Genomic DNA, 143,995 nt, shown 5'->3' on the forward strand with positions numbered 1-143,995 from the left:
TATTCTGTTTAGTAGAAAATAATATTGTATTCCCAGAATCAAAGAAGATATTGAAAGATGAATGAAATACTCTTAAACTGTGGGGAAGAATAAATGATGTAAAATCTCAATATGGCTTCTGTAGTAATGAGCATTTTGAAAGCAGCGTTTATGCTGGTTTCATATAATGTTTGGCTTATGTCCAAAGGTAGCTCCTTACTGGTTAGATATTACTATGGTGAACACTTGCAAGGAAATAAAAGTTCAAGTAAATAGATATAGTTAAATTACATCCATTCAATATAAACTTGTCCATTTGAAAGAGCCTTGGATACAAAGAGTGTGGACTCTTGCAAAAAAAATTATTCAGTTTGCTCGGAAGGCTGCAAAAAATTAAAACCATTAAAATGGTTTTGGATCAAACAAGAGATAAGCTTAGATATCATCTAGGTCTGGGATGTGCGGGCTGGCCAGCTGAGTTCAGCCTTTTTTAAAGCCATTTTTTGCCCTCCCCAAGCTCCAGAGGCTTTATAGGAGCCTGGGAAGGGGCCTGGGAAGGGGCGAAAAAAGCCTCCCCCCCCCCCGAAGCTTTCCTGAAGCCTCCGGAGCACAAAAAAACGCCCCTATGGGCAAACCAGAAGTTCGGGAATGGACTTCCGGTTTACTCGTAGGGTCGGTTTAAGGCCTCCGGAGGCTTCAGGGACGCCTCCTGAAGGTCCCTGAAGCCTCCTGAGGGCCTCCAGGGGGTAGGCTGTTTTCACCCTCCTCAGGCTCCTATAAAGCCTCTGGAGCCTGGGAAGGGCGAAAAAAGCATGCAAAAAATGGGGGAAGCGTCTCTTATGCGCGCATGCACACTGGGGCGTGTGTTGCGCATTACATTATGGGTGCGGCACGCCTGCTGCGCTCCCCGCTTATGGCACGTGAGCCAAAAAAGGTTTCCCCATTGCTGAACTAAGTTTTACTGATTGCCTAAAAATTAAATGATAATAACCTGTCTAGTAATATTCGTTAGTGAAGAATTTTAAAAAGGAGAGAATGCTGCAAAGTTCTACCATAAAGTGGTCTGTCCACATTTCCAATTTAGATTGCCTCCAAATCACTAAACTGTCAGAGATCAGAACACCCAGATTCACCACACTATAAAAAGACGTTGAGACTCTATAAAGAGTGCAGAGAAGAGCAACAAAGATGATTAGGGGACTGGAGGCTAAAACATATAAAGAACAGTTGCAGGAACTGGGCATGGCTAGTCTAGTGAAGAGAAGTACCAGGGGAGACATGATATCAGTGTTTCAATATTTGAGAGGCTGCCACAGAGAGAAAGGGGTCAAGCTATTTTCCAAACCACCTAAAGGCCAAGCAAGAAATAATGGATGGAAACTGAACGAGAGATTCAACCTGGAAATAAGGAGACATTTTCTGACAGTGAGAACAATCAACCAATGGAACAGCTTTGCCTTCAGAAGTTGTGTTTCATCACTGGAAGTTTTCAAGAAGTGACTGGACTGCCATCTGTCAAAAATGGAGTAGGGTCTGCTTGGGTAGGGGGTTGGACTAGATGATCTGCAACGTCCTTTCCAACTTTGTTATCTGTATCAAGTGCAGGGATAAGCCATAAAACTCACGCCCTTTTGTTGTCAGGAGGGTGGGGCTTGGATCACGGTGTTATGCCTGCCATCTTGCAAGTATTTATTTCCCTGGTATTCTTTCATCATATTCCCAATTTTTCTGTCACTCATTATCTGGGGAGAATAATACCTGCTAGGAGAGGGATGAGGTCCAGCTTCAAAGCCGCTATTCCAAATTTCCTCACGTAGGCTGCGTGGGCAGCTGCTTCTTTACCAGCTGACTTGTGCGCAGCCAGTTTTGCTTTCTTCTCAGCACTGAAAATATTACCTTTTTGTGATGGCCTCCTTTTTTCTGATGGAAGAAAAGCTGGAAAATTAATAATTAATTTATAATTTGGATAAAATTGATTTATAAAGACAGAAAAGTGGTTATTAAATTTAGCTTCAGTTTCACTGCCTTACAAACTGGAAGTTGGATTATGACAACTGGATTTTTCTTTGGGGTTTGAGTTCAGTTGCCATCATTCAATTTCCTGAGACCTCTACCTAGATGACTGAGAATCTTCATTGACACATTGCCTCACTATGTCTTACTTCTCTTCTCAGCTCTGCATAATGCTGCATATCTTGAAAGGAAAGAGCAGAATGGACATACATATATATCCAGCCCTGCAGGTATTCTAAAAATGGTGCAGGCAGGATGAAATCAGGAAGTGCCTGATGTGTCTTACTAAATTCTCTGCACTGACAATCAATTCTCTCAATCTGACCAGCAGCTGATTCATCCATTACTCATGGCACAATACTGCAAACTTGTAATGTTATTGTTAAGTATTACAGCTCAATTATATGGAACTCTGGACACGATGGAGCACCATACATTGGTTTTACTTATTTTTCATTTTCTCATTCTTAATTTAGATTTTGTCTTAAACTAACCTTGTCAAAGATTGTTTTCAATGACCAACCCAGATTGGATTGTTTTCAGGGCTTAAAAACAGATCATTACAGAGTTTACTTCCTAAAACTCAGATAGCGGTTTGCTACCCATACTGAAGGATGCAGAAACGTTCTCTCAATCAAACAGTACATTGACTAGATTAAGCAACAGAATGCCATGTATTTACAGAATGGTAAGCAATTCCAGAATAAAGAAATGTTTCAAAAAGCTGAAATACATCGAGAAATTGAATTGGGAACTATTACACATTCCAGTTTTACGTCCTGCTTTGAAATAGTAGTTTTGTAAAGATTGCTGCCACCCACTATCATCCAAGGAAATGTCCTTGCTTGATTATCGTTTTCCTAAAAATGTGACTTAGGGCACTAGCCCACATTCCTTGGGAGATCAATGGCACATGGTGTGAACAGAATCAAACTTTTGAATGAGTCACATGTGGAGGCATAGATAAAAATGGTAGAGATATTTTATGGCTCTGTACAGCTCAGATCCTCAGGTGAAAGAAAATCAAACTAAAGGATTCTAACTCTGACCCCAAATTTGTATTTTGGAAGATTTACCCACAATCTTTCTCCGAGTAAAATCAGAAATGTTGGTTTGTCTATACACTGTATAGGTAATCTTCAACTTACAACTATTCATTTAATGAGCATTCAAAGTTACAAGGACATTGAAAAAAGTGACTTATGACCATTTTTCACTCTTACGACCATTCCTACCTCCACGAGATCAAAATTCAGGTGCTTGGCAACTGATTTCATACTTTATGTGATCATGTGACTGTGGCAGTGTCCCACAGTCACATGATCATTTTTGCAACCTTCTAACAAGCAAAGTCAATGGGGAAGCCAGATTCACTTAACAACCGTTATTAACTTAATAACTGCAGTGATTTATTTAACAACGGTGACAGGCAAAATAGTAAAATGGGGGGAAACTCATTTAACAACTGACTTGCTTAGCAAGAGGAATGCTAGGCTCAATTGCGGTTCTAAATCATGGACTACCTATATTAAATTACTTGCCTTCCACATATCACCTTCAAATTTGTCATTAACACTGGTTAAGATTCACTAGTATCTACCTTCAGTAGATTTTTGTCATTTAAAAATTGCAATCGTAAATATATTCATCTTGAAAGAAAAAAATTCCAATGGCATTTGCTTCCTAGAAAATGTACAGGATTGCATGAATCTCAGCACTCACCTGTAGATGCTCTTTCCCTTCTGTCTAAAAGTGATTTGGTCCCATCAGATCTTAATGCTGAGTATTTCGAAGATTCTGACATACGGTGTTTCTGCTTTATACTTTTACCCTCCTGAATGGTTTTTTCTTTAAAAGAAGACGTCATGCTCCCAGAAATACTGAGTGCACTTAAAAGGAAAAGAAGGGATAAAGCTTGTGTTATCCAAAGGAAAATATTATGTATTATCTATATTGCTGCTGCTGGACAACAAAGGCTCTACTTGATAAAGTAGAAATAAAAGGGATATAATGCAGATGGCATTCTGAATTTTCTCTAGGATCTATCTATTGTCTTGATAGTGGAAACCAAAATGCCCCCAACAGCCCCATCACCTCTTATCCAAACATGGGCTTTTGTGCCTTTGTGGCTGCTGGGTCCTTTGGTTGCTGTGGTGAGTAGAATCTCACTTGCAACTCTTACTTTTAGTTCTTGCATGTTAAATCTAGATTTTTGTAAGAAGTGCATACATGGGAGCCTTTAGCATTTATGAGACAGAGTAAGACGAGAGCAACAAGGTAGAAAGTAGAAATGAAATAGAACTGGTAACTATGTTATCATTTTTCTCTGTATGATTTAATTTGCTCAAAGCTATAGATTGTAACTGAAATGCTTTTTTCTCACACCAAAACGTTGCCAATTTTTGCAGCTGTTGCAAAACCCACAGCAAAACCTGCAGGACAGCCTATTAGTTTTTTTAAAAACGCCATTTGTGAAATAAACATTTGCTAAACTCACGCCAAGAGTTGATGAATGTCCAACTGCTTGTATAAGGCCATATGGAAGGTTGTCACACAAGGGCTGCACCACCCTGCATGTTCCCAACAATATTGTGGTACTTTGAGTGAAAGCTGAGCCAATTAACTACAGATGAAAATCAGCTCAGTTTTCAATCCCAAAGAAACACATGAGAACATTTCTGTAGTACTTGCTCCAGGATGCAGGGCAAGGCACTAAGTTCTAGTAGGAATTCTTACCTAATCCATCCTCCCTATCCCTGGGACTCCCCTGTCACTTCAAGTCCTCTCCCATCCTTCTCCACTGCACTTATGGCAGTCCAAGCTTGCTTTTTTATTCTTTCCCTGCCAAGGGAATGTTGGAAAGAAATGATATGAAGAGGCTCAGAGGCTTCTCTCTGTCTGCCCATCTGTCTTTCAACAGGAAAATGCTTTGAAAACCAATCACAATTGGATGAAATGTGGCATGGGGAGAGAACCTGACAAAAGGGAAGTTGTGTTGAAAATGGACCAAATCTGGCTAGAGGCTACGAGGAGACAAAATCCTGAAAAATTCTCCCCATGCAGCCATATGAGAGCAGTAAATAAGCCATAGCAAAGGATCTCATTTGCTGCTCTTTCTAAGCCATTCTGTTTCCCTTCCCAATCATGTAACCTAGCAGAGAGCTATTTTTAAGAAACTAGAAATAATTCTAGAAGCCATTCTAAATCTTCATGCTTCACCAGATTGCTTTCTTCATTATGAAACGCAGCAAAGTTGAGGTGGCTAGCAATGATTTTTCTGAAATGGAGGCACATGGAGCCCTCTCTGTGGGCACACAAGCTGTCCCCCAGCTCAGATCCACCACGCATGCGCCTCCCTCCGGCCAGCTGATTTCAGGTCTCTGTTGCGCACGAGGGAGATGCACACACATGCACAGGGGGCAGGTATGGTGCGCATACATTGCATTATGGGTGTGGGCACAAACGCACGCACATGCCCGCATGCTTTTGGCATGTGAGGACAAAAAGGTTAGCCATCACTGGTATAGGGATTAGGGTTGACTAGAAGACTTTCAAGGTCCCTTCCAACTCTGTTATTCTGCTTAAGCCAACATTATTGTGGACAGTTGTGGTGATGAAAAAGCAGTGCTGTGAATCTGAGCAGAGCAACAGGGCCTAAACATAGATACATTTGGTGTTAGAAAAAAACCTGAAGAGATTGTTCCAGTGTAGGCCTCTTCCCCACCCTCAACCCCAGATTTAGAATCCAAAATCTAATTTCTTGTAAACAGCCCTTTCAATTCTTAATTAGAAAGAACCAGAACAATTTGAAAAGCAAATGCAATTAATCTTTAGTCAGAATAGAAATGGTATGCTTAAATTGCCTGTATCTCATTATCTGCATGTAATGTTAGATACAAATTTTTTTTGGGGGGGGGAGGAAACAGGCCGTTGATGGCTTCATTTATATTAGTAATTGAAAATGAATTCAATAATAACAAAAATAATTAACTGTTCAAATTAAAATGTAGAACTGATGAACTTTGTGGCTGCAAAGTTTAAATGTACTACAAAGTTCTTTGGAAACATGACATCTATTAATTGCAGGCAAAGGAATCCATGGGACGCAGCACTCCTTATGTTACAAACCCACTAACATTTTTGCTGGAACCCAAGGAAAAAGAATGACAGAGACCGGACTGCTCTGCATCTTCCATACCTGCCAAGTTCACCCCAGGTATTCTTAGGCTGAATGCTAGCAAGGTATGTATTCCTGGAAATACCTGTGCAAACCAGGTGCTATAAGCTAGCTCTACACTGGTGGAGAGGAAAGATCAGAAAATATGATTCTTTGCCATTTAATTTGTTCTTTATCAACTGAATGTATATTTGTATATTCGTGACAAAGAGTTTGATTATCATAAAAACAGAAAGACATTTTATTCTTCTATTACATTTTTTTATGATGTTTTGAAATTTCAACTATTTTTCTTCTTATTTCTCTTTTCAAATTTAAATGTTTAATTCCAAATATATAGCTTTTGCTAAAAAAAAAAAAAGTAACATAAAAATACAATTTTGCTGTTAATTGCTCTTTGGTTTTTATAAACATTGATGAAAAAAGCTATCTGCTGCTTTAAAATATTATTTCTCAAAATCCACGTTTTTCACCAGGTCTGACAAAACAAATCCTCTAACATAATAACTACCTTGAGGAAGTCAATGCAGGACAGATTAGCTCAGATCATTCTTGTGAACAATTTGGGAAGAGAAATGTGTAGACCAGCCTTCTCTCTTTCCCTGATCTCTTTCCTCTACATAAAAATTACAACTCCTGTAAGTTCACACTCGGCACAGCACAGCAGACATGGAGACTCTGTCAAATCTATTAGACGCGTGTTTGTGAATTCTGAAAACACTCAAGGAGTTATGAAATTGTAGGAAGTAAAGAACATGTTCTCGAGAGGAATAGGTGAAATCCTTTAACAAACCTACAAGGGGGGTGGGTGGGAGGGGCATGGTTTAAGTCCAAAACAAGAGAAAGAATGCACAAAAGACTCATGTGGCACTTCTTTAATCCACGTGAGTATTGTGGTGGTACCAAGGGTGAAATTCAGCAGGTTCTGACAGGTTCTGGAGAACCGGTAGCGGAAAATTTGAGTAGTTCAGAGAACCATCAAATATCACCTCTGGCTGGCCCCCGAGTGGGGTAGGAACGGAGATTTTGCAATATCCTTCCCACGGGAGTGGGGAAGGAATGAGCATGCAGTATCCTTCCCATGCCATGCCCACCAAGCCATGGCCACAGAACTGATAGTAAAAAAAAAATTGAATTTCACCACTGGGTGGTACTGATGGTAAAACACTACGTGTGCAAGATTGATGTCAGGCCCACTATGTAAAACAAACCAATAAATCAATTCCACACCAAGCTCAGACTACTATTTATAAATAATAACAGAATCATGCCTATGGTCATCTTCCTTACTCTCTCCAGAAAGAGCCTCTCCAAGTCTCGTTGTGATCATGGCTCTCAGGAGCAGCTCCAGAACAGAACATTTGGGAGTATAGTCTAATTAGTTAGACAATTAAGAATTTCTAGCAATAAAAGTTAGTGATGGTCACACATTTGCAGGCACTGGTAAATGAACAGTTAATATCAACCTGCCAGTTTAGTTTAATGGTTAAGGCAGACTAGAGGGCAGGAGGCAATGAGTCCTGGTTTCCTTACTCTAAAAAAGACCACCCCAAAAAATAATCATTCTTGGAATGCATACTGCAATTTGTAGGTATAAGGTATAAATACATATGACAGGTTAAATCAACTTAATTTAACTAACCCTCCTCTGGTTTCTATCTATACCAGTCATTCGATAAGGGCTGATAATGATATAGTAGCATCTCTGACACTTCAAGAACATTAATAGCTCAAGAGCTATTGAATTATTTTAAGGAGGAATTAGTTTTCAGCACTCAGCTCAGAATCACTAGAAGAAAATTTGTTTGCAGCAAGGAAGACACATTTCTACACTGACTGACATAGTATCATTTGCAATGCAACTGTGATAAAAGAAGCTGTTTCCTTTGGCAGCACATTTTATTGCTGTCAGATTTTCCAAAATGTCAAACCCACATCATCCAAATTATTTGCCAAGGAATGTTTTAAGTTTATTTCCTTGGCAACATTAACTTATGAAATATCTGCAAAAATGGGATTATATGATTGTAGTACTTTTTATTATAGTTGTCATTAACTGTTAACATGTGAGAATTGGTTGTTATCTGCTGGCAGAAAAATGGGAAGAAAAAAAAGATCCATTAGGAAAAATTCAAATATGTGACTAAGAAACATGTATCTGATCTACAAAATAGGAAATTAAGCTATGTTTAAAATAAGAAATGTAGTAAATCAAGAAATCCTAAAACAGCAACAAGCCTCAACATTTTCTCAAAAAAACACAAATTTAACACTTTGCAATAATCTATTTCTTGGTGGCTTAGTGGCTAAGACGCTGAGCTTGTCAATCAGAAAGGTTGGCAGTTCAGCTGTTTGAATCCCTAGTGCTGCGTAACAGAGTGAGCTCCCGTTATGTGTACCAGCTTCTGCCAACCTAGCAGTTTGAAAGCATGTAAAAATGCAAGTAGAAAAATAGGGACCACCTTTGTTGGGAAGGTAACAGTGTTCCATGCACCTTCAGCATTTAGTCATGCCAGCCACATGACCACGAAGACGTCTTTGGAAAGCGCTAGCTCTTCAGCTTTTAAAACGGAAATGAGCACTGCCCCCTAGAGGTGGGAACGACTAGCACATATGTGTGAGGGGAACCTTTACCTTAATAATCTATTTCCAGAAGTTTAAGATCCGCCAATTTCTTTTATTTCAAAATGAGAAGTATAATCTGAGATGTAAAATGATTTAACCTTTCCCACAATTTCAGAAATAATTGATGGAAATTTCCAGAGTGAAGGGAAATTGACTTAAAGGGAAATAGAGAATACAGCTATTTCAAGAGTCTGTAGAAGCTGTTGTTCTTTCTGTTTTAGCTCATAGACTTTTTATTTATCATGTTCTCTGTGTGCTAAATTTTATTGATTTTTATCTATGAAAGCTATGAAAACTACACTGCCATACATCAAAAATATCTCAGAAACATCTAGCAGATTATTACAACTAAAGCCCTCCAAAACATCTTAAGTAAACCAAAGGATCCAGTAACGCAAGAAGAGAAAAAAGAAATCACCTACAATATAAGTGTAATTCCTTGGGATTCTTAACAGTCACTATATAACAGCCGGACATGCAGAAGGCTAGCAGAATGCATCCATCAACATCAATCAATCAGAAGACATGATAAAAACTCAATGTCACAACATTAATTTTAATTGAGAAACGTGACCATCCTAGACCAAACTATATTCAAAAAACACCAGGGAATTCCTGGAAACTTGGCATTCAGGCAAACAGACACGTTTACACACAATTCAAAAAAAATACAATAAACAGATAAGGAAGCAAAAATGCCAGAACACATTCTCCTTAACAACCCACACTCGGATACGATAGTTCATAGGAAATTTCCAAAAGTGATTAAAAAGTGAGGCTTGCAAATGCAGTGTCCTTTTAAAAATTCCACTAGTGGTTGAAAGTAAGGTACCTAACCCTTCCAGTGCTCAAATCTGGGTAAGACCCCTGTCCTGTGGTCTCCTCACAAGGAGCAGCCCTCCAGAGGACATATGGGTGACTGTCCCTCCTCTTATCCACATAGATTCTCAAGAACCAGGGTACCCTGGCACAGGGATGGGTTCCAGCAGTCACTGTTGCCGGTTTGCTCGTGGCTGTGTCACACACACGTGTGCTTGATGTGCGCTGTGTACACATCCACAGTGCAATAAAAAATGTTCCGTGCATGCGCAGAAGCAAAAAACAAGATGGTGGCAGCTATGGTGCTGCTGGAAGAACCGGTTTGGGAGCATGGCAGGCCTGGGTTGCTGCCAGTTCCAGAGACCCAGGGCGCCAAACCATTACTGGTTCGGCCAAACCGGGCCAAACCGGTAGGAACCTACCACTGACCTGCCACTACTTTGGTAAATTACTTTGGTCTTCGCTGCAGTCATTGACTCCAAAGAAAAATTTCTACAATGTGGTGGGAAAATAAAGCTGAATAGTTTGTGAATATAAAAGGTTTCCAAACTGTAAGTTGGAACACCCAGATCTATCTGCTGTACGATGTCAAAGACAGATTTCACCTTTAGTTCTCTCTAAATTGAGTAGCAGCAGAGAATAGATAAAAAGGCAGAGTCATATATGTCACCAACACTCAACATTGTTATTTGTCTGCAGAAATTCAAAAATTCAAAATTGAAAATGAATCATGTCCTAACATCAGAAGTGGAAAAAAATAGCTGTTTTTAATTTTATTGAAATATGCACAATAAATCTATGGCACTATCAATCAGCAGCTTTTGCAGACTTACCTCAGTGAACGGTTCAATTCCTCGGGTTTTGCAGGAGGTGGTGTCAAACTAATTTTCCGGGGGGATTTGGCTCCATTTTCCATGCGCTTGCTTACAGCTGAAGTAGGAAGACCAGTAATATATTGTAAGGGGCCGATGACTGATTAGTAAACTAAATAAACATACACAACACAATACAAATCGTGCCTTTCATGAATATCCTCAAAAAGTAGAATGGGATGTTCTCCCAAGTTGTTGGAGTAAGATTTGAATATCAATAATTAAGCAACAGTAGTTGTTTTTTTAAATATAGAAAAAATGTGGATGGATACTGCACTACAGGCACTCTAAAAATGGAAATGATTAGTTTCCCTCAGCCACCACACATCCTCTCTCACAAAGATAATGGCTTAGGCTTTCAAAGAAAATTGTAATGCAAAATGGCGCAATATTAATCCAAAATTAAAACTATACTCCTTGCTTTGGAATGTTTGGAGTAAGTCAGAGTTAGGAACATAACATCTGTACATATAATCAGATATATGATACCAATAGAAGGTAATCAGAAACCTCCATTTAATTTTAAAAAAAACACCTCAAAAAAGCCAGAACGTCACAATACAGCCAAATCTTAAAGGTTGTCTGTATTCCATGAGGCTTTGTGGGACTCCAGATAATCTTTTTTTTCCCCAGTTGTATTCTTGGCTTCTGTGACATTGCATAAAGAGAAGTGCAAGAAAAAAGGCAGAAGAATCAACAGAAAACTATGGGATCACAAAAAAGAATTAATATATTTAACATTTAGCCTCCAAAATTGTATAGCATTTTCTGTATGCTGTGAAGCAATTTCACTTCAAACTCAAAATTCTGCACAGGCCTGTCCTATAATTGAACTAGTGTATCATTCTACACTTGTCCCCTTGAATTAATAAGTGTGATAAATTAATAGACCCATTTGGATAAATAAAAGGATGTGATTTCTCCTGTGAAAAAATAGAATAAGAGCAAACAAAAATAAACTAAAGACAAAGCACCTCAAAAAGAACTATAAAATGGGTCCCAAACATTGGGAAACACCCAATATAACTGACAATCTATCAGCAAAATTCAGCTGATTCCCACTTTTCTGGACTACTGTAGAAACTACCCTTGAAGAGGGCTCATGGCATCCAGAAGATTTCTGAGAAGCTACTGAGTGAAACTAAACAACATGAGCATAATGTTGCTAAGGATCTTCTTTCTTCACTGGATGTTGTTAGAGACTGCCTACATTTGAACCAAAATAGAGTTCCAGATGTAATTCCAAGGGCTGCTTTTAACTTTCAGTTTCTTTATGGAAAGAAGCCTCTCTCATAGTGGGCCTTTTGTCTAGTCTTCTTGAGAAACATTTTGGAATTTTGGCTGACATTCAGTGACAGGGTTTCATGGATAGAGTCCACTGAGTTCATGGACTCGGACAGAGCCTAGTTATGCTGGCCAATCTTGGAAGGAAGGATGCCCTCCCTCGCCTTGCAGCTCCAGAGATCTTCAAATTTCCAAAGCAAATTTTCAGAGAAAAGGAGAAGACAAAAATCTGCTGACATGATACAGGATTTCACCCACTGTTGCAAATGAGTTTGCTCTATAGCAATAGCAATTAGACTTATATATCGCTTCATAGGGCTTTCAGCGCTCTCTAAGCGGTTAACAGAGTCAGCATATTGCCCCCATAGTCTGGGTCCTCATTTCACCCACCTCGGAAGGATGGAAGGATGGGTCAACCTTGAGTCGATGAGATTTGAACCGCCGAACTGCAGATAGCAGTCAGCTGAAGTGCCCTGCAGTACTGCACTCTAACCACTGCGCCACCTCGGCTCTTAGCGAACAGTTTGCATGGGAGTTGTGGAATATAATGGGTGATTGTAAAATTATAAAGTAATTATCTAAGAAATCCATCAATTTAAGAAGTATTTATCCATGTTTCAGGTATCACACCAAAATAATAGCACAATTTTAAGCAGGAAATAGAGAATACTATATTCGGCAAAAAGGCAACGACCCAGTAGAAATTAGGTCAGGATTTGAATAAAAGACGTGTTCTTCAAACAGCAACTGAATGGATACATGTGTCTAGTTTAAAAAGCTGAAATCTGTTTAAATAAAACTCATTTTTATCAACTGTTCTACTAATGAGTTTATTTTAAGGGAACAAAATAAGGGAAATTGCTTTTTCACAACATATAAATATACTGAAAATAAGTGTCAGGCAAGGGAAGTACTTGAATTAATTTAAGTACATCCTTTTTAAATTGGAATGGTATATACAAGTCAATATGAGAACAAACTTTAAAAAAACAGCCTATAATGTCATCTGATCATTTACCGTATTTTTCAGAGTATAAGACACACTCCCCCTCCCCCCAAAAAGAGGGTAAAAATCTAAGTACATCTTATACTCCGAATGTAGCCACCTGGTATAGCAGATGCTGCACAGGAGGCATAAACCAAGGTGGTTCGCCCCTCGACCTCCTGTATTGCCAGACAACCTAGGCGGAGGGAGGTCGGCTTCTGTTCATGGCCTGGGAGACAGATTTGGCCAGGAGGAAGGCATGCCCCGTTTTTGCAATCGGGAGAAAAAAGAACGTTTCAGGCGACGGGTGGTTCCAGGCTGCAGGGATCGCAGCGCGGCCTGGAAACACCCATCGCCTGAAACTTTTTCCTCCCTGATTGCAAAGTGCGTTCTTCCTGGCCAGATCCGTCATGTTCCCAGCAAGCCTCTGCACCTTTGCTGCCTCAGTCATATGCTGATTCTGCATGCTCCGTTTTTGGACAAGGGAGGAAAAAGAGCACACCCTTCTCCACCTTCTCTTTCTTCCTGGCCAGATTGTGTCCCAGGCCAGGAGCAGAAGCCGACCGCCCTCCACCTGGGTTGTCTGGAAAATGGGGAGACTGAGCAGCGGCTTGACTTACACCTCTCACGCAGCGCCCGCTTCACCTGCCCCTTCTCGGGTTGTTCCAGATGGTCAAGATCGTTGTGCTGCCACCCAAAAACACTGTTACCACTATGTCTGCTGTCTGGAACCACCCAAGAAGGGGCAGGTCAAGCAGGAACTGCAGAGATCACGGTGACTGGAAAGGAGAGACGTTTCGCTTTTGGGACTCCTGCTCGGCTCCCGGGAGGGTGGTGGCTCCTCACATTGCTGGGGAGTGAAGTCATCATGGCCATTGTCTCCCCTGAGCTGCCCACCAAGTCTCTGAGGCACCTGTCGCTTGCAGAAGGAGAGCGTCTGAGAAACTGGGAACGAAAGCCGCGCTTGGAACCTGCTGAAAACCGCTGCCCGAAAAACACAGCTTTCTTTCCCAGTTACTCAGAGGCTTTGGTTTAAGGTGCTTTACGCCACCCTCCTCCTCCTATTGCAAACGAGAGGTATCTCAGAGACACTAGATTTCTCGGATGCTAGATTGGGAAGTTTAAAACTTGGAATGGGTTACAATCAAGCTTGATTTAAAGTCTTTGGCTCCTGAGAAAAGCCTTCATGGAGAGCAGATTGGTCCTCTTCCCTTCCTGCACCTCCCCCCAATCTCCCCGGATCTGTCATGCAGCAAAGAGATACGGGCACAATAGCAGCAATAGTAATAAGCACTACATGACAGATCCAGGTGGATTGGGGAGGGGGGATACAGGAAGGCTTTTCTCAGGACACTAGATCTCCATTTTCTCTCTGGTTAAGGTATTGGCATCATCTGGATCTTGGGTAGTAGAAGAACTGCGGGATAGAAATAAAACTTTGGAATATGGGAGCACCAGGTTGGGAGTCTCCCTGGAGCCTGGCACCTGCTTTTGCCCTGAGACTAAGGAAACAGGGTTGCAAAGAGGGCTGTGAACAAGCTTGGTTGTTCAAGGAAGCAGCCTTGCCGGGTCATTTTCTTTGGGCTTCCCTTTTGCCCCTCAGGCACCACCGCAAGGAACCAATAATCCAAATGGATTCTCGCCCAATGGGCCATTCCCAGTTGAGCGCAGCAGCAGCCATTTAGCAGTCCACACACATCTTTCCCTCATCGCTGAAGAGAAGAAGCGAGCCGACTGCCGCTCCTTGGTCAAAGCAGCTCCACATCACTGCTGGTCAGAGGGAAGGGGGGAGGGAAATAAAGCGCAGAGAGGAATGTTTAGTCCTGTCCTGCCATGGGAAAGGTAGAGAAAAACAGATTTGAGAGTGATAAAAACCTTACCCTTTAGGAAGACCGAGCCCATCTGGAGTTTCGGAAAGCCCACAGCACATTATAGCAGCCTCCCCCACCGCCTTTTCCCATGGGCTTTGCAATCACAGCACAATCTCCCCCCACACGCGAGTGGAAATCATCCTGTGACAGCAATTTAGGGAACCTGTCTTTAACAACCTCCCCTTTTTCCAGGCTGAGCCTTCCAGGTCCAGATGGTTGAGGACATTCAGGTTCTAGGTTCCTTTTTAGCTGCAGCTCAGGATGGGGCAGTTTTTCACCTCCCAAACCCCCCACACATTGCATTTTTGCCCTCCCCGCCCCCAGCATTTTGCAGGCCTGCCAAACTCTTTGCACGCCCAGTTTCTCACAAAAGATGGAGGGTTCAGAGGATTAGGAGGCCTGCAGAGTGCTCCTGGGGACCAGAGAGGGCAAAAACCTTTTTTTAAATTTACCTCTTCAAAATCTTGGTGCATCTTATACTCCAGTGCATCTTATAGTCCAAAAATACAGTACATTTATTAGCTTAGTTAGATAGCTTTGCCAGAACCATGTTTGGACAAGAGGAGAGCATGTAATTAGTACATGACAAAAGTTTGTAAAACAACTTTTGCATTAAAGCATCTTACCCAAACTGAGAACCAACTTCCAGAAATTTAATGAGATCTCATTGTAACATGGTGCTCATATTGAAACAGAATTATTATTTTTTACATAGGAGAGAAATTAAAAACCAGCAAACTATTAATTGCTGCATTTTACATTAACTGTTACCATAAGAACAGCAGAGCATGAAATAAGATCACAGCTGAAGCTCATTGTTGTTGTATATATCAAAGTACTTGCATATATAACATAATGGAGCCTTATGTTCACAGAATCTTACCTGACAAAGCGTCTGCTGTCTGTTTTTGCACCAAGTACGTTACTGGTTTAACCTTTGTGACACTGGGTTTGGCTTCTTTCCTTTCTAAGAATTCTCTCTGATACAAAACCATATTCTTGACATTACCTTGAATAGGAAAAAGCAATACTAAGTGACATTCACAGCTAACAATTTGTTTATTGTGTGCCTATATTATTAAGAGAAAATAAGATGGGTAAGTAAACAGGAGTTATGCTGACAACTTTGTGATATCAATCCAAAGACTTTACTGAACAGGAAACAGATGTTCTATACTTTTTCTATACTTTTAACAATTCTCCTATGTAGGACAGAAATGTCGAGATCAAAATAACCATTCTGTAAATCTCTTAGTTTCTTAGGAAGTCTTTAAAGAAAGCTGGGTAATAGCTGATGAAGATGATTTTACTTCAGTTGATCTGGATGAAGATCTAGCTAACTTTAATAAAGTAACTTTAAACTTATCAATATAGGACCATAATCGCGAACCTATGGCATGTGTGTCACAGGTGGCACGCTGAGCCATTTCTTAGGGAATGCAAGGTGTTGCCCTGTCAGCTCCAGCACACATGCATGTGCTGGCCAGCTGATTTCTACCTTCATTTTAGGCTGCTTTTCTGCTCCGGAAGCTTCTGGAGGGCGAAAAACAACCCAATGTGCAAATCGGAAGTTTGGGAGCAGAGAGAAAAGCTCCTACAGGCAACCTGGAAGTCCATTCCTGAATTTCCAGGTTGCCCGTAGGGCCATTTTTCACTTTGCGGACGCTTTAGGCGGCTTCCTGAAGCCTCCGGAGGGCAAAAAATGGCCCAACGCAAAAACTGGAAGTCAGAAAATGCCTCTGGAGGGCAGGGGAAGCCATTTCTGCTCTCCCCAGGCTCCTAGAAAGCCTCAGGAGCCCGGGGAGGGCACAAAACAGATGCACTGGGCTCACTGGAAGTCGCAAAACGGGCCATTTCTGGCCTCTGAAGAGCCTCCGGGGGGGTGTCCTCGGGTTCCTAGAAAGCTGTGCGCACATGTGCGGGGCAGCTGGGGGGGCTGTCACGTGCGCATGCACAGGGGGCACGGCATGGGGGGGCATTGTTATGGGGTGGGCACGCAAATGCATGCAATAGCACACTCGCTCGTGCTTTTGGCACCTGAGGCAAAAAAGGTTCGTCATCACCACTATAGGAGAACTGTGTTTATGGTGGCAAAATAGTCTGGTTGCACCTTTTCCAACTAAAAAAATTCCATTAAAAGGCATAACACTTATCAGTTTCTCCCAGTCAGGGATATATAACTGAAGAATATAGTGAAATCAAAAATGTTAATTATATTATATGACCAGAGATTGACTCAAGAGTAGCGATGTCTTCAATACGCTTACCATCAAATTCTCCGTGATCTGATAATAGTAGGTTACTCCTTAGTTTACAAAACCTGGCTTTTGAACAAACCTTTTCCTTGAGATCCCATAACCTTAATTTTATGCTGTGTTCTCTTAGCTTTATTAGAAACTCGTTGGTAACATTAATTTCAATGCTGTGGTTCCATGAAATCCATATCTGGTCATTTTCAAGCCAGGGTTTCACTACCTATTTTAAAAAGAAAATACTACTGAAACAATACATTATCAACAATATTTTCCAGGTCACAATTAAAGAATATGCTTTTAAAGCACTAGAAAGACAAATCAGTGAACGATTAAACATGTTTTTTCCCCTCTGCCCATCAGCTGAAAGTCATAAAATTATGATACACATGTATAATCTTATTAAAAGTAATAACGGCTGAAACCTTTTAAGCTCAATCCAAATGCATTCAGTGATCAAACTTTAAATTTAGGCAGATTTCCCTAACAGTGTGAGCAAACTCAATACAAACAGAGCAACATTTTATAGCAGGCCAACTTATTAGTACATCAAGGCTGTAACTAACTACTCTGGCTGGCAGTAGCTCTCCTATATAGTACTAGAAGATTCTTTTTAGTTTCAGAAGCCAAGGGTTGAACCCATGACTTCAATGTTCAAATGATGTTCTCTCTTCCCTGAGTAGTCCAAAAAATGAAATATAAGCTGGATATTATAGAGAAATCCCGTTTGCCTGATGTACAATTAGTCCTCAATTTATGACCACAATTGAGCCCAAAATCTATGTTGCTAAACAAGACAGAGTTTTGCCCCATTTTATTAACTTTCTTAAGTGAATCACTGCCATTGCCTAAGTTAGTGACATGGTTGTTAAGTGAATTGGCTTCCCCACTGAGTTTGCTTAACAGAAGGTTGCAAAAGGTGATCACTCGACCCTAGGCACTGCAACCGTCATAAATACATGTCAGTTGCCAAGCATCTGAATTTCAATCATGTGGGGGGGAGGGATGCCATTACAGTCTTAAGTGTGAAAAATGGTAAGAAGTCACCTTTTTTAGTGCCATTGTAACTTTGAATGGTCACTAAATGAACTGTTGTAAGTAGTGGACTTCAACTCCCAGAATTCCTCCTCTCGCTCTTCATCTTGATGATGTGTGGACGGGCGGGGGGAGGGAGATGGAATCAGTTCTAAACAGCATTGTAGATTTGTGGAACCTCTTCTATAGAAGAGGTTAGAACTGGCAGGAACCCACCCCTGCTGTATGGTCATGCCGGTTGCTTTTTTTTTTTTAAGCAACTCAAAAGCTGTAGTTGACTTAACATCCCAAATGCAAAAAATAAAAATCAGATAGCAATAGCCCTTAGACTTATATACTACTTCATAGTGCAGCCCTCTGTAAGTGGTTTACAGAGTCAGCATATAGTCCCCACCAATCTGAGTCCTCATTTTACCAACCTTGGAAGGATGGAAAGCTAAGTCAACCTTGAGCCAGTTAGGATCAAACTTCTGGCAGTTGGCAGAATTAGCCTGCAATACTGCATTGTAACCACTGTGCCACCATGGCTCTTCATTTGGTGCTACAAAATGCTTCATGTTAATGTAAGGTTGGGGTGCTCCTTATATAATGTACATCCTTTAATGTAGGAACATAGAAGAATTCTCCCCCAGATCTTAATGTTCAGGCAGGAACTTACTAAGGACAACCGTTTAAGTACTAAATACATGTACAAGTACATGTATTTATGATGGTTGCAGTGCCTAGGGTCGAGTGATCACCTTTTGCAACCTTCTGTTAAGCAACAGTTAAGTACTGTTAAGTACTAAACCTTTGACTGAAACACAATTGGACTACCTTTGCAATATATCCTTATATATATAAAGCTTCCTCATTCTCTGCAATATATTTATTCATCTAGTCTTCTTGAAGAAAAATATTGTTAGAAAACATAGCAGGCAGAAGTCTATCTGGTCTTGCCAGTAGGTAAAGGTAAATTAAGACATCATTAAAAATATGTAACAGTTAACAAGTGATGACCATTATAGATACTGTTTTTTTGTTCCTTGCGTCACTAAATTTCTAGAGTAAAATTATTTGAAATATAGACTTCACCCATCATGTGTACTTATTCAACTTTAGCACCCATGGAAATATCACTAAATAAAACTACTGGATCAAAGCATACCTGCTGTGATGTTGAAACCCCACAATAGGTTTCTAGCATACCACGATGCATGAGCACAGAGAAATAAAATTAATGTCATCCATCCTTGGTTTCATACATTATTTATTGTCATTCATTCCCCAGAATCTTATCTGCACTTACTGAAATATTCAGCGTGGATGGCTTTTTAAATTTGCTTCTGTCGTCGTCTTTTGGAGTTCCTGGCTAACAAAATGACAACAGAAATAAGAAAGGAAAAGAGGACAAAAAAACAACAACACAAGACTACCAGTAATGAAAATACAAAATAGACTTTTTCATTCTATACATTTCAGAAGTCTCTGATCTATTAATATGCTATTGATGCTATTTTTCTAATATTTTAAATCAAATTTAAAATATTCTGCAATTTAAATTTTAAAATTTAAAATGCTCTGGAACCAAACAAGACAGACACAGACTTCAATGGATAATTAGAACTGCAGAAAAAACAATTGCTACCAACCTGCCTTCCATTGAGGACCTGTATACTGCACAAGTCAAAAGGAGGGTTGTGAAAATAACTACAGACCCCTCACATCCCGGACATAAATTGTTTCAACTTCTACCCTCAGAACAACGCTACAAGGCACTGCAAACCAAGACAACTAAACACAAGGACAATTTTTTCCTGAATGCCATCACTCTGCTAAACAACTAATTCCCACAACATTATATTATCTTCTGACTGTATTACTATTATTATTCTTTGCCTTCCTGGTACCTATCTCTTCCCACTTATGACTGTAACCATGTTGCTTTTATCTTCAAAATTTATATTATTTGTTTCCTAGTATAATTTGATTGCGTAGTAACGTATGACTATCACTAAGTGTTGTATCTTATGATTCTTGATGAATGTATTCTATTTTATTTTTCTTTATGTACACTGAGCATATGCACCAGACAAATTCCTTGTGTGTTCAATCAATAAAGAATTGGCCAATAAAGAATTCTAGTCTAGTCTAATATTATAATTATTAAAATAACACTATGTGATTTTATAGCACTTTAATTTAGAACCATTGATTCTAAAAAATTTTGACTGGGCAAACAAGTTGTTAAAATTCTCAGGAACTATATGTATCACCAAAACACGGTATCAACTTACAATTCTCCTTTGCCAACAACCTTCTATTTTGTCATCCAAGCTCAACTACAAATATGTGTGTCTAATACACTAAGTCAATTTACTGGTAAGGTTTTCAGGCATGTAATTGTAGATTGCAATAAATGTTACAGTTAAGACTGTAACTGACTTAGTCATAATCAGGAGTAAGAAACGAGAGTTTGTATTTGGCTCACTTAGTTCAGTGTGCCTTCTGAAAGTAAACTATCCATAGCCACTACCATTTTCAAGGGCAAATAATGAAGTGTGACTTGTGTATTTCCATCTAATATTGGGACATCTATGAAAGGATAGGATTTGCATTATGATACCACTACAGACATGTTATTTTTTTCATCATCCCAATAGAAGCAGATAGAATTGATTCCTCTGAGTGATAATGTGAATTGTAGAAGCAGCAATAAAACACAGGGGTTTTTTTTATCTGCCTTCAAAATATTGGTCAGTTTGCAGGTGATGGTTCGTTCTCGGAGCTTGTGAGTTGGTTTCCGAACGTTTCATTACCAGGCTAGGTAACATCTTTAGCTGAGTTTAGACTCCACAATTGTAAGTTGAGCACTACTTATATGAAATAAGCTCCAAGTCATTTTAGTGATGTTCATTTGTCCTGGGGCCAAGATGTTAAATGAGGTTCTAGAGCCTGATGCAGAATGTAGAGAGGTTGCAGAAGATGCCATGGTCGTTCCTGTCTCATCTCTATTCTGTTCTGGGTCACAATGACAGGATAAGAATAATTCATGTCTTCAGCACTTTATCTGATGGATCCCTTGGAAAGCACTGTAAAATACTGAAAGGCATACAGATGTCCTTCCAACCACAGTGCCACCAACCATCATCCTGTCAGTTCTGTTGGAATCTGAAGAATTCCTGTCCCACTCTCAGAAGCAGGTCAAAAGAAGGGCATCCTCATCTTATTGAAAACTTACAAAAATCTACAGATGCAAGCCCCATTCTTCCTATAGTAATTTAGCCAATCTCCCATGGTGATTTTCTATAGAGGACATTGTGCTAAGTAGATCATCTAGGTAGGATAAAACACGACTTTCTGCCCTCTGGGTTCTTAAATGGTTCACAAGCCCATTTTTACCTTAGGTGCTTGTGTGAGGTGGGAAGTGGGTGCTTCGAATTGAAACCAAATTCTCTTGAATGTAAACAAGAAGAATCTGCATGGGTTTCTGATTAAGGCAGCCTCTGACAAATTTATCCAACCTAGGAAGTTATCTACTTTAATTTCTTCGTTCTAAAAGTTCAACATTTGTTGAATTTACTCCATTCTGGTATTGAGAATGATTTTCTAATGTCCAGTTTTCTTTGATATAGACCTCATTGTGTCAAGCTTTAATCCTATCTCCTTTGTCATATTCTTCATAATTATCTGGTAGAACACCTAACACAAAAGGTAAGAAAACATAGTGGTCTAATTTAGCTTTCCAGTTACTGAATTTCATTTCTCCAATATTTAACAAGATTGGCGATATAATATAAAACTGCAATGCAGTACTTCCAAACATCTGGAATGTATTATGATTATTTAAGTAATAGCAATAAATAAATAAATACTGGTAGTTTATCTTTTTTTTACCTTAGATTCTGTATCCAGAAATAATTTAGCCACTGGACCAAACAATACCAAATCTAATTTTCGAGGTTCAATATCATCTGGTAGAAGAAAATACTCCATATGATAAAAACGATGCATTTTTGGAATATATCCTTCTTTTGCTTTAGATCCAGATCTCTGTATGTCTGCTTTAGAGGCCTGCCCAGGTTTATTTGCTGACAATAAATAAATAAAATAGAAAACGAAATAGGGAGAGTGAAAGTGAGTGTTGCTGTTACAATGGCTTTGGTCTATTAAGAATCTCCAAGATTGGCATTTTACATACAAAAGTATAATCTTAACATATTTACTTTGGCCTAACTGAATATATGAATTAATCTGTGTAACTTATATTCCAAAATGAAAATAAAATAATAATTATTTGTCTCATAACTTTAATTCAATGTTTGTAAATTTATCCATACATACTAGATAAAATTACCAAAAGATGTTAAACAAACATCCAGTCTCCATTCATCCTTCCAAACAACAATCTGTACCAATATTAGATGCTGAACGGGCAGCTCAACGGTCATTCCACTTTTTCCAGAAATAGCTATAGAATTCCTAGGATAGCAATAGCAATAGCAGTAGACTTATATACTGCTTCATAGGGCTTTCAGCCCTCTCTAAGCGGTTTACAGAGAGTCAGCATATTGCCCCCAACAATCTGGGTCCTCATTTTACCCACCTCGGAAGGATGGAAGGCTGAGTCAACCCTGAGCCGGTGGGATTTGAACCGCTGAACTGCTGATCTAGCAGTAGCTTGCTGCAGGATGTGCTGCATTAGGTATAAATATAGATATAGATGACACTTATTTCCACTTTTAAACTAATATTTAATATACCAGACATTAGGAATTATGAAAAAGCCAATGTAGCATGTGGCATTTATCCGTATCTACTGTACCGCCCTCATATATATCAGTGTTTTACATGAAGTTAAAATGTGCTGAAACAGAATCGATACAATTTTCACATCTTTACATCCCAAAGAAAAGCAATGGATGGGATTTATAACATGAACTTGGTATAGGATAGTGTTATTTAAATACAATGACAAACATGTAAGATCCTTTCTATGCTCAGTCTCCTATGCAGTACTCTGTAAACCCCCTGTGACATGTTCAAAAGAAAAAGAACTTACAATGCCATTTACCTACTTGGAAGAAAAAGTGGAACAGCCAACGAAACCGAAAATGTGCAGGTAACCAGATGCTGAACATCAAGTTCTTGGCTTCTCAATGAGTGAAGGGATGCTAGATTTTCATCTTCAGGAGTGGGATGACCACCACCGCCTCCACCACGAACATACATTTCTGGGCTTTGGGTTACATAGCTGCTGCCTGAATATTGTGTATAGTTGAAATCTGCCTCAGGTGTCTCTTCTTCCTCATTTTCTCTCTCAGGATCTAGCTGTTTACTTGCCATCCTGGGACAGAAACCCGACTATTAATAATTCTAATTTCTTCTGATATGTGCTTTTCTTTCTAAAATTAATTACTTTAAAAATGAAGTAAGCAACCTATGCTCTACTAAAACTCTCCATAAAGAGAAGTTGGAAAAACCTTCTTTGTATGTCCCTTTCCAACAAACACAAAACTCATTGGAACAAAACCAGAATATGAACAATTGTTTATTTCGGGCCTGAATCATCCTTGAACAAGATGAAGGTGTTCACGCATATATAATACAAGCATAATTTAAAAATAGCAAAGCGGCTTTTCCTCTGGTTGCAAAGCACTCATTGGTGATTTGCATCATAGGCCGTTACATCACACAAATCAGGTAAAAATTAATCATTTCTTTGTAAATTCCTTCTCAAGCTTATAGCCAAATTTATTAGAAGACATTCAGCCAGTGGAAACAGCCTTACTTATGGACACTTTAAGTTAAGTCTGGATGCTCTTACCACAGAAGGTAGAAAGAAGAGCAGACTCATTCAACATTAAGTCTGCAAAGTTGCAGGTACTCCATTTCTGGCATAAAAAAACATCATGAGGCAACCTTGCTGAGCTACAATAGAGAGACTACCTAAAACCAATTTGAGCCAGAGCCTAATGCTGGAAGAAGATGTAATGCATACATTTAGCTTAGTTGGCAACCTGGAGTAACTATAAGCGATTCTTTCTTATTGCCACATGTAGGAGTGCCAATCTTGACATATGTTTTGCATGGCAAGTTTTCTATTAGTACCAAGCAAGGTGGCCAAAAGGTGCAAAGACAAGGGACAAAGGGACTTATGATGAACTGACACCTATAATCAATCAATCCAAACCAACAATAGCAATGCACGTAAACAAGCAAATTTCCATTCAAGCATTCCTGATGTATCAGGAACCACAGAGGCAGAAAGCTGCCATATGTTGTTACATTCAGTATTCAAGACGATGACTGGGTAGAAGATTAAAAATAAAGGTTTAACCACATAAATCCTATCCAGGGATTAGGAAATGAAACTTTTCATTTCAAATAATTTCTTAAGGCAAGGAGAACAAGCAGATGCACATATGTCACACTGCTACAAACACGAACTTGGATTTCAATTGTGTGTTCAAGGAAGAAAAGTATATTTTAATATGATAAAAAGCCGAGCTGTCATCCAAACTGCACTACAGTGAATCAAACTAGAAAGCTATGAGAATAATGGATAAAACGCAGAGAAAGATAAATGAGATTAACTTTGAAATCAATGACCCATTAGCAAACAGTCTCATTAATTTAAATGAGCAGCAGCACACACGTTTCCTTTTCCTGACTGCTCTATAAATCTACATGCACAATTTCCCATTATTCTCAATTTTTCCTATAGTTTATGCTATCCGGTTACGTAGAGAAATGAATACGGCAAAAATATGTACATATTATGAGTGAAGAGAAATTTTTGAAAGGCTGTTTTATTGTGTTGTAAATATGATTTTAAGCTGCAGTTCAGTATTATGCTGGTTTAGTCCACAGAAAAGTTCTTCCTACCTACTTAAAAAAAACCAAATCAATTTGTAAGCAGTAATTTTGGAATCAATAGCCACTTTACTAACATGGTACTATAACTTATTATGAATACTTTTGCCAGGATACATCAAACTGTTTATCTTATTATCTAAGGCTTATATTTATAAAGATTAGACAATGTAAAGACCAATCTTTTCTTTGCTTAAAGGAAAGTCCTCCAAGTTTAGAAAAGGACATAAAATCAAATATGAAACTCTTCTAGATGGAACCAAATAGTCCCCTAGGGTAATCTTGGTAAGTATAAATCATACATAAACAAGGTAAATTGGATTTAATTACCCTTTAGAATATTACAGTAATTTAAAAGCATGTCTTTCTAATCAGTTGGATCAGAATGTCTAATTAGACTTCACCTTCTCAACCTACATGCTTGCTAAAGTTTTCAAGATAGCAATGCATTGTGCAGCCTACAAGAGACTTCCCAAAATTTGTTATTTTTAACTAAAAGTAGAGGTCTCTGAACAGTCCAGATATAAAAATGAGAAAATGTTGCATCAGGTTTAATTACATCATTTTACTAAAACATCGGACCAAAGGACATTTCTACCACATTAATTAAACAGATTTGTTTCTTCAGGATACACAGATGGTGTAGTCATGAGAAGATTTCCAGCAATGAGATATCCTCCCTATTTGAATGGCAGAGATTAGTACTATTTGTGCCTAATTGCTTTTAATGTTTATGTTTCAATTGTTTTAACAGTTTTTAATTAGGTTTTTAAATATTTTAAGCTGCTTCAGAATATTATTTGAAATGTTTTTCATAAAATAATATTAAAGGATTCTCATTCTTTTGTTTGGTACAGCAGCTAATATGCAATATTAAGATCTGTATAGTCTCTAGTTTATGCAGCTAAAACCTACGGGGGGGGGGGAATCAGAATTATAACAAAACAAAGCTTTTTTTCCCAATTACATAAAAACAAAAATGTTTGGCGGTGATTGTGGAATATAAATACAAATCAGTGAGTGGTACAGCATTTGTAAGGTAAGGCATATGACAGCATGAATATGGTTACATCCAGAGACAATGGATCTATTTGGCAAAGGTAAAACTTCCAGACTTAAAACATAATTTTCAAAAAATGAGAATGTGACAATTAGCTATGAACCCAATTCAGGCTGCAATTTTTATGCAGGCTTGAGAGGCAATTTAAAGAAAAAAAGGTTGACCATGTAAACAGAACTCCCTTCAGTGCTGTTCCAGACCTGGGGCCAGTGGAAACTTGAGTGTTTCACGAAAGTCCCACAAACTGGGCAGATTGAGATGGTACAGGGTCTCCTGCTTGAGCAGGGGGTCGGACTAGGAGACCTCCAAGGTCCCTTCCAACTCCCTTCTTCTATGTTCTAGGCACACCAAACACGACACCCTCCATCCAAATAGGGAGGATGAAAGGAAAAGATGCCCTCGAGAGGAGTTTGTCCGTGTAGGGACTACAAAACCAGTTTTCTTGGCAAAGGAACACAGGTCGTTTGCCATTGCCTTCTTCTCTTGCCACAGCTCTATTTCATCAAAGGACGCCCCGGAGTTGATTTTGCTTAGCTTCCGAACCCAGTGGAGATCGCTCAGTGTTACTACCTGTTGTATCGGGCAACCAGAGAGGTGCAGCCGGTTCAAAAGAATAAATGCAATCCTCCAGCAGTTTTATACGGCCTAACTATTGATCAACTCCACAAATCCAAGTAGTAAGTCAGCAACTCTTGCACCGCAACAAAATAATTTCCAGGGCCACGCACAGGATTTACTTGGGCCGGGGAGAGGGGAGCCCGTCCACAACCAACAAACCTCGGCGGGAAACTCACTCAGCCGGCGCAGCGCCTAGCAACAGAAACAAAATTGTCTGGGATCCGAACTTCTTCCGCCTCTCCAAAGTATCCCGCTCGGCCTCTTTCAGTCCTAGTAGTTGCCCTCGCAACCGGTGTGTTGCGCTTGGCGCTGGGAACACCCGTTCTGCTAGTGGCTTTTCACACAACCCGACAACGAGGAGAGAGCGCAGAAATTACGACGTCTATTTTTCCCACCCCCCACGAGAAGTCCTACTGTGATAACCAGCCAGGGATCGAGAAAGTCGGGAGCAAAGACTGGCAACGAGATCGTCTCTAAGAACAAAACTGTCCACACCTGTACATGCTCCGAATAACATACGCAACCTATGTGGCCACGCTTTGTGAGAGGGCCTGCCAGTCAGCCCACGCGCAACGGACGCGTTTCCAACGCCGCTAGGGGAGAATAAACTGGAGGCTTCCAACGTGTATACAGCATGTAGCTTTATGACGTGTACTCGAATTCCGAGATTCGTATTCTGGGATTTTCTCTGTCATTATTGCAGGATTCTCAAGCCTTTGGTAGCGTGCGGTTCCTTTTGGAATTACTAACGGTTGTGCGGTGCCATCCATTGGAGCAAGCAGGTCACAAAATAGCTGTTGTAAAGGACGAGGTTGGTCACAAAACACCCCATTTAGCAAATAACCAATCTCAGCATTTGAAGATCAAGTCTTATAACTTGCCCCGTAAATCAGAAGATGTAAATAAACCTCAAAAGAGAAGTGCTCTCTAAATCCAACTTTCTCTTACATCAAAGCAAACTTTTAACTAAAAGTAGCTAAGTAGTAACTAAAATCTGCCAATCACCTCATCCCATTCTTTCACTTAACCCACAAATAAACTTCATACAGCTTCTGCTCCATATCTAATCTCTCTACAACTATGGGGAAACACAGAAAATACCTTCAAGATCAAATGCAGCCTTGGGCCTCAACATATTTCCAAGGCACTAATCCTTAATGGTTATTTCCTTAACCATAGCTTATTGAAAGAACTAATCAACTCACACAAGCCAAGTCATAAACCATGATTTACAAGGCTAGGTTCATTGTGCATGCAAAAGCAAAAGCTATTTACTTACTGACCCAATTTTACTAACCCAATAAAAATAAATTAAAATCCAGATAATAAAATAGATGCAATTAATTAAGATATACAGTATATTAAATGTACCATCCCAGAGGCAGCACTGAAAATCAAACTGACACTGAAGGTAATCAAGAGAAGGATTTAGCACACATCCCTGAGAGGCCACCCCAAAAATACAGATGTAATTAAGAAACACTTTCCTTTATAATCTAATTAATTGCAGTAACCAGAGATTGCTAGGATATTTGCAAGGGATAGCAGAGTTTATTAGAAGTTGTACTTACATACCAAGAAATATTTATTGGTGTTAGCCACGCAGCCCGATATTTAGACGATTTGGCACATATTTTGTCCACCTCTTAAGTCCTTCCCAAGGACTTGGGATGGGCAGACATTATAGTTTTTCAATATCAAAGTTATTCTCACATGATATATATTATTATGATGGTTGATCTCATAGTCAGATGTTTATACTGAACTTGGCATTTTTATCCACTGATCCAATCCTTCCCAATGAAATTATTATGATTATATTAAAACAATTTAAAAAACAAGAAAGTACTGAACTATAAAATATACTATAGGTCTATTTTGGACTTTCTGAAACTTTTGAACCAACATTAAAGGTAACACCTTTTCAGCATATTTCAGCAATCCAACACAAGAATTATCAGAGAATTTTTAATCAAACATCCACCTGAATCCATTACTGATCCGTGTTTGGCTAACCACTACTGATATTTTTTTGTTATTGCTAAAAATTGCTAAAAAGACTCTTAATTACTGAGTTTTCCTATGCTTTTAGTGAAAGTTATGGATCCAGGATTGCTGAATGCAACTTTCTCTCGGAGAGATTGATTGTCACTTTCTATTATCCGGATTGAGTTTTCATTTATTGATCCTCCAAGTTCATTATACAAGCATCACTTTGGGGCATCTGCTGTCTCCATGAATTAGATTAAAGTAGATTTAGATCTGGATATAATCTTCACATTAATGATAATTCTTGCGATTAATGACAAACTCTTGCAATTTGCCTACCGAGCAATTGGATCAACAGATGATGCTGTTAATAAGACTGCACTACATTCTACAACATCATGAGTCTCCAAAGAGCTCCGCAAGGATCCTCTTTGTAGACTTCAGCTCAGCATTCAATACCATCATTCCAGATATTTTTCTAACTAAGCTAAATCAGCTAGCTGTACCTGACCACATTTGTAAATGGATCATAAGCTTCCTAACAGACAGGAAGCAACAGGTGAAGCTAGGCAAAATCATATCAGATATCTGTACAATTATCACAAGAGACCCCCAAAGCTGTGTGCTCTCTCCACTTCTCTCTATAAACCAATGACTGCATCTCAAAAGAATCCTCTGTTAAAGTACTGAAGTTTGCAGATGATACAACAGTGATTGGTCATATTTGAGACAACGATGAATCTGCATACAGACAGTAAATTGAACAACTACCCTTGTGGTACAACCAGAACAATCTTAAACTAAACACTCAAAACCATAGAAATGGCGGTAGATTTTAGGAGAAACTCCTATACTACCACCTCTTACAATACTAGACAATGCAGTATCAACAGTAGAGACTTTCAAGTTTCTAGGTTCTATCATATCTCAAGACTTAAAATGGATACCTAACATCAAAAATGTCATCCAAAAAGTATAACAAGGAATGTTCTTTCTGCACCAATTCAGAAAGTTCAAACTGCCCAAAGAGCTGCTGATTCAGTTCTACAGAGGAATTATTGAGTTTGTAATCTGCACCTCTATAACTATCTGGTTTGGCTCTGCAACCAAACAAGGCAGACACAGACTTCATTGGATAATTAGAATTGCAGAAAAAACAATTGCTACCAATCTGCCTTCCACTGTGGACCTGTATACTGCATAAGTCAAAAAGAGGGCTGTGAAAATAACTACAGACCCCTCACATCCTGGACATAAATTGTTTCAACTTCTACCCCAAAACAATGCTATAGGGCACTGCACACCAGAACAACTAGACACAAGGGGTTTTTCCCCGAATGCCATCACTCTGCTACACAACTAATTCCAACAACACTGTCAAACTATTTACTAAGCATGTATTACTATTATTATTCTCATCCTTCCTATTACCTATCTCCTCCCACTTATGACTATAACCATGTTGCTTGTATTTTTACGATTTATATTGTTCCATTTGTTTCCTATTATGATTTGATTGCTTATTAGTAACCTATGATATCACTAAATGTTGTATCTTATGATTCTTGATGAATGTATTTTTTATTTTTTATTTTCCTTTTATATACACTGAGACCATATGCACCAAAGACAAATTCCTTGTGTGTCCAATCATACTTGGGCAATAAAGAATTCTATTCTGTTCAACCCACATTTTGTGGACAACGTTGAGTCTGAGGAATTGCAGGACACAACTCTATGCAACTCTATTATAACAACATCAACATCAAATTCCAAAAAAAGCAGTCAAATAACAGGAGAGCCATAGAAAAGATACCACTATTGATGGTATCAAAAGCTATGTCATGATCCTACAGAAACTACAGAATTACAGAAAGGCCAGAGGTAAAGACAGAACAGATAAATCAACAAATAAAACAAGGAGAAGAAGGAGAAGAAGACAATAAAGACTTATGAATCAAATAAGGGACAATATATATTAAGAGATCAAAAAAATGGAATTGGATAAAAAGAAAGATATTTTTGAAAAGAAGATAGGGTCTTAGGCCAGTGATGGGCAACCTTTTTGGCGTGGTGTGTCAAAAATCGGCAAAAAATCAAGCATAACTCGCATTGTGTGTCACTTCGACAAAAACATAATTTTGCGCAATTTATAGTTTAAACTACAAAAATGTATAATTGCAATATATAATTGTATTTAATAAACCAAAAACAAATTATTTAACATACCTGCTTAGTAACTTCTTTGTTCATCAGTCAATTTCGTATGTTGCCCTTGATATTATTGAACTTGTTTGGGGTGCCGTGAACCAGGGCTGTGGAGTCGGCTGCTTCCAGCTCCACGTCCTCATCAACATGCCGCTCCAGCCCGCCCCTGCTATGAATATTCCTAGTGACGCGAATATGAATATTCATAGCGGGGGCGGGCCGGAGCGGCATGTTGATGAGGACATGGAGCTGGAAGCAGCAGACTCCACAGCCCTGCCGTGAACTGAGATAAGTGAGGGAGAGGGCGAATTCTTTAACTAACTCCGCTGTTCCCTGCTGTGGTGCGGTCGTAACCGACAGTCCCAGGAGTAGACTCTCTGTGCCGGCCTGACTGGAGAGAGGCGCGCACTGTTCCCGCGCTCCTCTCCTGCGGGTCCTCCCTCGCCGCACTGATGACGTGTGTGCGCACAGCACGCACGCCTTACCAGCAGCCCCTGCGCTCAGAAAGGAGCGGCGGCGATACAGTAAGTGAGTGTGGGCGGGGGAGATCACACGTCCCCCCCCCATTCCTCCAGCACAGATTCTTTCATCCTCGGCGGCCGTGCAGGAGCCGAGGATGAATCGCATGAAATCCTGTGCGTGTCACCCCAAATGGCTACGCGTGTCAGCACTGACACGTGTGTCATAGGTTCGCCATCACTGTCTTAGGCAGATCATGCGGAGGTATGGCAGCAAAGGAGAGTACAGATGGAAGAAATATTTAGGTCAAATAGGAAAGATGTAGACAGAGACAAAGACCCAAGAGAGGAGTTTGGGAGGCAAGTCAAAAAACGAATAAGAATTGAAATACTAAAGTGGGCAAGAGATGATGGTTAGAAAGGGAATGCTGTTTAATATAAGATTGGCTTTATTGAGAGCTAGAATAGAGGTAGAAACAAGATCAAGGGCAAATATTACTATACTTATTTTTATATAATATATCAAAAGTAATACCTAGATGTAAAGATTAGATGTTAAAAGATGGTACCACTGTACATTTAAATAATATTGTGATTGTTATTAGAACGGTGCACAAAAACACTGAATAACTGAACAATGAAGGAACACACTCTAATACAAATATGTTTAATAATACCACAATTACATAAGAATGATTACTGTAACAAATATTATTAATATTACTATTATTTGTATTTAAATGAATGATACTCAGATGCCTCACTGTTCATGTTATGATATTGATGTACATTATATCAAAAAAAGATGGGAGGGGAGGAACTACAGAATTGTATTCCCCACTTGTGCTCAACAAAAGCAAACCACCAAATAACAGTTTCTTTCTAAAGTTGGACCATAATTGGATTAAAATCAATATGGAAAGTCAACTTCACACAAAAGTGTTTGAAATTGTTTGACATCATCTTGGTTAAGTAACTTATCCAACTATGACATATTAGTATATTTAGCAGATGTGAGGACAGCCATGGAATCTGACTTTAATTGTCTGTAGTTTATTGTGGTTTTATACTCACTAGTAGTAACTTTCTGATGTTTCAGGAAGAAAATATTAATTATAGATAGTAGGGATTCAATCTTGGACATTTTTCAAATCATCTTTCCTTTTATCTACTAGGAAAACTAAAGATCTGCTGTCTACTGAAAGTATATTTGTATCTAAAGTACTTTGCATATTGAAAATAAAACAAATACTATATAGACAGCATTGTCCAATGCTTACATCTAAAGCACTGGAAGATCCCCAAAATGTATCATACAAATAAGGGAGTAGTATTTAGCAATATGTTAATCTTTGGCAAGATGCCTTCAAGAGTGTGTTGACTCCTGGCGACTGCCTGGATGAGTCCCTGCAGTTTGCTTGGCAAGATTTTGGAAGTGGTTTGTCATTGTCTTCTTCCTAGGGCTGAAAGAGTGACTGGCCCAAAATCCCTCAGTTTACTTTGTGCCTAAGGCAGGACTGGAACTCACCATTCTTGTTGGCTAGCTCAGTACCTTAACCACTATACCAAACTGACTCTCATTTATTAATCTATAGGTGGTTATTTTATTTAAGAAATATTTTGGAAGTTATTCATATAATCTTTCTATTTTCAATAATTTGCTTCCAGTTCTTCACAAAAAATGAGTATGTTATTAGACTTTTTCAATTTACTATATAGAACACTTTTATCACTTCCTACTTGTGCAATCCCAGCTAAAACATACCATCTGTTGGAATTTATGAAAACAGTCTATATCCATCACATACACCTCTTGATGCTTTTAAGTGTTTTCCATCCAACTACAAAATATGTACAATTCTTCTTAAGAGGATTATGAGCCTGGAAAAGCTGGAAGTACATGAATTCTAAATTTTCTTGTACCAACGAATGGAAAAGAGATACACATGCAATGAGATGGTGTTACATTATACAGGGCGGGGCATAACCTTTTCCTAGGGGGTCACAGCAACACTTGTAATAACAACACAAATAATTCATACACCATTCAAAAGCCCATCAAAAACTGAGTTTATTGACACGATTTAATAGTCAGTATGACCACCATTAGCCCTTCGAACAGCATTCAAACGAGGTGGATAAGAACACAACAAATCTTCAAACAGTTCCGTTCGATTTTCCAGATTTTTCAACACAGTTTCCAAATTCATTCTCAAAGTTTCAACCGAAACAAATTTAACATTTAATAGCTCATTCAATTCAGTTTTTTATGGGCTTTAAAATGAGGTGTCGCGGAAGTTGTAAACTGCTGTCGATCTTGCTGTGACCCCCTAGGAAAAGGTTATGCCCCGCCCTGAAAATCGAACGGAACTGTTTGAAGATTTGTTGTGTTCTTATCCACCTCGTTTGAATGCTGTTCGAAGGGCTAATGGTGGTCATACTGACTATTAAATCGTGTCAATAAACTCAGTTTTTGATGGGCTTTCGAATGGTGTATGAATTATTTGTGTTGTTATTACAAGTGTTGCTGTGACCCCCTAGGAAAAGGTTATGCCCCGCCCTGTACAATAGATTAACTACTATTGGTAATTTATTTTGAATAACTTAAACCAGCAAGGTTTTGCTTTGGCACAAATTCTATTTTATTTCCATTTACACATTTTTAAAATATATATATGAAATATCCCAAGATTGAGCATATATTGAGTGTTTATGTATTATCTCTATTCCATTGGCTATGTCTACAATATTCCCCTACAGATTAAAGTTTAGAGACAGTTTTTGTTGCAAATTAGGGAGCATCAGGGATTGTCCCAAAGAGCATTGTGATGGGTAATAATGAAGACGCTCGCCGCCTCCTACTTGGAAGACCAAGAGTTCAATTCTGGGGTAATGGCATATGTTTCTCTCCTAGGGCACATAGAAAAAAAATATCTGCTGCGAACTTCATGTAAGCATCAGGAAGGGCATTTGGTCAGTAAACACTGAGAACCAATCAATCCACCCAAACTTTACCCCAAATAGCAATTACAAAATCATAAAAAGGGAGGGCAATAATTCCAAAGTCTCAGGAATTCTGAGATAAGAACTGCCCACATATCTTATGAATAAATATGTGAACTTGTCAGAGTGTGAACTCTCCTGATTTGAATTAGCATATAATTAAGAAAGGAATTGATTCATACTTTGGACTAATGTACTTAACTTTCTGAAAATGTAGAAGCTTCTTTTTTCAATTGCATCTTTGGTTGGACTGAAGTAAAATGAGATGGTAACAAAAAAAAAGACCTCGTCGTTCTTTTGGATATCCTTCATTCAAATATCTTAGTGTGGTTGTTCCAAACTTAGAAGAAATAGAGAGAGCTGAACAGGCATATACTAGAGACAGTAAGGTGGCAAGTTTTTAGAAATGAAGCAACATTACTTCCAATAGTGACATGTGGCTCTGGTGTGGTTCTGCTTGGATAAACAAAAGATGTTGGTTCTTGAAGCTGTCAATCCTCTCTGTGAGCCTGATAAAATCTATGTCTTCATATTGATCTTCTTCACTGCAAGAAGATAAATAAATTTCATTCGTAGATTGAGCTGTTCAAAGTGCCTTTGATTTGTTTCTTGGGAGTAGAGAATAGCGATGCCAGATGCTGTTCATTACCAGGAAGTGAGTCAGCAGCAGAATGCACGTATGTTCAGTAAGAAAAGGTTTCAAGCTTCTTTTCCTTCACTTGACACTGGCAGTGGGTGAAAACTTTATTAATCATAAGAACTTTGTGAAATCCATAGATTACATCCTAAAGGAATCTGAAAATGGCAGATGGCCATGAAGTTAATTAATTTTTTTAATGAATTCAATTCCCATTATTTTTATTGGCTACATACAATAAACCAGTGATGGCAATAATTGTTCTGACCGAGGTTTCCCAAGAGCATGAAGCAAATTCCTTGTTCCAAATCCCAACTTTTTATTAAGTTACTGTGAGTTCTGCTCTCTAGCAAAGTCTTTCAAGGGAGGATTTACAGTCACAGACCTTATCTGGCTTGGAGAGAGCTTGGAGAAGCCGATATCTGCAAAACTTGCAAGGAGTCTCGGAGAGTCACAAACAAATTCAGAGAACTAATTGTCTCCTGCAAACTCCTCTCCCCTTTTGCTCCTCTTTTATTTCCTCTGGGAGGCGCCATTCATCATCCAACTGTGACCTTACTCCCAAGTCGACCCCTGTTCTTTAGCTGTTCCCTTCATCTGGCAACTCTTTGCATGCGCGTACTGGAAACAGGCTCCAGCTGTTTGTGCACCTCATTGATGTCTGACTCTGAAGGCAGCCGATAACTGGCATATGGCTCTGGCCCCCTCTATGCCTCTGACACAGAGCCCTCATCAGAGCCTTCCCCAGATTCCAGGACTGGTCCATGTTCTTTCCCAACCTCCTCACTTGTCCGAATCTGCTGCAGGCTCCGCAGGCTGCTGACGAGCCACACAATAATATGGTCCCTGCCTATCTTATGTATTTAATAAAGATAAGGAACTTCTTAAGCAGGTGACAGATCTTTTTTAGTACCGCCAATGCGTTTGAAGGATATACAAGGACTGAAGCCCAAACTTTTAAGAACTCTAACTTCAGCTTCCAGATAGTTTTCAAGGCAGCCCACGAAGAGCAAATGCCAGTGTGACCCGGAAGGCCTTTATATAAGCTCTGTGTCTTGTGAACCAGTTGTACCCTCTCTTCAATCAGTAGACCCTCCAGATAGTTATTCATGCCCTGGTCCTTTCATGTTTGGATTATTGCAATGCACTCTACATGTCTCCTTGAAGATCCCCCAGAAGTTATTTCACCTAATAATAGTATTCATTCATAATCAGAAATTTACATTATCAGATTTACTTTCAGTTTTTATTACTATATACTAGTAACATTACTAGTAACATATATAGTAACATATATATTACTATATACTAGCAGGGTGCAACAACCTTTAATATTAAAGAAAAAGCATTCTAGTTAGCAGCTATGAAAATATTAATAATATATCCAGTGCAGAGGTGGGTTTCAAGCGGTTCCTGGCTATCCCCACGAAGCGGTTGGTCGGCGAACCCGGAAGTAAGTAACTTCCAGGAATGGCGAAGGGCCCACCCGCCCGTCCGCGCTCCTTACCGGTCTTTGAAGCCTTCTGCGCTTCCATGCAGGGGCATGGCACATACAGCACCTGCGTGATTCTCCGCGAGCAGTTGGAGCATCGCGCAGGTGCTAAAACGCATGCGTGAACTGCACGCATGCACGAGGACGCCGCTGGCCCCGTTCCAACCGAACTGGTTGGAATGGGATTAGCAACTCACCACTGGTCCAGTGGGACAGACATATTTTCTATAAATAATAGAAATATCTCACTTTGGGATAAATTTGTCAGGAATAAAATAGATGTAATAAACAGTAGGCAGAAAGTGAGTTAACCTAGCAAATAGTGCTATGATCAGCTTCTTGTTTCTAATGACTAGATTATTGCCCGAATTCTTAAGAATTTTTTATAATTGATTACAAATGGGTATTATACATTTACGTGATCATGTGATTATACATTTATCAGTGAAGCTTTTGTTTAGAATAAGCAGTGAGCTGAGTTAAACATTTAGGGTGAATTGCAATGAATTCTTTCAGTCTTAGACGAACTTCAGTCTGGAACACAATTGTGGTACTTTCGAGTTAGAGGGAAAAAGAGAGTGTTTATGCCACAAACCCACAGCTTCAGTGTATTTAATTATTTCAATGTATGTGAACATGAATTGCCTTTGTGTTGATGTGTGTTTTCTTTTCTTTTAACACTGATAGTTAAATCAAAGACTCATCTTTCAAAAGATTCAGCCTCCGCTCTTTAAATCAGAAGAAGAGCAGATGGGCAGTTAACAATTCGACAAAGGCGCTGTTTCCTTCAATAATACTTTAGTCTTTTTATTTCAGTGAAAGAAATGAGTGAGAAACTCAATCATGTTTCATGCGGAAACTGCAGGTGCTGTGGTAAAATATAGGTTGACACTTTAATAGTCTGGTAAAGGTTTTGTTAGACTTCAAATCAATTATCTAAAATAGTTGGGACAAGACCAATGATAATTGTTTAACATCTGCCCTGGGGACTTTTTACTTTACTTCTTCTGGGTGAAGATTCATTTGGCTTTATATATGCAGATTAAATAACAGATGCAATTTAGCATAATAATTTGCAGAAAGTTCAGAATAGATTATTATACCCATTTTCCTTTACTTTAATATTCAGAGAATACATCACTTTGTTTAGAGATTCACAGAATGCAGAACTTAAATCCATTAAGTAATTGCTGCTTAGGGTATTTGGAGAACTTTGATGTTTGCAGGCAGGGCTGACTTCCACACACTTTATGATTATGATATAACTACTTTATCAAAATTAATTATTTCAGAACTTTGAATAAAGTATTAGGATTATTTGTACATTTGCAAACTATGCCATCAATTAAGAAGCAATATACCAGTACATAGACATAGAAATATAAATCAATGGAATGTTTATGTTAAATAGGAACATGAATATAAACTTTAATTGGAATACTGTATTCTAATTTTATGTTTGAGAAAGCTGATCCAGATGTTTCACTATAGGACTCTTAAATTTTTGAAATCTGACACTAAATGAAAAGAAAAAGTCATAACTAAAAGGGAAATAAAAAGATTTGTTATTGCTAAGTCCTCAACTTGCGACCGGTCCTAAAGTCCTTGACTTATAGTTATTATAGATAGTAAAGTAATAGCTACTCCTTCAGTGTAACTGGCAACACTACTATCAGCCACAAAATTGCACTGAAAAAGGCATTCATACAAGGTACAATGAGAGGATGATTGTGGCGTAGTATCCCTGTGACATCATTCATATACACTTTCAACATAAAACAAGCAGAAAACAAGAAAAAATGGTACTTTGGTGAAATAGCATGGCCATCAGAACTCGGAGAATGCATTATTCATAAATTCCACCAAAATGTTTTATCTCTCTTAGGAAACTCCTCATTCATTATTCTCAGGGGTGGGTTCTAGCAGGCACTACTTCCCGTTCGCTCAGGTGCGCCCCTTGACGGCAAGTGCAGTGTGATTAAAATTGTTCTGTGCATGCGCAGAACCAAAAAACAATATGGTGGTACCTACGGCAGCGCCTACAGCAGCACCCTGAGAACCAGTTTGGGAGCGTGGCAGGCCTGGGTCACTGCCAGCTCCAGCGTCCCAGGCTGCCAAACCACTACCAGTTCGGCTGAACCGGTGCGAACCGGTAGGAACCCACCACTGATTATCCTTCCTTCCCTCCCTGCCTCTTCCACTTCAATCAAACTAAACTAAATGCCACTAATGAGGAAATCCTATAGTAACATTATCTATATAAGCAAATAAGCAAGTTTCACTCCATAAGAAATCTGCATGCTGTATCAATCCAAGCAACTCAGCAGCAGTCTTCATGTAGAAACCACTTTCCCTGCAAGTAAATTATAGATCATCTCTCCATTTTTCCAGGTCCATAGGTTTGCATTTGGTTAGGTTTAGGTCTACGTGGAAGCACCAACGTTCTCAAACATGTATGGCACAGAGCATGTGTTTCATTGCAATGGGAACAATAATTTCACACCAATGTATATTGTTGATTGAGAAAGAACACGTTTGGCAAAGGACAAATCATGGAATCCAATATAGAAGTTCACAAAAAAGAGCAACACGAATCACCTGATATTGCAGTAAAATATTAACATGAAAACAACTTGAGTTTGAACACGTGTTGGCCACCTCTGTAAGGCAAAAACAGAAACAGTATTTAATGCAAATAAAAATAAAAATCATTAGTGCAACTCTGGTTTCCCGTTTACCCGTAGCACAGCAAAAAAGACAGATTCAAAATAGAGTCTAGCCTATAAGGCCACCAACCACATAGCTCACAATTAAACATACATATTAAGAGGAGAGAGAATGTGTACCATGTAATCAACGATATAACCTCAAATTAAAGATTCTGGAGACTGGAGCCCGTGGTGCAGCACAGACTTAACATGCAGGGGCTTCAGGTTTCAACCTCTGGCTATAATGTCAGACGAGAATCTGTACATTTGGTCTGGAACTTGGCTTTAACACATCAGACTGAATATCTGTGCATTGGCCAACAGGAACAATAAATAAAGTGAAACATTCAGGATTAACCCAGGAAACAATGGTTGTGCTCTCCTTTACTTTCTCTTGGGCATAGGAAATGGACCTTGCTAACTATGGACTTTGAATTTTAGAAAAAGGAAACAGGCATCAGAAAACACAACTTTAGTTATCCAGTTGCCTTGACACAAACAGGACTGTGCGAAAAATAGACAGCATGAATAGATGTGTTCCATTAACAGTCCTTGAAATGATTTGGCATGTCACTTTCATCTTCTTTCATAGAACAAAGTCTATTTCTCCACGCATGTCGTGATTTCCATGTGGTCCCTAAGATGGCAGAAAAGCATTTTGCTTTCAAAATTGTTGCCCCCTCAACAATCCCTTACCACATTACCAGTTTAGACTGAATTTGGCATTTTTATCCACCTATTGATTCCTTTCAAAGGACCTGATGGTATTAACAGTATTGTTGCAGGATGTAAGCTATTCCAAATGAAACTGTCTTTTGCAATTGTCTGATGGTGATTTTGTCAATGCCGATGATGTTCAAGTGGTGTTACATCCAAGGTTCTTATTATGTATATCATTGCTTTATTTTGCCATAGTTGTTATCATACAGAATTATACCAGCATACTATTGGTAAAAATAACTAAATACATCACTTGCAATGGACAGTTAACATTAGAACTATCTTGAAAAAGACACAACTCACGAAGTCATCTCAGGAAGTTCAGAGTGCCCCAGGAGCAATTGGTACAGTTTTACAGAGGAATTATTTCATTTTGTCATATGTCCTTCTATAACCGTCTGGTTTGGTATTGCAAACAGGATAGATGCAGACTCAAAGGATAGTTAAGACTGCAGAAAGAATAGTTGCAAACAGTCTGCCTTCCATTGAAGACCTGAGTATTGTATGGGTCAGAAAGAGGGTTGAGAAGATATCTGGACTCCACTCTTGCAGAGCCAGCTGAGACACAGGGGAAAGACTTGGCAAACCATCTCTGGGTTGAGTTTCAGGAAGTTGCCTCTGGGGATGTGGACAAGGCTATGCGAGCTGTGAGTACCTCCACTTGTGTACTGGACCCGTGTCCCTCCTGGCTGGTTGCCAACAGCAGTGAGGTGACACGAGGCTGGATCCAAGCGGTTGTTGTTGCATCTCTTCGGGAGGGGCGCTTCCCCACCGAGCTTAAGGCAGCGGTGGTGAGACCCCTTCTGAAGAAACCGTCTTTGGATCCAGCTGTTCTTAACAACTACCGTCCAGTCTCCAACCTTCCCTTTGTGGGGAAGGTTGTTGAGAAAGTGGTTGCCCTCCAGCTTCAGCGTACCTTGGAGGAAGCAAACTATCTTGACCCCTTCCAGTCCGGCTTCAGACCAGGTTACAGCACAGAAACCGCTTTGGTCGCATTGACCGATGATCTCTGGAGAGCTAGGGATGGAGGCTTTGCGTCCATCCTAGTTCTCCTCGACCTCTCAGCGGCTTTCGATACCATCGACCATGGTATCCTTCTGTGACGACTGCGGGAGGTGGGAGTGGGCGGCACTGTTCTGCAGTGGTTCTCCTCCTACCTCTCGGACAGGTCGCAGTCGGTGTTGGTGGGTGGGCAGAGATCGTCCCCGAGGCCCCTAACATATGGGGTGCCACAGGGGTCGGTCTTGTCCCCCCTCCTATTTAACATATACATGAAACCGCTGGGCGAGATCATTCGGAGGCACGGGATAAAGTATCACCAATATGCGGACGATACACAATTGTATCTGTCCGCCCCGTGCCAACTCAATGAAGCGGTGGACGTGATGAACCAGGGTCTGGAAGCTGTTAAAGACTGGATGAGAGCAAACAAACTGGTGCTCAACCCAGACAAGACCGAGTGGCTGTTGTGTTTTCCTCCCAATAATTTGACCACCGTACCATCAATCAGGCTGGGGGGACAAAACTTATACCCCTCAGATAGGGTCCGCAACTTGGGAGTCCTCCTGGATTCACAGCTGAGTTTTGATCACCATCTATCAGCTGTGACCAGGGGGGCATTTGCCCAGGTTCGCCTGGTGCGCCAGTTGCGGCCCTACCTGAATCGGGAGGCTCTCACGACAGTCACTCGAGCCCTTGTGATCTCTAAGCTGGAATACTGCAATGTGCTCTACATGGGGCTGCCCTTGAAGAGCACCCGGAGACTTCAGCTAGTACAGAACGCGGCCGCGCGAGTGATTGTGGGCGCACCTCGGTTCGCCCACATAACACCTATCCTCCGCGAGCTGCGCTGGCTGCCTGTAGATCTCCGGGTGCAATTCAAGGTCTTACTTACCACCCATAAAGCGCTCCATGGTAGTGGATCTGACTATCTGAGAGACCGCCTTCTGCCAATAACCTCCCTGCGTCCCATCAGATCGCATAGAGCGGGCCTCCTCCGTATTCCATCCGCCAGTCAGTGCCGACTGGCGACCACCCAGAGGAGAGCCTTCTCAGTTGCTGCTCCGACGCTATGGAACAATCTCCCCATGGAGATTCGTACCTGACCACAGTCCAGGCCTTCCGTACAGCCCTCAAGACCTGGCTAGCCCGTCAGGCCTGGGGATAAATTTTCTTGCCCCTCCCGAATGCTGAGTGAATGTTGTGTTTTAGTACCTTTTAGTTATTTCACATTTTTTTTCTGTATTTTGTCTTTCACTCCCCTTCCCTTACTATTGTAAGCCGCCCTGAGTCCCCTCAGGGAAAAGGGCGGCCTATAAATGCTAAATAAAATCAAAAAATCAAAATCTGCAGGCCCGATATCCTGGACATAAACTGTTTCAACTCCTCCCCTCTAGGGTGTTGCAGGCCAAAACAACTAGATTACAGAAACAGGTTTTTTCCCTCAGGCCTCTGCTGGACACCTAATTCCCACAGTGTTTTCTAATGCCTATGTTATTTATCTAAGTACTATGGCTGTAGCATTATTATTTAACCATCTTACTATCCTTCTTACCCCCTCCTCCTTATTGGTATGGTTATGATTATGATTATTCTGTTGCTTTTGCACCGGAGACAAATTCCTGGTGTATCTAATAACACTTGGCCAAATAAAATATTCAATTCAATAAATATAATTCTGAAACCGAAAAGACAAAATTAAAAATCCAAGGGTCAGCATACAAAGAACGAAGAAAAAGCGATCCAAAACTGATCGCCAAGAAACACCAATGGATAATAAAAAAATAATTTTAAAAAACCCACAAGAAACTAGATCATTTCAGCTAATGGAAAATGTGCATCCCAAAAGTTAAGATTGAAACGAACCCTAATATTAAACTAATGCTACTTCAAATGGGTCAACAGTATTAGTGATCCAAGGACTCAAGAGGAAAACTTTCTGACTTTTCAATTGTTCCGTTTGAGAGGAAAGGCAGATCTTTGGGTTCATAGTCCAGAACAAAACAGGGCAGGAACAGACTGTACAGCCTCCCTTCTAGAATTCTTTCCAAATCTCCATAGCAACTGCATGACTGGGAGAAGGGTGGGGTGGGGGCTTAAAATAGAAGTGGCCAGTAGCATTAAGAGCAACTGCCTGTCCTGTAGAATATACTGGGGGAATCATTTTTGAACTCGTTTTTTCTTTAGTCAACATCTCCAGCTACATCAAATTTGAGTCCATTCTCTTCAGTTTTCTGCTAATGGACCAGCAGGCAAAGTCCCAATTTCTCTTTGCATAATTCCTTGACAGCATTCTGTTAGACTGGGGAACAAATAAGGAAAAACTGAGCAACTGTTTATCAGTTCAACTGCTTGTTCAAGATCTACAATTCTGCCGAACCCTGGCTTACCATGTTGTGAAAAAGCAGAGGCATCTTACGCACTTATCTAAGAGTAAGTCCCACGATAATGCCTGAATTGGATATAATATGATTTCATTCTCCTTAGTCAACCAACTGTGCTTGAGTAAAATGAAATGTGTGGATCTAATTATCATGACCAAGCCAGGAAGGAAGGGACATAATGGATCATAGCAATAGTGTTTTTGTGGGGAGAGAAAAAAAGAACACAATGCTGCAAGTTCTCAACCCTACTGACTTTTTTGGGTGGAGGGGGAGATATACATTCTCTGAGCATGCAAATACTGTATAGCTGCTGTGCTCAACGTTTATCCCTCTGTGAACCAAGCCAACGGGATTGACTTCAGAGCCAATGTGTACAACTTTGCTTTCCTAAAAAGATGCAACACTAAATAATGTAGCATTTTCAGTAAAATTATCTTTTCAGAATCTATTCTTTCACTGAAACATGCTTATTTTCCCCACAAAAAAGCTTTGTTTTATTTATTTAGCGTATAGCTATACATACACAATGTGTTTTCCCGAAAATATGGCCTACCCTGAAAGTAAGTCCTAGCTTGATTTTTACCCGTGTGGCCAATAAGCCCTACCCCCTAAATAAGCCATAATTAAGACCTCATCTGCTCCAGGGTGCACAGGTAAAAATTAAGCTAGGGTGGGGATGAGGGGTAGAGATGCCCTACTACTTACCTTCGTACAGTTGCAGCCAGGCCTCACACACCCTGACACCTGCCTTGCTGACCCATTTCTTCTGCAGCCGGCAAGGCTTTCCCGAAGGCTTCTGCAGCTGAACACAGAGCTCGGATGTTATCAGTTACAGGGGCCTTCAGAAAAGCCTTGTCAACCACAGAAGAAGTTCCTGAAGGCCTCTGACAGTGAAAAGGAGGCCGGGGGTGTCAAGTGAGGTGAGGCAGTGGATGACGTCCACCCAAAAATAAGACCTGGTACCTTTTCTGATGGCACAAAATATATAAGACCCAGTTTTATTTTTTAAGAAACATGGTTGCTACCGTTTCACCTAGATTAATAAAAGACAATAAAATATCAATTGTTTATATTGAGAAAACATACTTTCATTTCAGGCAACAGCTTTTCTTCTTGCAATGCTAGAAAGGAGCACAGAGCTGCAAGAAAGCAGGACTTCTTTTCTAACCAACTCCAGCAATGAACATTGGAATCATCCACTTTGATCTTTCATGCAAAACACTGATGAATTTTATTGTGGTTTTGAGTGGTGCTGCTATAAGAAGTCTGCAAGCATTTTGCTTTTAAATGCTTGCTTTGATACATCGGTCCCACTAAACATTTGAATGCCATTGCCAATGAGTGAGAATGTTTATATTTTCAGAAGTTAAAAGGGTTTTTAAAGGTCCAGTTAACGGAGCCAATATGCAATTTCTTAAATGCAATGTAACTATGTCTCTCATAAGCACATAGTTAAAGAAGCTTTAGTATTATGAAAAGGTATATTCATTTTTATCTGAGATACCGGAAAGTTCCAATGCACTATAATTATAGTGGAAAAACTATTTTGTATAGGAAGCAATTTCCAGGAGATTCTAAATGACAAAATAAATAATGCTGGTTATGGCCTAAAAGAAAATTGGCTTCCCATTATCTTTCTTTTCTATGTGCTGTATATATTGAAGGACAACTTTTCAATTCTCACAAAGTGATACCTTAAATATGGGCTAGTTCCACATGACTGATGTGCACACCAGAATATACGCGAAGCTATGCCACTGCTTTTCTTAACCGGCTATTCAAGGTAGAAACAATTTTCTTAAAAGTTAAGTTGGAAAGCCCTGTTAGCTTCCAACTCTGCATATTTTCCATCTATGCATAATTTCCTCTATGCAGTAAATACCCTATCATTAATTTATTGGAGAAGAACTGCAGAAGTTGTTCATCCGTGTGATGATCCCATATTTTCTGACCCTCCAATATAAAAATTTCACAAGCAGCAGATTCCTTGTTATAATTTGACTACTAGGTGAAAAAAATGGTATCTTAAGTTTGGAAATCTACATATTACCATTTGAAGGAAGCAAGTGACTCTTTTCTTCTTTCTTGACAACAGCAAGAATAATTAGAAACTGGGTTCCAGATGTTATATCCTAGCATATGTTTTAAACTCCTTCTCATATTGTTATTCCACTGCATGCAATTCCATTTTGCTTTAGAGAAGCCAGACCGGATGGTGATAATTTTATGTGGTGCAAAATCTTATAATCACTTGCTGTTCCTAAAAACCTTACCTTAGTGATTTTGTTTTGTTTGTATTATATTCTGAGGAAAATAGGCTTGCTGGAAAAGTCTGACGGAACCATTCGTAACAAAAAGGCTTGATTGCTATTGTCAATACATCCCGGGCATAATGAAATGAAAAGGGAAAAAAATACTTCCCTCCACTGATTAAATTGATTAACAATTCCATTGAGAGAGTCTGCCAATGAATTGCCTGTCAGACTTAAAGAAGCCACATTGCCAGCAATAGAAAAGAACTGCTTGAGCAAATCCAAGGTAGGATGAGAAAAATAAGCTATTTTGAAGCATCCAAAGGATACAAAGGTCATAGTAATATTTGAACCGCGGGAGAATTCAAGCAATCCTGTTATCAGCGGCAGGTTCCCTTTTGAGAAATAGGCAGATGAGCATCTATCTGTATTTTCTTGGCTGCAACCAGGAGTCATTAAATTTTTTTGTGAAATATTATTCTCCCAAACATACAATTAACTCTGAGTCTTGCAGGCCTATTGCTTTCACTCATTCAGTTGGTTCAGCAGTGGTGGAGTTTCGTTTGTTCTTTGTGATTTCTATGGCCAGAACTATTTCCTTTTTCTATGACGTGCTTTGAGGCCTTGGTTTATTTAAGAATATTTTATGCCATTAAAAAATCTTATGCTGGGCTGCCCAGCATAGGATTCCACCTTTGGAGTGATATAGCTACTAATCTTTTGGGGACTCTCATTGTTCAGCAGCAAAAATTGTGCCACTTTATGACACCAAGACCAATTCTACAATTTTTAATCACCAATTAAGGCTCACAATTGGGAGGGGTGGTGGTGATGCTGCTGCTTAACACCTCAGGCTAAGTCTTGTCTCTACAAGTTCTTTTCAAAGCTATTTGCCCAAATTATTTGGCCACTGCCCTCTGTAATAATAGCTTTGGCATCCCTTCAATCTTCCTACCACCAAGCCAGATTTATTCCTGGAAAACCATTTTCTTAGCTGTTCCTGAATAGCAGGATTCAGGATTATACCATAAATCTGGGGCCATTGCTTAAGGTTCTTAAAAGGCTTGATTTTCTTTTTACTCTGAATTTCAGATTCTAAGATAGTTGCCTATATTTAGTGCCTATATAAAGCACTTACAAGTGATTTATGCGTAATCCAGAAATGAAGTTCTCCTTTCTTGTTTTCTTGTCTCTTTTGAGGTTTTATTTCCCTTTTTTCTAAATATATATCAGGTTTATTTATTTGCATTCATATTTACCTTTTTCTCTAGGTAGGTGTGGTGCAAAACATAATGTATGAGACCTAGCATTTTTATTTTCAAGCTAACCATCTTGTGTTGTCCATTGGCTGACAAAAACCAGTGCAAAACTACCCAGGGAAACTTGTGGTCAGGTAGGAATGTGAAATCTTCATTGGATTTCTTTAGTCATCCAATTAACTGATATATTTATTCAGAACCACCTTTATTTTTTATGTACAGTTTTCTGCTGATTTTTTTCCTATTATTAGATTAGAAAATTTTAAATTAGTGCCAGTCTTCATGCTTTTCTCTCTTGAGTTAATTATTGCTTGTCCTGTTCATTTGTCTATGTAAATTGGTTCAAAGCAATCATTTTTGTATTGAGCCATAAAAGGAGGAATCCAAATATTATTACTGATAAATGTATTATTTATTAGGATCAAGAAAAATGTCACAAAACAGTGTGGGCAGATATTTAAAAAAAGGAACGATGTCATCCTTGTCAGAATATAACTTAAGTGTTAACTTGTCTTAACCTAAGTGCCTGTTGTCTTTCAATAATTTGTGAAATTCTGAGAGGAAGTTTGACTATTATTAGTGTTGTTATTTAAAAAAACTATTTCCTTAATAGCACAGACATTTGCTATGGATGTGATATGCTTCAGATCAAATAACAACTAGATAAACTTCCTTGCAAAGCTGGGACCTGTGATTCAAAAACTCCAGTATCAGTCAGTAATTTCAACTGGCTGAGCAGTTCTTGGAGAGCCAGTCTTCAACTGGCTGAGCAGTTCTTGGAGAGCAGACAAAATCAGAAAGGTTAAAAAGAACTGTTTAATAAAATATGTGTCTTCTGCAATGACACATATTTAAAAATTAGATCCCGCCCTTTGACAAAGAAGACAGCATATTAGAAAGCAGAGACATCACCTTGGTCCGTATAGTCAAAAAGTCTGTATAATCAAAAGCATGGTTTTCCTGGTAGTAATGTAGAACTGATGCTTCCAAATTCTGGTATTGGAGAAGACTTTTAAGAACCCCTTGGTCTGCAAGGAGATCAAATAAGTCAATCCTAAAGGAAATTCTGACTGTTCTTTAGAAGGACAGATCCTGAAGCTGAAGCTTAACTGCTTTGGCTACCTAATGTGCAGGGAGGATGATGGGAAAGATTGAAAGCAAAAAGAGACGAGGACAGCAAAGGTTAGATAATGTCATCAACATAACAAACATGAATTTGCCAAATTCAGAGACAGTGGAGGACGGGGAGGGGATTGGCTGGTATGTTATGGTCCATGGGGCCGTGGAGGGAATGGCATGACTTAGCAACTGAACTTTGACAAAGAAAGCATGTCTAAAGTAAAATTGTAGGAACTGTGCCAGATGCATTGAAAAAAAAAACTATGCTAAACATCCTGTTTCTTCATCTGAATGTCAAACACCTTCCTTGGTTGATAATTGTTTGTGTGATGTGAAAATTGACTTATTTTTTGAATAATTTTCATTTAGTTTTGGGAAAAGGAAATGAAAAAGAAAACTTCCGTTAAAACGTTAAGGAAAGCAGATTTGCCTCTTTATGAAATATTGCAACTACAAACAGTTTTGGGCAGGTGTCTATGGAGATTTTCAGTCATCCAGGTCATGGTTGTCCCAAAGGTGCTTTTTTTCAAGAGGCAACTGGACTTTCTGGTTTTTCTTTGAAGATGTTTGTCTTCTCATTCAAGAGCTTCTTCAGTTCTGCTGGTAGCTATAGAAAAATACACCTGCTGGGGAATACACACACACAAGTTACAGCAAAAGCAGAAATGTTGGCTACACTTGGAAGCTCTTGTGTTCTTATGTGATTTGTCTGATGTTTGTCTAGCACTTCTTTGTAATATTGTCATTTGTATTTACTTTCTTAATTTGATTTATGTTATATGATTTATACTGTTATGATCGGGACTTCTTTTGTAAATGCTTGTATAAATCGAGGCAAAAGCTGACATACAGTAGAAATAAGGCAAAGACTGAACTTCTGGAGATGGCCTCGACACAATCAATGTCTTTTCTTGAAAGTCCCCCACCCCCCCAAAAAAACTTAGTGTACCTTACGACTCCTTCCGTTGAGAAGCGCTACTCTTATTCCGAGTCTAAGAAAGACCCTCCCTTAAACTCATTTACACAGAAGAAATGCGACGCATGCTCACTCGCGCCTCTAGAGCCTTAGAAGAGGCACCCACCTAGCCCCTCAGCTCTCGGGGACAGGAGGAGGCGGGGCGTCGATGGCGGGGATGAACCCGAGAAGGGGGCGTGGCTGGCTCAGGGAGCGCCGCCCACCCAGACCCGGGGAAACTCGATTCAAGCAGGGAAGAATGGTTGAAGAAGAGAAGCGCGAGCTGAGCGGCGAGGGGGCGGCGGCGGGAGCGCCCAAGGATGGATCCGCCTGAGGTGTGGGATCCTTATAGCCGGCCGGCCCGCCGAACCCAGTGGCTGGTGAGCGCCTTGGCTTACCACTACGGGCTGGACCGGGGGGTAGAGAACGAGATCATCGTGCTGGCCACAGGCTTGGATCAGTACCTGCAGGAGATCTTCCACCACTTGGATTGCGAAGGCGAAGGGAAGATCCCCGGCGAGGATTTCCAGACCCTCTGCCTGGTGTTGGGGCTGCAAGACGACGAGGAGGAGGCGGCCGCCGACCCGGAGGAATGCGCTGGCCTCTGCGAGAACCTCTCGGCCGAGCTGACTTTCCGACAGTTCCATGCCAAGCTGTGCGGCTACTTCAGCACTAAGGCCGGCTGCAAGCTGCCGGACCAGGGCGTCCCGGGGGTGAACAGACTACCTCTGGGCAAGGAGAGCGAACACATCGAGACCCAGATTCGCCTCCGCAGCCCGCTCCGCCGCCGCCGGGAGCAAGCTGCGGCGGGACGCAGGGCGGCGGGCAGAGGCTGCCCGCGGAGCAGCGGCGCTCGCTCGTGCTCCTCCTCGCCGCCCGGGTCGTGCTCCCGGGAATGCTATGAAGAGATCGTGGCGCTGGAGCAAGCGGAGGATCGCATCGTCAAGCTGGAGGACGAGAATGCCAGCCTGCGCGAACTGGTGGAGGACATGAGGGCGGCTTTGCAGAGCAGCGATGCCCGGTGCTTGGCGCTCCAGGTGAGTGGGTGGGGAAGTCCTGCTGCGCCGCGGAGCCCGAAGGGATCGGAAAGAGTGCGCATTGGAGCTTTTGAGCCTCCCTTGCCCGCACTCCGGTTACCCTGCCTGGGTGGGCGTGAAAGTCCCAAGCTGAGCCCCAACCACGCCCGAGTGTTCTTAATTAAACGCTTTTCAGACGAGATGGCAGCGGGGTGTGAAAAATACTGAGTGACATTAGATGCTCACCCAAAAGGTGCCACCCAGTCTGCTCTGAGAAAGGGCACCTAAAGACAGGAGGAAGGGAAAGTGTACTGGAGAATGTCCTAAAAGCCTTCCTGTGGCCTATCTATCCTTAGGGGATAGTAGGGTGGCTGCCTTAGGTGGCACATTTTGGATGTGCCGAACTTACAGCAAAGTAGTAAGTTACCTTATTAGTTAGCAACCTCCTCTGCAGCCAGCGATGGGAAAGATGCTGAAGCCAATTGAAATGTTTAGAAGGGAGGGAAACCCGCACTGGCATTTCTATGTCCTTTCAGGACAATTTAAAAGAGAATGGGCAGTGGTGGGATTCAAACATTTTACTACTGGTTCTGTGGGTGTGGCTTGGTGGTCATTGCAGGGGAAGGTTACTGCAAAAATCCCCATTTCCTCTTGATCAGCTGGGACTTGGGAGGCAGAGAATAGATGGGGGCGGGGCCAGTCAGAGGTGGTATTTACTGGTTCTCTGAACTACTCAGAATTTCCGCTGCCGGTTCTCCAGAACTGGTTAGAACCTGCTGGATACCACTTCTGGAATGGGGTAATGCTAGGAGGCTCCAGGCTCTCCCAAGTGACACTCCTCTGCCAAACAAGTGGAGAAATGCACTGTGGGAAGATCCGTTGTGTATAAAGCTTTGACTTTGGTGGGTTTTTCTGAACTGCCAAAGCCAACCCTTACCATTATTACAAACTAGGGAGTGAGTTTTATTGCCATGATGGGCTGTTAAAAATGAAGGGGAAAGAGTAAATTGTGACAAAGAAGCAGCACTGTTTTTTTTCTGACAAGTCATATGGAGAATGCAGTTCCTCTATTGAGCTTTATAGGAGGGTCTTCTTTGGTATGTTCTGAGTAATGTGTATCCTATTTGATTAAGAAAATAGCAAGTTCAAGAGTCCCGATGTCTTTCCATCCTTAAGTGTTAGCAACTGTTTTTGTAACAGGAATCCTTCTAAAAAGTTTGTGACTTTTTAATTTCCATTCAAACCTGGTTCTGTTTATATTGTGTTGAATTGAAAAGGCTCTTCAACAAAGTTTGCCTGAAGTTACTGACAGTTATTGGCTTTGGGGATGATGCACAAATACTTTGTTTAGCTTTTGTCTTCTCTGAAGTCTTGCTGGTCAGTGGTAAAAGGACAACATAGTACATGAACACTGTGGGTCTTCATATACGGTATAAATCAGTGGTTCTCAACCTTCCCAATACCGCGACCCATTAATACAGTTCCTCATGTTGTGGTGACCCCCAACCATAAAATTGGTGTCTCGGTTCCTAAAATCATCAAAACTATGTGTTTTCCGATGGTCTTAGGTGACCCCTGTGAAAGGGTCATTCAATCCCCAAAGGGGTCCTGACCAACAGGTTGAGAACCACTGGTATAGATGAACATTGTGTGGACAGCTCTCTACTAGAAATTCAGAGAGGCATGTTTCAGATGAAACGGTTCATTTGGGTCTACCTGCAAAAATCTGTGTAGAATAATCTCAATTGCCTCTTGTTGTGTTTGCAAGTTTTGCAACAAAGTAATGAACCTGTCCAGTCAAAGATAAGCACTTTTGAAGTTTCATTGTGAAGCAGTCTTTCATGGATTTTCTGACTTTGATATATTTGTGAATAAGTATAGTTTTGGTTCCATTGGAAAATTCACTGACTTCAATGTGCAAATCCTACCTATGACTGGATTGAAGGAAAACCCAAATAAAGTATGCAGGGCAAAGATGAAGAAAGAATATGCATTTTCCTATTGAAACAGAATACATTATGTAAATTCAGTAATATTAATATTTGAAGACTTGTATTGATTTTCATTATGGTTCACCTTTGCAATAACAAGGATATTGACACTTTTTCATATAAAAAGGTTGAGTCCCCAGAACATAGCTCACAGTGATAAACAATTCCATGGTTTTAGTAAAACTTCAATCCAATGCAGAATTAAACACACTGACTTTAGTGGGTTTAACAATTCAATGCCATTTACATGCCCATTAAAATTTAATTGCTGGTAAGGTCAGTAGTCTTTGCTCACCAAAAGGTGAGTACATAAGCTGAAATCTGTTTGAAGCAGTTATCAAATGCAGATTTATTTCACAAAAGTCTACAGAATTCAGTAGATTAGTTTGAAGCATTTTTATAAGCTTATATTTTGCCTTTTAGAATAACTCTGCGACTTAGTAAATAAATAAAAACATTTTTTCCAATAAACCACTTTATCTACTTCTAATTTTAAATTGTTCTTTACATTCATCTGGAGATGGATATATTCCTACCAAGAGCAAAAAACCTACAATATATGCAAATATATTTTTTCACAATTTTTGATGGAACTTTAATGTACCTCTTGTCTTTTCCTGTGGCTCTCCTATTCATTAGGTCTCTACTACTTGTAGCAACATGACTCCTTTACTTCATGCCTCCCCCCATCTCTTCTTCTTTAGACTATTCCTAGAATGTCTCACGGGCCATCCAAGAGTACCCAAATAATACACCTACCATGTTTTTGTTATAGGATCCCCCTGCCAGGCAAAACAGGAAACTAGCTTTTATTACATCCTGTCAATGTTGTAATACTGGCCAGATCTTGCTGCTGTACAGCACACAGGGAACTAACTTTAAATGAGCGATTGAATCCAAAAATCCCCCATGAGTTTTAACATTTCAAGAAATAAGGAACTGTTAGGAGAACAGCTGTATATACATAGCAAACCCATCAACAACCCAAATGTTAGCTAATAAATAATTTTCATTATTGGCTTGTTTTTGTAAAGCACTACATTACTTTCCTTGTGTAACACTTTATTTTATTTTAGTATGCTGTTTCAGCGTGAATCTAGATTTAGCAACAGTTTTGATACATAAATAAATGAATAAGTCCAACTATAGCATAATGCTTTGGCTGAATTATATACGGTACTCTATTTTGAAGTCACAATTTCATCTCATTTGTTTGCCTTATTGGTAACTGTTGATAGCTCTTGGTAACCAGAACAAATTTCTGCTCCTCTTTTCATCCATCACCACTGATGACCCACTATCCTAAGAGTCAAATTTCTTTTTTCAGCTTCCTTCCTGTCAAGGAGAATTTTAACCATGTACTCCTTCCTCCTCTCTGAATGTATTGCAGTGAATGCAATGGTATGGAAGGGAACTGGATTATATCTGCTTTTTTGCTTTACTCTACTATTTGTGGGAACACATGCATATATTTCACCTAAGTAGGCATAGGCAACCTCTGCATGGTTCGTATGCCTGCACAGGTCATATTTTTATTACATTATACGTTGCCCAGAGTTGTTGTATTAGTGAAATGGGCAGTATTGAAATCCAATAAATAAACAATATAGGTTACTCACATTTACTTACAGTGTAGGCAGTATATGAAAAAACAAAACTCAGAGCATGGGTACAGAACACATGTCTATATATTCCCTTTCACAAATTAAACTCTGCACTTGGGAACAAAGACAATGAGAGCAATCCTTTCCTTCCTCTGCTCCCTAACCATAATACAGTAAGGCGTCCTTTGTTCTCCCTCCCCCAAAAGAGCCATTGACCATTAACTCTTGGATACCCATCTACTATCTTCACTTGCTTCCAGTTCTATACAGTTTTGGAGTGCTTTTGGGATGTGTTGCTCTGTATACCCTTTATGAAATAAAATGCTGAATTTGAATTATAGTGATGTTGGATTGAGTACTGTGTTTTTCATGGTTTATTGATGCCTTCATCATCCCTTACTGAAAGCACAATAAGACACACGTTTTCTAAATGTATTACTTTAATGAAGACAATATTGGCATAATCAAGATTTTGTTTGCATACCATGCACTCTTAACTATGTGTTCTACTTGTTGATACTTTGATAACTTCTAGAGCAGTCTTCTCTGGCTTGGTGATCTTCAGATGCATTAGATTTCAGTTCCTATACAGTTTTGGAGTGCTTTTGGGATGTGTTGCTCTGTATACCCAATTCACAGCCAGCAAGGGTTTAAGGGTTTATTAAACTTGTATGCTGCTCTATTCCCAGAGGGACTCAGCAATATGGTACACTTCAAGTACATCACAAAATTAGGCAGAATTAGAATAAAAAGTACTTAATGTTTCATGGTGTCCTATTTTACCAAGAAATTAAGAGTTACTTAAGACTACAGTTTGTCTTATAAGCTTTCATACTTATATTGGCATATATTTTATGATGCAATTTTATGCATCTTGCCTCAAAACCAAATGCACCTTTCTAAGAGGTAACTGGGTTCATTTTTACAGTTTTAATACATGTTGATGTCTCTCATCCTTGTTTGTTTAATCTGGAACATGCCCCTAAATTTTCATTGAGAAACAGAGTTGTGTAATCTAGGTAACCAAAATTGTGGTAAACTCTATTTAAGAATATTCACACAAGAATTCCTGTGTGAAATAATGCAAATAGGAGTCATTATGAATGCTTGTGTGTTTGCTTTAAATTTAGCCATTGGATTATGATCATTCTTCAGCTTGTCTTCTTATTGAAGACAAATGTATTAATTGCATTGAGAAGAAATCTGTTTGTTTAAAACCTTGACTGCTCCTAATTAATATTTTCCATTTTGCTCCTGATGATTGTAGGTGGGATTGTGGAAGAGCCACGCACAGCATAAGAAAAATGGGACTTGCTTTATAGGCAGCCGGAGACAACAGGTTAACAATCGATTTCAGACTTCCAAGTGCCTTCAGAGTGTTCTAAAAGAAGTTGAATTGATCCGAACTTCTAGAGATGGACAAATCGAAGAAGCAATTAAGTTTAACCAAGAACTGGAGAAAGAACTAAGGAATTCTCACGAAGCCCTCATAGCCCTGGAAGATTGCAACCACAGCTTAAAAAGAGAGCAGGCAGAAATGAGGAAGAAAGTTGAAGAAGCAAGATGTGTTATCGTTAACAGCCTTGGAAAAGTAAAGGAGCTAGAAACTAAAGCTCATAAAGTGTCCCAACTGCAGATCTATATCCAGCAGCTAGAATCTCAGCTACAGTATTATAGGTAAGGCTGAAAGTTTAAAAGTAAATAAATGTAAGAGACTGGATGCAAATGTGGTTTTGGAACCCTTGCTGAAAAGTGGGCAGAGAATTAGCTGTTACAGTACTTAGTTATTTTCTTAGTAGGGACTCACTGCAAAGCTTTACTTATCTTCTTTCTAGTCAATGCAGCAGCAAACATGATTTCCTAGTAACAGTGGAGACCACCAAAGGAAATCCCCAAAAGCCATTGACAAAAATCAGCAGATGTCAACAATCTAATTTAGCAGGCATTATTAATGGTATTGTGGCAGTGGATGTTTAGAAAGGGTAACTTGTAATCTAATGGGAGAGGCCTTTGGGGGGAAAAAACCACACAGCTGGTAAGCATTAAGGGCCTTGGTTATCCACAATGCAATTTGATTATTCTGAGCTTAAAATTAATATTTGTTCAACACTATACTTTGAGATTTCTCTTGCTTTGGTACAGCATAACTTTTCTTTAAACCATTCAAGAAATATTCCAAGTAATATGTCAATTACTTTGTCCAAGATACAGTGGTTGTTAAGCTATTTAAGGTTTGCAAGCAAATGCTTTGTAAAATGATTTTCAAAAATGAACAACATGCAGTTGAGTCGTGGTGGCGCAGTGGTTAGAGTGCAGTACTGAAGGCTACTTCTGCTGACTACCGGCTGCTTGCTGCCTGCAATTTGGCAGTTCGGATCTAACTAGGCTCAAGGTTGACTCAGCCTTCCATCCTTCCAAGGTTGGTAAAATGAGGACCCAGATTATTGGGGGCAATGGGTTGATGCTGTAAACTGCTTAGAGATGGCTGTAAAGAGGGCTGTAAAGCACTATGATGTGGTATGAAGTGCTATTCATAGCATTGTCCGTTTTGCTATCTGCTACTTACACAGTAATAATTATTAGGGCTTCATATATGTTCAACTTTATGACATAAATCAATCATCTGATTTGATATGTAGATGTGAGTAATGATTTCTCCATCCATAGCCAAGGCAAAAAGAAAAAAAACCCTCAAAAGTGATACTGAGAAATAGGGTCATAATACTACAATGATGGCATATTATATTAGCATTTCTGCTGTGCCTGCTGCCCCTGGTAAAGAATGATAATGTAAAAGCCTGCAACAGGGGCAAGAAGAGGTCGTACTGAAGAAGACAATGATGTGATGTTGTAATGCAAGCCTTGCCTTTTCTCTAAGTGCAGCACAACATGTCATGCCCACTAAAAGGGGCAGAACTTCCAGTGCAACACCACAATGCTGCTTTTGTCTTTTTCACGAAAGCAGCAAGATCCTGTGGACAGTGCTAACCAAAAGCTGCTTCCACACTTATAATTGAGAAGTAAACGCATCTCTATAGCAGCATTTCTCAATCTTGGCAGCCTTAAGATGCCAGCTGGAAAATTCTGGGAGTTGAGGTCTATATATCTTAAAGTTGCCAAGTTTGAGAAAAGCTATTCTATAGAATATAACACATGTTGGGTTAAAACAGGTTACTAAAATTGGGCTGTAAAATATAACAATCAGTAGTCATTATTCTTCCATTTGTAGCAATTGCAACACCAGTTAGTCTTACATACTGCTTTATAGCGCTATACAGCCCTCTCTAAGCAGTTTACAGAGTCAGCATATTGCCCCCAACAATCTGGGTCCTCATTTTATCCATCTTAGAAGGGTGGAAGGCTGAGTCAACCTTGAGCCTGGTGAGATTCAAACTGCTAAATTGCAGGCAACTGGCAGGCAGCAGAAGTAGCCTACAGTACTGCATTCTAACCACTGTGCCACCACAGCTCTTATGATCCGCAGCTCTTTATGATCTTACATTTGTAATGAATAGATCTATTCATGTATTTTTGTTGTTTCCTTTGGGTGAAATCCATTGCAATAGTCATTATGGATTTCATGGACATCACTATGTGAATATACAACCAATATGCTATGTTTGAAAGAGATATTTCATTATTTATTCATTTTCTATCCATTTATGTGTTCTAGCTATGACTAGAACACATAAATGTTCTAAACTACATTTAATGATGCATGTCTTTCTTTCATTATTGTTGGCTTTGGATTCTAGCCCCTCAGTTTACCTTAAAGCAACAGTGATGGTTACAATTCCATGCCACATAATCACTCAATAAAGTTTTATGTAGAATATTAGAAACCAAAGCCAGGAGTATGATTAAGCAATCAAATTGTTGCCTTTTTTAATGATGAATCTAATAAAGAATTCACTTCCAGTTTTTTTCTAACCATGAGAACAATACTTACATTAAGTTGTAAAGAATATATTAGAACAACATATAACAATATTCTAAGTAAGCACCAATATTGAAATTTCATTGTCCTCTTCTACTGAAGGCTGAAGAATTATTGCTGTAATAGGCTATAATCTATGGCAGGAGTCCCCAACCTGTGGCCCGTGGACCAGCACTGGGCCGCAACAAGCCAGAAACTGGGCCGCACAAACAAGCAAAGGCCCATCTGTGGGATGTAGGAAGTACATGAAACCATGCCACCTCTGGTCCATGGAAAAACCTCTCTCCCCAGAACCGGTCCCTGGTGCCCAAAAGGTTGGAGGCCGTTGATCTATGGAAACTAATTGAAATACCATTGACTTGTTATATGAATATTCTGTTTTATTTTTTCCATCTTATGGTAGTGCTCAAAAGTAACTATAAATACTTTTGGTACCTTAAAATAGCCATTTCCTTTGTTAATCTATTAGTTCCTTTCCATTCATTTTATAGAGTTAAAGAATGAGTTATTTACATTGTCAAGGTATTGTTGTCTGAAGTTGTAGAATAGTTTAAAAATAGTAAGTCATGGTCATTTTCATTGCTATTGTAAATGTGTGGGTTTTTAAAAAAAATATTTTGTGAAATACAGATTTTTTTTATTAAAAAAACCCTAAATGTTCTTTTTTCCCTGCCATGCATTGATGCTTTTGTGATTGACGTGTTGGTGCTCCTAACTTACATCATTGATGGATTCCTTTGCTGTTACTAGAACGTGATTCATATTATAATTTCACGTGGGAATTAAGAACTGCCTTTACATCATGAGAAAGGGAGGATTTATAAGCAAATATATAGCACTCTTGGTATTTAGGAATCAGGTTTAGTCTTGGATTCTTGCCTATTAGTGTTCTTTTCCAAATTTTAATTGTGCATGAAGTTCATCCTTTTGGGAAGGGAGATGGACTAATTTGATAAATAAATATGGACCCAGGCTTGCCCAGGAAGAACTTTTCAGAATAACACCAAGGTGAAAATCCACAGCTAAGGAGTAACATGTATAAAGCATATGATTAAAAGCAATCCCTTGGAACGAAACATCACTGTGTGTCCAGACAGTGGAAGGCATTTGAATGGACTGAAGTGTAAAATGCAGAATATGGATCCAGTAATTTATTTGTTTGTAACTATCCTGTAAGGCAGGGTTGTCCAAACCTGGGAACTTTAAGACTTGTGGACTTCAACTCCCAGAATTCCCCAGTTGAAGTCCACAAGTCTTAAAGTTCCCAAGTTTGGACAACCCTGCTGTAAGGCAACTATAAATGCTTTTTAAGTAGAAAAGGAAAATAAATTTGTTGATGTAAATCAGATGCAAAGTCTTTAATTTAATAAAAGTAAGAAGAAGGTGGCGGGGGGGGGGTGTTCCTTCATAAAATGTAGGACTGTGGAAGAAAGTTACAGGAAATAGAAAATGTTTCTCCCTCTATATTGTATTTCTTTGTTTATTTTATTTCTAATCTGTCCAGAAGTCAAAATTAGTCTAGAGAAAGTGGGCCCACATATTTATTTACATTTTTTCTCATTGTGGAAATATTCTTCCCGCTCTGCTCTGAAGTAATTTCAACTTTCAATATTGGAGGAAGAGGAGAGAGAAAACAGGATATATGAATAGCTTCACTTCCTATCTTTTGTGCTGCTTTAGTGTGATCCAGTTTGTTCAAGAGAAGCATTCAAGTTACTCTTATGTTCTTTGTTTAAGTATTTATTTCTGATGCAAAGATTATAATTTCAGATATCACAAATGAAGCAGAGCAGGACATTCAAATAGACCTAAACTCATTTCCCAAAGTTCTAACTCTTAACAATAGCCCAACCTGCTGTAGATCCTTGTGTGAGAGGTTCATTTGTAACTGAAGATTTGTGTACCTTTTTTTGTTCAAATTGTTGTGAGGTAATCTTTTGTTCTTTAATTTGTCCATAGAGCTTAAATCTGCCTAAGCATTACAGGGATGAGATGAAAGGAAATCCAGGAATTGTTTCATTCATCTGCTAGGTCTACATTGGATGGAATGTTAGAGAATAAAGATAAGAGAAGATATTCAGGTGATTTCAATAGCATCTTTGGGTGCAATTAATTTTGAGTAGTCATTAGGAATTACAATCAATAATGTTAGTATTCTGATTTTGTAATGTGGGATTTAGAGCAAGTTGTTATATTTCTATTGTTGCTGTGGAGATTTTTTATTCTATAATTTTGCTCTTGAGATTTTTTCCTAGTACTTCAGAAGTTGTGTCTTATCAGCAGTTATAATAGGATTAAAATAATACCAATTAGGTATTGGTATTGACCTATTAGGAAATTGGCTTGATTAGCTTAATAGTAGCCCCAGGATTGAATATTATTTCATGACATACTTATTCAGGGTGCAAATCAATTTAAAGAATGGGATTGTCCCTGAGGATCTCAGCTTGGCGAGGTGTACCCTTCAAAGCTGGTTTCATATAGCCTGGTAAAAACCTTCAAGGAAATGGGTGAGAATTCAGAACTATCAACATTATAAACTGGTTATCTCCAGTGGTTTGCAGGCTTCTTTCCTGTCAGTTTATTTTTTTTGGTAATAAAATCATCCCAAGTATACCTGATTACCCACTTAGGACCCACCCACCATAATACGCCAGTAGCATTCATTGGCATCAATGTGGCCTGGACCTAAGACATGTACATAATTAGTTTTTGTTGTTGAATCTTTGTCAGTTGTCCTGCCAACTTCACATGCTCCTGGATTTTAAAGTATAAAAGAAGACCACCCCCACAAGAAAGTAATATTACCACTTCTATAACCCTGCAAAGAAAATTATATTCACCCAGATAAATGAATGCTCTCTCCTCTTCAGAAAGATCTCTTCTGAATGTCTTAAGATGCAGTAACAATGGCAAAAGTACTTCCTTAGAAGCAGATTTTATACTAGTCACAGCAATAATTATCAACTCTCCAGAAGCTAAGTTCCATATTAAATAATATCAGAAGCTGCAGAGGCTCATTATGATTAGATAAGTTGCTTCACTGCAGACAAGATATAGTATATAGTTGCCACATTTGCAGGTGTTTACTGCTTATTGTAGAAGAGATACATATTGAAGTATTAGGAATCAAATGTTTATCAGGCACAGGTTTAAATCCTGGGACAACTTCTTCTGTGCTTTTAATTAAGGGACTTGGGGCTGGGTTTTTTTTCCACACTGTTGAAAACCAGAAACATCTCTTCCACATTTACAAAATGCTTCTATGTGGTCTAAGAATCAATGGCTTCTGTCTTGGCAGCTTCAACCTTAACATTTAAATAACGAGGCCCTAAGCCTATAAGATTTTCAGGTTAATATCAGTAGTTAAAATTACGGCTGATGAACAGCTGGCAAACTGTACTTTAAACCAGATGGCAACCTAGCTGCAGTATTCTGCATAAATTGCAATCTCTAGGCAATTTTCAAGAGTATGCTGTGGTAATTAAATAGGGAATGTAACAGGTTATGGATAACTGCAGCCAAATCCCACCAAATCAGAAGTGGTATTCTAGTCATAATGTACCTATGCACTTCCAAAAAATATACTCAGTCTATTATCAAATTTCAACTGTCTTCAAGGGTGTCAAGTGGGCTGATTAGTTGTAAGTAGTGACAGAGCCAGAAGCTGGCTAGAGGCATTATTACTATCAGTATCCCATTGGCTCCCTCCTTTGCTCAATATCTACAAGGAATTACTAAAACAGATCACAGTGATCTCAACTCCAGCTTCTGGCATAAGTCATTCATCAAAATGACCGAAACAGTTTAAGTGATATCACCAGTTATTTAAATGAATGGACATTCTTAAAAAGAGCATAATGTACTAGATAGAGTCTAGACTGACTATTGTGTTTTCATCTTGCAGGGATTATTTCACTCTAATATGTTTAATGTAAGGATTGCTTGAAGTAAACAAAGTAAAAGCTTTTGCACAATGCCTTTCAGTTTTAAATTTATGAAAATTATGATTAGTAGCCTGTTATCTTTTTGGAAGAAAGACTACCAAACGTCTTGCTATACTCCTTTTTTATCCTTTGTTTCTTTTTTTCACCACATATTGTGGGATGACATATTGCTTAACATTCAGTGAATTGGGGCAATTCCATGGAAACACAATATAGTTTCACCCACAATTCTCAGTGTCCATTGAAGCAGACCTACATTTGCACAGTCTGAGAGATTCCAGGAGCCTGTGTGGGAGCTGTTTGTCGTTGCATATTGTAATTGTCACTTAGCAACCAGCATTGTGATGCACAATATATGTAGGCCGAGATACCAAGATCTGTGAGCTGTGGAGTGGAAAGTGGGGGGGGGGGGAATAAAATCCCCCACAATCCCAAAACCAAAGTATGGGTGGTAGATTTTTTTTACCCTAACAAAGATTCGCCAAGAACTTTGTTAATGTTACATTTATATAATTGTAATAATACCATATATTGTTGGTTGCATACCAGTTGTATAATCTCTTGGAAATGGAAGTCATTTTTTCTTTTAAATTTATGGAGGGTTTTTTTTTGGTTTAATTTAGTATTTAGGCAATTTAAAGCTGATTTTGAAATTCCACCCTACATTCTAACATTTTGAAAGACCAGCTACATTTTTCAATTTCATGTGTGACTTGCCAGGTATTTTGGCAAAAGGTCTTTTTTCCCCCCTTTGCATTTGAAGTATTTTTTTCCTCTCCAATATAAAAACTGGTAGTAAAAGTATTGTGTATTTTGGATTTTAACATTCTTTACTAAGCAGTATTTAGTAGCTCTATCTCATGTTACCAGGTGCTAATAATACAATTCTAAATGCTAAAAGATTTAGTCCTAGAATATAATTCTGATATGTTCAGTGTAAAAAAAAAGTCTCCATATTAAAAAGTGTGAGGAGTAGAAGTTAAACAGTAACACAAACATAATGCATTTTTCAGCCTTGGGATATTTTCATGTGTCTGGCTTTGTGCTCTATGCAAGGAGCAAAAATATGTCAACATTCGCATGTCAACATTCTGCAAATGAGGGGGCAACTCAACTGCAGCACTGTAACCCATGTGATCAATTTGGCATTTCTGTCAAGAATGGACAGGCTATCTCCTTGGTAATTAAATATACCAAGCATGAAATCTATTCAGTTCTCCAAAGTGATTGATCGTCAGCATTTGCTGCAAAGTGCTGCAAATACAAAGTGCTTAATAGAATATAATAAAGCCTGTATATCTCCTCTGACATTTATAGAATTCATTGGAGATTTTCAGTAATCATACATGAATATTGACATTCACTAAAATTTGATGAATGCATATTTAATGATCCAGTGCATCAGATGCTGAGAAAAACTAATGAGCTCCTGTTTCAATGTGCCACATATGTGAGTTTCCCAGATGTCTCCTTTAGGGATAAAGGGCTGGTCTTTTTGCTGAATGCTGGAGAACGATTCCTAGGATCATGTTTTATGATTGTTCTCTATAAAACACTATATCATTTTGCATAGAATAACAATATTTCTACTAAGAGTTGTCTCTTTAAAACTGTCATGGAAATGAAGTGTCGGTAAGCACTACATCGTAATTCCTTGAAAAGCTGTGAACCACATCTGCCGTTCAGCCACAAACTGGCACGACTATTAATGTTGAATAATGGAGATAGATACCTTAGAGTGATGGATACCACTGGAAAAGCTTCACTACACATGCATGCACATAGACAGAGATTAAGTGTCAGTGCCAAGTGTTTTATCTTGACAAAAACCTGTTTTCATAATGCAATGTTTTGGGGAAATTCTTGAAGTATACATAATGCTGAGAATCTGGCATATAGGGATGGATATCGGCTTGGTTTTTATTCTCTTTATGATGATGCCCAATGTCATTCTAATTGCTGTTGTTCACCCAACAACAGCAACAACAAAAACAACACAAGAAAGAGCAAATGAAGAATAGGCATGGCAAGACAACATTCTGCATGGCCAGTACATTTAAAAAAAAGCAGCAGGTAAAGCAGATAACAACCAGATATGGAAATGGCTAAGAACAGGAAATTTGAAGGAGAATGAAACATAGACTGCATAAGACCACATCTTAAGAACAAACACATACAAAATCAGAATTGAGAAGGCAGCAAAAGATAGCAAGTGAAACAATGGACAACCTAGTTAACTGCTACAAGAAGATTGCACAGACTGACTTCAAACAATGGCATGGAAAACTAGCAACAATGGCGTATTGACATATCTGCAAGAAATACCTTTTGACTACTAGCAAGAACTGGTGAAATCACAAACTAAAAAAAGTAATAGAAAATGAAGAAATTAAAGTGCTCTGGGACTTTAGAATTCAAACAGACAAGCATCTGCCACATAATATCCCAGACTTAACACAAATAAAAGTCTGGAGAGTGGGCATGGCAATACCTGAAGAGAAGAGAAAAGAAGGAACTGAAGAAAGTCACAAAATACACAGATCTGTATATAGAAATAGAACAACTGTGGTAAAAGAAAGCAATGATAGTACCAATAGTAATAGATGCAACTTTAAAACATTTAGAACACTACTTGAATACCATTGGCATTGACAAAATCATCATCAGTCAATTGTAAAAGGAAGCTTTACTCTGAATAGCTTACATCCTATGATGATTCCTTTAACACCACCAAACAACATTTACCTATCTCCTGTCCTTAGGAAGGATTCTTTATCTTTGGCCAATCTAGCAAAAGTACCTGTAATTCTACATGGCTATTGCTCATCCAGCTATCTCAAATGCTAACCCTGATTGAATAAGCCAACCTTTTATACCTTCTCTGAGTTTTTATCAATCTTATTTTTCACCCTCTTCAACGAGAGACCCAGAATTAGGGTTTTGTTTTTGTTTTTTTTTAAGCTAAAAAGCTTTCAGACATTTACAGATTCCTTTTGTATATCCAATAAGTAAAGTTTGTTTGGGGTTGTTTTTTTTTTGTATGTCACTTCTGCTTCAGTCCTTCAAGATCTTAAATTAGCTCTTTTGTATATTCAGTATCTAAATCAGTTTCCTGGTTCAAATTTGTACATCTCCTTTAGGGAATAAATCATCCATCAGTTCCATTTGTGTGTCCATATCTTTCTCTATACCCTTCTCAGTTTCATTTGTCTATCCATATTTTCCTCTATATCCTTCTTGTTGCTGAGCACATTTAAAATAATTTCAAAATTATCCATTGCAACTTGTTCGGTAACTCATTATGACAAGCTCTTAAATTATTTAGGTTCTTAAGCTTTTAATTATTTATTATTTTTTATCTTTGTTGAAGTAAAATACACTTGTCCCAAAGGTGCTTTTTCAAGAGGCAATTGGACTTTCTACTTTTTATTTGAAGACGTTTCACTTCTCATCCAAGAGGCTTCTTACATGGCAGGGAGACACCTTGATCATGAAGGAGGTTTTCCCAGGGTGAGGCTCATCCATAGCACTTCGGGTGTGCTGACCCCTGCGATTTCCCCAAATGCGGGAAACTCGACTGCATAATTTGTGGTAATGGGGGACTGCGTTCACGCTTTCCCCTGCACTAAAAAAATTGAGAGCCAAGGTGGCGCAGTGGTTAGAGTGTAGAACTGCAGGCTACTTCAGCTGACTCCAGTTCTGCAGTTCGGCTGTTCAAATCTCACCGTCTCAAGGTTGACTCAGTCTTCCATCCTTCCGAGATGGGTAAAATGAGGACCCGGATTGTTGGGGGCAATATGCTGACTCTGTAAACCGCTTAGAGAGGGCTGAAAGCCCTATGAAGCGGTATATAAGTCTAACTGCTATTGCTATTGCTATTCTTCAACTCTGATTGGATGGTGGGGAATGGAGCTGAAGAAGCTTCTTGGATGACAAGCTAAATGTCTTCAAAGAAAAACCAGATAGTCCAGTTCAGGAGTGGATTCCAGCAGTGACTACTGCCAGTTTGCTCATGGGTGCTTTGCATGTGTGGGTGCTTTGTGCACGAGCGCATGCATGGCAATACAATAAAAATTGTTCTGCGCATGCGGAGAAGCTAAAAACAAGCTGGAGAACCAGTTCGGGGGCATGGTAGGCCTGGGTCGCTGCTGGTTCCAGCGACCAAACCGCCAAACCACTACCTGTTCAGCCGAACTGGAATGAACTGGTAGGAACCCACCACTGGTCCATTTGCCTCTTGAAAAAGCACCTTTGGGACAACCATGACCTGGTAGACTGAGAATCTCCATAGACATTAAACGCAATTGATAAAGGACTTTTCAAAGTTGTCATTCTAAAGGCCTCCAACACTTTTACTTTTGAAGTGATGAATAGGCAGTTTCCAAAAGTGATTAAAAAGTGAGCCTTGCAAACTTACAGTAAGTGTCCTTTAAAAGGCTCCACTTTAGCTGCAAGAAATATGGCTAATTCCTTCATTCAGGAGGAGGGCCTTCTCAGTAGTAGCCCCGACCCTTTGGAACGAACTCCCCGTGGAGATTCGTACCCTCACCACCGTCCAGGCCTTCCGCACAGCCTTGAAGAACTGGCTAGCCCGTCAGGCCTGGGGATGAAGATAGTTGCCCCCCCCCGAATGATGAATGCATGTTGCCTATTGTTTTTATTATATGTGTCTATGTTACTGTTTGCATTTCCCCTTCCCTGATTTTATGTGAGCCGCCCTGAGTCCCCTCAGGGAAAAGGGCGGCCTACAAATTTCAATAAAATCAAAATCAAAAATCAAATTTTCTGGTGCTCAAACCCACAGAAGACCTCTGTCCTGTAATCGGACAAGGAGCAGTCATCTGAAGCATGTGTATGATCTCCATCCTCTTCTTAGCTGAACAACCAGACTACTCACTGGTTCTTTTTTTTCACAATCATCTGCGTCACTTCCACAGAGATGTCTTCAGTTCACTGTGCCTCTCTCAGAAGTCACTCTTTCTCTCTTTCCAACTCTTTCCTGAGTCAAGGAACAAAGACTGCATCAAAGAAAATGAAGATTGAAACCATCCTGCTTGTATCAGCCAAAAAGATGATAGTGGGGCTGGATGTGGGGCAGCATCTGGCGGATGTAGAGAATATTTCTATTTGTTTCTTTTATTCCATTTCGGGAAAGAATCTGGCTCATGAAAGGGTTTTTCATGTGTCACTGAAAACAAACAAGAGGTCTTGTAAGCTTCCTCCATCTTTGAAATATAATTCCTGGTTGTACAATAAGGTAAAACTGTAGAAATACTATATAAAATCTTGTGTGTGTGTTTGTGTGTGTGTGTGTGTGTGTGAGTGAGAGAGGGAGAGGGAGAGGGGGAGAGAGAGAGTGTACTATGGATTTATGCAACATCAATAACTTTATAAAGGTTTTGGATTATACATAGCAATTAATTGGATGTGCTATGGAACTATTAGAAACATGTATGTCATTTGATAATCATTACTAAGATGTACATTCATTCATTCATTCCAAATACATTAATGTGCTCCAAATTCTTTGCATAACTTTTAAATTTAAGAAGGGAGGTACTAATCCCATTAACCTGTTTTTATTAGTATCTGCTTTATTATTTTTTTCTCAAAACATAACTAAATCTAAGTAAGAATCAGATTTATAAAGTGGAAACTTGTAAATCCTGCCCTACGTAATTCTACCATTTAGCCTCTCTTACAGTTTAATATTAACAAGTACAGATATGACCTGTTCATCTCTGAGTGTAATTCTAATGGTTTTATGTAGAACTTTGCTGTGTGTTTGTACAGTTAGCTAAGGGCATCCAAGCTGAGATTTTGCAAAATGATGAAAGATTAATACTTATAACAGGAAGAAAGGAATGAAACAGGAATGAAAAAGCAAACAAGTGATGTATTCGCTTACTCAAGAAAAGTAAAGCTTATACCAAATCTTGCTTGAACATTTCCATACTCCCCCCCCCCCCCGAATGCAGAATGTGAATATCTTTTCTAAAATATAATGGCTTTTTCAGAATGTCAATTTTAATAGGATCATTTTTCTTGCTTGAGATGCATTGTAATATTGAAACAATAACTAGGAGGAAGAAGAAATTTATCATGCAATGGTATGTAACTCTTCCCTGGAGGTTAACATATATGTTAAATGGATTATGCACATAAAATATTATTATTTTTAGATCACTGGAGACCTATAAAAGTTCAGTCCTGACTAAGAGTTTGTCTATTTTTAGGAAAAAACACCAAATTTTTCTTCTTTAAAACTTCCTCAGGGGAAAAGAAGAAATGGCAAACAAAATGCGTATAGAATATGGGTGTTGCTGATGAACAAGAATTAGAATTTTTTGTATTTCTATCCCATCATTTAGTACCTGCTTGGACTTTTGCAACCCAGCTGTGAGAGTGCTACCTCTTCCTTCCATACTTGGAGTTCATGACACTATACAATGCTATAGGGCTCACACCAGAACAACTAGATACAAGGACAGTTTTTCCCCCGAGTACCAACACTCTGCTAAACAACTAATTCCCCACAACATTGTCAAATTATTTACTAAGCTTGTAATTACTATTCTTCTCATCCTTCCTAGTACCTATCTCTTCCCACTTATAGCTATAACCATGTTGCTTGTATCTTTATAATTTATATTGTTTTATTGCTTCGCTCCTGCACTAAGGCTCCGGCCATCACCTTGTTGTGTCCCCTCCCACTGCACAAGAGGAGAAGGAGGGTCGTTGGAGCCTTAGTGCAGGAGCGAAGTGGCCCTGTACCTGCCTTCATGCCACATTTGCACGTAAGACATTCTTTGCTTCCTGCCATTTTGGGCTGGAATGCGCATCCTCTGTGCTCAACTGAAGTGCTGCGGGGAGGGAGGGACAACATGGCAAGGCGATGGCTGGAGCCTTACTGCAGGAGAGAAGTCACGTACTTTTGCATCCTGTTAAGACCCTCAAGAAAGTGGCCAACTGCCCTGTGTGCACCTTTGCTGTGCTTTGGCACGCACTTGAGGGTCTCCCCGCATGGCGCACAGCTGGCCACGGGATCACAAGATAAGAAGGAGGGAAGGAGGGTCACCCAAAGGAAGCCTCTCCCGCAGCTGGCTATCATTCCCCAGCCCGGATTTCCTGGTCACCAGGCAAGTGTCCATGGTGGAGAACAGGTTGCGCGTCTCTCCAAGCGACCAAGGCATGCCCAGCACCAACGAGGGCCAGAAGAAGCTCCACAAGAGCAAGGCACCAGAGAATCAGCTCTGGCTGCTTCTTCATCCCCATTGCCCTTACCTTCTTAGGCCAGGCAAGAGAGGGGAGGGGAGGGATGGGGCCAGGCAGTGATATGATAGGGAGTCGCAGCAGAGGACCCAAGGAGCTGCATGCAGCTCTCGAGCCAAGGGTTACTGACATCCGGTCTACCGTATACCAAGCTACTTTAATCATACATGAACTTTCTTTCTTACATTTATCTCAGTCTATATTTGGGACTAACAGCAGACATCCTTTGCATTGTACGCTGACACCACAACATTTATATTAGATAGATCAAGCTAAATAGTAAAGGTCAAATATTACCATTTATTGTGCAGATCTTTTTTTAGTGATATTTGAAGTCTTTTGACGTTCAGGATAAGCAATATGGTAAAAATAAATAAAATGGGGCAAGTTCCTCCATTACTTAATTAAATTTCTGGCCACCTAGGATGTCTCAAGAACAAAAGGTTGCAAAGACTGTTCATATAATTAAAAGTTAATTTAACTTCACCCTGAGGGAGTGGATAGATTATATGACTTAAAACTGGAGCATCAACAGAGACTGCAGCCCCATGACTGTTATAAAAATTTCAGCAGGGTGTATGGACTCTTTAAATGTGGTCAAGTTGTGGCTATTTGCGTTGCTATCTCAATGGACATTGGGAAGGCTGCTCATCACTGTTTTGCATGTTCAGTTTTACACACATCTGAACAGGAGTCCATGGATGGCTGGAGAAAGTGGATGGGGAAATTTTCCTTTATTATTATTATTATTTATTTATTTGTTAAATGTATTTGCTATAAGTTTGTTAATGTAGATGGATTTAAATAAGAATTGAACAAATTCATGGAAGTCATATTTAGTAACAACTCATCTTAAAAAATTAGTGTTAGCTCCAGGTTAGGGATGACATCTCTTTAATTACTGTGGACCAATGATTGGGAAACCCCCTAGCTCAGTCTTTATCTTCTGCTTAACAGCCTCCTAAAAGAATTTAGTTGGCCACTATGAAAACAAAATCTTGGTCTAGGATGAATCTTGCCTGTTCTGATTAGGCTAGTTTTACATTTTTAGCTTTTTGTAAATGGGGGCTTTATGCTGTATGTAAAAAGGATCTTTGATTACATGGAACAATATATGATTATCTATAATTATAAAATCCATTTCTTCATCTTGGCAATCACACAAAGTCCTGTGCACTTGATTTTTTTTTACCTTCAATTATAGCCAGGTTGTGTTATCTGAAAAACAACCCAATCCATTATGTATATTCTGAACCAAATGGTAAATGGTGCTGATTGTTAATAGTTGGTATGAGAAGGAATAAATAGTTGTTCCCAGTGAAATAAGCACAGTATAATCGGAAGTCTTTACTGTTCAGCAACATAAAGGGCCAACCTATCCTCAGATAGTGGAAAAAGAGATTTCGATCTCCCTAGCTTGAGATATAAGATAATAATAGTCTGGGTTATTGTTATGATAGTGTAAACAGAGGAAAAGGTCTGTCTCCTCAGTTAATAACTATAGATAACTGCCTGTCTCCTGCGTCACTGTGCCTTGACTCAATTAAAGCTGTAAGTAAGGCTCAATATTGTTTGGTTGCCATGATGCTGGCAGACTGTTCTTCAAATTCCTGCCGACCACTGTTAAACTTTTCTAAAGATATAAATTTCTTTGCAGGGCTACATATATTATCCTGCAAAAACTGTATTAGTGGCAAATCTTCATGAACTTGTGAAATTGCTAACATAGATGAACTTTTAAAATTTTACACAGATAAATTTGATAATGACCAAATGGTTGAATGATATGTCATTCCGCCCTCCCAGAGTTTTATTTTAGCATTATCAAACATTTATTTCATTCTATCTCTTCAAATACTAGATAATTATACAATTATATGTACCATTTCTGCATTAGACCTGATTTATTCTAGTGTTTAATAGGGGATTTTTCTTCATCAAAATATTCTACTGTTTAGCATTGCTTCTTTCTTACTCATTGAAAGAAAAATGCTTCATTTTTACAAGACACCTTTCAAAATCGTTAATATAAGATGGACACAAATTTCATTTTGAGGTGGGTGGATTGTTTAGTTATTACAAACTCATTATAAACTCAAAAAAGTAGTTTTTTGGGGGGAAATGAAATCTCAAAGAACTGATAGCATCTGATTTCAGAAGAAAATAAATTATTAGAAAAAAATTCTCTCTCACACAGACACAGCTGTGAATGGAAATGTGTTGTTTTGTTCTTTCCTTCCTGATGCCTGTTAGCGCTCTTTGTTATTTATATGTTTAGCCTTCTTTTGATGGTGGAGATTGTGTTGCTCTTTTTAGTGAAGATGAAAAGAATAACTTTTATTTAGAAGCAATGTGTATTGTTACACTTAAAACCTAACATTTGTAATGAGAAATGTATTGGTCATATTTACATACAGTGGCACTTTGGTCTGAAAATAGTTAAGTGTTTTCAATATCCTTAACATAGTATGTATAGGATGCAATCTGGGCCAGTCACCGGGATCAGAAGTTTTAGTCTCCTTTTGTACTCATGCTGGAACCTAGTGGTGGGATTCAACATTTTTTATTACCAGATCTGTGGGCGTGGCTTGGTGGGCATGGCAGGGAGAGGATACTATAAAATCTCCATTCTCACCCAACTCCAGGGGAAGGTCAGTCAGAGGTGGTATTTACCGGTCCTCCAAACTAATCAAAATTTCCACTATCGGTGCTCCAGAACTGGTCAGAACCTGCTGAATACCACATCGCTGGAACCCATCCTCGGGGAACTTCTCTTTACCAGAAAGTGTGCTTTGGGCTTTACTATGTGCAGTATTTATGTGGTGCCATGTTGGATGTGGTTCTTACATGGTTCATTGGAGTGTAGATGCCTAGATTCTTGTCCAAATAGCCTATGACAGTGGTGGCTAACCTTTTTGTTGTTGGGTGCCAAAACTGTGAGTGCGAGCATGCATTAGCATGTGAGCATGCCAACACCCATAATGCAAAGTGCCCCGCACATGTGTATGCAGGCACAACCCTCCATGCTCCCCCCATGCACACTGCACTGCTCGCATCCAAGCTGAGCTTGTTATTTTCTCCTGGGGAAGGGGAGGCCATTTTTGCCCTCCCCAGGTTCCAGGAAAGCCTCCGGAGCTTGGGGAGGGCGAAAAACGGGGCAACGGGCCTACTGAAATGATCCGCTTCCAGCTTCTGGGGAGCCTGGGGACGCAATTTTCACTCTCCCCAGCTCCAGGAAAGCCTCTGGAGCCTGGGGAGGGTGAAAACGGCCCTCCCTGGTTAATATACTATGTTAAGGATATTGAAAACACTTAACTATTTTCAGACAAAAATACCACTGTATATAAATATGACCAATACATTTCTCATTACAAATGTTAACTTTTAAGTGTAACAATACAAGAAGCTTCTTGGATGAGAAGCAAAACATCTTCAAGGAAAAACAAAGAAAGTTCTATTGCCTTATCTTTGATAACATTAGAACAGATTTACATCTGGATAATACGTTTACTATATACCTAATGAGGTATTTAATTTTTAGTTAAAGACTTTGAAACCAAAATGTTCATATCAAAACTAAAGTCTATAAGACAGAGTGCATATTTCATATTTTTATTTTTACAACTGGCCAGTCTATAGCCAACAAATACTCAACAGAAGTTAATTGTAGCCATGTGGGTTAGTGATGCCTCATTACCCGTATTAGACAGTATGCTTTTCTCTCAATATTTCCTCATTTTGAGCCAGGGAGGATATAAAATGCCTTCCCTTGAACCCATCTGATAGAAACCAGATTTCTGCATGCTTGTACAATGGCTTCACAAATCCTTTAAGAAGATAAATTTTACAGGTGGGTTTAATTACAAGCAGTACATTCTTTCTTTGAAAATAAATTGTTTGTGAATTGGAACTTAAGCGATATCCTATTCAGGTTGCTTTTATAAGACCTGTTTGAAGGAAAGCTGTAGCTATAAGGGCAATATACATACCAGAGGTGGGTTCCTACCAGTTCGCACCTATTCGGTAGAACCGGTTCGTCAAATCTACCGAACCGGTTAGAAGAGGTTCCACCAGTGGACCCGAAAAGCAGGCCACACCTACAGAAGATGTTCCAAAAAATTTTGAAACCCACCACTGGTCCTTGGATATGATTATTCTACACTATCATGCTCATATTTATAAAACTCAGTGCCTCTCTGAAAGGTAAGGATGACAACTGCATTGCTTCTCACCTATTTACAAGAATCTGTAAAGAGCCTTTGTGGCGCAGTGGTTAGAGTGCAGTACTGCAGGCTACTTCTGCTGACTGCCAGGTGACTGCAATTTAGCAGTTCAAATCCCACCAGCCTCAAGGTTGACTCAGCCTTCCATCCTTCTGAAGTGAGTAAAATGAGGACCCAGATTGTTTGGGGGCAGTATGCTGACTCTGTAAACCACTTAGAGAGGGCTGTAAAGTACTATAAAGCAGTATATAAATCTAAGTGCTATTGCTATTGCTATCTGACTAAGTTAACTGTACTCAGTATAGATCTGCTTCCCTCCGCTTCCTCTCCTTCTATGATTCTGGCCAGTCTCTCAGCTCCTGCTCCCACTTCAGCTGCAGATTTCAAATCGGTCTGTCTGACTGTCTGTCTATGCTGCCTATCAAAGAATGTGTCTGTAATGTTTGCACACCACAAAGATTGTTCATGTTTCTCTTTCTGTTATTTTATTTTCCTCCCAAGTGTAAAGCAAATCTTTCAGCTGGGGTCCCGTATTAACATATAGACATTTGAGCATTAACATTTGAGCATATAGATGCTCAAACAGCCATTGTTCAACTTTCAATATTAGGTCTCTAAATGAGTCTTGCTTTTGGCTCATCTTAGTAACAAGAGGCCAATGACTCACTCTGACCTGAGAAGGGGGGAATCATTTGGATTCTCCCCAATTCATTGAGGTTTCTTAGGTCAAGATAGCCCTGTAACTGGAAGATGATTTTATGTTTTATGTTTATTTGTGTTCGTTTGTCTAAAAATAAAAATTTATTTTAAAAAAAGATAGCCCTGTTTTAGTTACCATTTTCATAAAATCACCATTCCAAAGAAAATACAAGTCTATCATCTATCTTTCTTTGACTAAAAATGCTACGTAGGATCTAGAAACAGAAACATAAGGAAAAGGAGGGGCCCTATGGAAGTCAGGAACTTCATTCTCCTTTTTTATTGGAAAGAGGAGGGGTCTGAGCAGAAAGAAAGGAGATTGGAAATGCTGGACACAACCATTTCTACCCCCGTGGAGGGTAGAAATATGCTTAGGATCTAGCTATTTGATGGAGCACTTCTTTCAGGGGTGGGTTCCTGCCAGTTCTAACCTCTCCTATAGAAGAGATTCCACAAATCTACAGTGGCGTTTAGAACTGGTTCTAGCTCCCTCCCCCTGCCTGTCCGCACATCATCAAGATGAAGAGCGAGAGGAGGAATTCTGGGAGTTGAAGTCCACAAGTCTTAAAGCTGTCACGTTTGAACACCCCCGGGGCTTTTTTTCTAAAATGTTAGGGGTGCAAGGGTCTTGTAACTTGACAGCTCTAAAACTTGCATGCTTCAATGCCAGAGTTCCTGAGCCAACATGATTGGAGGAGGAATTCTGGGAGTTGAAGTCCACAAGTCTTAAAGCTGTCACGTTTGAACACCCCCGGGGCTTTTTTTCTAAAATCTTAGGGGTGCAAGGGTCTTGTAACTTGACAGCTCTAAAACTTGCATGCTTCAATGCCAGAGTTCCTGAGCCAACATGATTGGAGGAGGAATTCTGGGAGTTGAAGTCCACATGTCTTAAAGCTGTCACGTTTGAACACCCCCGGGGCTTTTTTTCTAAAATGTTAGGGGTGCAAGGGTCTTGTAACTTGACAGCTCTAAAACTTGCATGCTTCAATGCCAGAGTTCCTGAGCCAACATGACTGTAGGAGGAATTCTGGGAGTTGAAGTCCACAAGTCTTAAAGCTGTCAAGTTTAAACACCCCTGGGTTTTTTTTCTCTAAAGGGTTAGGGGTGCAAGGGTCTTGTAACTTGACAGCTTTAAGATTTGCGTGCTTCAAATGCCAGAGTTTCTGAGCCAACATTTTGGTTGCTAAACAAGAGCATTGTTAAGTGAGTTTCACCATATTTTACAAGTTGGCCACGCCCACCCAGTCACATGGCTGGCAAGCCACTCTCACCCGGTCACATGTCCAGCAAGCCACTCCCACAAAGCAGGCCACACCTACAGAAGAGGTTCTAAAAAATTTTGAAACCCACCACTGACTTTTTTCCAATAATTTATTCCTGTCTCGCAAAATCTGATAGAGCAGGCAGGCTTTATGTTACTTTCCATAAGTCATCTAGAAGGCATCTTCTGTTACAGCACCTGCCCTCTGGAATATCATCATGGAAGTTTAGCTTGCTCTGACTTTAAAAAGTCTTTAATCATCTCGGGGAGGGGGAATCCCTCAGTTCTGGGATGGATGCAAGTGTGTCCAATTGGTGTACAATTTTTATTTGGATAAAATATGTGTGTTTTCCACCTATGTGTTCTGTCATGTTCACTTTGGTTTCCTTTTTTAAGGTATTGTATATATTTTAATCAGTTCATTTTGAATTAGACATTATTAGAAATCTAAATGATAAATAAGTGTTACAATATTCCATCGTTTTCCATGATTACAGGTGATTATTTTTAAGACAGTACCATATGGTGAACTACAAAACTGGAATCTATCAAAAACAGTAAGAGACAACATTTATTAGAAACTGGTATAATTTAAATATTGTATGGATTATGAAAGGGAATTGAGCATTATATCCAGCTTTTCCAGAATAGATAAAAATATATTTTAATGAAAATGGATTAGGAAAATAGAGATTCACCTCTCCCCTTTAAAAAAAGGAATATGCAATGTTATTGTTTGCTTTTATTTTACAATCCATCACTTCAAGGATATTTATTTCATATTTTCCAATCTCTATGGTTTCCTTTCCGACTCTTGTTTTTCTTTCCTTATCTATGTTTCCTATCTTTCCTGTGTGTGTTCAATAAGGAAGCTACCTCAAAGCAGGAAAAAGATGTGTCTGAAAATCTGTGAGCTATCAAAGTTTTCTTTCACAATTTCCTTGATAGAAAGCCTACAGTTTTATTTAGTTCTTCCAATTTCAGTTTATGAATAAAGAGGCATAAAGAGGATCATATTGAGGTTTTGAATAATTAAAATATATTCAGTATATAAAATAATTGATTTAACATTGCCTATTAGTTACAACATCAGGTAAATCTCTAGTGAGTAACTTCACTAGATCTTCAGTAGATGCTTTTTCCTCAAGAGAATTGGATTTCGGTGCTCACTTTGTGTCTGAACTCTGAAGAAGTCTTAGTTGCTTTATCATTGGGTGAAACCACTTTTCACATTACTTATCTATGCATTTCTCATGCACATCTAACACAAATGTTCATTTCATTATTTGCATTAATAGTAACAGACAGGATTCACACATTTTCCCCTGTATTATTATGAATAATACATTATAAAAAGCACATAATAACAGAATACAATAGTATTTACAAAATATAAACTGGAAATTGCTGCACTGATATTTTAGATAAATTAATTTCTAAGGTTGATGAACATAAGATTTCTTCAGTTGTACAATGAATACCAAGTAAGCTATTGATAAAAAGTTGCAAACTGCATTGAGTTATTTTACATGTAAAGGGTTTAGATCTTTAAGCGTAATACTTAATACTGTACTCTCTGCTGCATTTATTGTTATTTATGAGGAAAAGGAAAAAAAGAGAAAGAAAAAAGATGCTGTTTGGAAAAAGCACCTCTTACTTGTTTTGGATTAAGTGTCTAGCTCATTCATAATGATTGTAGTTTGAAAATCTTATTATGTTTGTTAGTGGTGAAGTCTGAGTCTTGCCAAGCATTAAATGATAATCTTAGCAACAGTTCTTACTTTTGGTGCTCTTTATTTTGGAAAGAAGCAACCTAGGAGGAAGGAAGGAAGGAAGGAAGGAAGGAAGGAAGGAAGGAAGGAAGGAAGGAAGGATTGAGCTCCTCTTCCTGAGGTTGTGGATTTTACTCTAAACTTGGAGAAAGAAAGCCAAAATCCTCTGGGGTCCAGGAAAATCTTATTAAGATGTCATATGACTGCAGCTAAGAGTTCTTTTGGATATTAGGTTCTCTCAGTAATTTTCATTCATTTTTGAATGACAGAAATATTGATTCAATATATTCAGAAATAGCCAGCTAGGTTTATTATCCATGTTAATCATCAGGATCTCACAAATAAGTCACAATAGAACCAAGCACCGGTACTAATGTAATTTATGTATTTATTCATTCTTCCTTTCTTCCAATTTCTAGGCCACCTAATTCCAAAAATATTCCCACTATATATGAATGTTTTAATGTGAGATAGCATATGAAAGAAAAGTTGAATTTAAATACTTTCTAGTCAGAATAGATTTTCATTGTGCATTCATGTCATGCTTCTCTGTGGAAAAATCAAAGTTACAATATTTAATAGATAAATGTTATCTATTAATAGCATGTAATTAGACATCAGACATCAAATTTTAAGCAATAGGTCCCAACATCTGATCAGCTTTTTCTGGTTTGGAAACTAAGCATTATTTAGAGGCTAGAAAAGGGCATAAGATAATACCAGATTAGCCTAGGAATTAAACAACCTATGCCCACATCTTGACAAAAGAAAGTGGCCATGTAGACATGTCTATAAAACTACCAGGAGACAAGCTTTAGTCCAAAGAAACTTCATATTTACATATGGATTTTACTAATGACTGGCAAAGGGGAAGTATTTTTTCCAAGGTCTTTTGTGCTGAAACAGGCACCCAATAAAAAGCAGGCATTTTTTTTTTATCTGTTGTAAAAAGTCATATGATCAGTAAATTAAGATTTTTTTAATCAGGTGATAGCCTCTTAGCAACCACTACTTTAATTTGCATTTGAATGTCCTTGCCTGGTTCACATTCTGCCCTATGTCAATTCACTGAGTATAATATATGACTGAAATCAAACACAGCTGTAACTAAGCACCAGGACAAAAAAAATTCCCCAACAGAAAAAGATACACCCTATAGAAGTTTATAGTTGCTCTTTTTTGCTAGATAACATAATTAAGACTAGGTGTCTTTGTTCATAGGTATGTCTTAGAATAGGGGTGTCAAACTTGCAGCTCATCGGCTGGTTGTGTCACGCGCTGGCCACGCCCATATCTGATTTAGCAAAGTGGGGGAAGTCGTGATATGTCACATGACGACGCTGTGATGATGCAAGTTTGACACCCCTGTCTTAGAAGTATTATTAAATCTGTTCTGTGTTAGATTTTAGTTATGTGGCAAATATACATTGATATTTTGTTTACCGAATGGATTTGACACAAAGTCAAACCTCTTGTCGTGTCCCAGTAATGGTCTAAAATAGATATTCCTTTCTCTCTTACTCACAGATCAAAAAGCACATTTTATTTGCATTTACAGCTTAAGGTATATTTCTTGATTTCTCCACTGTCTTAACAGCAATCAACCAGATCGTTCAGCACAGGTATCTCAGGAATATTATACTCACTCTTTCTCTCTGTTTTTCCATGAGATACCACTTCCTCTTTCAGCTCAAAGCATCCTGAGTGTTGAATGAGCGAGCATGGTACTTTATAAATTCTGACAGGGTTTGTTTAATGAAAAGTATTGCTGTTTACAGATACAGATTTTAATCCTTGTATTTTATTTTTTACCCTTTCAAAGTATCCTCCTATCTGCATTTCTACCACCAGATTTTTTTTTTAAAAAAAACAACAACTACGACTTGAGGGGAAAATGAATAAAATAGAGGGCAGGAGATAAGCTTTCAATCTTTTTAGAGAAAAAAAAAGTATTAGATTAACATTTGTAAACTGATTCCTTATCAGTTTCCTATGGAGGAATAGACTTAATAAATATCATGATTATATCCCAATTTTCTTCACACTTATTTCTAGACAGAAAGAATTTTCCTTCTCTACCAGCCAGCTTTATTGTAGAACAAAGCTGAGCAGTTCATATGTAGAAGGAACAGAAATATGTAATCCTCTCATGGTGAACACAGTGATGGACATTTGAAGGTTTTTTCTGGATATGATTTCACTGACTGAGAATACATATACTGTAATCAGATTCAATATCTGTATCTGAACTTTTCAATCCAGTTACATTTATTCTTCAATACTTTACATTTAAATACCAATAACATTGGAATGTAGATTGACCTCTTCCAATGTCTTGGCCAGTGTGTTGTTCTCAAATTTGCTGGCATAGTTTGGTTACAATCCTTATTTATTCTTCTTCTGTTGTTTTTCATATCCCAGTGGGTATTACATCCACTTCTATATCCTTTTGACTTTTGAAAGCAGGAGATCTTGAGTTCAAGTCTGACCTTGGGCTTTAAGCCAAGTGGGTGATTTTGGTCCAGTCACTTTCTCTCATTCTGAGGAAGGGGACAATACCAAACCACTTCTGAAAAATCTTACAAAAGAAAACTGCAGGGACTTTTCTTGGCAGTTTTTGAGAACTGGGCACAATTCAACCAAAGGAAAAAATATATAATTGATAATAAATGATGTTAGGTTTGTAAGCCATATTCATTGTTGAGCAAATGAACTTTGAGAAAGCTGCTGTTTTTAATGAAACTAAGCTAAAGATTAAGGACAGGAGGAAAATGCAATAAGAATGCTGTGTATGCAAATCCATATATTAACTGCTTGGAATATCTTGAAATATATATTGGAAAAGCAATTCAAGTAGGATTGCAATATCCAGACAGTATAAAGATTAATGAACTATAGTAGAAAATATTTGCACAAAGGCCAGATTGTGGTCTAGAATTTATGTTAGTGGTTTTCAAATTGTTCTCCGGAAGCCTCTTGGGTACCTCAGAATCTTATCTAAGTTTCTGCATTAAGAAGATTAGAAACAGCAGATGGGGCTGCCTGAAAAACAGCTTGATTATCTCTGCTCATCTCATCCTACAATATTAGGCCTTCATGGAAACATATTTAGATAGACCATTGCTGAAACCAAGCAAAATTACTGGTGCTATAAACCGAGATCATGTCAATGTCCAGTGCACCCTAAAGTATACAGAGTTTCCTTGCTGAGAACTATTAGATTTATCAAGCAAAAATGTATATACTTATTTTTCTTTTAGAAATAAATTCTGCATTTTCCAAACAAACGGATTTAAGACAGTATTCTTTTTCTGTCTAAATTATGAGAAATGCATGATGATAATTTCCTATGAGAATTAATTTTTATATGAATTTCTTGGAGCTGATAATTAGTGTCAGAGAACAGCCAGCAATATTATCAACACTGGATTGCTGACCCAACTTCTCTGGGATTTATTTATTTACTTATTAAATTTATATGCCTCTCATATCTCTGTTGAAGCCACTCTGGGGAATTGAGAATATGCGGTTATGTAATTAGTCATTGCACTTTGAGATATGGAAATATTTGTGTGACACATTTCCTTAAGATTTCTCTCTCTGGTGGTTTCTACCTATCTTATTAGATCTGGCAAGAAGACCATGTCTCAGGTCCTGTCTATTTAGAAATGTCATCTTGTGGAACCCAGGAAATGTGTCTCTTCTGTCATAGCATGCCCTCTGGAGAACATCACATGGGATCAAAGTGACCCCTGGTCCTGGTGGTTTTCTGGAGAACATTGAAAACCTGGTTGTATTTCCACACATGGGGTTTAGAAAGTTAATGAAGCCGAGGGGACTTAATATTATCTCATTTTAGTGTTGGCTACAGTTTTCTTTCTTTCTTTCTTTTTTTCTTTCTTTCTTTCTTTCTTTTTTACTGATTTTATATTGTGATTTCTCTTTAATCTTTAAAGTTGCCATGTGCAGCCCTATGCATCTAAATAAGTAAATTAAAAAATGTGCAGGCCCTAGTAAGATACTTTCCCCCCAAAATGCGGAAGAAAATGAAAGACCACAGAATAATCAATACCACAGAATAATTAGTTCAAGAGGATATAGTGCCAGACCTAAAATACTTACCAACAATTTTTTCTGCAAGTATTCCATTATAGATTTTATTTAAATATTTCTGTTCATGAAAGAAATTGCAGAGCAGTTTATGTGTGAAGATCAATACTAAGACCTTGCATTTATAAACCCATAGCTTCAGATCAACATTAGGAGAATCTGAATGTTCCAGAGCAAAAGGACTTTAATTAACATGTCCTTACCCAGGGGTGGGATTGAAAAATGCTGGCAACTGCCCGGTTGTTGTGTGGGCATAGCCATGGTGGGCAGGGCCTGCTTCCGGAGGCCGGAAACACACCCATTTTTGGACTTCCGGTACTTTCAGTAGGTCCATTTTTCACCCTTCCAGTGCCTCCGCGCTGGTCCTGCGCTTATCTGGCATGATGAACAGGGCATGTAGACCCTCCTGGGAGAGGAAGGGCAGGCTGGGCGAGGCCAGCCAGTCCTGGAAACTACTGGTTTGCCAAACTAGATGTAAAATTCACCCAAAACGGTGTGAACCGGCTGAATCCCACCGCTGTCCTTACCCAAATCTTTGACATTATGCATAGAAACAATAAAGGAATTGCTTAAAACCTCTATGAAATTTTCAGTGTGTGGTCATTTTTTGAAATGATGTGAGTTAGATTGGATAATTTGGGTAGCAATTCTTATTTACATTTAATAGGAAATGTTGGTACAGCATAAACTTTGGAGACAGATCAATATTTATGAATGAAATTAATGTCATATAATCTCACATTTGAGAAGCAAAGTAGATGCTAAACTTAATTGTCATTTGGTGCATTGGTATATTGGGCTTAAATATTCCTTTGAGCTCAATACTGATATAGAGAACTATAAGCAAAATTTATGGGCATCATCAGCACAGTTCAGAATAAATGTAGGCTATTAACATTAAAAATGTTGTCTTGTGAGGAAAATGTGTCTTGTGAGGAAAATATTCCTCACAAGAGAGGAGAATTCTGGTTGAATTCATGGGAGATCATTACCAAGATGAAAAAGAGTTTGGAAACCAAACCCTATGAAGAACATTAAAAGAGATGACTAAGTGTAAACATGATAACAGTCTTTAAATAGGTGACGGACTCTCACATTAAAAAGAAAGTGGACTTATTTTTTTTATTGAATCCAGTGGTGGGAGAAAAATCATTGGATTAAAATTACATCAGTTGAACAGACGTCAGCCAGTTGAACAGACTGCCTCATGAGGTGGTGACCTCATTGGAGGTCTTGAAACAGAAACTGGATGGTCATTTTTAAGAAATGCTGCCATAGATCAATATTGGACTAGTTTACCTCTAAGGTACCTTCCAACTCTATGGCTCTAATTCTGTATTTCCTCAAGCTAGAATTTCAGATTTCAACCTTATATTTATGGTGTTCTAGATAAGAAGCAGAATGAGAGACAGTTAATGGTTTAATATTTCTTGAGGCAAGGTTACAGTACTAAGTTGGTGAAACCAACTTCATACTGATTTAAACAACACTATTGAGTGTTGTTTAAACACTATATATACTTTGATGTGAGTCCCATTAGGATTTCCTTCCAAGCAGATAGCATCAAATGGCAGATGGCAGCCTTAGTCTCCACCTCAAATGGCGCTTTGGAGAAATCCAATCTGACTTTCAATCTGAGGTAAAAGTAGGTTTTTATCTATTGGGTTCCAAAGGTTTTGCACAGTTTTTTTAAAATTTGTATATTGATTTATGGATAAGTGCATTAGAAGTAACATATCGTTTCATATTGTTAATGTGCCATGATCTATATAAAGACTTCATTTAATAAACAACAACAACAAGGAATGAAAATATTTAGAAAGCCAAGAAGAAGAAGAAAATGACTCTTCCTTTTCATGTTTGTTATCTGAATCATATGCTTCATACTAGACATCTTGGCTCCAATCCGACAAGTTATGTTTGTCTGCTATGGAAAGAAAATGCTCTTGCAATAAAATAGGCATACATAATTCTAAAATGCTGCACAATGCTGTTTCATAGGTCACTTATACTACATGCCAACTTATTAGTGTAAACCTGAAATATATAATAATATTTGTTCAAGTAGCCTAAAGAGGTATAGGCAGTCCTCACTAAGTGACTACCTTTGGGACTGGCAACTTTGTTGCTAAGCGCTTCTGTTGCTAAGTGGAAATATCACATGACCATAATGCGTTAACAACCTTACTTCCCTTTCAGTCATCAAGCAAAGCCCTGAGGTCTAAGCAAAACATCATATGACCCAGTGGTGGGATTCAAATTTTTTTACTGTTTCTGTGGATGTGGCTTGGTGGGCGTACTTTGGTGGATGTGGCAGGGGAAGGATACTGTAAAATCCCCCTTCTTTCCCCACTCCAGGGGAAGGTTACTGCAAAATCCCCATTTCCTCCCGATCATGTAGAACTCGGGAGGCAGAGAATAGGCCAGTCAGAGGTGGTACTTACCCGTTCTCTGAACTACTCAAAAGCTTTTCTATCAGTTCTCCAGAACTGGTGGGAACTTGCTGAATACCACTTCTGATTTGACCACGAATTATGATTTTACTTCCATCTTTTCTATTAACTCTGCTTCTCACAAGCCAGTTGCAAAGTACCTGAAAGGCGATCATATGATTATAGGACGCTGCAACACTTGTACATATGATTGGTCGCAAAGCTTTTTTTTTCCATGATCAAAAATCAATTTAGAATAAATGCATGCAGTTCATCTAACAAAGAATGCCTGCCCCTGCATTAGGCTGGTGTGCATGTCATTCCTGGCACAAATGACTTTGTGGTGTGATTATTTTTTCAGTACTGCAAAGAGAAGGGAAAGGGTTAGCTCTCTCTCTGTCCCTGGGTTGCCTTGATTGTGTTCATGCCACTTTGTCCTATGAATATTAATTGCCTGAGGCATTAACATCAGAAGTCCTTATGCTACCAGTCTTGAATAATTACTATCACCATTTACTCTGGCTAATGTGAATGATTATGCAGTATAACAATCTGATTAAATTTACTTCGTATTCTCCCACCCTTGTATCTCAATTTCTCATTTAGCTTTTAGTATAAAAGTGAGCAATTGCCTTCTTTAAAAAAAAAGAATTTGATCTTTTCTGAACAGGAAAGTTTTGAAATAATGGAATATTTTATTCTTGTATATAATGATGCTTGAAAGTAACTTTTTTGGTAAAATACACAATCTTACTCTTGGACTAAGGGACATCCAATCAAAGCAGTATCAAAAATTGGACATCTGATCTGTTAATCTATTATTGCCTCATCCTCGCTTCATCCTCCAACAGTCTGAATTAACTCTGAGCAAAATGAAGAAAGAGCTTTCCCAAAACAGTTCCCACCAGTGGGAAAATGTGTAAATAAAGTGTTCAGGCCCCATTGGGCCTGTAACTGGTTAGGGGAGAGATCGAAAGTAGAATAAACATGCAAACAGAATATGGACAGAAATTCTCATTTCTATAACTTTCCTTCACAATTCTAAAATTTCTGCAGACTTCAAAAGCTGTTCTTCATCTCTTTTTCTCTGCAGTATTTCCATCCGAAAATTCTATAAAAGAAATGCCAGGGTCAAAACAATTTGGCACAGCCAGCTTGCCACCGCTAAGTTGTCCCTGCCAATTCACCGCTGCCAAGTCATTGCAGGACAACTGAACACGGTCAATTTGCTGCAGGGACAACTTGCCACAACTGGAGGGAGAACTCGACAGGCAGGCAAGCATAGTATAGAGTGGCGACAGCATCTAGAGGCTTCCCATTTTCTCACACACTGCCATTGCTGCTGCTGCACTGATCTCTGGGCCATTTGGCAGGTAACAGAGATAAATACAATGAGTCCAGGGCAAATCTAAGGAGAGGCAACAAGGTAGCTAAACAAAAATATAAACAAAAGGTGGAGAACCATCTAGCAAACAACAACCTGAGGAAGATGTGTCATGGAGTGCACCAACTATAAGGGCAATACGATGAAGACAGTCAACTCCGATGCCTTGTTGCGGGAGGAGTGGAACACCTTCTTCGCCCGCTGTGAGGTCAAGAGAACCTGACCCTGTAAACCCAGCCTACCGGCCCTCCAACTCCCAGACACTCAACACTGCATGAACACCAAGTGAGAGCTGTATTGAAGGCCATGAATTCCAATAAAGCTGCAGGTTGTGATGGGATGCTGCGGATAGTGGTAAAAACATGTGCTGACCATTAGAGGTTCTAACGAGGATTTTTAAACTCCCCTTGCAAACAGCAGTGTTCCATCATGTCATATCATCTTCCCAATACGCACCGGGCAGCTGTTCTTCCAGTTTCTAGTGCGTGTGTGTGTACATACGCTCCTAGTTCCGTACTCAGTGTGTAATAGATTCACCAACACTGTCCTATAATATCAGCATTTAAATAAGGTTCTCAAACTTTTTGCATTGTAACACTATAAGTGTGGCCCTGCACATTTGATGTACAATCAAATAAGGTTCTAAGTAAATTATTGAAATTCCAAAGTGAATTCATTCCCATTAATTTTATATCATGTTAGAGCAGATGTCAATTGGCATTGACACTATAAAAAGCAAGGACCCATTGTAACCAAGGTTACTAGATGCATTTCCATGTCATTAAATAAAGAATCCCTTCCATTCGTTTTCTAAATATTGTACATGATGTTTGCTATTAAACATGTAACAAATAATTAACCCTTTTCAAATCACTGATTCCAGAAACCCTGAAAAGAAACAAATTGGCAAGAATAGAAAGGAAAGGACAAACTTCTAGAAAAAGCTGGACTTTTCGTGTTAGCAGCCGAAATATTACATAAACATAAGCAATAAGTGTTTATGGTGGTTTTTTCATTAACTCTGAAAAATATCCTATTTTGAATGTTTCATTCAAATAATCAATCCCTCTCTACTCTATTTGCTTTAGGCTAAAGGCTCCAATAAATGCTAGATTTTTTAAAAAGAAAAACATATTTATCAAGAAAAAATTAAAATTGGAAAATTCTAAGTTTCTATAAACTGAGCTTGGCTTCTGGTTGCTTCATAGAAACATCCATCTGGCTCATGAACATGGATTGTGATTGCTGTCTTTTGGGATGATGATGATAGAATAGAATAACAGAGTTGGAAGGGACCTTGGAAGTATTTTAGTCCAACACCACTTCAGACAAATGGATATCCAACATCTTCTTTAAAACTTCCAGTGTTGGAGCATTCACAACTTCCGGAGGAAAGCTGTTCCACTGTTTAATTGTTCTAACTGTCAGGAAATTTCTCCCCAGTTCTAAGTTGCTTCTGTCCTTGATTAGTTTCCACCCATTGCTTCTTGTTCTACCCTCAGGTGCCTTGGAGAATAGTTTGACTCCCTCATCTTTGTGGCAACCCCTGAGATATTGGAACACTGCTATCATGTCTCCCCTAGTCCTTTTCACTAAACTAGACCTACCCAGTTCCTGCAACCGTTCTTCATATGTTTTAGCCTCCATTCCAGATGAGGATGATGATGATGATGATGATGATGATGATGATGATGATTATAATATTGACTACCACTTCCAAAATGGAATTCTTCATCCAAAAAAACCGTACATATTTAATGAACTCATAATTATGTTCATGTAAAATAATATGAAAACAGGCAAGATAAACACAATAGGTGTAACATGTATCCATTGGAACAAGGAGACAAACAAGTCTGCTCAATATATAGCTAACAATTAAAATGGGAATAAATCACACAAAATCTTGCTCACCTTGGCTGATCTTAAACTAACTAAGCTAGATCAGATCCAGTTAGTTCTTTGATAGGAATAATTAAGAAATCCCAGGACTCTAGGATAAGCTGAAAAATCAATAGCAAGGATCAGCCTATGAAATCACCAGAAATCAAGTTTGACTAGAAAGAGACTTTATGTATTTTATGGACATCTGTATAAAAAGGACTGTAAGGAAAACGATAGGCAGATGTTTTACAACATTGGAGCGCAATAGCCGGAAGGAAGTTTATAGATCAATGGGGAAGTTGAGGAAAAATTGGGAAGGAGGCAATGTCAAACAATTTCCAGTTTCTTGTCAAGAAAACCAAAGAGACATGGGTATTGGGCATGCAATGGATTAAGATAGACTCATGGGAATTTTTATTTTTTTATTGTCAGCTTGTACTTTGCTGCTATGCAGTGACAGGCGGCCATGAACTGTGGAGAGGGAAAATGGAGAGGGAAATGCTTCAGGAAACAAAAGTAGGTGCTGTATCTCCTCAAGACGCTGCCTCAAGGTCACCCACCTGGAAGAAGGAGGGGGCCACATATCAAACTATGCTTGGACTGACCATTAGGGAAACATCTTGCTTGAACCTGATTGGTTGCACTGGCAATGAGAGACCGTTAAGTGAGGGAAAAGTAGAACCGAGGGATTTTGGCACACAATTTTCAGTTCTGGCTTTGCCATTCTGCAATACACTTGACTGCTAATAAACTATACCTTTCTCAATAAATGGAGTTAAGGATAATTTATAATTAGAGGTTTAAACTGTGACAGGTCTGACATTTATAATGGATATGTGGCAGTCATGTTGTGTAGTGTTTTTATAGGCCTTTTAAAAAATACATAATGGATTTGTACACATATTTGTGTGTTCTAGGTGCAATTGACTCCTGGTGAATGCCTTGCAGTTTTCTTGTCAAGATTTTGAAAGTGATTTGCTATTGCCTGTTCCCTAGGGCTGAGAGAAAGGGACAGGTTCAAGGTCAGCCAGTTGGCTTCATGCCGAAGGTCACAGTGTCTCTATTTCTAGCCTCCTGCTACCAAAGTGGTTCTCATATATAATGGATCATTCTATTATCAAGGAAAACTGAAATCAGGGGTGTTATTTTTGTAGGAAAATAATTGTTCTAAAAAGCAGGAAAAATGCCTGGAGTATTGTGGCTATATATATATATATATATATATATATATATATATATATATATATATATATATATATATATATATATATATATATATATATATATATATATATATATATATATATATATATATATATATATATATTTGTGTTTTTATTTGTGCTGATAAATAAATAAAGGAAGACTTTATCAGCACAAATAAAAACACAAATATAACAAAGGCAACAGTAAAAATATTGGGTTTCTGTCTGGATGGACTCTTGTGACGAGCCTAATGACAGAGAGTGGAAGTGTGACCTTCCTCCCACACTTGGGCATACCAGGGGTTGTGACTTTAAGTATATATATATATATATATATATATATATATATATATATATATATATATATATATATATATATATATATATATATATATATATATATATATAGCCACAATACTCCAGGCATTTTTCCTGCTTTTTAGAACAATTATTTTCCTACAAAAATAACACCCCTGATTTCAGTTTTCCTTGATAATAGAATGATATATATATATATACACACACACACACACATACATATACATATACACACACACACACACACACACACACACACACACACACACACACACACACACACATATATATATATATATATATATATATATATATATATATCCTGTTGGTCTAGTCAATTTAAATATACTCACTAAGTTCAGCAAGCTGCATTTAATTTCTTGGTGCAACTGCCTAATTTGTCTATTTCAGATACTGTGCAGATCAAAAAGACAGGTTGAAAGTTTAGGATATTATTCATTACTGTGTAAAAAACTGAAACGTTGAGCACATACATATGTTCTCTATCTGTGTGTGTTTCTAGAGTCAGAAAGGAGAAAGGACATAAAGAATAACTAAAATGCAACCATATACTGTGTAGGGGATGAAATCACTCACTGTTTGAGCAATATTTATACTAGTGTTTATTATTTCCAATTAAAAGGAAGATATGGGGAAGGGGACTTAATAGGCCACACACAGAAGCCACCCCAGTTTTATTACAAGAGCAAAGTATTAGCATTTTGAAAGTGGCTAGAATAAGCAGAGATGAAAGAGTGGATAAACTTCTACTAAAGAAGCCTTGCATTAAAAAGGAGAGTGACAGATCTGTTCAGGTTTGGTGATTAGGAGAAGCTGCCATCCTTGCTGTGGTATTATTTAAATTCAATATATGGTCTATTTGTTCTTTGGAGAATTAAACCAGAGAGTCCAGAGTTGGAAGGGACCTTTGGAGGTCTTCTAATCCATCCTGCACAAGCAGGAGACCCTGTACCATTCTGGACAAATGGCTGTCCAATCTCTTCTTTAAAACTTCCAGTGATGGAGTATCCACAACCTCTGAAGGCAACCCGTCCCACTGATCAATTGTTCTCCCTGTCAGCAAACTTCTCTTAGTTCTGGCTTGGATCTCTCCTTGATTAGTTCATCCATTGCTTCTAGTCCTGTCTTCAGGTGCTTTAGAAAACAGGTTGATCCCTCTCTTTGTTCTTTCTTCTCCATGCTTTCTCCACTTGGAGATATTGGAAGGACTACAAACAACACATGATGCAGATGTTTGAAGTAGGCATCCCTTGGCAGATATCTTTGCTAATCACCCCATAGTCTGAGACCTTGTAAACACATGCACTTATGTGTAAATACAGTTTTTTATCCAGTTCTGCTAACTCTGCTAACTCCTTTAATTTTAAGTGATAGAAGCTGTTGCTTCAAATTAATTGTAGTTAAAATGTTTTGGTGCCATTTAAAAGAGCCTTAATTAAAAAGCAATTAGTCACAGACATTATATTGTGGTCCCAATCTACCGGGTCACCTCTGCTTATAGATTTTTTCTCAGGCTTCCTATTATCTTCCTGGGAAAAGCTTTGAAATGAATAAAGTCTGTTGTTCAACATTCTCATAGAGCCCCTCTGTAAGGGAGAAGGGGGTTTCAAGAAAATTGATAAATAAATAAATAATTTCTCCATGGAAACCTTGTTACAAAGCATTGCAAGACATATGCCCTTCCCAGGCTCCTGGGAGTGACCCTTCCTTCCTTTGCTGTCCTTGTCTTTGCTATACACAGACATGGTGCTTGTCCAGTCTTCTTCACTGTTTATCATAGGTTCTCTGAATGCTAATGAAAAAGGGCCAAAAGTAGAGGCTTCTGTGAGAATGGCAGCGTTTGTTTTTACATTTGAAGTAAAAAGTTAAAACACTTTATTAAAACAAAACCACTCTCCTTCCTTTACAAGGAGAGTTTCAAGACAGGAAAGCATCCCCTCCCTCTGAAATATGTTGCCCAGAAGACACCTTCTTATTTGGGGGCAATCCAGAGTTCTATGATTTACATTGGCTGGTTTGAGTGCATGGACAGGGTTAATGACTGTTGTGAGAGCCTGAATTAGACATTAAAAGATCATATACAGTTTATAGAAAACTATGTACTGTACATTTGTTTTTATTTATCTATGTGTAAATAATTTACATCTTTATTAGGACCGAAAAAGGGCCTATTATGTTTTACAAATTATTTAAATGTAAATAATTGAAAATGTTGTTATCCTCTATGTCTCCATAGGATCAGTTTCCTTTGAGCATATTCTAGTTTTTTTCTTGGAATGCTTCCCCCCCCCCCCATTTTAAATATATTTCTTTTAGAATCAACATTTTGCTTCTCTTATCTATGTTGAATAAATCTTGTAGAAAGAGATTTATCCACATTGGTTTAAAAATGTGGATTTCTTACCTCAGGATATAATTTGAGATACCTAGTAAACAGCTGTCTTTGAAATTTGAAATACTAGTAAAGGATGGATCCAGTCTGAGCTAGTTATCATTAATCGTGAATACCAGTAATTAATATTTTACTTGAGTTAGAACATCTGTATATTTTTACTTATTTATTAAACATCAACTTCATTAAGAAAAAATGAAGGAAATGTTCATAGAACTAAATTTCAGGTTTTTGAATTGTAATCACAGATCACATACATGTAAATTTTCTGCTTAAACAATTCATAAGATGCTCTAGAATAACTGGGATTGTGTTGCAATAGTATTTGTCTAGCCAGCATGAGTGGCCAGACAACTTTCAGACAACCATGTTCTGAATTAATATATTAAACTACATTTCTAAACTGTCAATTGGCTCACTTTCATTTTAAGTAGATAAGTAAGTCATTTAAAGGTAAGGGAAGAATCTTATATATCTGGCCGAAGGGGATATATTCATAACTTGGCAGCAAGCATGCCTATCTATTGAATAGACACCAGCAAACTTATTTGATAGGGCATTTAAGGAGGACAGAAATAGGTTTTTTTAAAAGATGTATGCAAGCTATCAAATCCTAGGGTCGGAAGAGACTTCTAGTCCAAGACTTTAAATAACATTACTAATGAAAGTGAAGTCCTTTGATGTAAGAAAAAAAATAGGCCATACTTAAATTTTTATTCTTGATTTGAATTTCTTGCTAGTTGGTTTATTTTGTCGGTTTGTCTTTTTTTTTTCCAGATCAGAGGTCTTAAAGTGCCCAGTTCCTTCACAAAGCAACTCAGAACAGAAGACAAATGTACCTCTGGAAGGACAAGATAGCTTATCACTTGCCCAGCAAGATAGACGTTCACCAACTGGTGGTGCAGGAGTATTGGAAAATGGTAGGAAGGGGATAAAAATCTTATTACAGAGAACTTTAGTGGAAAAGAACCTCAAGGGTGAGGATGTTGTGGTCCGCTGGTGGCCTACGAAGCTGGCAGCAGAGTCAGACAGTGAGGAGGTTGGGGAGGAACATGGGCCAGTCGTGGAGTCTGAGGAAGGCTCGGATGAGGGCTCTGCATCGGAGGCAGAGAGGGGGCCAGGGCCATCTGGTAGTTATGTGCTGCCTCTGGAGTCTCCGGAATCTGACATCAGTGAGGCAGAAGAACAGTGTGAGCCTGTTCTTACTGTGTGCATGCGCAGAGCTTCCAGAAGGCAAGAACAATTCAGACAAAAAGAGCAACTCGGGAATAAGGCTTGGAGATGATTGGCCCCTCCCATAAGACCTAAAAGAGGAGCAAACCAATGTGAGCCTTTGCAGGAAGCAATTTTGTTCATTCTGGTTGTTTCAAACTCTGAGAAGCTCTGTGTGACTCTGTGCTCCGTTTGGTCTTGCAAAACTAATTGGCAATTAGGTCTCTGGCAGCATTTCAAGGGAGATAAAGGTGGGTGCTTATCAGCATTACCATGAAAGACTGTGGCAGGTATCTGTCGGACTCTTTACAGACTGTGGCTCATTATGGTCTGAGAATGAATATAATTCACAGCCGTTTAAATAAAAAGAGGGTTTTTGGGACTAAGAGTGTGATTTATGCTGTCTCAGGAAGCCTAGGTCAGAATAGAGGATTCAAAGAAAACCTCAGGAGGATAATTGGGGGTACAAATAAATGGTCCACCCTCAAGAGTCTCCTCAGAATATGTTGGCTATGTTTTTAATGGTCTCATGCTATTATGGAAAACTTTATTATGGAAACTGTGACTTTTTTTTTCTTTGAAATGATTTTATAGCAGTGAACATATGGTGCCTCAGCCAATACTATAAACACAACAATGTGGTAAGACTTTCTAATAGGATGGCATGCACTGCAGGGCTAATTTTAATTCATATATTCAGATTCATTTAATCTTCCCTTTTTAGCAGAACTAGAAAGATATAAAAATAGCATTTGGATTAATTCTTTTCATTTTAAATCACAAATCAAAAAGGCATAGCAGTTTTGCTTTCTTTTATCTTTATAAAATCTTCCGTAAAGGTAAATCAGCCATTGCAGGATAACAAAAAAAAAAAAAAAGCAGAAGCCATCAATTGAATTTAAATGGAAAAGTTTTACCTGAGTCTCTTAAAGGGGCCAGAGTGTTTTCCATTGTGTTCCTGTTTGTTCCTGCTTTAAAAATGGTCAGATTTAAGGATAATTGGTTAATCATTTCTGTACATTTGATCTTACAGTAAACACTGTAGAGCGTTTCCTATTCCAGAAGGTTTACTTCTGGAAAACTACTAGTTCATCCCCTGGAATGGCTGAACTAGCACATTCTGGAAGAAAAATGGAACAAATGTTCCATACCCAGAACAGGATATTTTTCACACAATTAGCTGTTATTGAAGTCTCCTGCATAGAAATGTTTGGAATGTTTGTTAGAAAGAATTCCAGTTTATCCTCCAAGATTATGAAAAATGTACTCAGATATGTAGTCATGAAGCTGAAGTTTTTAAAACTTATTTTACTGGATTTTTCGGAGTATAAGACGCACAGAGAGTATAAGGCACACCAAGATTTTGAAGAAAAAAAGTTTTTGCACTCTGCAGACCTCCCAAAAAACAGCCCTTTTTTTTTTTTGCAAAAAAAGGGCTCAATTTTGTAAAAAACAAAGGTGTGCGTAGCCTTTAAGAAGCTTGTAGAGTGCTCCTGGGGACTGGGGAGAGGCAAAAATGAGCAAAAAATAGCCTGTTTTTTGCTCATTTTTGCCCTCCCCATCCTGCAGGAGCACCATGGAAGCGTCCTAAAGGCTATGCATGGGCATTTTTGCAAAGGGGGCAGGGTTTCAGGAGGCCAAAAATGCTGCATTCAGTGTATAAGACGCACCCAGATTTTCATCTCTTTTTTGAGGGGAAAAGGTTCATCTTATACTCTGAAAAATATGATAATTTAATTTTAAAAAACTTTTTCTAATTGATTTAAATTTGTACTTCATCGATTATTTATTTATATTTTATTTTACATAATTTCTATGGTGCTTCATCATAAGACTTTGGGCAGGTTAAAAAAGTAAAGTAAAATGAAAAAATGATAAGCAACATAGCAATAGCAATAGCAGCTTTCAGCCCTCTCTAAGCAGTTTACAGAGTCAGCATATCGCCCCCTCAGTCTGGGTCCTCATTTCACCCACCTCAGAAGGATGGAAGGCTGAGTCAATTTTGAGCCGGTGAGATTTGAGCCGCCGAACTGCAGATAGCAGTCAGCTGAAGTGGCCTGCAGTACTGCACTCTAACCACTGCGCCACCTAGTCATAAAGACTTTGAAAATGTAATAAATATAACCAATAAAAACATATAATGATAGCAGTCCCCATTGTACATTATGGCCTAAAGCCTGATGAAAGAACATAATTTCTTTTCAGAAGCAATAGCAATAGCAGTTAGACTTATATACCGCTTCATAGGGCTTTCAGCCCTCTCTAAGCGGTTTACAGAGTCAGCATATTGTCCCCAACAACAATCCGGGTCCTCATTTTACCCAACTCGGAAGGATGGAAGGCTGAGTCAACCCTGAGCCGGTGAGATTTGAACAGCCGAACTGCAGAACTGCAGTCAGGTGAAGTAGCCTGCAGTGCTGAATTTAACCACTGCGCCACCTCAGCTCAGGGACAGGGAGTTTCCTTACATTGAAGGGCAATCTATAATTGTCTAGCCACTTGGTTCTCTTTCCACTGAGTTTCACATGGATGGGAATCCTGCAGCATGCTTCCTAGCTCAAATGCATAATGCAGAATGATTCAGCAAGAAGAAAATGATCCCCATAATAACTGGGACAACTGTTCAGAAGATTGTGGCAAAACAGTCAAGCCCTCTTCCCCAATTATCGTACCGTGTAACATCTACTTGGGAAGACTTGGAACCACTGAAAAATAGTGTCTTCAGCATCCAGTCCTTACAATGTTATCAAATATTACTGATAAATCTACCTGAACCAGAAGAGATGTACTGCCTTAGTCAAGGTCTAGGTATAGATCATGTAGATGAATGATCAGCGCAACTTCTGTCTTATGCTTGGCCTGAAATATGACTGGCAGAGATCAAGATGACCAGTTTCTTTCTAGACTTTCTGAGTCCCAGTTATCTACTCCTCCTAAAAGAGAATGGAGCAAAAATTATCCAGCACTGCTGGACTAAATGCAAATTCACCCATCTGGGACAGACCACCTTAACTGCTCCTATTGCCCTGCAGAAGTGAGACAGAAAATAATTTCACAATGGCAAATTATGGATGGAAATGACTTCCACCTTCAGATCACAAACCCACTTCTCTGAGTTGGACCAAGTATGACCTGGAATAAGCATGACTGCTACCATGGCCATGAGATCCTGAACCACTCCTTATCCTTCCCCTGGGCATGGAACCACCAGGTAATTTTGTATCCTACTGTCTATGGAGATTCTCAGTCATCCATATCATGGTTGTCCCAAAGATGCTTTTTCAAAAGGCAAGTGGACTTTGTTTTTCCTTGCAGACGTATTGCTTAAATGAACTGATCTAATTATTAATTTAATTGCAAAACAGTAGAGTAATGACTAAGTGCATGAATCTATTTAGAACCAGCTTTCATTTAGTGTGAAAGACACACATGTTCTCCCCATGGGCGCTCTCTCTCTCTCTTTCTGTGTGTGTATGTGGGTGTGTGTGCGTGCGTGTGTGTGTGTGTGTGTTGCAAGAATTGCAAAAGACCGAATTTTAGTTTTAGATGATAGAGATTAAAATATTAAAGGTTTAAGAATACATGCTTCTAACAAACATCCAAGACGAATTTAGGACAGAAGTTTCCTTTATAAGATCATGAGCAAAGATGGAAAAAAAAACAGGGTAAATACCTTTACTTCCTTATGCCTACCTGTGTGCACTCCGTATAACTTCACAAGGAGCTTTGATCTTAGATCATTTTCTTCTTTAAAGGCTTGTCTTTGGTTTCAGACATGAGTGCATCTGTGTACCCCAGCACCAGCAGCGTAACTGAAAGAAGCCAGAAGCACTATCTCTGCTGTTGCATCAAATAACCACCAAATTTAAGCTTAAGGTTTGATGTGGTTTAAACTAGGTCCAAAGCTTGTACAAAAGCAATATTTAAAAGAGACAATGCTAAACCCCCCCCTCCTCCATCCCCTATTGTTTGCTTCTTAATATATTGCACAAATCCCACAGTGACTCTGATTCTTACAGCTGGATAGATACTGCATCTGCTTATTAATTAATCATTTGGGACAAATGATTATGTTCAAAGGGAAGCCTTGAAGCTGAAAGCTTATACAAAGAACATGGATATATGAGGCAACTGTGCGTTTGAACTAATGTTGGGAAATAAGCATTTTACTAACAGTGGATTGTCTTCTTCACTTAATTAGAGCTCACATTACACACACACACACACACACACACACACACACACACACACACCAGTTTTGTTATTGTATAAGAGAAGGACAACTTTGTTCCCAAGACATTCTTTGCTAAGCTTGTCATCTGATGGGCATTTTCTTTATTTTGGGTTTTACCACAGTGCCCTCTGCTGGACCAAATGGAAAGCATTCAGCCATTGTCACAGCATTAAAAGCAGCAATATTTGTAGAGCAATATGAAAAGTCCCATTGGGAAATTGTATTTTTTGCTAACCTCTTTTCTCAAATACCAAAAAGGGAGACAATACAATGCCTTATCTGTTGCCTCAGAAGGAAAACCCAACTTAAAAAAAAATACAATCTTCCAGTTAAAGAGATACTTGATTTTACAAAGACATTAGAAGAAAATAATCAACCAGCTTGAGCAGAAGTCTTTTAAAAAGGCTGTGTTTTATACTCCTAGTACCACATAACAGTGATTAACAGGAAAAACTGACACCTCCGCTTGCAAAATAGCTGCCTGCAACAAATGTGTGAATAATAGCTAGCAGCAGTCTTTACAAATGAAGTTTGTGAAGAAATTTGTGTCAATAAAACAGACAATTGTTTAAATTATTCAACCAATATTCCTCTCCCTTGCAAATGTACTCTGGAAATCTGATTTAAAAGACTGCCGTAGCCTAAAGCACTTCATTTTCTCTGGCTGAGTGTTTCAAGTACATGATATTAGTGCCAAAATAAATCCTCTTTGTCTGCCTACATGCCATAAACAGCTGGTAGAAAATCAACTTTGCCCTCTGAACATGAGACACCCTTCCTCCAAGATTTTGCCCCCATCTTCTTGTATCTTATATCAGTTCCTTTCCTATCTTTGCCTTTGGTTCACCACCTCCACAACAAAAAGGTTGAACTAGATCAACCTTTTCGTCTGTGTGTGTGTGTGTGTGTGTGTGTGTGTGTGTGTGTGTGTGTGTGTAAGTGTAAGGGGAGTGAGTCTCCGCACTTTTCTTTGGCAATATTTCATAAGTGATTGGTTTCTTCCTAGGGCTGAGAGAAAATGACTGGCCTAAAGTCATTGAGCTGGCTTTGTGCCTAAGGCAGAACTAGAACTCAGTCTCCTGGTTTATATTGTAGGCCAGAGATTCCCAATCTTGGCAACTTTAAGACACATGGACTTCAACTCCCAAAATTTCTAGAAGTTCACATTTCTTAAAGTTAGCAAGATTGGGAACTCCTAGTCTAACCTGATACCTTAACCACTATACAAACTGTCTCTCACTTCTCTCCTTTGCTCCACCTTATGTTGATACTCTTAAAGGCTCTCTTCATTCCTTCCTCCAGCCCACTTTTTCCATTTAGCCTTTGCTAATCCCCAGGCTTTCCTGTAACTATAGGATTATTTCTGGTCAAGATGTTGCTCATGCAACTGTGCAAGTTCAGAAACACACTTTAACAAAAGTTCCAGGTACAATTGATTTTCACTTTAATATACTACTTTCCTCCCTTTTTTCTTTTTACATAGGTGTACACACAAATTTGCTTAAGAGGAAAGCACAAGACAACCCTTCTTGTGGTTACACTGTTGGGGATTAACAAGGTTTAATAAAGAAAGATACTATATATAACCCTAACAGTTGTTTTCCTTTTATTGATAAAGGTTATGCTCCTTAAGAAAGGAAACTTGACTCTTTATAGAGGACCAAACATAGATATTCTGCAAAGCGTGTCTTCAAAGATAACTCACTTTTTATTTAGGGGTCATAGTACCCAAGTCTAAATTCTACAACCATAGAAAACAAGCAGAAATGTAGATTATAAATTACATAATTAGACATAGAGTGATATATTCCTAATTTGTTTGATTATGAGGAGGATTAGCTCAAAGGTTGAGTTACTAATGATCAAAGAAAAAGTGAGGCAAATATATTTCCAAAAGAAGGAGAGGAATGGTGCAGGGCATTTGATAGGATCTTCAGTAAGTAAGGCTGAAGTTTATCATATGGAAATGTGCCTACTGAAAAAAAATTACATTAACAACTAATTAACATGTTCTTGGAACTATTCTTTATTTCAATTTGTGGTAGAAAATGACATATGCCATACATCTCCTATATGTTCAAATACCATGCAAAGCATGCTACCAGTTGCTGATCCACATTTTCATCATATTTTGGTTCAAATTCAAGAGTCAGCTTATCCACAGTTCAACCTATATGACTGTATATACAGGATATATGAGTTCTTTTTTAAAAAAAGGTATTACTATATATGCTCAAAGATAACACTATCCACAAATAAGATGAACCTAATTTGAGGGGGAAGAGTGTCTGTTGTAGCACTTAGAGTTCTCAGTCAAAGACCACTTGAAAACTGAATTACACACTCTCACAAACGTATTAATCTCCAACAGATTCCAAAGAAAAACAATTACCAACCTAATCAAAAGGGAGACTTCCCCCCCCCAAGAACCGAGACACAGAACAGGACAACGGCATCGCCCTCCTCCCTTACATCAAAGGCACCACAGATAAAATCAGCAAAATTCTCCACAAGGACAATATCAAGACAGCCTTCAGCACTGACCAAAAAATAGACAACATCTTAAGAAACCCCAAAGACAAGATCCAGCTAGAAAACCAAAGAGTCTACAAAACACCATGCAAAATCTGCCCTGCCACATACATTGGACAAACTAATAGGAGAATAAATGTTCGCATCGCAGAACACAAGAACGCAGTTAGAAAAAAAGAAAAAACTTCCTCCCTTTTCCAGCACCTTAAAGCTACAGGACATGAACTTAATTTTGAAGGAACCAGGTTAATCTCCAAAACTGAACACTTCAACAAGAGAATAATTATGGAAGCTATCGAAATAGAGAAACACCCCAACAACATGAATAAACGTTATGATACCTCCCGCCTACCAGACATATGGAAATCAGCCCTAGTCAACAAATGAGACCCACCCACCACCCAGGCCGTTACAACACGAAACAATAATAGACACATAGCCAGCACCAATCAGCACCAATCTACCAATTAAGATATAACCACACAACCAATTATTCCACTTACTGAAACAAAGCCAGCACTCCACACACACACACTAAGATTTATAGAAAGACGGCAGCTCCGGTCACACTTTAAGCCCAAAATCCAGCCTGAAGATGGCGAGTGAGACTCACATGTTTTATAAATAAAGCTTTATGTGCACTCTCCTATTGTTTCCACGGCCCAGCACTGGGTCACATTCCAGGGGTTTGGGGACCCTTGATATAAGGTATATAAGGTAGCAGATGTCTATTTAAGGTAGCAGGTGATAAAGAAAGAGGTCCTTTTTGTTTGGCAATGAATTACTGTAGTATTTGAACTAATTATTCCCAATTTTTTTTTTCTTAAACTGGATTTAAAAAATGCTACTTGAATATGATGGTAATAGTGATTGGCTTATTTGGAGGGTTGTCGTTCTTTCTTTCCAGTGGAAGATCAGATGTTTCGTTCTGTGGAAGGCCAGGCTGCATCTGATGAAGAGGAAGAGAAATGGATAGGCGACCAGCAAACCCAAATGGCTGAAGTAAAGAAGCTCTTAGCTAGATTTCCTTGTTGCAATAGCGGGTACGTCTCAGTGTCTATGTGAAGTCATAGTTGCAACTTTTGTCCTTGCTATTTTTTTCTGAAAATGCTGTTGTGTGGCATAGCAAAAATATTACAGGTAGACTTGCTTTGAAATATGTGGTATGGTTATGCAGATAGTCCTCGCTCAGCCACCACTTGTTCAGCAACTGCTGAAAATTACAACAGTGATGAATGGGAGAGCTACTGCCATTCCTTCTAGTGGCCATCACAGAACACCTATGGTCACATAATTGTGATTTGGGTGCTTGGCAACCAGCTTGCAATCACAACAGTTGCAGCATCCTGTAGTCATGTGATCACCATTTGTGATCTTCAGTGCCGTCTTCAGAAATGGGGAAGCTGGCTGGAGGTCACACATGACAATCAAATGACCACAAGATGCTGCAAATGCATAGGATATACCTAACAACAGTAATTGCTGTTGTAAGTCAACATGACATCACACTTTACAACTCGGCCACTTAGCAGTAGACTTTCTGGTCCCAATTACTGTTGTTAGGAGAAAACTTACCTGTCTGGAGCAGGCATATGTAGGATTTATTAGTAATTGTCCCTTTTTATGTTTGTGCCTTCAAATCATTGTTGACTGCAGGCAATTTCCTTGGCAAAATTTGCAATTTGTTTATTAAACCAATTTATATAGCTGCCCATATTAGGAGCTTTTACCTCCAAATATCTTAATATTGCATATAATTAGACTGGATGGAGAAAAGAAGTGACCAGAATGTTTCTCTTTCTAGGTGTGATGACACAATGCTGAAGCATCTGCGGTCATCCTTTGGAAACCCCAGTAGCTGTGGCCATGAAAACTCCGTTGTGGAATTAGTCCAACAACTCTCAAAATTAAAAGATGACTTTCAAATGAAAGGGCATGAAGAAAAAGCTCTGGAAACAAATAAGGAAGAGGTAAATTCATTTCATATTCTGTCTTTTCAGGAGGAAATTATTTCCAATTTGTGGGCTACTTATTACAAGGGCTGCATATTTCAGAATTTCTTTTTCTTATCAGACCTGCTTAAATTTGATCAAAAGACACTTTCACTGATATTACCTGCACATTTCAGAACAAGAAGACTTAGCTGTGATAGAGTTCAGCTTTCATCCCCTGAAAGCTCAGTTCTTATGCAATTCTTTAATTGCAGTGCATAATTCCATGGACTCTTATACAGTTCATCTATTTACTATTTCTTGGTGAACAAGCCTTTAAAAATTGTGTTCTGTTAAAGTATGGGGAGCAGGGTACATCTATATGTCATCAGAACACAACTAATCATCTCCAGTTGATATAGTGAGGGATAGCATGATTTTCTATCTGACAGCATCTAGATGGGCATCAGAGGTGGGTTTCTGCCGGTTCGCCCCAGATCGGGCGAACCTGTAGGGGGGCCGGTGGGAGGCTCCGCCCACCTGCCCAGATGCTTCTGCACATGCGCAGTAGCATCGCTCGTGCATGCACACACATGAGCAAACCGGTTGTAAAATAAATTGAAACCCACCACTGATGGGCATAGTTACCTAGCTTGGTCGTATACCATACTAGCATTGTGGTTCATACTGCATGTTTATTGCAAATGTACATTTGTACATAAATGAAAAGTATATATTTCATTGTAAGAGCAACTACGTTCCTTTCTTCCATTACAAATTCCACCTCCTCCAATTTTATGCTGTTAATATTTCTAAAAATGGAAAACCCGTTTATGAGTGGAATTAGCAACTTCCCAATTGCTACTTTAGACCTTCCCTTCCTTTCTTTAGTATTTTATCTATTCTGTGCTATTATGAGGCATAGTTCATATCCTGAGGAAATTGAAATAATTATTTGATTTGCCAAGTGGTAGACCTTTTTACATTTCTAGAACTATCTTCTAAACATCTCTAGATCTCTGAACATCTGAGATCTGAATAGATACACTAACACGAATATTTCAAGTTAATTGTGCATCTAAGTGGCATAGCAGGTTTAGTTGTACATAAAACCCCAAGTCTTAGAAAGAAGTATATAAAAAGAAGCAAACTAGAAGTCATTTAAACTCCAGGCATCAAGAATAATGGACACCTGAAAGAATCAATAATTGATCCAATCTTTTTCATCTCCTATGTTTTTACAAAAGCCAGAAGATGAAAAGAGCCATTTGCTTTGTTTCCTTTTTAAGTGTATTTCAATAAAGAGCTGCAGTTAGAGAACTATTTTGGAAAGAAATTTTAATGAAGGTGTCAGATAACAGATGATATATTGAAGTAATCATTAGTAAACTCTAAGCCTAGAATTACAAAATGTTGCCTGTGGAATAGATATCTGACTTTTGCTGGAATATACTTAGTCATTGACAAAGTCATGTGCCTTCTCTATATAAGGAATTAACTGTAAGCAGTCATTTTCTAGTGTATAAATACATGAACATTGGAACAGCTTTTACAAGGATTTAGATCAGGGGTCGGCAAACTTAAACACTCAAAGAGCCATTTGGACCCATTTCCCACAGAAAAGAAAACACCGGGAGCCACAAAGGTCCTAACCGGAAGCCCCCCGTTCAATTCTGGAGCTGACCAGAAGTTCAGTTCCCTCACCATAGAGTCTCCTCCTAGCGCAGCATACTTTTTCCTCTACCTGTCATAACCAAAAGCCCTATCAATTGTGGAGACAACTGGAACACCCTTGCCCTAGAGTCTTGCCATAGAGTCTTCTCCTGGCGCACTGTGCTTCTCCCCCCCACACCGGAAGTTCCTCTCAAAATTGTGGCACCGACCAGTAATGGAGCTGCAGCAGAGGGAGGAAAGAGCCACATGCGGCTCCAGAGCCACAGTTTGCTGACTCCTGGTTTAGATAATCTTAATGTAGACAAGGGATTGGTTTAGACTTAACGATAATGAAGCACATTGAAAACCACCCTATAGTGTTACTGCATATTCCAAAGGAGTTTTAAAGTTGGAAAATAGCAGCCTATACATTAATTGCAGCACATTTATAGTGTTAATCAAGAAAATAATTGAGGCTGCGTTCAAACCCAATGTAATAAGCTCATGGGAATCTTTTGCAGAATTTCTTAGCAGTTTTGTTATTGGGGCAAAATGCAGAGACCCAATGTGCTTGCAATCATGAGATACATGTTGAAAATCTTCTTGTTACATTTGTTTATCTAACAAAGAAAAAATGGACAGAAAGAAATAGAACATTCTGGAATAATATTGCACATTTCAGTCTTACTTTGGATACAGGCGTGTGTGTTGTAAGGAAGCCAATGCTGATGATTACAAGAATGTTGTTAGCCGGGAAGACAGGAACAAGATGTTGAATTGTAGTGAAAATAATCTACCCCAGTTCATTGTTGTCTGAGGAAAGAAAAATAATGTCTAAACCAGGCTGCTGATCAGATGGTGGTAATGTTATGACTGACAAGAGCAAGCAATTATTTATGTGCTTTTTTTTGTTACCAAAAGGACTATGGATATAGGAATTTAAATAACACATTTAATTGTTTAGGGAGACTATGTCATCTTACCATATGGCAGATTTTTCTGGAAGTTAGAAGATGACTTTATTTTAGAATCAGAGTTGTGCCGGCAGGCCTGGGGTTGATGAGTTCCCCTCCCCTCTCGACTTGTATGGTTGTATGATTCTTGTTTATTTTAAACACGTGTATTGTGTTTTATGTTCCCTTTTCCCCCCCTTTGAGTTGTTCGCCGCCCTGAGTCCCTCCCAGAGAAGGGCGGCATACAAATAAACTAAATCTTAATCTTAATCTTAACTTGCAGCCGATGCTGCCATTTAGCCAATTCAAATATATTATACTGTAGCTCTGGATAAAATTAAGTGGCTATGTTAAAGAAATTCTGGATGGATCCTAAACTATTACACACTCGGATAACACTCTCTCAAAGGATTCCAGATATGGTTGGAACTGCAATAATATTGTAGCTCACTGTAACAGCTTTGCTAAAAAAAAAAAGCATTGAGAGTTGTAAACTTAATTTTGTGAAGCTTTTTTTCTGGAAATACTGTATTGCTAATTAGAGCTTATGCTAGACCCATCTTAAAGTATTGTTCGAGTGTTTGGAATCCCCAACCTATAGGTAGCTGACATCCGTACAATCGAGCAGGTTCAAAATACTTTACGAGAAAAGTCTTGCACTCTTCTGTACACAATATAATTCCTTATGTTAACTAGGCTCGAAATTCTCAATTTGGGTAACTTAGAACTGAGTCGCTTGCGGTCAGACTTAGATATTGAATAAAAAATGTTTTACCTGTAAATGACTTTTTTCTGTTTTAATCGCAATAATACGTGTGCGAGGAACCATTTTAAACTCAATGTAAATTGTTCTAAACTTGACTGTAAAAAATATGATTTCTGCAATAGAGTTATCCAAGTCTGGAATGCCCTACCTTATTTAAATGTCTCAGCTACAATTTTTCACAGTTTCAGTCACAAATTGACTTCCGTGGTCCTTACTTCATACTTAAGTGGTCAATAGAGGGGTGTGTGTGCAGAAGTGCACTAATGTCCCTATTGTCCCTGTCATTGTATTTTGATTCTCTTATTATTGTTCTCATTTTTGTTTGACAAATAAATTGTACAACATTTACAAGGACTGGAAAATGTAAAATGTATGCCTTAGGAAGTTTTGTTTTAAAGTGCAGTGTAAAAAAAAAAAGACAATGGATTAGACCTCTGTTTGCTACAAGCAACTGCGGAGAGTGACAATATGTAAGGAATGCAGCAAGGTTCTTATTGCTTGTTACAGCAAAGCAGAATGAGGCTTAGTCTGAATTGTTAAAATGTAAGCACGGAGTCAGATAGCAAATAAACATTTAAGCTGCGAAATCTACCTCCTTGGCAGACTATAATATTTCGGCCAATGCATCAATAGAATCTTAATCTATAGGATGTTCTTTCTTAATCCTAGTAATGCAATCATACCATGTATGAATTGTAAAGGATTTGTATAGGTCGTCTAATCCAACACCCCATCCAGTGCAGGAATGTCAAAGTCATTTTGTGATTTTGTCCTTGAAGGACAAATCCCCATCTTGGTGTCATTTATAAATCTAACCAGCATGTTTTCCATTCCATCTTTTAGGTCATTCATAAAGATAGCTTTGGAACAAAACTAGCTAATAGCCCAAGTGTTGCAGTAATTGTATAATGCCAACAGATGAGCACTACAATAAGTGCATACAGTAGATTCATTATGCCTTCATAGTCAGTGGTGGGTTGCGCCCAGTTCGGCCCGGTTCAGCCAAACTGATAGTAGCGGCGGCAGAAGACCCACCTGCCCGGACACTTCTGCACATTCACAGAAGCATTGTGTGTGCAAGCACACGTGGGAGCACACCCAAACAAGTAGTAAAAATATTTGCAACCCAACACTGTTCATTTCACTGTAAAAACCTGGCTGTTCTGGCAGGCCTGGGGCTGTTGACCTCACTGTTGAGGTCCAGCCCCAATTAGAATGAATGTATGTAGTGTTGCAATTTTAAACCATTTTTTTTCTTTTTTTTCTCTCTCTCTCTCTTTTTTGTAAGCTGCCCGGAGTCCTTCAGGATTGGGTGGCATATAAATTTTATAAATAAATTCATATAAATAAAATCAAATGTTAGTTGTTGTCAACTTAGTAGGACACATTTACATGATATGCTACAAGCCTTGTGAGAGTATCTTCACCATTTTAGATATTTCCAGGTTTAAAATTTCTCCTTAGTAAATGAAGTTGCTTAATATTACAGTAATCAGAATTCATTAGGTATAATTCAGACCACAGTCATTTTCAGACAAAATCTGTTATATTATTTAGTCAATTTATTAGTTATCTCAATTGCTCAATATTAGATTATAATTAGATTCTGTACAATGTGCAGCGCTTAGAAATTTTGCATCTCTTCTGCCATACAGAAGGAAGATTAGCCATGAATAACATCCTTATTGTTCCTTAAATAACATCTCTTAATGGCCTTGATGCTTTGTGTTCCAAATTGGAGGTATTGGGGCTTTAATTACTGGGTTTCTCTAATTATTTTTTTCCTCTTTTTTCAAATAGCAGAGTAGCATACACCATTATTTTAAAAAAATTAAAATAAAATAATGTCAGGAAACTATGCATTTAGGCCCCTCCTCCCCCAGGGACAGAAACTGTCATGGGGTCTCTTAAAAGCGGTTATTTAAGAAGCCGCTAGTAGGCAGTGCACCATTACTCTTCCTCTCACACACTCCTTTAGAACCACCAAAAAGCAATAAGATGGACTGAACACAAAAGGGGAAATTTTGCAGTAACATTTTCTGAGAAGTTTGCTGAAGGGGGCATATTTACAAGCAAACATTTATAACCCAACGAAAACCTTTATGACGGCTGGGATGATGAAGCTGAATATCTGGAAGGTCAGAGGTTTTTCACAATAACCAGAATGACTTTAACTATGTGAAGGGATATGAGTGAAAATAACACATTGATTTATTAGGTAATTGAGTTGAATCTCAATTTTATTTTTATGTTCAGTATTCTAATATGGTAGCAATTCTGATATTCTCTAAATCAATAGAAAAGGAACGGTAAGCATTGCATTCTCTTTGATTGAAATGTTTACCTGTTTAATATGACAGTATGTCAGATGCATGTAATCAGAACCACTCCCTAAATTGGTCCAAATAGATACTTTATTGCTGATTGCCTATGTTACAAGAATCTTGCCAGATGATCTGCCTTTTCTTGGAAACAACCTAAGGGTTTGTTCCAGATGTTTTCTCCTCAAACTAACTACAAGTTGGAATGTCTTTTTACTCTCCCCAGAGAGGCACCCTCTTTTTCAGTCAGTGATTTCACCACACAAAATTGTTCCAACTTTCCATCCAGAAGACCACCAATTTATAAATTATTTTGCCAAATGAAACTTAAGAATTGCATCTCTCTTAAGACCATAATATTGAATGCATTTTATACATTGGTGACAAAGAAAAAATATTGGAATCACTGAGTAAGAATTTTCAAACTAAGAAATATTTGCCTGTATGCTTAATGTTAACTTTGCATCAACCATATGCACTATACCTTGTAGCCAGTCATTCAGTTATAATTACTTGGGCATGAAAACAAACTGAAGCAAATATTTCCTCTTCTGCTTAGTAAAATAATAGAGTTGAAAGGGACCATATTTATATCGATTGAGCCAAATCAAAGAATCCCTGACAAATGGCTTGCCAGCCACACCTTGGTCAAAATGAAAGGAAAGTCTACTTCCTCTCTGAATGATTAGTTTTATATTCAAACTGTTCTTAGGGGCAGGATTTTTTTTTCTAACGTACAGCTGGGATCTTCTTTTCTATAACCTACATCTGTTACTCTGGGTATTGCACATTGTTCTGGCAGAGAATAGGCCTTGGATTATGACACATCAAATGATACATTTGAAGTAATCAAGGGGTTTTCAGAGAAGTGCAGCTTGGTCTGCATTTAATAAGGTTATTCTGAAACAGTCATGGTTGAAGGAGAAATATTTTATTATGGTTTCAATGAGAACTTTGGATTTATAGGGGCAATGAAGCTGTGAAATAGAATTAATGGTAGCAGGCAATTTTGTGTATATTGCTTTCCTTGGAAATTATATGTGCATGTAGAAAATATATTTGGAATCGCAGCATTTAAAATCCCCAGCTGATCCTAACTACCTCAAAGAGTCAGCAAGATATCAATAAAATAGAAAAATCACATATCTGTGCACACATCCTACTGACTGTATTTTTCACTGACACATTCCATTTAGTAAAATTAATTTAAAGACCGACTTCTGAGGCATCTACCACAGTCTCAGGCAGAGAAGTTAGGCAATACTTTTTATGTCATCCGTTGTCTAGACAAAAGGTCCATTGCTGGGGGAAATACACCAGAATGCGGAGGAATCTGAGCTGATGAAGATGGAATTCCAGATGTTGGAAACAGAGAGAGTAAGGCTGTCACTGGTGGAAGAAAAACTTTTGGATGTTTTACAGCTGCTTCAGCAACTCCGGGATCTGGTAAGAAAACAAAAACAAAACAAACAAACAAAACCCCAAATAATGGAAGGAACAACAAGATGCTACTACTCAGTATGGGTAGACAATGTATGTAGTTTTCTGTATGGTCTTCAATAGACAGACTTTTTCATACTGAGCTGATGTAAAAAAGCTCAGTTGTAGGTAGGTAACTTAGAAAAGGAAAACCTGAGCATGCAGGTAAACAAACTTTCTATTACACATATTCAGGCTCTCTCTGCAATTTACAGCTAGGAGAGCTTTACACTTGTCTAAGATAGCTGTTAATATTTTTCCTTTTGAGAGCCCTTGACTTTGTGTAGAATTACTGCTTTGAGCTTCGGATGCAAATCTTACTTCTGCCGTGAATTCTCTTGGTGACTTTGAGCAAATCATTCTCTCTCATATTGATCTGCAATGTGAAACACAATAAAGGTATCTTTTTAATATGGGTTATTTTACAGCTACGGTTACATTATATAGGGGAAGAAAATGCCATTTATGGTTAAATAAGATAAATGAGCAAAACTAAAACAGTACAGAAGAAAAATAGTCATAGAATTATTTCATGCACACACACAAACACACACATTTCATACCTGACTTGAAAATTAGCAGTAAGAGATGCAGCATTTTTGCCTTTTGCTTTTTAAAAAAAAACCAAAAATAACTTTGCTATTAGCACTCCTAAGGGATAGGCTTGATCAGCTTCACAAATGTAATAGAAAGAATAATATGAGAAAGATGCAAGAATGCATCTATAAAGAACCAACAGCACTAGACCAGATATTACTAGGGACAGATAAAAATTAATTTAAATTTTTTATAGCTACTTATAGAATGGAAGAAGAGCAAGTGAAAGAAACAACGATAAGATGGGCTAAAAACTTTGGTCATTCAATAGAATAAGACAAATGGCAGAAATTGTGGGATAGAAACTGTAAATTAACAATGTCAACAGCCTATAAGGAAAATCTATATAAAATGTTTTATATATGGCATTTACTACCAGTGAGGTTAGCTAAGATGTTTGAAAATGCATCAGGTGAATGTTGGAAATGTAATCAGACACCAGGTTCATATTATCATGTGTGGTGGACATGCCCAAAACCAAAAAAATACTGGACTAAAATACATACTTGGTTAGAAAAAAAATGATAAAACAATGCATAGATTTGAAACCAGAAATATTTCTACTGGGGATACTACCAGAACAGTATAATAAAGGGAGTACATATTTAATTTTGCATGTAGTAATGGCAGCAAGAATAGTGTTTGCACAACGAGCTGAGGTGGCACAGTGGTTAGGGTGCAGTACTGCGGCCACTTCAGCTGACTGCTAGTTCTGCAGCTCGGCGGTTCAAATCTCACTGGCTCAGGGTTGACTCAGCCTTCCATCCTTCCGAGGTGGGTAAAATGAGGACCCAGACTGTGGGGGCAATATGCCGACTCTGTAAACCACTTAGAGAGGGCTGAAAGCCCTATGAAGTGGTATATATGTCCAACTGCTAACAATGGAAAAATGATGAGGTCCTGACAGATGAAAGTGTAATAAAAAATATTAGAATGTGCTGAGATGGATAGATTGACAGTTAAGATAAAAGGAAGAAACAGAATACTTTTAAATATGGGATAGAGTAGAGTAGAGTAGAATAGAATAGAATAGAATAGAATAACAGAGTTGGAAGGGGCCTTAAAGGTCTTTGCGTCCAAAACCCTGCTCAGGCAGGAAATCCTATACCAGTGATGGCAAACCTTTTCGGCACTGAGTATCCAAACTGGAATGCACCTGCATACACGCCGGAGCACCAGAAACCCAAAGACCAGCTGGCCGGTGCGCATGCACGTGCCGGAGCTCCGGAAACCTGAAGGCCAGCTGGCCGACATGTGTGTGCCTGTTTTTTTACTGCTTTTGGCCATTTGGGGTGCTTTTTTCAGGCCGTTTTTCCGGCCATTTTGGGCCTGAATACAATCCTGAAAACAGTCAGAAAAACAGTCTGCCATTTTCCGGTGCTCCAGCACCCACGAAGACCAACTGGTATGTGTTGGCCAAAAACCAGAAGAGCAGCTAGCGACGGTGTGCGTGCCCACATAGAGGGCTCTCTGTGCCACCTCTGGCGCAAGTGCCATAGGTCCGCCATACCTATACCATTTCAGACAAATAGTTGTCCAATCTGTTCTTAAATACTTCCAGTATTGGACCATTTACAACTTCGGGAACTACTATATTTTTCGGAGTATAAGAGGTACCTTTTTTCCTTAAAAAAGAGGCTGAAAATCTGGGATGCATCTTATACATTGAATACAGTATTTTTTGCCGCCTGAAGCCCTACCCCTTCCGCAAAATGGCCGTGCAGAGCCTTATGGAGGCTTTCAGAGAGCTCCTAGGGGCTGGGGAGGGTAGAAATGAGTGAAAAACAGGCATCAATCTATAAGCCTCCATAAGGCTATGCATGCATATATATATAAATGGATATATATATTTACAAAAAACAGGTCTATTTTTGCTCATTTTTGCCCCCCTACCCCCAAGGAGCACTCTGCAAGCCCCCCCCCCCCCGCCCAAGGCTATTCATGCTTTTTTTAAAAACGGGCCATTTTGGGGGAGTTTGCAAAGTGCAAAAACTTTTTTTTCCTTTTGGAAAGCTCTTTAACTGATTGATGAGAATTACATTGATCAAGTGCTGTGCCAGCAGAAACAAAGTGTTAGGTGCTACAGATTGTCAGCGATTTCCTTCTCCAGCACATGGATAAATACACCTGGAAACATCTACCTACCTACCTACTCTCTCTCTCTCCCTACCTATCTACTATATTTCTCTCTCTATCTCTTTCTATTTTTCTCTATCTACCTACTTACCTACCTACCTACCTACCTACCTACAATCTCTCCCTCCCTACCTATATACTGTATTTCTCTCTCTATTTCTCTCTCTATCCCTCTATCTACCAACCTACCTACTCTCTCTCTCTTCCTACCTATCTATCTACCTACTGTATTTCTCTATCTCTCTATCTCTCTCTATTTCTCTCTCTCTATCCCTTTAGTTACCCAACTACCTATCTAACTACTCTGTCTTTCGCCCTACCTACCTACTGTATTTTTCTCTCTTTCTCTCCCTCTCTATTCCTCTATCTGCCTACCTACTTTTTTAAAAAATTTGCCTCATCAAAACCTTGGTGAGTCTTATACTCCGAAAAATATGGCAAGTTGTTCCACTGATTAATTGCTCTGTCAGGAAATTTCTTCTTAGTTCTAAGTTGCTTCTTCCTTGATTAGTTTCCACCCATTGCTTCTTGTCCTGCCCTCAGGTGCTTTGGAGAATAGCTTTGCTCCATCTTCTTTGTTACAGCCTCTGAGATATTGGAACATAGCTTTAACAATGTTCCTTTTTCTTATCCTGTGACTCTAATAAAGACTTACTCTTTTGTTACTTTTCTGTACTCTACATAACATTGCTTTCCCTGAAAAGGAATGGCATGATAGATAGATACATGTATATATGATAACTTTGATATTTAAAGGATTTGTCTTGTTTGCTGTGGAGAAAAGAAAACATCTGTCTTAGAAACAAGATATCATAATAATAAAAAATACAGTTTACTAAATTTACCTGCACTGTATCTTTTTCTTCTCTTTTGTTTCTAAATTGCATTTAAGGCCCCTTTTTATTATGAATGTAGTTACATCTAATGAGAGCTGATCTGATAGCTAAAATTAGGCTGATTTGCTGCTCCAATTCTGTTAATAACTCTTATGAATATATATAGTAGCATTCTCCTATTACATTAACTTCCTTCTATAACTCGCCAGTGGCAATGCTTGCTCCTTGAGTCAGTCAAAATCTAATAATGGATAACTTAATAAAGTGCTATGAGTGATTATGATTGGCAAAAAAATATCATTACATTCTCATTGTCCATCACCTTGTTGGAAACCATTCTTTAAGCAATACATCAACCGATACATAACACCACAGTGAAAATATTTCTCTGATCTTGTACATTATCATACATCATGGCTCTAAGTGGTAATAATATGATGCCTTCCACTCCTTGTCCTGGATGTTAAGAATATCTCCTGCAGAGTTTAAGAATCTATATAACAATATACAGTATTTCAAACATGGAAGAGTGAAATAGAGCCTATGAGTTGAGCTTAATCTCACAGAGACAAAACCTTTACTTAATTTTGAAGGTGACCAACTATTAGAAGAAAGATGAGACTTAAATATATGTAATTAAAAATAACAGTAAAATATAAATTTAGTTTTCATGAATGAATACAGTTACTCCAATGCCTAAGGGCTAGAAAATCAGACACCCAGAAATCAAAACTATTTTTCAAGGATTTCTGTATCATGCACATCTCTCTGGTCCCAAAATATGTACTATATAATTTATTGTCATTTAGTACAGTGTGTCTGCATCTCATCCTTTCTTCCTTTCACCTCTCCATGACCAATTTTTTATGCTTTGCTCACATGACTGGCAAATGAAGACCAAGTTGTTACCTGTACATTGTATTGAGCCTACCCGTTCTTTTTGATACTATGTAGAACTACAAAGCTGACCATGTACACAGGTTGATAGTCTGACTAATACTATCCATCATGAAAAAGGGAAATATGGAATACACAGAGGACATGGAAATAAAATCCAAACTGTCTTCTGTTGGGTAAACAATGTCTATCTGTCTTGTTTTGCAGCTACAAGCATTTTGTGTTACGACAATATCTAGCTATCTTGTGGAATATGTTTTGCACATTCATCATCTGTTTATATTCTGTTATTCTCTTTGTCTCTTATCTGATCTGATTTGATATATATTTGTACTGTTGATGTATACAATTTCTCTTAATTGCCCACTTGTTTGTTGATCATAAAGGACATCAAAAGTAAATCCAATGGATGCACTGGGGGTGAATTTTAGTTTTTGGAAGACAATCGTTAATATATTTCAGTATTGACATGTGCAGATAAAACTCCCTAATATTGTTTTATGTTTTGAAGAACATTTCTAAGCGTACCTTGGGGAAAATCTTACTGAACACTTTGGAATCCTGCTGTGACTCCCAACATGGTAAGAAAGTACAGTAACTTTTGGTACTGAACCTCACAGTTTGGCTGGCAAGACCAATGGTTATCAGGAAACTTCTCCAGATGAGAGAATATTAGATATTTTGATGCTCAGAAATGGTTGATCAATATGGTTAGATAGTAGATAGTTAATGATATTAAAAATTTAGAGACGAAAGAGAGAAAGGGAGGAAGGGGGGAAGGAGGGAAAGAGAGATTCTTGACGTCTAATTCATCCTAGTAGCTATCAATTAAGCTAAGAAAGGATTTCAGTGAGTCCAGGCACAGACCAAAAAACAAAAAGTACTCACTCTTTTGAACCCAGATTATAATTTTCTAATGAGGCAAGAAATTGGGTGAGAAAAGACAATTCTACAAGAGGAATGAATAGCTGGTGATATGGTGATGGTTTGCGGATAGTGTATGAAAACATCTAATACTACCTTCAGGGATGGACAGACATCTTGTAATTTATTTAGTTGGTAAGAGAGAAATGAAAGATAATTTAATTTTAAAAAGAAGTAAGAATGTTATTTTGAACTTGAAATAATGTTCCAATTTTGGGATTCCCTGAACATATATGGAGGTTGACACATCATTCTGTATGTAACTAGAGACATCTAGTGCCAATTTGTACCTGATTAGTAATATAGATCTATTCCTAACTGTCCTGGTAGCATGATCAGGCCCAGAGGCTTATGCTGCCAATTTGCATTGCTAGAATAAGCTTCTTCATCCCAACTTTTTTTCCCCCCAGTAACTTTGTATAGGATTACAGGAAGGCAGAATGTATGCCCTCTGGCCCAGTTTTTCTTTCAAATATTTATTCAGCAATCTTAGATTTCCTCTTTTTCTTTGCCTCAGTGAAAAGAACGAAGAAAACAGAAGACAGTGTTGTCCTTTAGCAAAGAAAGTAGGTCAGATCTTCAATATAATAACCTTTCATCTTTATACAATAGACACATTTCTTGAGTTCTCTCTTCTCCCCAGGCAGTAGTCCACTGTGCAGATCCCATTGTTATGAGATTTTCAGGCTCCGAAGGTTGTTTGATAGTTTTGTTCTTTAGAGTGAAGTTTGCTATATGCTTTCTTTTGTTATCCTAGGAGGACAGCGCTCCAGATTCTTCTCGCAACTCCAAACAAAATTACATTTATTTCAGTATGAAGCAAATATATAGGAATCTTTGATTCCATTTTGATCTTATGTACACTGCAATTCCTCTGAATTTAAGGGGAGCCACCAAAAATAGTGCTTCAGAGGGATGGGAAGTAAACATCATGGCAATTTTCAGCCTAAGAGATTAATTTATTTGTAATGATGAGATAATGATTTCTATTTCTACATGTGTAGCATTCAATGACATGAGCAGTCGTCTGCAAAATAGTAACCTTTTTCTAAAATGAAAATGTGCTTTGAGAATGAATATAAAAGAAAATACTAAACCATAAATTATGGACTTCCATTATTGAATGAAATACAATTAGTTGCTGAATCCATTAGTGAGAAATACTGACAGTCCTCGACTTACAACCATTTGTTTAAGGACTGAAGTTACAACAGTACTAGAAAAGTGATTTACGAGTGATCCTCACTCTTACGACCATTGCAGCATCCCCATGGATACGTGATCAAATTTTGGATGCTTGACAACTGACATGTATTTATGATGGTTGCAGCATCCCAGGCAAAGGTGGTATTCAGCTCATTTGGACCGGTTCACTCAAACCAGTAGTGGAAATCGCGAGTGGGCCCGGCTACATGTTTTTAAGGCCGGGCGCATGCACGGAAAGCACGCAGGTGGCAAACCAGTGGTAACAAAATGTGAAACCCACTGCTTGTCCCAGGATTGAGTGATGATCATTTGCAAAGTTCCCAACTGGCTTCCGACAAACAATGGGAAAAGCCATATTTGTTTAACATCTGTGTGTTTCACTTAACAACTATGGTGATTTGCAAAAAAGGCTATAAGCTTGGATGCAACACATTTAACCACTGTATTGCTTAGCAACAGAATTTCCATAGCCAATTGAGGTCGCACGTTGAGGACTACCTGTAGCATATCCTTAGATACAGCTAATCCTCAACTACAATTGAGCCCAAAATTTATGTTGCTAAGTGAGAAATTTGTTAAGTGAGTTTTGCCCCATTTTATGACTTTTCTTGGCACATTTGTTAAATGAATCCATGTTAAATTAGTAAGATAGTTGTTAAGTGAATGGGTTTCCCCATTGTTTCTGCTTGTCAGAAGGTTGCAAAATTGATCACATGTCTCCAAGACAGTGCAACCATCATAAATGTGAGTCAGTTGTCAAACAGCTGAATGTAAATCACATGACCATGGGGATGCTGCAACAGTCATAAGTGTGAAAAATAATCATAAGTCATTTTTTCAGTGCCATTGTAACTTCAAACGGTCGCTAAGTGAATTGTTGTAAGTCGAGGACTACCTCTATTTGAAAAATTAAATGACTACACTCTAGTGTTCCTTCTAACACATGTTTATATACGATTTAGAAGTATTTGTTCTTTAGGGACTTCTCAAGCCTGTATGAAAATATAGTATGTTTTGAAGGAATCGATTTGGTATGCTTATTTGCATACTAATCTCATATATAATATATTATATGTTGATCTCATATGTTTACAATTTGGAATTTTATTTTCTAGGGTGGCAGTTAAGTTTTACAGTCTAGGAAAATCATATTTATATATCAGGAATTCACCTGTCTGTTTTTTCATAAAAAATTATGCTAGTAAGGAAAAAAAATGCACATTCTTGATAGCATCCTTTGAACTGGAAATTGGTGAAGAGATATTGGCCCCCAGCTTACCCTTTTTCACAACTGTGTCATCCCAAGCTTAAAGTGCTTTTCTATCCATATTTGCGTGGTTCGCTTCTTTATTACAGTTCATAGAGCCGAGGTGGCGCAGTGGTTAAATGCAGCACTGCCGGCTACTTCAGCTGACTGCAGTTCTGCAGTTTGGCTGTTCAAATCTCACCAGCTCAAGGTTGACTCAGCCTTCCATTCTTCCGAGGTGGGTAAAATGAGGACCCGGAGTGTTGTTGGGGGCAATATGCTGACTCTGTAAACCGCTTAGAGAGGGCTGAAAGCCCTATGAAGCGGTATAGAAGTCTAACTGCTATTGCTATTTGATTTTTCAAATAATCTGAATTACTTATGTCTCAAAATGTGTAGAAGCTGAGCTCAGAAGCTGGGCTGCCTTAACCCATTTGTGCACTGCACAAGGGTGCTGCATAAGTGGGAAGTGCCAGTTGCAAGGTGAAAATTGTTCTTAATCAACAGCTAGAAGTGTTTTTTTATGTCTTTAACATTGGAGTGTGCCCAGGGACTCCTTATACTCCAGTAGTTCCCTGCTTTTTCCTTACGGCTGCTTTTCTTTTCATGCATTTTTACTCACTAATGCATGAAGGCCTTCCCGAAATGTTAATAAAATGTTGCCTATTTGGCAGAAGAAAAACATTGGCTATCATAGCTTATCAGTGCGGTAGAAGCCAAATTTGATTTGGGGGATGAGATTATTTTTATATCTCCCTTTCAACACTTACTGTTCTGCTTTACAAGGACAAATACTTTAAAACGTTTTCCATTCTCTATTCAAAGATAAATGAATCTTAATCACCCCTATGTCTCTTAAGGCAGAGCAACATGAAAGATAAAGAGGGTTACTTCACTTTGGGATTTCTTTGATCTGAAGAAATATATAGAACAGTGGTCCTTAAACTGCTTGATTCAATTACCTCTTCTTTGGGTCTCAAATATTATCATTACCCACTCAAAAACACAAGAGTTTTAATAGCTGCAGTGTTAAATTGGATCCTTGATCATAAGCAAGCAATTGCAAATCACATTGTTGATTCCAGGATATACCCAAATTACTGCTCTGGATAACAATAAGGGCAGCATATAAATTTAATAAATAAATACAGTTACCCTCAGTTTAAGAACCACCGATGCAGACAGGTCCTGATGTATTAGACAAAAGGTTCATTTAAATTGCTTACAATGTCTTCCTTACAAATAGCTTATCACCTCCCATAAGTAGGATACGAACAATCATATGCTCCTGTTGCCATACTTCAAAACATGTTGCTCCAGAGAGGAGGAGCCTATGTCGCTACAAAATGGTCACCTGATCTCAATGCTCGCCACCAAGATTTTTTTCACTGGGTGGTCCAATTGGACATAAACCATCCCGTAGAGATGGTGAACAGGAAGACTACGTTCTGCTGATCACAGGGACATCGCAAAGTCCCTGATTGATGCAGAAGAAGGTCTCTCAGCTGGCGTTAAAAACTCAGCCCCTAGGCTGATGAAGTAGGGATGGCTCCAAAACGGAAGGAAACGGAAGAGAAAGTGTTTACAGCTGGTGAGGAATTTTTATCCGTTTTAAAAGAGCCTGCCTATAAAAAAACTTAAAGCTAATTTAAATCTAAGAATAAAAGAAATAAGCAGCAGAATTAAGCTTTGGATGGTTTTGGTCAGTGTGTTATCTTAATTTTTAAACGTTATTTTCATGGATTGAATTTATGAAAACCGTTTGAAATGAATGGATCAAGTTTTCTTCTTCTAAAATTGTACTATTACTTTCACAACCTACGGACTAAACTTCTCCTTATTCATCACTATATGTGTCTTTTATTCTTTCTTCTCTATTTCATGTAATAATTTGACTTTTTTTAAAACTTGGAATATTAAAAGATACAAAAAGAACAAAGAGAATTGCAACAATTGTTAACAACAAAGTGAGAGATAACTGCTACTTGAAGACTGGAAACTTGAGTATTGAAAACAAAATACTTTTACTTTCACTACTGATTATTCTGGTCTGGAACTTTAAAGTCTCACAAAAATTTTTTTAGAAAGTAATAAGAAGTAAAGCACCATTTGTTTATACAAATGTTCCTTTGAAGTATATCCTTAACCAGAGATCTCATGGTGAACCTAGGTATAACCTTTTAAAAATCTTCCAAGTCAGAACAGCAGTGTTTCTACAGCTGGAAACAATGGCTTATTTCCAACAACAGAGAGAATCTGTCAACTTGCAAGAGATCATATTTGCAATACAGAAATTATCAAATACATTTGAGAAAATGTTTGAAAAATTAGAGCACCTAACAGAAATAGATGATGAAAAGGATGGAAATGCTTATCAAATGGGAAAAATAGAGGATAGAGTCCCAAGCAATAAAGACAAAAATGACTACAAAGAAATCAAATCTGCTGACATCTATGGTGAATGGTCTGGAAATGGAAAAAGTGGAATATGGAAAGGGGAACCAGATGGATGGGAACCCTACCCTAGATGGCTAGACACAGAAGAAGAAAAAATAAAAGAACATGGATTTAAAGGGAGAAATTTTATTAGTAACACCCTCAATAACAACACTGACAATTAAAGACAAGCTGATTAAGGAAAAAGAAGAAGGGCATCGAAATTACATGAGGGAATCAATAAACAAGGAGTTGCAAAGAATAGTCCATACAAACTTGATTAAGGAGACGATTAGAGGACTGATGCCACAAATGGCAGAAGACATGAGACTGTTTTGCTACTGGAAAGATACAGGCTGATAGATGAAAGTGTTTAACCTAAAATAGTTGAACTTAGTGAAATTTAGTGACAATAGATATGGTTAAATAAACAATTGAAAATGATAATAATGTATACATACGTATTGGTATAACAAGTAGTAATTGATATGAATATTGAATGGTACCTATGAAAGGAAGATGAGAAATGGTTTGGTTACATATAAAGATTAATAAAAAAGAACTAAATTATGATAATGGATATAGTCAAATAAAGGAGAGATAATGATAACAATGTATATATAGGTATGGGTACAACATGGGGAAATTGGATGTAAATTGTAAACAATGATTTGGAAAGGAAGATTAGAAACCTTTGTTACTAAATGTTTTTGATGTTTAGCTAGAATAGGCCATAAGGAATAGTGTTATTGGGATACTAGAAATAGCAAATGAGATGCCAGTAGATGTCTTGAGTTTTGGTATGTTTTATGATGATGGACGTTTAAACAATTATAGTCAAACGAGAATGGGGATAGGATTATGGTAATATGTACAAATATATTTAATTTAAAATACTAGAATTAATATGAATCATGGGTGACTGTGAAAGAAACAAAAACTTTTTGTAACCAACTGATACACTTTCTACAGTATGTAAAGAAAGAGGGTTTTTTGTGTTGTGTCTGTTTTGAAAAATAAAAATAAAAAAACCTTTTAATTAAAAAAAACCATGTTGCTCCTGATACATATGGTTCTTCATCTTTTTCTTCTCCTTCTTTAGGCTTTGGCGCACACTCATAGAGTTGCAATTGCATAATTTTGATTTTGTTAATTCAACAGGTTTTTTTCTTTATTTTAAAGGAAAACCACCTATTGCTGAAGTCTTAGATGCTCTCTACCATGAACTGGCTGCCTGCAAACTCACCGGAAGCAAGTCTCTTGAGAAAACACCAGAACATCAGTCTTTGTCAAGCTCTTTGGTTATCTCCTGTTGAGCAATAATACCTCTGTTGTTGCTGCTGCTGTTGTTTTTCCGATTATCACCATGCGTTAAAAGTTTCAAAATGCAAAATCATGGAGGGTTCTGCCATCGATGTAATGATCCAATGCAAGAGATGGAATGATAAAATAAATGGCATAAAGAGATAGGCAAATGGAACAGAAAGTGCAGAACTATTTATAAAGACTGGCAATGGGCCTTGAATAGATTTTGAAGGATGGCTCTTAATACAATTAAATATATCATTTGAGATTTGAGAACTATGTGAGTACAACATATATCTGAAACCTGAAATATGTTCAATATTTCCAAAGTCCCCCAAACTCTCATTTAATGTACAAATAAATTTTTATCCAATATTTACTCCACATGGAATTAAGTGGCATCTAAAATCTCTATTTTACCAGTATCATTCATATACCACAAGTTAGTCCATACTTTAATAGTCTTAACTGGGACCTAACGTCTCTATCACTAAGCAGAAATTGTTTATCACATAAACAATCTGCTGATGGTTATTAAGCAAATGGTTATTCTGAGAGATATTATATCAATGCGACTTTTGACTTCCTGCCGATTTTCCCATTGGTTTTGCTTGTTAAAGCCAGCTGGAAGGTAGCAAATGGCAATCACATGACTACACATATGCTAAAATAGTTATATGTTCAAGAACCAGTCATAAGTCAATTTTTCAGCACTGTCATAACTTCCAATGGTTGCTAAACAAATAGTTGTTAAGCAAGGACTAGCTATAATTTATCATGTGCAAAATAATGCAATACTCTTATTACCCTGTAAAACTTTACTTTTCTGGATATAGCAGAGAAGATTAATTTGCATTTTAGATATTATTCCAATACAGTTCTTTGCCTTTTCTTGAGCATTTCCTTGGTTACCCAATGCTAGGCATGAAGAAAATAAAATTAGAAGAATTATACATTAAAGAAGGAATAAAGCTGACCTGAAATCTACAAAAAATACTGTAGGCTTTTAGATCTGTCACAACTGTCACTGTTCCAAGTAATGCATCCATTGAAAGCAGAACTCCAAGGCAGGTAGATTCCTCAAAGAACAATTTATTGGATACATTATATTGGTACCAATATGGTGAAAACCGACTCTGAAAGTTCCCATGGTTTTCACCTAATTAAAAAGTGAAAGTTCCCCCTTTCCCCCCAGTCATCAGTCACATTGTCCAATAGAGGTGGTGCTGGCTGGCTGCTTGGTTACTCCACTCCTCTCCCCAGCTACCTGTTGAAATCTCCTTGGTTCCCACAGGAAAACTTTTTGTTTTAACTACAAAACCACAGCTATCTATTTTCTCCCCTCCCTGATCCCCTTCTGCCTTATGGCAACCCTGAAGACTTAAAGATGGCCTCAGCCAGGTCCGCTTCAGGGTTGACAGCAACATTTAGACATTGGCACCAAAAAGATTATATATCTACAGTAATAGTAGCTCTTTGTTTTTTAATGGAATCCTAACAACTTCCCACTGAAGTTAGCTGCAAAATGGGATCAGAAAAACAAAGAACAGAGTACTTTGGGAGAGGGTGTAAAAGAAACAGATTGTAATTCTTTCACACACAAAAATCTACTCTTTGTTTTGCTAGTTAGTTTGGATTGATATGATATGAAGGTAGAAATGTTCATCTACCACAAACCATTCACACCCATCTCTACCAGCACTTTCAGATCTTCCATCTGTCCATTCTTGCTTTTCAGCAATCTGTAAAATAGTTCTAGGTTGTTATCACTGCATGTACTTGGAAAAACTATGTGTGTTAAAAATAATCTGGCTGAACAATGTATGTATGGCTACTTGTAAACATAGTTTATTTGATTCTAGAATTCTGTCTGCATTTTTTTTTACTGGAAATTTACAAATGTAGTATATCTTGGTAAGACCTTTTAACTATTATCTTCAACCCTAGTAAAATGTAGGTGGTTATATTAAAAGTCACCTTGGTTTTTTTAAAATAATGCCAGTACAGCCAAAAAAAAAGTGTGTGTGTCTATGTAATAGGAGCCAGATAGAATCACAGGAAGTATCTGGTTATATATTTGAGGGTATATAAAGTACTTGGATTATTTAAGTTGTATTCCTTCCCATTATGAATCTAAAGAGCTGCAGTGGTTAGAGTTCAGTACTGTAGGCTCCTTCTGCTGACTGCTGGCTGACTGCAATTTGGCAGTTCGAATCTCATCCAGCTCAAGGTTGACTCAGCCTCCCATGCTTCCAAGGTGGGTAAAATGAGGGCTCAGGTTGTTGGGGGCAATATGCTGACTCTGTAAACCGCTTAGAGAGGGCTGTAAAAGCACTGTGAAGTAATATATAAGTCTAAGGGCTATTGCTATTATCTACTTTGTAAAGTAGCCTAGTCTATGTCTTGGCCTCACTTTTCAGTCAGCTCAGAGCAGACACTAGCTCTAAATCAAGTCATTCATCCCTGTGCAGTTCCATTGATTTTTCAATTATTCTAGATCCTTGATATTAACCAAGGTGCCATCAGCTGCCTCCTGATTTTTTTGTTCATGATAAATCTACTTTAAAGCATTAGAATTTCTGCTGCAGAAGTTCAGGTGATTTGTGGCAATCAGATGTAGGAGAGAGGCCAGTGAACTTGATGCATACTTTCCTTGGCCTATTAAATAGTCAGTAGTTATGAAACTGTCTTATCTCCAAAACATGGGAACTCCTATGGGAACTGCGAATGCCACACACTCGCTACTGGCCCAAGGTGCCGGAACTCACGGTCACCATAGGGAACTGCAGTAGCCTCACACTTCAAACACACTTGACAATCCTCCCACAGGTACCTTTTCGTCAAGCGAGGGAGATCATACCTTGCCTCCGCTCATCAAGGCATCCGGGTCTATTACGGGTCCCCACAATACTTGCCTGTTGGGGTCCCTCCTTCTCTGCCGGCCGGCCTCACGGTGTCCTGGTCTCTGGTCCCTCTCCGGTCATTCTTGGAGATGTTAGCCACCGCTGCCGAAGTCCCTCGGAACAATTAGTCCGTTGATGCCAGGGAGGTTTCTCCCCACAAGATGAGCCCCGACACCGGGGTGGACACTCCAGAGGGTCCCAAGACCCCTCAAAGTCCTGGCAGAGTCGCCAGAAAATATAGCAGCAGCTGATAGCTTTTACCACATGTCAATTATAAGAATGGGACATGAGACCATGATGGTAAAAGAGATACAGGTTTATTGATGCATCGAGTTCAGCATGCTAACACACCAAGATCTGAACTGCCTGGACTCTGCCCAGGATATTAGTTTTATACCTTGCTCCAAACTGAGCTCTCGTAAGGCGTTTCCATACAACAAATAAACATGATATTTCAAAAAGAGAAGTACATAGGAAAAATACAAAAAGAGAAGTTCCTATAATGTCTTAAGCTCTTGGCAGTTACATCTCTGTTCTATCTTACACACACACTTGGCTTCCTGTGCCCCTCCTTTACAGCGTCTTGCCACACTGTTCCAATAATGTTCGTTACAACATACTGAAGAAATAAAATCAGAGTTAATAAAAGTACATATTAAGTATATATTAATGTTCAAAAGCTGGTAAGAATTTAGAGCCTGGGGGGCTCATATACCCAGGTGATATTGTGATATTTTGGTCATATTCTCCACCTGCCTCAATATGATAGATGGCTCAATTCACCATTCATAACTCAATGTTTGAGTATATCAGTATGAAACTATTGATCTGATTTGAAGATCATACTGGCCCATGGCTTAACCATGATACTAACTTGGCTGAGTTTGGTCGGTGTACTGTGCTTAGACAACTTTCAGTGGCTGAATCACACAACTCAACCCAACATTACAGTTTAGCACTCCTTGACTCCCCCCCTCTTCCAGGTACCCTGGCAATCATTGGATAAGATGTGACTTATAAGTCTTGTTCCAGATATATATTTTCCATCTCCCTGTTCTCTTCTTTATTTTCATTCTGTATATTTTAACCATCTTCCTTCATGACTTGTTTCTAGAAATCCCATTGTGTGCCACAATTTATAAGCTTTCAGATAGACTAATAAAGATATTCTCTCAATATGGGTTTGGATGTTTTTTCTCATGGCCAACATAACTTATTATTTAGCTTTGCACTATTCTTCAATTTATATCTTAAGGCGAGATATTTCAAAGCACTGTTTGGTTAGAACAGTATTGCAGCCTTAAGCATGCTTACTTGGAGATTGAGTTTCTGTAAAATATTGGAACAAATGATTAAATTTTCAGAATAGCTGGGTTCTTCATGTGTTTATTACGATGCTATTCTCTATTTAATAGGCTCAGAGGGAACTAGAGCTGTTCTGATAAATGTTCTGATAAAAGACATTGTGCATCTTTCCACCTTCTCAATGGATTTTTTCTTAGTATGAAAGAAGGGGAATGCATTAGAAAAACATGGTAGATGTCAACATCTGGACCACCTATAGAATTTTATGAATGTGAAAAACTTGATTTTCACAGTGAAAGCCTTCTCTGGGAGCATTTTGGATATGTCTATTACTTTGTTTTGCTCTCAGTTCATAGTTTAAAATGCAAATGCTGATTTGGGGTGGGGAGAATGCAATAGCCATTAGCTTGGCAACATGTTTCTTGTTTGCATGTTGCACTGTGTGGGAAATTGGGTTACAATCCTTGCAGAAATTGTTCTTAGATCTGCTGGCAAATGGACTCCTGAATTATCACACTAAGCCACAGATTATGTGGCCATATTTGTCCAATACCCCTGGCAGAATGAGCTGGTTCTTTGGAATCAACACTGATCCTTGTGCTCGAGCAGGGACAAAAAGGAATGGTGATTTTTCAGTATCTTTCCAGCAATTGCAGAAAAAGATTAGGGAGCTTCATATTTTTTTAATGTTTAATGAAAAAATAAATCTGCAGTAGTATGATATCAAGCCAGGCATCTTATTCATCTACCTTTCCCTTCCCATTTGCTAATCCCGGTGTTTGTGGATGTGTGTGGAGAGGGAGGGAGGGAAAGAAAGAGAGAGAGAGAGAGAGAGAGAGAGAGAAATTCATTTTGTCTAGCCTGCTGCATGCAATCGTTGTATCTAAACTATCTAAGGATGTTTGCAGATATAGAGCTGGAATTCTCATATTATTAATTCTGAAGGATTCCAATCTCTATGGAGAGTCCATGTGAAAGGATGATATTCATGACCCCTATAGGGCTGCCCAAATGATTACTGCTCTATTTTTGTAGCAGGAAACGTTGTTTTTGCTCGGGACCAGAAAATGATGATCAGAGTATTAAGAATAGGGTGCCTTTTTATTGACAGATCCCTAATCATTTTTATACTGACTAGAATTTATCTGCAGTTGTAGCAGAGCAGAGCAGAATGAATTCAACCAGGTATGTTTTTGTGACTTCAAAACAGTGATTTTGTTAAGGATTCAGTCTGAGGCAGGGAAATGATCCAGACAGTGGACAGAATGGCTTCTGAAGATCTAAAGGAAACAGCTGAGACCACTGGTTGTTCAGGAAGCTCAGGACAACCAAACAGCAGAGTTGGCAGCTAGCACAGTGGTAGAGGAAGTATTAGGATAAAAACTATCTAGCAGGAAACTCAACACCATTTCAGACAAATGGCTGTCCAATCTCTTCTTAAAAACTTCCATTGTTGGAGCATTCACAACTTCTGGAGGCATGTTGTTCCACCGATTAAGTCTACTGTATGTAAAGTCTCTTGCACAACTTTGAGGAGAGCAAAGAAAATGCATTTGCTACTATAATTGCATCTGAAAATAAGTTGACGCCCTCTTCTTTGTGGAAGTCCCTCAAATACTGGAATCCCATCCTCTTTGTGTCCTCCCTACTCCTTCTTTTCTCTAGACTAGCCAAACCTAGTTCCTGCAACTGTTCTTCATAAGAATTTGCACAGTTCTCTTTGGTTAGTTATATTGTTTATGTCTTGATATGCTCCTTAAAAGTATTTTGCTAAATGCATTGGATAAGGTGGAATTTTCACAAAATCTTCACTAGTAGTTTTAGTTATGACACTGCTTTCTCAAATGAGAGAAAAATAGGACTGGCTCCTATTCTAACATACTTTTTATAATGACATGCTGTAAGGAAAATGGGCCACTTAAGGAGTTTCTGATTGCCTTCCCCTCCCCAACCTAATAGATTTGTATACTCCCTCATATGGCAGGTGATCCTGTTGGTCTCCAGGAGGAAGACAGAAGAGCTCTTAGTGAAATTGTTAACAGCAATAGAACACAAAAATAACCATATCATACCAGCTGCTTGTTTCTTTCTTCCTTTTTAGGCTCTCTGGGGTGGTTCCCATGACTTCTCTGAGGAGAAAGAAAGGGATTCCAAAACATTGACAGAAAGAACAGCATGTGAGATAGTCACACTTCACAGTGCTTCTTCACTTCCCTGCTTGACTGCTGATTTTAGCACTTAGCACTTCCACTTACCTATATAAAGCTTCATACTGCTTTACAGCCCCCTCTAAGTGGTTTACAGAGTCAGCTATTGTCCCCAACAATCTGGGTCCTCGTTTTACTGACCTCGGAAGGATGGAAGGCTGAGTCAATTTTGAGCCTGGTGAGATTCGAACTGCCAAATTGCTGGTAGCCAGCAGTCAGCAGAAGTAGCCTTCAGTACTGCATCCTAACTACACTACCACTACGGCTCACAGTTTCAATGATTAATACTGCCTGATTTTTTTTTATCAAGTCTACTGAAAAACATTGTCCCCTCTTCTACTTTCAAAATAAGAAAAATAGGACACAAAGTTGACATACATATCACAACCCAACTGATCTAGTCTCCATACTTCCCAAGGTAATTCTAGAGATCAAATGTCAAGATGGTTACATAAGATCCCAGACACTCAAGGCATACTCTTGATAGCTTATTTAGTTCTTGTCACTATAAAGAAAGTTGGAGTAGAGTGAATAATGGGTTTCCAAAAAGGAAATGCTTTTTCACACAGGAAAGTCACACCACATTAATTAAATAGATTGGATATATATCTTGATCTGTGCCTTTTAGCAATGTCACTTCAAAAAGAAATTGACTTAAACAAGATTGATAAGGTGATGCAAAAATTCAAATTGGTTTCCTACAAAAGAAGAGATATTTGAACTTAGTATATTATTAAGAAAGTGTCCAGTTCAATTGAGCAGAAGCAGCATGACTACTTCCTATATCTCTTCACACATTCTGGACTGAATTGTTTCTCCAAACTTTTAGAAGCAGAAAGTAGCTGATTTGGCATATGGTATATGGAGGGGAAAATGTAAGGCCCAATACATTATTGAAGTGAAGCCAATACAATTCTGGATGAGGAAAGGTCCGTTCGGCCAGATGGTCATTGGGAGTGGGGCAGAAGAGTGATCCCAAGGAGACTGTGACTGGAGTCACTACCAGCCGACGCCGGTGACCAGAGGCTGCCTGGCAGGAAGCTGAACAAGAGGACCTCATGATGACCCATGCTTTGAAACTTCTTCAAGAAGTGTGGGAGAAGCGCCATTTCCATGAGAACTGCGCTGAAAGGGAGATTGAATTTACCAAGCCAGGGGAGAGATGAGTGGATGACCTGTCTAACCCTGAGTTGGCCCTGGGAGCAGATACCGGAGCTGGTCAGGATGGGGGAGCCACAGCCACAGCAGCAGCAGCTGTTCAAGCCCCTCCAAGGGGGGAGTGTGGCCCCGCAGGTGTCGAATTCCAAAAATCCCTCCCCTTGGAGTGAAGTACGGAGGAGGTCCCAAAGAGTTGGGAGGTTTTTTGATCCAGGTTTGGAATTACATGCAGCAATATGGAGAGGATATCCCATCAGAGAATGCCAAAGTGAGAGTTGTTACTATGGCATTGGAGAACAAAGCAGCTATCTGGATCATCGCTTTGCATAATGATGATTCCCCCCACTGAGGGATTACAATGTGTTTATGACTGCCCTGAGGAAATGCTTTGATGCCCCCCCCCTCGCAAATCGGAAGACAAGAACCAGGATGAAAACCCTAACCCAGGGGAGGAAGTTGGTGGCTGAGTACACCCAGGAGTTTCATGAGCTGTCTGTGCATATGTGGGATGATCGAAGGAGTCTTTGATGGAAAGCTTTATGGATGGTTTGAATGATGGTGTATATTATAGCTGTGTGAATAGGGGAGCCCCATGCAACCTGCAACACTGGTATGAGCTGGTAGCATATGTGGAGATTGACCTAGCCAGAAATCAATACCGTGAAGGCAACAGCAAAACAAAAACTCCCTTCCCTGCCCCGAAAGAGGCTCCAAAAGCAGGGAAGAGATGGTCTGCAACCAAACCCCAGTCAACTGCCTGTCTCCATTATGGGAAGGAGGGGCATTGGGCTGCTGAATGCTACTCAAATATACCAACCACAGCTGGAGAGAAGAAACCTGACCGGCCACCAGGGAAGTGCAGAGAAACCACCCTGAAGGGTATGGAAGTTGCTGAGGACCTTCCCCCAAGCCAGGAGGGAAAAGAGCGCCCCTTCTTTCAGGAGAAAGTGAAACCAACTCCAATGATGACCACCTGGTAAGTGGATGGGAGATCACCAAGAAACCCTGAGTTTCGTTATCGCACCAAGGATGGATCGGCCTCTCATACTGGGATTACCTTGGCTGCAGAAATGGAACCCGCATGTGAACTAGAGGAAAGGGTGGCTATGCATCTGTACTGCTAAACTGCCAGAGGGAAAGACCTCCTACCTAGCCAGAGCTGCAACAGACCTTGCAGCCATTACGTGTAAGAAACTTGAGGGGGAGGAAAAAATTCCTAAAGAATATTGGGACCTCAAAGAGGTTTTCAGTTAAAGGGCTTCCAAAAAACTCCACCTACCCACCCCCACCATGCAACCGATTGCAGCATAGAAATCCTCCCGGGGGAAAACTCCCTAAGCCACAGATTTACTTGATGACCCCACATGAAATGGAGAAGTTATGCTCCATTGATAAAAACTTAAAGAGGGGGTTCATACAACCTGCTAGGCCATGGGCGGCCATGCCCGTCTTGTTCAGAGAGAAAAAAGATGGCTCTTATCATTTGTGCATCAACTATAAAAACTTGAATGATATTTGCGTGGAAAATGTGTACCTTTTGCCCCTCATGAAGGACATATTAGCTTGTTTGGGTAAGGGGAAAATTTCACAAAATTAGATCTAAGAGAAGCCTACTACAGAGTCACAATAAAAGAGGGAGATGAGTGGAAAACTGCTTTTAACTGCCCATTGGGATGTTTCCAGTTTAGAGTACTCCCATTTGGACTTCAGGGGGTGCCAGCTGTCTTCATGCAATTAATAAATGAGGTACTGCATGAATACCTGTACAAGGGGGTGTTAGTTTACCTTGATGGCATCCTTGTCTACATGGAAACACATGAGGAACACGTGACATTGGTGCACTCAGTCCTGAAGAAATTCCGGGCCGTTAAACTTTATGTCAAATTATCTAAGTGTGAATTTCATCAGGAGAGAATTTATCATTTGGGGTACCATATTTCCCATGAGGGCATCAAAATGGACCCAGAGAAAGTCCAAGCTGTTACTGAATGGGCAGCCCCTTGTACCCTCAAACAGCTACAAAGTTTTTTGGGGTTTTCTAACTTTTACCACCAATTTATTCCCTCATTTGCTAGCATTGCAATGCCCATCACAAATCTCCTAAAATCAAAAGGAGAGATTAAACCTAGGCCTAGTAAGCCTCTGAACTGGACTATGGAATGTCAAGCAGCATTCGAGAAGTTGAAGCGGCTGCAGCTTAACCAGTTTTAAAACACCCGGACACGGAAGCACCATTTGTGGTCCAAGCAGATGTAAGTGACGTTGCCGTGGGGGCAGTGTTGCTGCAAAAAATGCGGATGGAAACCTGCAACCTTGCGCCTACACCTCCTGTAAACTTACAGAAATGGAAAGAAGATGGGCCATATGGGAAAAGGAAGCTTTTGCCGTCCGGTGGGCATTGATAACCTGGCGACATTTCCTGGAAGGGGTGAAGCACCCATTTGAGGTATGGACTGATCATAAAAACCTTGAAGCATTGAAAACCCAGCAAAAGCTGTCACCTAAACAGGTACACTGGGCACAACACTTCAACTGATTCAACTTTACCCTAAAATACATCCCTGGGGGAAAAAACTTTATGGCAGATGCCTTGTCCTGGCTTCTCCAGTACAACAGTACAAAACCAACCATGATTCATCCAGTCATCTCAGCTAAGCACCTAGCTGCCTCCATGGTAACCAGAAACCAGGGGACAGTGACCTGATGAAAAAACTGAAGGAAGGTCTCGCATCTGATGACTGGTTCAAACAGGAACATACAGCTGATGAGTGCACTATGCAAGATGGCCTTGCTTGAGCATGAGCTAAGCTTTATGTTCCTGCCACCCTGAAAATTGTTGTCCTTCAAGGGGCCCATGGCTCAAGAATGGCGGGACACTTTGGTTTTGTGAAAACTTTGCATTTGATTAAAAGGCAGTTTTGGTGGCCTTCCTTGAAAAAAAGACATAGAATCCTACATAGCCAGCTATCCCATTTGTGCAGCAGCAAAGAGACCGCCAGGGAAGCCTCAAGGACTACTTCAGAATGTTACCTGGCCTGGTGCACCATGGAAGGAGATATTGATGGATTTTATTGTCAAGCTGCCAGAAAGTCTCAGAAATACTGTCATCTCAGTGATCACTGATTTGTTCTCCAAACAAGTGCATTTTGTACCTTGTTCCAAGATCCCATTGGCAAAGACATTGGCTAAATTGTTTATTTCACATGTGTATACATATGGGGTTCCTGAATGCATTATTTCAGACAGGGGGGTCTAATTTACCTCTCTCTTTTGGAAAGAGTTCCTAAAGTTAATCGGCTCTGCCCAGGGGCTAATTCTGCCCACCATCCACAGACTAATGGGGCTTGTGAAAGGGCTAACTTGGTTCTGGAGCAGTATCTTAGGTGCTATGTCAATTGGGCAGAGGTTGCGTACAACAATTCAGTACACAGCAGTACTGGAATGACCCCTTTTAAAGTTGTATTTGGCCAGGATTTTGTGCCCATTCCTGAATTGCCTCAAGAAAATACACAAATTTTGTCCTTGTCCGAGTGGAGTGACCAACTTCAACATTTCTGGCTGATGACCTACATGTCCTTGGATGCAGCCAAGCTGATAAAAAATGGGCAAAGCTGAAAGAATACAAGGTTGGGGATAGGGTATTTTTGTCCACTAAGTTTCTTCAAACTATCCAGAAATCGAAGAAACTGGGCCCAAAATATGAGGGACCTTTTCCCATTGTCAAAATTGTAAATCCCATATCAGTGAAATTGGAATTGCCAAAAAATCTTAGGAGGATCTATCCTGTGTTTCATATAAATTTACTGAAACCGGAACACACATCTTCTATGTGTTCACCCCAACCCTCATCCCCTGTTTGAAGAAGAACAACATTTTGAAATTAAAGAAATCTTAGATTCTAGAAAACATAGGAGATGTATCCAGTATTTGGTATCCTGGAAACATTTTCCCCCTTCCTAGGCTAAGTGGGTGAAAAAAATCTGATGTCAGGGCTCCCAAACTTTTACGACAATTCTATTCTAAGTATACTGATAAACATTGATTGTGATGCATGTTATTGGTTGTTATTGTTGTTTCCTTTTTGTTGTTATTTCCTTCCCAGGGTGATGTCCTTTCTGAAGGAGGGCCGAATGTCAGCCTCTACTTTGCTTGCTTGCTATCGGCTGCCATAGAAATGTGGAGGGAGGGGCTTGAGGTATTTGGTATAGGAAACTTATGATGCTGGAGGAGTTATCAGAAGGGAAATTGGTTCTCACCATCTTCTGCATATACTGATGGCCTGTGTTTGGACTTGGTCAAGGTCAACCATCTCTGCATACCATCTGAATGAAGTTTCTGTAGATGCACCCCACACGATACCTTCGGGAGTTGCAGATTAGGCATTGGGTTGGGGTGATTGGGGGAGTGTGCTAGGTAAAAGTTTGATATGTACATGTTCACGCCTTTTTGGCTCAGATCTTGCTTTTCTTTCGCTGCTATCTTTTCATGACCAGTAAAAGTATCTTTAATTCTACAAACAATGAAGTTGGGACTTTTCTTTCTTGGTTATTGATGGAGGCATGCCTGATGCTCATGCTCCTAAATTTGTAAAACACAACAATTATTCCACTGATACCAGAGGATTGTTCAAAATCTGCCATATTCTGTACACCAACTCTTCCAAACGTATTATCTTATGTCATCAAAACCTCAGCCTATCCCAAACCTCCATCTTGCCATGATGCCTCAAAATGAGAATGATTAGCTGAGAAAACAAATTGGTAGATTGCTGAGAAAACAAATTGGTTGAATTGGAAATTACAGTGAAATGTTATTTATAGTGATGATGAAATCTATTCATAAATCACTCTCTACCACCAAATTTCTTACCATCCAGTTAAAGGTACATTTGAGATATGATATTAAAAAGATTGTTCTGATCTGAGGATAGAGCTGATGATCTCTAAACATTCCTTCCTCTCTCCATCAAGTTACTCTTCTTGAACAAACAACAAAATATGTCCCTTCTTTTTCTATTCTAAAGCAGCATGTCCCAGATTAATTTTTAAGCTGCATATTGGAAGTAGAGCTTCTTATACTATTTTGAAAGTTATACTAAGCAAATTAGGCATCTATGTCCTGTTGTGTTTAATGCTATGAAGGAGCATAGCCTTACTCTAATACATGTTAATGAGTCGTTTTAGCAGAAGCCTCTGTAGGCTTGTTGTAGGCTTATCCTCATTAATTGCTTTCCACTGGGTTTCAATCATTCTCAAATGTTCTATTACTTCTTGCTTCATAATTTTCTCCACATTGACCGTCTGACTTTCTCTTGCTTTAAAAAAAAACCTGTTGCTGATGATATTATATAAAGATTGTGGGGATGAGGTATTGAGAGTATCAAAAACTTACAAGTTGTCTAATAGTAACAAATAATTTTTGTTCAACTTTACTCTGCCTTTCTTATTTGCGCAGTTACTTCGGTGACCATTGCTAAAAGGTGTGGGAACAGAGTGGCATAGCTACACAGTTGGCGCTTTGCTCCTCTGCAAACGCATGCTGGAGCATTTAGGCAATCAAAGTCAACCTCAACCTCAAAGTCACTCAAAGTCAACAACTCTTGCCAGCTTGTGTTGCTGCAAAATATGTGCAGATAAGAGTCATTCTCATCATGAATGTCATTTCATGCATAATCTGCCTTTCTATCATTGATGTAAAAGATAATGTGATGATTATCACAGTGAAGAGCATCTCAGTTGTATTTTACTAGCCACTCTTTCTAGTAAGACATACATCAATAAAATAAAGGGCATTTCCTGCATTAATAGAGCAACATGCTATTGCAGGCATAATGATTTGAATCCAGACTTACGTGTATTTGGAATCAACCTACTGAAATTAACAGTACTTATATTAGAAACTTAAATTATTTAAACATTTTTCCTTCATCATTTAAATAACACCAATTCATCTTCCATAAGTCTACTTTACACAAGAGTCTTTGGCCATATACATTCTGATTTCGGCACTGGGTGGGTGGAGAGAATCGTTTTATAATAATAGTACATTACATAGGATTTCTCAGCAGATCCTTATGACATTAAAACTCCTAGCATGTGTATGCATGACAAATCATATTACAACCCACACGGTTTCCCCTAAGAAGACTAATTTCATGGACATTTCATGCCTATCCTTTCACATTTTGCATCAGCAGAGTTGCTGGATAAGCCATCAATAATTTCATTCAATGTTAAAGCATTACAATTGGAGTTTTAACATTCAATTGAACATCACATTTATTTCTACGGTTTTTACTAAGATGGTTTTTCTACTTTTTTTTTGCTCCTTATTATTGTTGTTATTTTTGCTTTATCCATCTCTAACTTATACTATCTTTCTGCATTTTGAGATGTGATTTCTTCTGAAAGAAATGTCAAAAAAGATGGAAGGTAGGCAGATAGGCAGGAAAGAAGGAAGCAGCTGGTGCTCTGCTAGAACTATGAAAGAAGAGGAGGTGAAGTTCAATTGCAATGCCTTTCAGATAGACTTGGATGATTTTAATTATCTTGATCCATTGTCAATCTATGCTTTAATGTGCATTTGGTCTATCGTAAAAGGATACACTAGAAGACAAAGTAATGAAGTCCAGCCTGCTGTGCTTCTCAGCACCTTCAGTACCACTAATTAGAATATCATTCTGAAAAGGCTGTTAAGCAAAAGTGTAAATTTCTTCAGTGGCTTCATTGCTGTGGATGTCCATTTAAAAAAAAAACAGGTATTGTTGGGTTTTATTGCTTTCTGTGCTAATCAACCAAAGGTGAACAATCTATGCAAAACTGCTGGATGGTTGAGGAAGCCATGCTAATTTGAAAAATACCTTTGTGATATTTTTTTTCAGTGGCATTTTCATGTTTTGAAAATTAAGGTTACAAACATTAACATGAATCCCTCATCGCAGTACAAAGCTTGCAGTGTTAAAAGCAATTTAATCTGAACAGCAGTTTTCCATTAGAAAAGAGGTGAAATAGAGAAAGAACCCTGGAGCAAGTTCCTGCTATCATAGCAGACATTTAAACATAACCAGCCAAGTTAGAAATCAAATTCACAGCATGTTCCATTTATGTCCTGCTAGCATGAAGAAAAGCTGTCTTTTTGTCTTAAGAAGTTTGCAGGGGAATAGGCAAGCTGTCAGGCGGCGGAGACAAATTACTATTTAAATGGCCAGCAAAACAGGAGATACAATTGTGATAGCTATTTAATTTTCAACATTTTTTTCCAAGCAGCCCAAGAGATCAACAAACCTCACACATTTTAAATTAGCAGGATTTTAATTTCATATTGTACAAGCTGTTTTACGAATTCATACTTTTAAATTCAGAAGGGAAATAATCTCATTTGAAAAGATGACATTTTACATTAAGATTAAAAAGAGCCACTGATTAAATGAAATAGTTTGGGGAAGGGGGGAAAAAACTCCTGTCGTCCTAGATGCACTGATCAAAATGAGATCAAAGTTCAACCATATACAACCCAGCAGTGCTCCTATAAAATGGATTTGATCTAAAGGGCATGCTTAAAGCAAAGTCTTGCATTTTTACTGGATAATGGTTATCCCGGATCAATATGGCAATTCATCCATCTTAGAGGCATTCACTATGTAAAGAGGGACAAAGACAAAACCAATCATCACCTTTGATTGATATGGTGGTCAATATGTGGCAGCCACAAGAAATGACAGAAAGATGTTCTCTTTTTGAAAAAGTCCTTGGAAATGACAACTTTTTTGGATCATGACTACTTGGATATTTCATTTGAAGTGCCACTTTTAATCTTAAACCCTAAATGTTTTGGGGGTATTATAAATAACATTCCCTCCAAACCAGTCTTTCTATGCCTTCAAATGAATTTTGGAATCTAAGATTTGGGTTTCCCATCATCTTGAGTAGCCTCTGGGCTATCCTTTCCTGAAAAGAGATAAGCTTTGCCTGTTAACGATATTCCAGGATTTGCTGTTTTAGCTCTCATTCTGTCAAGCCAACCTCCCTCAGCAACCAAGAAAGAAATCACTTAACTCCATTTTGCAGAATTAAGAGTACTTTTACTGGTTATGAGTAGATAGCAGCTAAGCAAAGCAAGATCTGAGGCAAACACGCATGTAATCATAGATATCAATATGTGACCCAACCCCCTCCCCCTGGTAAACCCATCCCAGTCCAATCCGCACAACCCTCAGGTGTCATGTGGGAGACATCTTCAAAAAGCATCATCAGGTTGGTATGCAGGACAGTTGGCCTTGGCGGGCCCATCCACTAACTCAAGCATGTTCAGTAGATGGTGAGAACAAAACTCCCTTTTAACAGTGTCTCCTGTACTTAAAACTTCCCTTCCCATATACCATTTTAATGGCAGCCGAAAGCAAGTAGCGAAGCAGAGGCTGACACATTCTCTTCTTCTTGCTCTCCCTCTTTTAATGTTTGTTACTGCCTCTCCTGCAAAAACATGGAGTTAAATGTGGGATAAAATACTTAAACAGACAATGATAAAGAAAGAAATGGCATATGTCAGGATGCAAAGCCAATGTTGATACATTGCATTGCTTGTAAAGTATCAACATTACATTATCCTCCCATTAGATTAAAGCATAACTCTAGCCAGAAGACAAATAAATCAATACGGTTAATCATTTCCAAAAACTCTGCTAATGTCCACTGAGGTTTTCTTGCTTAGAAGGAATGGCTGTTGACAACTGAAAAACAGAAAATGAAATTCAGTTTCTATTTACTGTGGACATCAATTCTCTTCCTTAGGAGAAATGTGCAGCTGGTGTTTCAGCGTCTTTTCCAGCCATGTGACATCTCTGCAGTTATCATCTTATGACCCTTTTGCTCCAAAGACCTACAAGAATCCAACCTTTCTGAAAGCTCATTGCATTTATGCAACTGCCAATGTACACAAGGGTTCTTGCAAAAGTTAAAAATATTTTCTTTGGGGCAATTTCAGAAGCTGCTTTATGCCCCTACATCACTTTTGTGTACACAGAGCTGTCCTTGACATTACAAAAAAGGAAGGTGACAGCACTTGTCAAGAATATCAAAACTGGCCTTTCTACAGAGATGTAGGCTGGCGTTACTGTGAATATTCTTCATTTCACTGGTGAAAGGATCTTTCTGACATATGTCCTGAAAACATCCTCAGACAGGAATCACTACATCAGTAAGAAAGTAATTAATTAATTAATTAAATAAATAAATAAATAAATAGCTGGCCAATGTGCTATAGGTGTTAGATCCGCAGAAGAACCAGTCTGAGGCGTCTGAGGTAACCGTAAGTCAACTGCTTTTATTACAGGCAAGAACGAAGAACAGAAGTAGACCGGCACCCTTCCTCCATCTGACAGCTTTTTATATGGAGCTGTCAGACGGAAGAACCAATAGCCGCGCGTATGACAGCCCAGCAACTTGCAGACGTGCCTGATTGGTTAAGGCGCGCCTGGCTGCTGCCGAGCTGTCATTCGTAAGTCCGAGGACTTACTTGGGCTATAACAATAGGGCTTTATTTAAAATCTATTTATAAATTTTGGGGAAATAGGGTCCCTTTTACTAGATGATGAGATAGAGACTTTGAAATAGCTTCTCTTCCCCCAGGTGGGATTTCAAGTTTGGAAGCTGTTCTCTGTAGTCACCATTTCTCTTAATTGTTATTGTAGAGGCACCAAAAAGAGGCTTTGATATGTGACATATATGTTTTGCTTCTGTTATTTCAATTCTTGTCAGGTTAGTCTCTGCAGGCAAGTTGCCAGTATCTTAAATTGGACTCCAAAGTGGACCATTTCAACAGACTATTTATTTCTAAAAACTTATGAAAAATGTGCAGGAATGAAGGGATGGTTCAAACTTATGAATATTCAGAGACAAGAAACTGGACAAAAACCAAGTTAAACACTGAGCAACCAGTGACCATTAGTGGTCACTCCAAATCTCCTGTTTCTTCCACAGTTATAAAGAAGGTATTTATATTCTAAACACAATTACTATAGTGCAGTTCTGTTTGTCATGAGGTTAATGAGCAAAGTTAATTTTGGAGAAAGGCCTCTATATGGTACCTTCAGCATAGATCCTGTTCTGATCTTTCTGATCAGCAACCAGGGTAATCAATAGAACTTTACTTCAGAGAGTCTTTCTTTTATCAAGATTGAAGTTTAAGATTTTTGGTCTTTACTAATCCCATCAACACCTCCAGGTATTGGTTCAGCCCCACCATTGAAATGTAGAGCAGTCATATGCAAAGGAGTCCAACTGAAATAATGAAACTTGATAGAGCAATATTTGAGCATTTGAGCATCTATTCAGAAAGCATCAAATAATTTTAAAAAAATATTTCACATTCAATTGATTATCCTAAGCGATTGCATAAGGGTATTCCGGTAACTTCTTAACTTTGTGAATATGAATCTATTTCCCCCCCCCCTACGGTGTGACACAACAATATATTTGGGACAGAAGAGTTTACTAAGTACAGTGAAATGTTGGACAGAGGCTCTATACTAGAGGTGCCAAACTCAATTTCATTGAGGGCCACATCAGGGTTGTGTTTGACCTCTAGGGGCTGGGGTGGGCATGGCCAGCTCAATGTCACTCATGTCAAGGGCGCCTGTGTTGGCTCGAGAGCTCTGCCGGTGAAAATGAACTCCTGATCTCCATTTTTGGCTATGGCGGCCTCCTGCAACCCGCCCCCATTGAAAATGTAGTTCCTGAGCTCCGTTTTCACTGACCAAGGCATCACTGGCCAGTCCTTTGCTGTTTCCAAGGTGGCCCCACAGGCCAGATCAAAATACTCCGTGGACCAGATCCAACCCACAGGCCTTGAGTTTGACACCCCTGCTTTATATGAGGAAAAAAGCCACCCCAAAATATTGGAACTGTTGTTGAGACTATTGTCCTGTTTTGTTTTGTCCTCTTTGCTTTCCTGTTCTTTTCCGTTCGTTTTCTTTTCTTTCTTTTTTTTTTGTAGCCAACTTAAATTATGCTCCATTGCAGTCATCTTCAAGAAAAGATTGGAAAGCCTTTTGTCTGGGATGGAATAAGACCTCCTGCCTTGGAATGGGAACTGGACCAGAAGACCTCCAAGGTCCCTTTTCAGCTCTATGATTCTATGAACAAACAAAACTGGCTGAGTCATGTTTGCATCATAAAATCAGAGTGAAAGAGACCAGTCAGCTGAATCTTCAATGGACAACAAGAGGAACCACAACAGCAACCATAAGAGTTTATCACATGGCTTCTTTTTCTTTCTTCTTCTTTTTCCTCCTCTGTCTGCTTTAGAATAATTAATGATCTGGGGCACTTGACATCATCGTTTAATTGAAATCTAAACTGAAACAGCTGCAGTTCCATAAGATAGAAATTCATCTTGTCAAAAATGTCATAGTTTACAACTGCAGAACAAGTAGTAGCCTTGACCATTCCATGTTTGTAATTTATAAAATGCCATAAGACGTACGGTATATACTCTCAGATAAGTTTTAGGCACCAGAATATACCCCGCAAATTTCCATATATACTCCTGGGTAACCCCATCTGCAGATAAGACAATCCTCCATTTTTAAAACCAAAATACCATGAAAAGTGGACAAGCCGATTGTGAATTTGTTTGTTTGTTTGTTTGTATTTAGCATATGGCAGGTAATTTTGTAAATGAAAACATACAAAAGTGTTGAGGGTCAGCTTATTTGCAGTAGCTTTATGGTATTTTGGTTAAAAATTCAAGGGTCAGTTTATCCATGGATGGGCTTATATGCAAGTGTATATAATAATTTAACAATAATTTCTTTTAGTTCTAATAAGTAGAATACATGAACTTTCTTAAATATTTTGGGTTAGGTGCAATTTGCATTGAGGAGGGTCCATGCGGGGGGAAGGGAGGAGGTACTTGCATTTGATATTGTATGGAAGGAATAAGCTTTCAGCATAGTTGTTATAAAATATTTCCTAGTCTATTAGAGTAATAAAATAGATGTTACAAACAATTAGTATTTTTGCATCATGAAAAATAAATCTATTAAAGAACAATAATAATATTAATTCAACTAAAATATGAGCGTATTTTTCTTCTTCTTTTGAGTTTGATTCTCAGAGATAGCTCAGACACGTATCTGCAGTTTTCTTGGCAAGGTTTTTCAAAAGTGGTTTCCTTCCTGGAACTGAGAGAAAGTGACTAGTCCAAGGTCACCTATCTGGCTCCATGCCCAAAGCAAGACTAGAACTCATGGTCTCCCAGTTTCAGGACCAGTGTTGGCGAATCTTTTTGGCACTGAATGGCAAAATGGGAACGTGTGCGCGTGGGGGAGCACTGGAAACCGGAAGAGTAGCTCCCTGGCGTGCATGCACGTGGTCACCGTAAATATAAAAAACAGTTCCCTGATGCACATGGGCACTCTGTGAAGGTGAACTTCTAGTTTTCAGTGTGCACATGCGCGCTGATCATCTGGTCTTCCAGTTTCTAGCATGCATGCGCACATTTAGGTCAGCATCAGAAGAGTGTGCATGTGAGCGCATGTGAGTGCCGGAACCTAGAAGAGCAACAGGTGATGGCTGGTGTGCCCAGGGAGATGGTTCTGCATGCCACTTCCAGCACGTGTGCCATAGGTTTGCCATCACAGTTCTAGACTGATGCCTTAATCACTACCCCAAGCTAACTCTCATGAGAATATAGTTTTAGAAAAATGCTAAACTCCCTTCATGATCCACCTTCATTTGTAACCAAACTCCTGTGATTATATAGATTCTGGGTTTCAGTTCTGGTTTGCCCCTGTTCACCATTCTGGGGAAGGTTGAAGGGAACTACAGTCCAGCAACAATCCAAGTTTTATTTATTTATTATGCAATTTACTCTGTGCCAATTTGCTTTGTGTACATGCTTTATTTTCTGTCATGATTTATGAGATGACAACTTTCTATTCCAGCTTTTTAACTTGAGTTACATATGTCAGAAAGAACATTCAAGATCTTCTTTTTTATCAAGGAAGTCCTGCACTCATTTTACTAATTACCTCACTGTACTAGGGAACTAAAGTGCTCCAGTCACAAGGGAGGGAGGGGAAGCAGAATGATTGATTCTTCCACACAAAAGGAATCATCCCCTAAAATCCTATGCTGCTTTTCTGTATTATGTTTTATAAATGTGTAGAAAATATTGCTGTTGCATATATTACAATGCATATAATTTAAATGTATTCAATGCATTCAATTGCTCTGCCAATTACTGTATGTGTGGAAAAAAATTACTGGCTAAATATTCTGTTTATCAGTTTCCTTATTATTATGTTTCCACTCAAAGTGTTTTTGGACAATATTTGGCAATATATGACTTTGAAAGAGAAAGTGAGACCTTTTGTAACTCAGCTAACTCCAAGCGATTTCCTAGATATGTTGATGAAGCATTTTGAAGATTTACATGGAAGTGGTTTGCCATTGTCTTCTTCCAGATTTGTCAGATTTTCACTATTTTCTGGTAGTTTCCCATTTAAATACAAAATAGTCTTATTGTTGTGGCCTGCCAGCAGACCTGGCAGCAAATTCGGACAGTGAGGAGGTTGGGGAGGAACATGGGCCAGTCCTGGAGTCTTGGGAAGACTTTGATGAGGGCTCTACATAGAGGGGGCCAGAGCTGTATGCCAGTTATCAGCTGCCTTCAGAGTCAGACATCAACGAAGCAGACAAATAGATGGAGCCTGTCCCCAGTGTGCGCATGCACAGAGTTGCCAGCGAAGGGAACAACTAAAGAACAGGGATCAACTTGGGAGCAAGACCACAGGTGGATGATGAATTGCCCCTCCCAGAGGAAATAAAAGAGGAGTGAAAGGGGAATGGATTTTGCAGGAGACAATTAGTTTGCTTAATTGGTTTGTGACACTCCGAGACGCCTTGCCAAGTTCTGCATATATCGGCCTGTCAGCTCTCCAAGCCAGATAAGGTCTGTGACTGTAAATCCTCCCTTGAAAGGCTTTGCTGGATGTGAATGAGCAGAATTCACAGTAAATTAATAAGAGGGTTTTTTGTCAGGACAAGGAGTTTGCTTCATGCTCTTGGGAAGCCTAGGTCAGAATCCTGACCTTGCTTAGCCTTTGAGTTCTTTCTGAGTCTATTGAATACTATCACTTAGCTAGACTCCATATTTGAAGGAGGGATAATTAGCCGAAGTCTTTCCGGTTTTCTCAAGATTTTTGCCAGGGTTGGACCAATAGGCAGTGGCCGTCCTTCGTTCCCACTAAGGATGTTTTCCTAAGTCAACCTGCAGAAACTCAAAATTAATTGTGATTTTAAAAGAAATGCATCTCTTACCTTAAACTCTGCATCAAATAGATGCTTATGTACACCTTTGGGCCTCTAGCTTGTCCTTTCACTATAAATTGAATTTAGTTGGTTAATAATTGTTATCTAAACGTATATGTCAGTTTAATTGAATTATTCAAAATTAATGGGAATGTTAATGTGAATCATGTTGTTATTTCTCATTCAAAAATATGAAGTGGGCACAGTTGGCTCATCGAGGTTGCCCTTGAAAAGTACCTCTTTTCTCCCTTCAGTTGATCAGCAAGTATTACAATCACTCGTGAAGGGCTCAATAAAAGAGGCAAGCTTTCCTCTTAGCTAGGAAGCATCTGGCTGAAACAGAGTTGTATTACTGTTTCGTCTTTTCTCTGGCGCTAAGACCCCAGATCTACCACTTAAGTGGGCTTCAGTAATCTCTGTGATTCAAGGATCCCTCTCTTCCACTCACATATTTCCTCATATCACTGAAGCTCATTCGTTTCAAGGAATGGAGCTCAAATGTTATATTTCCCAGATGCCTGTAGGATATATTTTTTTCTGCTCAGCATGTCTTTCAGTATGCAATCATCCTTCCAAAAGGATTTTCCATGCTTCAATTAAGTCTCACAGGGAGGTATTATGAGAAAACTCTCCCCCTGGGCTTTTCAGAGTAGAAAGCGTGGTCAAGCAGAGATCCTCCTAAGAATGGAAAGCCATATCTTAAAGCAGGAGGCAACAATAGCTAGCAACACCTTTCACTGGCAAGGGCAACACAATTGAAAAATAGTATCAAGAGAAATTCAAAAATAAGCATCAAGGGTCCGGAAAATAGGGCAGAAAAAAGCTATCCCTTTTTCACCAGGAGAGAATCTTTGTGAAATTAGAAAGTCAATTTCAACTCAGCCTTAGTTTCAAATAATCACACACGCACACACACACACACACACACACACAATCTCCATTAAATATGCTAAAAATGCTTCTCTGTAATTTAATACTAAGTCAAGAGATGGTTTTAGGCACAGTGCTGGAGTTACTCTAAGAAAGTATTAAGTTACTCTCTATATTTATAGGAAAATGAAGACTTGTCTATTTACCTATGAAGTTTATCTTTCTATAAAAGGAGCAGCATTTATATAAAATTCACCATTTATAAAAACATTGGAAGTTTTTAAGAATATGTTGGATAACCATTTGTCTGAAGTGGTGTAAGGTTTCCTGCTCAAGCAGGGGGTTGGACTAGAAGACCTCCAAGGTCCCTTCCAACTCTGTTATTCTATTCTATTATATATTAATAAACCTTATCTGCAAAAAATACATTCAACTTGAACAACAATTTCTTAATTTTGCTAAAATACCTGGATCCTTAGAAGCAAACAGAGACCATTTCACTGGAATTGTCTTTATTATCCAGTGCAACTAAAATATGCTAAATCTGAGCCTTGCTGATTCCATTTTGTCTTGCAAAAGGACATTGGAAGAAATGTTTATTTTTAGCATTCTATTTGCAATTGTAGACCAGTAATGAATATTTTAATTTAAATCCATCTCTACACTGAAATTGTTTTATGTCATAAAGATAACACAAAGGGAAAAAATGGCTGGACTAGATTTGAGCTAATGTCAATAGCATTAAACATTTGTTTTGTTGCCACATTGTCAAGGTTGTCCTGCAACTTTTCTATCAGCTCTTCTGCACTTCACCTCTCAAATATTTGGACTTATCCCACACTCAAATATTTGGACTTTGGATGTCACAGATATTTGCTAAAACTAGGGTCTGCAGGAATGGTTTCATTTTGTCATATTTTTTTTGCCAAGGTGATTATATTTTATATCCTATTTCTGACCGAATGTAGTTATTTCAGAAAATAAGTCAGAAAATACATCAAGGCAAATCAGAAGGATTTTCTTCCGCAGAACTTTTTACAGAGATGTGACCCAAATGTGAGCTGCAGCTTATTAAAAGTACAAAGTGGGAATAGTTCTGAAGGCAGCTTACTATGCAGTGATGTTTGAATTTTGCACTGAAAAGTGACTTGGGAGAGCATGTTTCAGTCTAACCTTTTAAAGGAACAGAAACTTCCACTATTACAATAGTGATAATAATAAAATAATACATAATAGGAATAAGAATAATCTATGAACCTGCATCAAAAAAAATCATGATTACAATACAAAGCACCTTTGAAACCTCATTTTCATTTAATTTTATATTTGTAATCCCCAGGTACTGCAGTAAATTTCAGAAAATGAGCAAAGCCAGTGCGAAGTAGTAGGTGTTTGCCACAATGAGCAAGAACTTGAGACCTAGGAATCTGGCTGCCTTGGGCTGAAATTGGCAATATATAGGGAAAAACTTCAGATATAAAAACAAATAAGAGGGAAAGAGATGTTAATTGATCACAAATAACAGCTTCATCAGATAAAATGTTTCCTGCAAGAACTGGGGACCTTCTGAAGGAAAGGGAAAAGTCACTTTGAACAGGTAAGGTAAAGGTAAAGGTTCCCATAGCTCATATGTGGTAGTCTTTCCCAACTCTAGGGGGCAGTGCTCATCTCCGTTTCAAAGCCAAAGAACCAGTGCTGTCCAAAGACGTCTCTGAGGTCATGTGGCTGGTATGACTAAATGCCAAAGCCACACGGAATGCTGTTACCTTCCCACCAAAGGTGGTCCCTATTTTTCTACTTGTATTTTACATGCTTTTGAACTGCTAGGTTGGCAGAAGCAGGGACAAGTAATGGGAGCTCACTCCATTAGCCAACACTAGGGATTCAAACCGCCGAACTGCTGACCTTTCTGATAGACCAGCTAAGCGTCTTAGCCACTGAGCCATCACGTCCCCATAAACAGGTAAGGGATAAAATAAAATTTAAGAATTCAGAAAATATATAAAATACGTGAACTTTTAAGGGTGTAAGAATACAGAACAATGGCCTTTGTTTTACACTGTGATAAGGCAGGATTTCCATGTTACCCTTGACTCCCAAACCAAACCATCCCTGAATAGAATAAACAAGCTTTTATGCTCGTACTGTCATTTGGGCTGCACCGATTAAGTGTTCCACTAGGAAACTGGAAACTATCAGCAACTCAATCAAGACCATAAGAAACCCACTCAGGATGTGGAAATCTCTTTACACACACAATACCAGACCTATCACCCAAGGTCCACCTCCAGATACACAAAGAGGTTGAGATTGGCCAAAGGCGGCACAGCCTATTTAGGTAAACATTTCTTTCAGGATTAATAATAGAAAAATTTACTAATTTACTAAATTTTAATAAATTAAAATTTATTAATTTACCTATTAATAAACAACGGATCCTTTCCTTGGTGTGACTATCACTTTTAGCTGCAATGTTGATT

General features: G+C 38.7%; 2 protein-coding genes and 1 non-coding gene across 3 annotated transcripts in view; 2 read left to right on the forward strand and 1 right to left on the reverse strand.

The window, feature by feature from the left end:
* The window catches only part of CFAP92 (cilia and flagella associated protein 92 (putative)), a 48,417-nt gene extending 25,109 nt beyond the window's left edge, over window positions 1–23,308 (reverse strand). Inside the window, exons 1-8 of the mRNA XM_087709096.1 lie at window positions 22,970–23,308; window positions 21,789–21,982; window positions 19,201–19,263; window positions 16,893–17,100; window positions 15,509–15,634; window positions 10,447–10,543; window positions 3,715–3,881; window positions 1,738–1,914 (exon numbers count right to left, since the gene is read on the reverse strand). Of these exons, the coding sequence (XP_087565222.1) occupies window positions 1,738–1,914; window positions 3,715–3,881; window positions 10,447–10,543; window positions 15,509–15,634; window positions 16,893–17,100; window positions 19,201–19,263; window positions 21,789–21,982; window positions 22,970–23,237 (1,300 nt within the window). The 5' untranslated portion in view covers window positions 23,238–23,308. The remainder of the gene's footprint in view (window positions 1–1,737; window positions 1,915–3,714; window positions 3,882–10,446; window positions 10,544–15,508; window positions 15,635–16,892; window positions 17,101–19,200; window positions 19,264–21,788; window positions 21,983–22,969) is intronic.
* A 25,614-nt stretch (window positions 23,309–48,922) lies between these two features.
* Window positions 48,923–121,624, forward strand: EFCC1 (EF-hand and coiled-coil domain containing 1). The gene is made up of 8 exons (XM_014074004.2): window positions 48,923–49,665; window positions 54,507–54,916; window positions 90,874–91,016; window positions 98,982–99,117; window positions 99,879–100,044; window positions 106,986–107,144; window positions 112,155–112,224; window positions 118,638–121,624. The coding sequence occupies exons 1-8, from the start codon at window positions 48,949–48,951 to the stop codon at window positions 118,769–118,771; spliced, it is 1,935 nt and encodes a 644-aa protein (XP_013929479.2). The 5' UTR covers window positions 48,923–48,948; the 3' UTR covers window positions 118,772–121,624.
* LOC148047996 (U1 spliceosomal RNA) lies at window positions 64,584–64,746 on the forward strand. The gene has a single exon (XR_015696206.1). It is a non-coding gene; the product is annotated as a U1 spliceosomal RNA (small nuclear RNA).
* Window positions 121,625–143,995: the final 22,371 nt, after the last annotated feature.

Source organism: Thamnophis sirtalis, unplaced genomic scaffold (assembly GCF_051295495.1).
Source record: "Thamnophis sirtalis isolate CommonGarterSnake01/CBP01778 unplaced genomic scaffold, rThaSir2_p1.2 scaffold_3, whole genome shotgun sequence".
NCBI classification, from domain to species: domain Eukaryota; kingdom Metazoa; phylum Chordata; class Lepidosauria; order Squamata; family Natricidae; genus Thamnophis; species Thamnophis sirtalis.

Bases quoted from the DNA above. Each gene is read 5' to 3' on its own strand.
- EFCC1 (XM_014074004.2), top strand. From the start codon at position 48,949: ATGGATCCGCCTGAGGTGTGGGATCCTTATAGCCGGCCGGCCCGCCGA. The intron at 49,666-54,506 runs GTGAGTGGGTGG...TGATGATTGTAG, and splicing joins CCCGGTGCTTGGCGCTCCAG to GTGGGATTGTGGAAGAGCCA. The intron at 99,118-99,878 runs GTACGTCTCAGT...TTCTCTTTCTAG, and splicing joins TTTCCTTGTTGCAATAGCGG to GTGTGATGACACAATGCTGA.